The sequence below is a fragment of the Rana temporaria genome, chromosome 8 (genome assembly GCF_905171775.1).
Source record: "Rana temporaria chromosome 8, aRanTem1.1, whole genome shotgun sequence".
Classification (NCBI taxonomy): domain Eukaryota; kingdom Metazoa; phylum Chordata; class Amphibia; order Anura; family Ranidae; genus Rana; species Rana temporaria.
Window position 1 is genome coordinate 31306390 of NC_053496.1, and position 144179 is coordinate 31450568.

Consider the following 144179-nt stretch of genomic DNA (forward strand, 5'->3'; position numbering starts at 1 on the left):
AAGGACACAGATTCCCCAGTCTCTTTCTCAGCTGCACTGAAAATGAATGGACAGGAGACAGAGGCTCCTCTCCATTCATAAACTGAAGCATCGTAAACACAGGTTACGATGTTTCAGTTATATGAATGGACAGAGTCAGTGATCATTCTGAAAAGGTTGGAGCCAGGTTTAGCGGCTTCTACCTCTGCTCTCCATCCTGACAGAGGGGGCGGAGGAGGATATGGAGGGTGACACGGAGCGCAGTGGGGGACATGGAGGGTGACACCGAGTGAGGAGGGGGACAGCAGCAGCACGGAGGGGGGACACGGAGCTCGGAGGGGGAGAGCAGCACGGATGGGGTAACTGGAGAAGGATACAGGGACAGTCAGCAGTAATCCGTGCGGCTTTGGGGGGAGTTAATAGCACCGATCACCGCTGTATAGATTTCACTAAAACAGCTGGAAAGGGGGGGGGGGTCTGGGAAGAAGCTGTCAGGCTGTATTGAAATCTATACAGGGAGATCGGTAATTGTAACTCCCCCGCTACACCGATCATCCCTGACTGCCCAGGTATCGGGTGAAGCATCGGAGCATTTTCCCCGAGTACAAGTACTTGAGGAAATGCTTGATATCGGTACCGATACTAGTATCGGTATCGGGACAACCCTAATCCATAATGTTATCAGAAACTAGCCAAATTACCATAAAAAACTTTACATACCCCAGTTCCTAATACCGTGCATTGCCCCCTTTAACATCAATGACAGGTTGAAGTCTTTTGTGGTATTTGTGGATGAGGCTTTTTATCTGCTTAGATGGTAAGGCTGCCCATTCCTCTTGGCAAAACGCCTCCATTTCCTGTAAATTCTTGGGCCGTCTTGCATGAACTGCACGTGTGAGATTTCCCCAGAGTGGCTCAATGATGTTGAGGTCAGGAGACTGAGATGGCCACTCCAGAACCTTTACTTTATTCTGCTGTAGCCAATGACAGCTAAACTTGGCCTTGTGTTTTGGATCATTGTCATGTTGGAATGTCCAAGTACATCCCATGCGCAGCTTCTTGGCTGATGAATGCAAATGTCCCTCCAGTATTTTTTGATAACATACTGCATTCATCTTGCCATCAATTTTGAACAAATTTCATGTGCCTTTTGTAGCTCACACATCCCCAAAACATCAGCGAACCACCTTCGTGTTTCACAGTAGGAATGGTGTACCTTTCATCATAGGCCTTGTTGACTCCTCTCCAAATGTAGCGTTTATGGTTGTGGCCAAAAAGCTGAATTTTGGTCTCATCACTCCAAATGACTATGTGCCAGAAGGTTTAAGGCTTGTCTCTGTGCTGTTTGGCATATTGTAAGCTGGATAATTTGTGGCATTTGCATAGTAATGGCTTTCTTCTGGCGACTCGACCATGCAGCCCATCTTTCTTCAAGTGCCTCCTTATTGTGCATCTTGAAACAGTCCCATCACATGTTTCCAGAGAGTCCTGTATTTCACTTGAAGTTATTTGTGGGGTTTTCTTTGCATCCCAAACAAATTTCCTGGCAGTTGTGGCTGAAATTTTAGTTTGTCTACCTGACCGTGGTTTGGTTTCAACAGAACCCCTCATTTTCCACTTCTTGATTAGTCTGAACACTGCTGATTGGCATTCTCAATTACTGGAGTCTCAATTACTAGAGCGGCCCAGATCCTCCTCTTCTCAGGTCCCACGCCAGCGCTTCTGTCTCTTCCCTCCTGTCAGGTTCCCCCACAGAATGCTGCTTTCTATGGGGCACCCATTCTGCTGCTCGTTGTTTCCGTTCACACATGGAGCTGTGACTTGGCCCCGCCCCTTCATCTGCTAAACGACTCACTGGCTGTGATCGACAGCTGTGATTAGGGGGGGGGGGGCAATTTAATTTCAGAAAAGTGGGCCAGCCTTCTGCATAATTTTTTTGCTTTGATTTTCGTGGTGTCTTTAATTTCAGCCCTCTGTGGGTTGATCGTTTTAATTTCCATCAAACAATGTGGCCCAGTCCATATCGGTATGTATATCCAGCATGATATTTTTCCCCATTAAGATCTGATGTGTTTTCAAAGTGTTCCTTCAATTTGTTTGGAGCAGTTTACTTTGTGCATATCCAAAGTTAAAACAACAAGATTTAATAGATGGAAAGTTGAAAAAATTACTCAAGTTCCACTTTAGGGTAGCAGGTGCTTTATGATTTTATCATGCAAGAAGCGTTTGATCTGCATTTTCAAAGAGGTAGCCTCATGTTTTTTTAAAAAAAAATTATAATGTGCACTACATTTGATTCCAAAAAGGCAGTGTTTAAAAAAAAAGGAAATTAAGAAAAAATGCTTGACAAAAATCAAATATGTAAAGTCACCTTTTAAGTTCACCTTCCATGTTTTTGTATATAAAACTGTTAGTTTGTGCAGCAAAGGTCTCCTCTACAAGATATTTGAGCTGCAGGAAAGAAAACATCCTCTTGATTTAGTTACAAGTGGACACATGGCTGGACAGATATTGATTGGTCAATCATGGCTAACAGTAGACGACTGATGGCTGAAGACCATTGCAGCTTGCACAAGACGCCCCAGGCCTCAGGAAGGACTGTACTGCTGTATTATTTCCACTTTAGTCTCCACTAAGCAGGCTGAGGAATTTTGCCTCTACCATTGAGTACACTAATCCTATTTTTTCCCCAATAGATGAACCAGCTGATTTTTTTAGAATGGTGTTACCTGGAAATAGGATGAATTGACTGAACTTAGGAGGGCCTTTAAACATTCTTCTCCTCAAATCCACCAATCAGAATGGCTTCCATGATGCAGGTTGCTATTTGAAGTATGGGTACAATTTTAGTTCAAAACAAATGCATGGCTCAAATACATACAGCGTTTCCCGGAAAATAAAACCTAGTGTTATTTTCCAGGAGGGCTGCAATATAAGACCTACCCCGAAAATAAGCCCTAGTTTAAAATGCTTGTAAAATCCTATCATTCACTCTATTACAGTAGTATATAATGTACAATGTGTGTGTTTTTGTAATATAATTGTGGGGAAGAGAGTTCCGGCGGGTCACAGAAGTGCAGAACGGCACTATAACGAAGGTATTTGCCACAATTTGTATTACAGAAACATACACATTGTACATTATATAATACTGTAATAGAGTGGATTATAGGATTTTACAAGCATTTTAACTCGGTTCACACTGGGGATTCCTGCCAGGCAGGGAGAGAAGACAGCACATTACATGTTAAGACCTACCCCGAAAATAAGCCCTACTGTGTCTTTTCTTGTCAAAATTAATATTAGACCCAGGCTTATTTTCGGGGAAACGGGTAGACCTAAGTTCAAGTTCCATCCATTTTAACTCTCTTGATCCAGAAGGTAAAGAAAAGCCCAGCAGCGAAGGTTAAACCTGATCTTGACAGTGCGGCAAGAATATTCCTTCCTGACCCCCAAGAATGGCAGATTTGGGGCTAGTATCTCCAAGCTTTTGTTCATGCCAGAACTGTTCCTCTCCCCGTACAAGTCAAAATAATGTATAAGCTGCTTGAAGCAGGTCAGAAGCAAGTCAACTGCACCTACAATAAATTCCTAATAAACTCAGAAACGCACAACATTTGTCAATCAACACAAGCCCAATGCCCATTGATACAGGCACTTAAGGTGGCCAAAAGTGAAATGAACATTCCTAGATACAGAAAATTAAACTTGATAGTTCACACATTGACATTTTGTGATATGCAAATGATCATAATAGCAGTGCTTTATTGGCTTCTCACGACACCTAATGATTTTTATGATGGTGTTTTGGGAGCCGTCTCCATCTCCCTGTGTGATGAACATTAAAGCTATTTTTAAAAACAGTTGCTACATGTCTATGGCCACAGGCTTGTGCCTCCATTTTTTTCCCATCCAGCTAGTCTTGCCATTTATTGGATCTGGGTACTGTGGTTGGCTAATGAGCACACGCTTTTAACAATATATCCCACAATTTTTTTTGTCAGTTAAAGGCTTGGTTCACCGGAAATAATTGGGTTCAGCTTGGCTGAACTCGGGAACATAATTTTTTACCAAGTGATTACGAGTATTTCCGAATGGCTCTGAACCATTCTGAGTGTCACCGGCGCCCCCGCACCTCTGGCCAAATGCGGTACCCAATTGGATTGAATCAAGCTCATTTTGCGAGACAACACTCACAAACCAAGTCCAGGATTTTTATTTATTTTTTAAAGTTGCTTGTCTTTCAGATCGCTCATTAATCGCGTTACTCGTTAACCTAGATTCCACTGTAAACATGAGAATTCCTTTAGAAAAGGTGGAAGGAACTGAAACACTGTTTGAAATATCCTGTTTTAAATAAAGCAGGAAGGGTTTGATCATCCCCCATCCCCACTCCAATTCCTGTTCTGGGCGAATCGGAAATGTTCTTGTTGTCACTGAAACAGACAAAATCTTTCTTTTATATTCATTTCATTATATCCCTAATAATAATTAGTACTGTGTTGCTGTGTTGAAGTCCATGCAATTCATGTTCAACTGCTTGCTATAAATTCATTCATAGCAGCTTTTGTCTCACCATGAAAATATAATAAATAACAGAGATGGATTAAGGCAAAATGATGGAGCCCCCACCCGATCCCTACTACTGGCATGGAGAAGAATTGCAATAAGTTCAGAGAAGCCACCCCCTTCATATTGTCTGTACTGGCCCCCCTAGACACCAGCTGCCAACAAGTTCATCCTCCCTTGTGAATCGGGGGTCACAATTATGACCCGGCCCCCTGTGCACCTGGATAGGAGGGGGCGGTGGAGGAATCAATCCCCTCCTTCCTAAATCCGCTAAATATGCCTGCTTCTCCTCTTCTCCCAGCAGATGCAGGAGGGAGGGTATCGGCTCATCCATATGCTGCCACCCCTCTAATCCAACTACCTAATGCTCCCCCAGGCCCCTGACCTCTCTCATGGCCGCCCTGTGCTGTCATCTTCCCCCTCCTCGCTCCCCACAGCTCTGCTGGGTTCCCCCTCCCCTCTCCCGCAGGCTACCGCGGGGGATGCTGTGAGGATGGAGAGCAGGGAAGGAAGTCCGTAAAAGTGTCATTTACAGGCCACTTCCTTGTCTGAATGGACAGTGTCAGTGAAGCATACCAAAAACTGACTCTTCATTCATACCTGACACATAGTAAACTGTGTTTACTATACCTCAGTTTGTGGATGAACGGGAAGCTCTGTACAGAGCTATTCCTGTCTATTCATTCTGTGCAGCTGAGGCTGCAGAGATGGAGATTGAGGGCTGTGTCTCTGTCTCAAAGGTGAAACATCAGAGGTCTGTTAATATTCCTGACATCTCACCAAAGCTCCCCCAACGGGCTCCTAAAATATTGTAAAAAAATTTAATAAAATGGTTAAAAAAATAATATAAATGTAAAAAAACTACTGACACCAGTGGCGAAAAAAACAGGATCACAAAGGTTGCACTAGCGACCGGACCTTGGCATTCCGCCACCGGTCTTGGAGGGAAGGGCCCTATCCAGGGGGGCCCTTCATGGTTTCTTGCATCGGGTCCCCCAAGCAGGGCCAGCCCTACCATGGGACCCGATGGTACCATTGTACCAGGCAACACTTTCAGGGGGGCAGCAAATTTCCTGCCTGCACGCCATCCCATTACGCCAGCTCCACTCTCCACTCCACTGTGGGGCTAATTTGCCGCCCGACCGCTCCTCCCGTTCCGCTCTCCGCTCCACTGTGGGGTTAATTGCATGAATAGAGCCATAACAGGTCCTTTTTTATACTCCTATATACATGTATAGAGCCATGATAGGTCCACTTTAGTTATCATGATATAAAATAATGGATGTGGGGACATTTTGGTGAACGTAATTTTTTTTGGGGGGGGGGGGGCAGCATTTCATTCTTTGTACCAGGCAGCACAATGTCTTGGGCCGGCATTGCCCCCAAGGGTCTAGCAACGCCTCTGGGGCAGGTGCACAACTTTCCCCAGATGTAGTATCTGCTGTCTTTACTGCAGGAGCATGAAGGATGTAGCTGGGCCCTGTGGACTTCCATCGGGTTCTAGGTTACCTTGCGGATAACCCGGATCTGCATAACTTGGTGATCCTAAAACTACACACCAGCCAACCAGCAGCTTATCTCCCAGCCAACCAGCAGCTTATCTCCCATCACCCCATGGCAAACTTTACCTCTCTCATTCATCACATTCAGACTGAAACATAAAAATGATCAGGCGTTTAGCATTTTATACACATTTACATTACAATTACAGTAGTTAAAAATATATTGCATAATATGTAATAAAATTAAATACATAAAATAACATCTTTCAACAATATTTATAGCAATGAGTCTATAAAAGTCTGTTTCTCTTTAAACTTGGTAAGGCGGTTGGTAATAATGTGTAGTTCTTATGTGTCACATTGGGAGCGTAGATGAGAAGTGATTGTATTCGTGGATGAAGCGGAGCGCACGCGGAGAGCGACGGTGGCAGATTTTTTTCTTGAACATTAAGGGGAGGTTCTGGTGTTTCACAGAGGCCATTGGTCACCAGTGACCTCCCTAGGGGTACCTCTATACACTATCCAGCCTAACGTGGCCACACCTGAAGACCAAACAATGGATCATTTCAGAAGGGACTTACAAACTCTGGCCATGTATACAGTATAGGAATCTTAAACATAACACCGAATTAAATTTGTATTTCCCCCAGTAAATCTAAAATTGTAGCCAGATCTGTTCACCTTCACAGGCCGCTGTGGATTGCGGCACAATATTTGTCCCCATACATGCTGTGTAATGACTCCTCAGTCTTACCCCAGGTGTGTGCGCAGCTCTCCGTTCAATATAGACGCTGCTCCGCCGGGATAGAACACGGAACCTTTGGCTTGTTACTAAGTCACTGATAGACCAATGATACGACAATGAAATGTAGAAACAACTAGCTGCGTAATGTGGAGTTGGCACTCATTCGTCACTCTCGGATTCCTCAGCAGCGGCGTAATAGGACTGCGTGCTGTTCTGGGTGTACATCCGCTTCTTCACCGGACAATTCTGCTCCATGAGGATTGCCTACACGGATAAAAGGATTTCATTACCCTACAATGATATCGGGACTGCGTTTTCTATGATGTAAACTGGCCCTTAAAGTCAAGCAATTGAACCTGTAGACCCGGAAGGAGGTTCACCTTGATGTTTTTTATACGTGAAGTTGATTTGGATTAGCTGTCACTACCTTTAGATCTGCTGATGGTGTTGGCATGCAGTTCTCGGATTGCCTTGGCTCTTGTATGTTTACATCTAATTTAATGTATATTTAGTCACTAATATGTACCACGTTTTTGTAATTTAGTTTATTATTACACAATCAGTTGTAATATTTTGTTCTATTACATGCCCAGTCTCATTTTATTTTTTGTATTAGATCTAACATTTATTGAGATTCATCATCTGGGTTAGTAATTCGGCTTTTCTCCATTTGGGGACACTGTGAACTACTATGGGAATATACTGTGTTAGGCCTCGTACACACGATAGGTTAAACAGAGGACAACGGTCTGATGGTCAAAACCGATCGTGTGTGGGCCCCATAGGTTATTTAACCATCGGTTAAAAAAAAGCCAACTTGCTTTAAATTTAACCGATGGATTCCTAACCGATAGGTCAAAACCGATCGTTAGTAGGCACAACCATCGGTTAAAAATCCACGCATGCTCAGAATCAAGTCGACGCATGCTTGAAAGCATTGAACTTCTATTTTTTTCAGCACGTCGTTGTGTTTTACGTCACCGCGTTCTGACACGATTGTTTTTTTAACCGATGGTGTGTAAGCGCGACGGACCATCAGTCAGCTTCATTGGTTAACCGATGAAAATGGTCCATCAGACCGTTCTAATCGGATGGACTGATCATGTGTACGCGGCTTCATAGTTCCGGGTCACAGTATTCACTTCCCCTGTGATAGGGAGACACGGCTAACTATGTCACTTCCGCCGGCCTCGTATCAATCAATGTGTTGCATGATCCATACTGAGGCTTGGTTTTGCCATGTGCCAAACGGGAAATGAAAGCGAGGCTTGGCTGGCGATGCATTTGTATTTATAGCAGTGACAGATGTCAGTCTCAATGCCCCTGAAGAAGTCCTTCTAGTGACGAAACCAGTCGGGCAATGAGACGCTATCTACGCCACCACAAAACTGCAGTTTTTGTGCTTTATATGCACTGTGTATCTTTATGAATCTAAATTTACACTATTTGAAGCCCCCCTTCTCATTTCTTTTGGGTATCTGTTCAGTGGAAATGAATTTCTACTCCAGTCATCTGGAGAAGCCACACAACCCAGCTATGACTAAGCATCTATCCATGATGTGAAACATGTTAGCTTTTTTGTTGCATGATTTTTTTGGATGTTATACAGCTTTGGATTTTATCCTTTGTTTATTTTGTTTCAATAAATCGCCAATCAGAGTGCGGCAGTCCAGGAACATTTTTTTTCCATCTGGAGAAGCCGTTGGAGATGGGTATATTCCTTATACCACAGTTTTCCCTTGGTGCCAGGAGCTGACAGTTTCCTATGCTTGTCTGACCTTCCATAACAGAGGGTCCACCGTGTGGGGTAAGAGTACAGCCTTACTTTTATGTTGGTGATACACCTGGTGAAGGATACCTTTTTGGAGTTCACAGCACCCAACACTTTATTCAGCATATGTTTCAAGGAATTGGACATACTGTATATACTCGAGTATAAGCCGAGTTTTTCAGCACTTTTTTTTGTGCTGAAAATGCCCCCCTCGACTTATACTCAATTCATCTTTTTGCGCCTAATCTCCCGGACTTTGGGGACCTGGTATTGGCCAAACTTGGCACTCTTCCTCTACAAGTGTCCAAAGTTTGTTGTCCGGGGGACCTACGGCCAGGGAGCACCGATTTTTCAAAGTCGGGCACCCCTTCCATACACTCCCATGTTAAACGGTTATTTATCCTGTAACTTTGGGGACCCGGTACCGGCCGTAGGTTCCTTGAACCCGAAACTTGGCACACATGAAGCTAAAGTTCTCCTCTACAAGTGTGCAAAGTTTGCTGTCTAGAAGACCTATGGCCGGGAAGCACCGATTTTTCAAAGCCATATACCCCTTCTATATACTCCCATGTTAAACGTTTGTCTAGGCTTGGGCACAGTGAGGCATGCACATGGACACCCTAGGCTTATACTCGAGTCAATACGTTTTCCCATTTTTTTTGTGGTAAAATTAGGTGCCTCCGCTTATATTCGGGTCAGCTTATGAATGAATGAATGAAAAACGTATAAAGCGCGGCGCATGCGAACTGAATCGCTTCTGGGCGCTAGTTGTTCGTGTCTCATGACATCAAAAGAGCAGAGTTTTGATCTGTCTTCTGAAAGTCAGGTGGTTTTCCTCCAACCGAATGCTGGTTGGTAAAGCGTTCCATAGTCTAGGACCCTGAAAAGCAAACCTTCTTTCTCTTTTGGACTTGTATTTGGTTTTTGGTACCCTGACCAGATTTTGGTCGGTGGATCGCAGAACGCGATTCGAATTGTGAGGTTCTACTCGAGTATATACGTTATTAATTTATTTTGCTGAAATTTTTTTGGACTTTACCATCCATCCACATTTATATTATGTTCATTAGCGCAACTTACTTTGTATCCTAGGTTTATCATATGCTTTGTAAAATTTCCATGTTTGTAACAGGTTCACTTTCCCTCCTATAAGGCCTAACTATAAGAAGCGGTTCTTAAAATTGTCTCGCTGATTATATTTACAGGACAAGGTATGGCCACCTGGGGCTGAATCCACACTATGGTGCTATTAAAGTGTTTGGAATCTTTAATAGGCAATAGTGAGAAATAATAAAGTAATGATTTGTTGTCCATCTGAGAAGGAACCAAAAAGCAACGTAGAATCAAAGAAAGGATGGCTCGTCACTCACCATCTTCTCTTCCCTGGCCGGAGGACTTCTGAGGAACAGACACAGAGGAGCGAATGCTATGTCCACGATTCCGATGATCGTCATCAGCCAAGGGAATCCGATAGATTTAGCTATAGCGCCCCCAGCAGATGGGCCTGTAAGGTCAGACAAAGGAAGATCGGTATATGGGAAAGTGGTGCCTGAATATCTCCAACTGTGGGAACATGAACATGTGTGTACAAATGATGCTCCAGCCTTCAGCTCGCAGCCTGTTTGCTGTACAAATATCTATCATCGATAAGAAGCGTTTGACGGGTTTTAGTCACCTGTACCGTGTGCTAGAGACGTCTCTGATGATACAAGGCTTACCTAATGCAAACCCCATACAAAAGGCTACATCTGCGATGGCGTAGACACTGCCGTAGACAGAGACGTGGCGTAGATCCACCAGATAACCCATGATTGGCATCATCGATGAGTCCACCATGCCTGCAGGACAGACAAACAAACACAGCTGTTGGAGCTGAAGGTTTCTTCCATGTACAGTGAACATGCACATGTGACCTCATCCAGCATGCTGGAAAATTACTTTCAGCATTAACCATTTCATGGCTTAAATATCACAATTGCATTTTTCATTATGAAAAACCACTTTCTAGATAAAGATATTTTTGCTTTTGAAGGCTATTATGACTTTTTTTGTAGGATTGGATGAGCCTATTTTTTTATTCTAAATTCTGCCAAATCTTTAAATTTTTTGGGGTGAAGTGGGGAATCTGTCACGTTTTTATTTATTTATGTCTGTGTCCCTGTTGCAGATTTTCTTTTACTTCCCGACTGGTGAAAAGGACAGGGACAGGGAGTGAGTAGAAAGCTCTCTAACAAAGCTATGGATAATGGTAAAAGCTAGAAATAATGTTTTTGGCTTGACATATACTTGTAAGGCCCCTTTCAGACGTACGGACGAACGGTCCGTTTATTACAAGTCCGTTTACAGACTTGTAATGGTTCCCTATGGGATTGCAGACGTTAGCGGATGATGCATCCGCTAACGTCCGCAACCATCCGCGTCCGCAAAGATCCGCTTTTGCGGACGGAAGAAAACCCTATTTTTTTTCAGTCCGGCGGAACAGATGAATACGGACACACGGTCCGTATTCATCCGATTCCCCATAGGGGAGAGCGGAGGAGAGACAGGGCGGTCTCTGCACTGTGTGCGGGGACCGCCCTGTCCGCCGACAGCTCAGCGGGGATCCCCGCTGAGCCGACGGACACACACGGATCGGATCAATTACGGATCCGCTCCGTGTGAAAGAGGCCTTACTTTCACCTTTTCGTAAATAAATGAAAAGGTGAAATAACTCACAATACCCTCCCAAATGCCCCGTATCACGCTACACTTGGAAGCTGTAAATGCCACCCACCGTTGCTCATGCCAACCTTTTTAATGGGCCAGACACTTGAAGACTTTACTACATAGCCCTGGAGGCTGTGTAGCATCACAATGTTCGCAGTCAATGACAATCTCTTGAATTGGGAAGAAATAAGGCTCAGAAGAGATTCTCATGCTGACTTTTAATCACTTATTTGTGTGACTATTATTTACCCATGTGTGCCCTGCCTAAAATGTGACTGAGTAATGTTGTGCAGGTATTCAGCTTTGTCACATAAAGTCAAAGGTCCCCCCCCCCCCCCTCTGTCATGGCAAAGCATCTATAGACTAACTATGACAGGAAGGTATAATCATAATTTAGTAATTTGTATGGAGAGAAATGAGGCAGTATATCATTTTCTTTGGTCAGTAAACTGAAAAGGGGGTATCCATCTTCATGGCAGAGGGGGTGTCGGGTCAGTGGGAATCGGATCCTCAGATACTTATGCCGCGTACACACGACCGTTTTTCGGGTTGTAAAAAATGACGTTTTTAAGGGTCTAGAAAAAAATACTTTTTTTTTTCAACTCCATCATTAAAACGGCCTTGCCTACACACGATCGTGAAAAAAAATGCTCTAGCAAAGCGCGGTGATGTACAACACATACGACGGCACTATAAAGGGGATGTTCCATGTGGATGGTGCCACCCTTTGGGCTGCTTTTGCTGATTTGGTGTTAGTAAAAGACGATTCGCGCTTTTCAGTCTGTTACAGCGTGATGAATGTGCTTACTCCATTACGAACGCTAGTTTTACCGGAATGAGCGCTCCCGTCTCATAACCTGCTTCTGAGCCCACACACGACCATTTTTTACAACGTAAAAAACGACAACGTTAAAAACGACGTGAAAAATTAGAGCATGTTCGAAAATTTTAATGCCCATTTTTTACATCGTGAAAGATGCTCTGGGGCCCACACACAATCGTTTTTAATGACATTAAAAAAAAGTCATTTTTTACAACCCGAAAAACGGTCGTGTGTACGCGGCATTAGACATTATTTAGAGAAGGGGTCTCCAAACTGGCCCTTTGCTTGTCTTTATCCAGCCCTTGGACGCTATTCCTTCCCTTGATACGAGGCACCTTCCTTCCACTGACATTAAAGACTGGGCACTATTCCTCCCACTGATGCCAATGTTGGGGCAACCAAACTGATAAGAGGCATGGAGGAGCTCAGCTATGAGGAAAGATTAGAGGAACTGAATTTATTCACTCTGGAGAAGAGGACATTAAGGGGGGATATAAACATATGTGTATATATATATGTAAGTGATCCATATAGTGAACTTGGTGTTGAGTTATTCAGTTTAAGGTCATCACAAAAGACAAGGGGGCACTCTTTACATCTAGAGGAAAAAAGATTTAATCTCCAAATACGGAAAGGTTTCTTCACAGTAATAGCTGTGAAAATGTGGAATAGACTCCCTCCAGAGGGAGGATTTGGATATGGGATTATATGTATGTATGTACTTTTTTTTTTTTTAATGGTTGAACTAGATGGACTTGCGTCTTTTTTCAACCTGAATAACTATGTAACCAATGATGGGGCTCTCACTATTCCCTCTACCGACACCAAAAATGGGGTACTATTCCTTCCAGTGATTCCAGCGATGGAGAACTAATTCTCCCACTGTCATCAAATATGGGGCACCTTTCCTCCAACTGACATTGATAGGGCATCATTCCTCCAACTGAAACCCATGATGGGGCACTATTCCTGGCCCTTTGTTTTGAGAGTTTGGAGACCCCGGCTTTAGACACTTTGCCTAAAAAGGGGGGAAGTTATACTGAATTCATTATTGTACAGTTCTATTATGTATATGGTAGGACATTTATAATAACTTTAAGGTGCTTATATGGTAAGTAACATCTGAGATGTACTAATTAAATGTTACATATCCCAATGGCCCCTTGTGTTTTTAGGTCTTACCAATAGCGAATCCAACGCCAAAATTTGGTGCTATTAATCCGTAGATGTCCTTGGCAAATGGCACCTAAATGTGAACATACAATTCAGAGTTAGTAGCTGAGCCAGGCTGTGGATCGATCTGCTTGGCATGTATACCAGACACCACCCTGGAGTTGGGCAATGGTCCAGTCTGGCAGACCTGTATACTAGACATTACCCTGCATTTGGCTGGTGGATTGGTCTGGCAGACCTGTACGCATCACCCTGGAGCTAGGTTGTGGATAGTTGTGGTTCTCATGTAAACCTGACATCACCCTGGAGTAAGGCTGTGGTTTAGTCCAGCAGACGTGTTCCAGATATCGCCCTGGAGCTGGCTGATGGATTGGTCTGGTAGACCTAGAGCTTGGCTGGGGGTCAGTCTGGTGGTCATGTATATCCGAAATCACTATGATGTGGGGCTGTGGATTGGTCCAGCAAATGTATTTCAGACATGACCCTACAGTTGGACTGTGGCCTGTTCTGGGGCCATGTATATCAGAAATCACCCTTGGAGCTGGGCTGTAGGTTGGTATGGTGCCCATGCTATACCAGACATCACTCTTAGAGCTGGTCTGTAGGTTGGTATGGTGCCCACGTATACCAAACATCACCCTCGGAGCTGGGCTGTATATCTTTACGATGCTCTTGTATACCAGACATCACTCTTGGAGCTGGGCTGTGGATCACTATGGTTCTCATGTATTCCAGACATCCCCTGGTATTGGGCTGTGGATCACTATGGTGTGCATGTATAACCGACATCACCCTGGAACTGGGCTGTGGATCAGTATGGTGCTCATGTATTCCAGACATTCCCTGGTATTGGGCTGTGGATCACTATGTTGTGCATGTATACCAGACATCACCCTGGAACTGGGCTGTGGATCAGTATGGTGCTCATGTATACCAGGCAGCACCTGGTGTTGGGCTGTGGTTTGGCCCATAAATGTATTGCTGACATCCTAGTATCTTTCTGGAGTTGGGCTGAGGACCAGTCAATGTGTATTAGACATGTGCACTGCCAAATTTTTTTTTAGTTTTCGTTACATTCGTTTTTTTGCATTTTTCAAAAATTCGGGAATTTGAAAATACAAAATTAAAGAATTTGTCAAAATTCATTAAACAAATTTGGAACTAATCGAATTGCACTTGTCTAATGTATATTGATCTGTGATATGTCCAGTGTCTAGCTGGTAATCTCTACAGCACCCACTACCGATGAGCCTGTAATCCAGGAACGTGTGCGATGGGAATACAGACAAGACTGACAACCGTCATTCTGCCCATTTCCTGTGAGCCTTGCCTGTTTCTAGTGCCATCCCCAAACAAGAGGCACTCGCATTATATGGGGGGGCTCGGGATGGGGCTTTAGAGCTTGGATGGGTGCCAAGTTAAATACTGGAGTTCCACTTTTTTTCACCTTCCTGTTCGACTCCAATGCATTTTTCCAAACCAGCAATGTTTTTGTGAAATCCCAGTTTTGGTCATCCCTATTTATAGCTGACACTAGGCTAGTGGTGGGGGGGGGGGGGGGCATTTTGAATCTAAAACCAGCTCTAGAACTACAACTATTAAACACTAATAGATATATAAGAGATTCTTTCCCTAGGGAAAAACTGCGCTAACACGTGAATAAATATATATTAACCTAATTAAAGAAGCCGCCAGTACCTATTACTAAAGATACCCAAAGTAAAAAAGACATAAAATACAAAAAAGGTACAGCGCTAAAAATATTGAGTGATAATAACCAAATAAGTGAAAAATAGTGACAAATTAAAAAAAATGTGAATAAGATGATATAAGATTGAAAGTGGCGTTTTGATCCGATCCAGTCCTGTCAGCTGGTCTCCATGTGTGTGTGTGTATCTCCTGGTGAGCGTGATGACGTTCCACGCACGTTTCGTCGTAAATGACATCGTCGGGGATAGGCCAAATTGGCCTATCCCCGACGATGTCATTTACGACAAAACGTGCGTAGGAACGGACGGATTTTGCGTGGAACGTCATCACGCTCACAAGGAGATACACACACACACACACACACACACACGGAGACCAGCTGACAGGACTGGATCGGATCAAAACGCCACTTTCTGTCTATCCCATGCCGTTTTAATTCATCTTAACTGTAAGTGCAACCCAACCTTTATTAAATCCACGATCTTTGCAGTACTTCACTATGGAGTGTTTTTGTTCATTTTTCCAATATATATGAGCCATATTATTCCATGTGTTGGGGACTGTTGCTGAGGATCTGCCCTTTCCATTCATCTGCCGGAGAAAGTCTGATTGGGAAGACTATAATCATTCCTGTGCCTTACTGACCGCTGATATAGCGGTCAGTGGATTCGGTAAGGAGACTACATCTCACTACCTGGGTGTCCCTTTTTGGTGGAAGAAGATTTTTTCAGTGCACCTCCCTTCTTTTTTCAAATTATTAACCACTTCACTACTTGGGACTTTTACATTGATATAATATTGGTTTCAAACGTTTATTTTATATCATCTTATTCACATTTTTTTTAATTTGTCACTATTTTTCACTTATTTGGTTATTATCACTCAATATTTTTAGCGCTGTACCTTTTTTGTATTTTTTGTATTTTATTAAACACTAATGACTTGTGCACCTCTCTGTAATGTGTTGCAATGCAGCCTCACTTTTAAAATTTAAGCACCAGAAAATCTCTGATTCTAGTCTTAATGCTAGAAGAGGTTTAATGGGGTTTCCTGACAATCTGGAAGGAGTTCATTGATCGATCGTACAATGAAGGGTGAAGGGCAGTGAGGGTCCTGGACTGGGAAATTGTGAACAGAAATATTCAGAATTTTGCTTACACAGAGGATGCTCACTCCCACCAGTATCATCCCGATAAAGGCGCACAGCCACCTGCAGAGACACAAGACGGACAGGCACATATTACACATCCATGCACACAGGCAGCTGAAGCTTCGATGTGATAGGGCGAAGGATTGTGTATGTGGCTATGTAGGTTAGTCCCTGTACATGGAGAATCTACAGTCCACATAGGGCACTGAGCATAAACCCCATGATCTGTTTTATTTTGTAGTGCTAGATATTGTGCTATTTTTCGCCGAGTAAATTGACACCCAACACTTCAAAATTGCGCCCGCTCGTGGAATGGCATCAAACTTTTACCCTTAAAAATCTCCATAGGCAAAGTTTAAAAAATTCTACAGGTTGCATGTTTTGAGTTACAGAGAAGGTCTAGGGCTAGAATTATTGCTCTCGCTCTGACGATCGAGACGATACCTCGCATGTGTGGACTGAACACCGTTTTCATATGTGGGCGGGACTGACATATGCGTTCGCTTCTGCGTGTTGAGCACACGGGGACAGGGGCACTTTAAACAATTTTATTTTTTTTGGTAATTCTACATTCTACTTTTTAGTTTGACACTTTTTGATCAGGGATTGTGAATTTATGGGCCAGGATTGAGTTGGCTGTAGACCATTGTCTAAAGTAGGAGGGAACGTCCATGCTGGATAAAAAGCAGGGTTTCATAAATAGGATAGAAGAGGGTTAAGGGGTGATTGGAAAGAAACGCAAAATTTCAGTAACAAGATACACTAAAGTTAATTTTAGGTTACACAAACGCAGTAAATTACCCATTTTTTTTTGGTAAAATATAAAAGATGAGATTGCACCGAGTAAATAAATACCCAACATGTCAAACCTTACATTTTTGTGCGCCCACGCAATGGCGACAAACTTAAAGTGGTTGTAAACCCTTGCAACACACTTTTTGCTACAGGTAAGCCTATAATAAGTTTTACCTGTAGCTACCGCTTAGGTATAACTTTTACAATTACATTTTTTTTTTTCACATAGAAGACAAAAAGTCCGTGTGATGATTTTTTGGTGACAAGAAAACGAATGCAGCCAATCTAATCTAAATCTAATGATTGGTAAGCTGCAATAGATTACATTTTTGGAAGACCCCAGATCTCACCGTAAAGAAGACCTGCTCGCCCACCGAGCCGATGCGAGTGCCCAGCGGGAGCAATGACCACCGGGTACCCACGATCGCTCGTTACAGAGCAAGAACCAGGAGCTGTGTGTGTGTAAACACACAGCTCCCGGTTCTTTCAGGGGAGAAATGACTGATTGTGTGTTCATACAAAGTATGAACAGCGATCTGTCATTTCCCCTAGTAAGTCCCATCCCCCCTTCAGTTAGAACACAGAGAGGGAACACAATTAACCCCTTGATCGCCCCCTAGTGTTAACCCCTTCACTGCTAGTGAAATTTTTACAGTAAACAGTGCATTTTTATAGCTCTGATCGCTGCAAAATTGTCAATGGTCCCAAAAATGTGTCAAAAGTGTCCGATCTGTCCACCATAATGTCGCAGTCCCAATAAAGATCGTTGTCATTACTAGTTAAAAATAAATACTCATAAAAATGCCATCGTTTTATCCCCTATTTTGTGGACGCTATAACTTTTGCGCAAACCAATCAATATACGCTTATTGCGATTTTTTTTACCAAAAATATGTAGAAGAATACATATCGGCCTAAACTGAGAAAGAAAAATGATATTTATTATAGCAAAAAGTCAAAGATATTGTGTTTTTTTTCAAAATTGTCACTGTTCTTTTGTTTATAGCGCAAAAAATAAAAACCGCAGAGGTGATTAAATACCACCAAAAGAAAGCTCTGGTCAGAAAGGGGGTAAAATCTTCAGCTGCTGAAGCAGTAAAAAATGTTTTTAAAGCGACACCATCCCCTTGTGCTCACATGCAGAAGCAAATAGGTTGCGCCCGAATATGTAAATGGCGTTCAAACCACACACATGAGTTATCGCTGAGAACGTAAGAGCGAGAGCAATAATTCTAATAATATTAGCAATAATAATCTATTAGTTTAAAGGAGTTGTAAAGGCAGAAGTTTTTTTTATCTTAATGCATTGTATGCATTAAATATATAACTTTTTGTGTGTACCAGTCGCCCCAACAGCCCCCTAATACTTACCTGAGCCCCATTTCTCTCTATCGATGTCCACCAGTGTCTCAGCCAGGGGTCTCAAACTGGCGACCCTCCAGCTGTTGCAAAACTAAAAGTCCCATCATCCCTCTGCCTGTGGGAGTCATGCTTGTAACTCTCAGCCTTGCAATGCCTCATGGGACTTGTAGTTTTGCAACAGCTGGAGGGCCGCCAATTTGAGACCCCTGGTCTAAGACGTCTGGGTCTCCTCCTGATTGGCTGAGACACAGCAGCGATGCCATTGGCTCCCACAGCTGTCAATCAAAGTAATTTGCCCAATCAGGAAAAAAAGGGGGTGAGGCCGGGTCGGGGCTCCGTGTCTGAATGGACGAATGGTGACTCGGCTTGGGAGCCCCAATAGCAAGCTGCTTGCTGTGGGGGCACTGGACAGGAGGGAGGGGCCAGGAGCAGCGAGGGGGGAACCTAGAAGAGGAGGATCTGGGCTGCCCTGTGCAAAACCACTGCACAGAGGAGGTAAGTATAACATTATTATTGTTATTTAATTTTTTTCAAACAAGACTTTACAATTACTTTGTACCATAGTTTGGCGCCATCCCACGAGTGTGTGCCATTTTAAAGCGTTTACTTGACGTAACATCATCTTTTATTTTTTACCAAAAATTGGATTATCTGTTGTGCATTGTTGCATTAAAATTCATTACAAAAAAATTGCTGCGCAAATATTGTGTGACATAAAAAATTGCAACAACTGCCATTGTATTCCTTAGGGTATCTGCTAAATAAATATAAATAAATATATATATTAGTGCTGTCAGTTAAACGCGTTATTAACGGCGTTAACACAAACCCATTTTAACGCCGTCAATTTTTTTTATCGCGCGATTAACGTTCGGGGGTTATACCGGGAGGGGACATCCCCCCCCCTCCCGCCGCCTTTCGCCGCTCTGACCGGGCCTCCCGTCCCACCGGGAGACCCGATCCTCCATCCGCCGCGTTCTGTGTTCAGGCGGAGACTGACACTAAGCCGTAAACGGCTTTGATTCAGTCTCCGCATTGAAACCACGGAAGCGGCGTCATGACGTCACTTCCGGGTTTCTCGGCTGCCAATGGCGCCGGATTTAAAAAAGTACACAGTATTCAGAATCGCCGTTTTCGGCGATCTGAATACTTTGAAGTGCAAAGGAGGGCTCGGAGGTCTTTTAGTACCTGTCACCACCTATTGCTGTCACAAGGGATGTTTACATTCCTTGTGACAGCAATAAAAGTGATCAAAATGTAAAAAAATAAAAAAACACAATTTAATATTATAAAAAAAAATAAAACAAATAAGAAAACAAAAAAAAAAATGTTTTAAAGGGTGAACCTCCTTAATCGCGCGATTAATCGTGAGTTAACTATGACATTTAATGCGATTAATCGCGATTAGAAATTTTAAATCGCTTGAAATTTAATCGCTTGACAGCACTAATATATATATATATATATATATATATATATATATATATATAAAATGTTTGGGGGTTCTGAGTAAATTTTCTAGGAAAAAATAATAGTTTTTACATGTAGGAGAGAAGTGTCAGAATTGGCTTGGGCTGGAAGTGGTTAAAACGCTAAAGTGCGCTAAAACCATCCCCACTGTCCCTCACTACAGCCCAGAACTGAATGGAGCATTTTGTGTGCAGCCATTGTGAAGGGGACTTTACAAATAAAGCCTACTAAAGTTAGAAAAAAAAAGTAAAGTGCAGGTAAAAAGCACCGCAGTCTACCAATGCATGTGCATTTACATGCACTCAGTGCCCTGCCATACAATCTTGCCCGTTGGCAGCGCATAGTAAACATGTTCCCGCAGACAGCGCCCATTACGGGTGTCATTTGTGATTTACCGATCGGCTCCGGCTGTGAAACGTTCCGAATTACAAGCACTTTACTCGTCAAACGACCGATTTGTTTATTTTGTGTCTCCAATCAATAAAACTGTGATTGTACGAGCGGCCTCGTGCTGAGCGGACATCGACCGCGGCTTCCGTCTCGGCATTAACCCTTCCTGCCCCAGAGCATTCCTCAATAAAGAGAAAGAAGTGACGGGACTGACGGCCGGAGAGAAATCGCTCTCCCGCTGCACCATGAATGTTGCCAGTCCTTCCGCTGATTAGATCTGCAGCAGACAGCAATATGCAGCTAATGAAAAGACTCACCTGCCCATCCTATGAGCCAGAGGCCCGAAGATATTGGTTCCGATGAGATAAGACACGCTGGCCGGGAGGAAGGCCACACCTGAGGGGGGGAGAAAATTCCTCTTATCAGCATTGATGAAACATTCATGAAAAGGTTTCATATCCGCCGCGTCTTATCGGCAGCACCATCACCCTGCAGCAGCAGAGCCTGAGCTTTATTACGGCACACCGACCATCCATCTCACTGATGTTTATTGAGTGACTGGCGGAGCCGGCGCAGTACATAACCGTCAACCCCGGGACCAATTACAGCTCGGGATGTGGAACCTCGCATGGTGCCGATACTCAGATTTCACTAAAGAGGGGGGAATAGGTCAGGAGATCTACACTATATTGTCAAAAGTATTGGGACGCTTGCCTTTACACGCACATGAACTTTATTGCCATCCCAGCCTTAGCCCGTAGGGTTCAATATTGAGTTGGCCCACCCTTTGCAGCTATTCCAGCTTCACCTCTTCTGGGAAGGCTGTCCACAAGGTTTAGGAGTGTGTCTATGGGAATGTTTGACCATTCTTCCAGAAGCGCATTTGTGAGGTCAGGCACTGATGTTGGAAAAGAAGGTCTGGCTCACAGTCTCCGCTTGAATTCATCCCTAAGGCCCCGTACACACGGCCGAGAAACTCGACGAGCAAAACACATCGTTTTGCTCGTCGAGTTTCTTGTGAAGCCGCCGAGGATCTCGGCGAGCCAACTTTTCCCATTGAGGAACGAGGAAATAGAGAACATCGTCGGTTTCCTCGGCCGAAAGTGTACACACGGCCGGGTTTCTCGGCAGAATACGGCTCCGATCGAGTTTCTGGCTGAATTCTGCCGAGAAACTCGGTCATGTGTACGGGGCCTCAGGTGTTCTGTTGGGTTGAGGTCATGACTCTGTGCAGGCCACCCAAGTTCCTCCACCCCAAACTCGCTCATCCAGATCTTTATCGACCATCCCCAAACTTTATGAACCACCCCCAAACTGTTTCCACAAAGTTGGGAGCATGAAATCATCCAAAATGTCTTGGTATGCTGATGTCTTAAGAGTTCCCTTGACTGGAACTAAGGGGCCAAGCCCAACCCCTGAAAAACAACCCCACATCATAATCTCCCCTCCACCAAATGATTTGGACCAGTGCACAAAGCAAGGTCCATAAAGATGAACGAGTTTTGGGGTGGAGGAACTTGACTGGCCTTCACAGTGCGTGGTCAACCAATCCCATAGACATTCTTCCAGAAGCGCATTTGTGAGGTCAGGCACTGATGTTGGACAAGAAGGCCTGGCTCGCAAACTCTGCTCTAATTCATCCCAAAGGTGCTCTGTCGGGTTGAGGTCAGGACTCTGTGCAGGCCATTCAAGTTCCTCCACCCCAGACTCGCTCATCCATGTCTTTATGGACCTTGTTTTGTGCACTGGTCCAAATCATTCCAAAGAAGGGAACTCTTAAGGCATCAGCATACCCAGATATGTTGGACATTTTCATGCTCCCAACTTTGTGGGAACAGTTTTCATCTGTCACTAATCCCCCTCCCTGTGTGGGCCCCCCTGTGTGCTTGGGTCCCGTACAAGAGGGCTGGTGGTCCCCCCTATCAGCGGCCCATTGTCCCTGCCCTCAAGGAGCTTACAATCTAAGGTCCCTAACTCAAGTTCATACATGCACATACTAGGGCCAATTTACACAGGACCCTTTTTGCTTCTTGGCAAAAGTGCACACCACTGTGTAGTTCTATAGAATGCCTGAGAAGTCCTTGATGTATGGCAGCCCACCCCTTACAGATGGGGCAAAAGGGAATTTGGAGGCCCTATGTTCACAGAGGTAGGTTACCAGCCCTTTTTTCATGGATAGGGAGGTTTGAGGCCCTACACTTGTGGATTGTAGGGGGGCTAGAGGGATTATGTAGACCATACTTGAGTTAAAGTTAACTAGAAAGCGCTGCCCTCATGGATGGGGAGAGATCAGATGGGAATAGAGGGAAGTTAGAGGCTCTGTCCTTGTAGATAAGGGGTAGATGGAGGTTGGAAGCCACACATTCACAGATGGGGATAGATGGAGGTTGGAAGCCACACATTCACAGATGGGGATAGATGGAGGTTGGAAGCCACACATTCACAGATGGGGATAGAGGGAGGTTGAAGGTTCTGCTATCACGGAGGTTGTAGATGGAGGTTGGAGACATCCCTCTCTCAAATAGGGATAGAGGGAGGTCAAAGACCCTGGCCCTGTGAATGGGAGGGGGTAGATGGACCACACTTGCTCAATCTGGGATAGAGGGAGGTCAAAGGCCCTGTCCTTGGGGATTAGGGGTAGATGGAGTTCGGAGGCCCTGTTCTCACTGATTGGGGAAATAGGAAGGTTGGATGCACTTCGGTTGATTCCTTCCACACACTTTCTCCGTCTCGCATCCTCCTCGGAACAGCAAACGGTGTGCGCTCAGCTCTGACGATATTCCTCTGTCAGCTTCCATCTGCACAGTGCGCTCTCCATGCGTGATCTAACAAACTCTATATGTGATATAGATGGAGCTGTCAGTATGCTCTGTTCATCTGTATGTCATATAGAATTTCTAGGAAATGTTTTTCCTCTAAAGGCCTAAAATGCTGCAAGAAACCTTTACATAAAATATATCTGAATAATGAACACTATCCCTATAGCTGGAGCAAAACCGTGGCCTCTGCCTGAACTCTGTGGCCAATGGTGATTAAGCTTGACAGTGGTTAATTTGGCTAGAAATGTAGCCACACCATGAAGAGCTCTCTTCGCAGCACATAATTGGATGCGGACAACATATGTGGGCACATAAAATCTGACTGGACCCAGTGCCCACCCAATCTGCCAATCACCAACGAGTTGATAGATTGCCCATTATATAAGAGAGTTTTTAATTAGGAGAACTCTTAATCACTGTCGGAATTGGAGGACCGCTAGAGGAATCCTCTCCAATTACTGATAAATCTTATTACAGGTATAAAGAGATGTAACAGGACAGGGAAAAGATCTCACCTAACTGCCATTTCCGGGAGCACATTGTCTCCATCATCCAGATGGGCAGTGCCGGTTCCAGCATAGCGATTGCCATATTAGCAAAACAGATGGAGCCTGAAAAATAAATGAATGGAAATTAGAAATCACCCAAAAAAATGGCCAATCCCACCTGTTGTGCCAGAGCGGTCTTTGGGGCAGATCCACAAAGATCTGCCCCGGCGCATCGTATCCGAGATACGCTACGCCGCCGTACCTTACCTGGCTTTAAATCGAATCCATAAAGAATTTGCGCCGTAAGTTACGACGGCGTAGTGTATCTCAAGCGGCGCAACGGCGCGGAATTCAAATCGGCGATTAGGGGGCGTGTTTCATTTAAATGAAGCGCGTCTCCGCGCCGAATGAACTGCGCATGAGCCGTCTCTAAATTTCCCGCCGTGCATTGCGCTAAATGACGTCGCAAGGACGTCATTTTTTTTTTACATAGACGTGAATTACGTCCATCCTGATTCACGGACGACTTACGCCAAAAAAAAAAAAATTCTAAATAAACGCGGGAACGACGGCCATAGTCGTCATGGCAAGTCTAACTATTCGCCAGAAAACACCAGCTTTAACTATACGCCGGAAAAAGCCAACTAGAGACGACGTAAGAGAATGCGACGGCCGCGCGTACGTTCGTGGATCGTCGAAAATAGCTAATTTGCATACTCAACGCGGAAAACGACGAGAACTCCACCCAGAGGACGCCGAAGTATTGCATCTAAGATCCGAAGGCGTACGAAGCCATACGCCTGTCGGATCTAACCCAGATGCCGTCGTATCTTGGTTTGAGGATTCAAACCAAAGATATGACGCAGGAAATTTGAAAGTACGCCGGCGTATCAGTAGATGCGCCGGCGTACTCGCTCTGTGGATCTGCCCCTTTGAGTCCTTTGTGAGCCTTGTGCACCTTTTGGAGCCCTGATATAGCTTTTGTCACCTATGACCACCATCCGTTGCCCTCTCAGTACCAAATCTGACCCCGATCAGTCCAGCCAATTAGGTGACAGTCACAATGGATACCTCTAGATGAAAGGATAAATCTCAACAAAGTGATGGGGAAGGGGAGAAATTTCTTGGCTAATACTCTCTTGTTCTCCACTGACTACATGGACATTTAGCCCTGGTTCACACCAGTTCAAAGTTGCATGTCAAGTTGCACCTCATATGCAGCAATGGGACTGTTCAAATCGCAGCAACTCTATTTCTGTGCGATTTCATGTGAAACTTGCATTGACATCTGCGTAAATAAAGTCACACAGATGTCAGCAAGCCAATGAAGTGCAATTTCAAAGCCGCACTGGCGTGAACAAGAGCTTAAGGGGGGTATTTTTCTAAAACTGGAGCACACAAAAATTTGGTCCGCCATGCATAGTAACCAATTGGCTTCTAACTTCAGCTTGTTCAATCAAGCTTTGCCAATAAAACCTAGAAGCTGATTGGTTACTATGTAGAGCTGCAGCAGTTTTAATAAAACTCCCTCTTAGGCCCCGTACACACGTCCGAGGAACTCTACGTGCCAAACACATTGAGTTCCTCGTCGAGTTCAGTGTTGAAGCCGCCGAGGATCTCGGCGGGCCGACTTTCCTCATTGAACAACGAGGAAATAGAGAACATGTTCTCTATTTGGCCCGTCGGCTTCCTCGCTGAAAAGTATACACACGACCGAGTTTCTCGGTAGAATCCAGCTCCGATCGAGTTTCTGGCTGAATTCTGCCGAGAAACTCGGTCGTGTGTACGCGGCCTTAGTCTTGTACAATATGATTGTGACTATCTGTGTTCTCATCTACTAAAGATGATTTCTTGGAGACTTTTCTAAGTACTTCTCAGTGACTCTGTGCCCACGAGTACCACCAATGTGGTAAAGAGTTTTAAGAACATTCACTGTAAATTCTCCAATATTTGGCCTCCCATATTGACAGCGCTCCCCATTGACTGACAGTGAAATGACATCATTTTGTGTTCTAATCTTAATGAAAAATGTCTTCACAATTTCCTTTATGTCATATCTAAGCAATCTCTACCATAATGTTGTCATGCCAACGCAGAAATATAAAACAGCTCTTATTCATATATCACGGATATTAAAAGTCACCTCCACACCTTTTGTCCCGTGGCCTTATCTGATATTATTATACTCTATAATTGACTGTAGCCACCATAAATTTCTAAGCAGGAAAACTGTCAATATCTCACATGATACTTAAATGATTAGCGCACCAAAACTATTTAGTTGTGGCTGGTTGGTGGCTTTTTCTATCCCTCCACCTTCCGGGCAGGGCCGCCATCAGGGGGGTACAGGCAGTACACCTGTAAGGGGCCCGGATGGCAGCCCCCTTTAAAAAAAATATGTTTTGTTTTTTCGGGGTCCGGAGGTTCCCAGGGGCCTCGGAGGCCCACAGGGCCCCAGATGGCAACCCCCCATTTTTTCATTTATTTTTTTATTAAAAAAAATATATATTTTTTAATATATTTCTATTTTATTTTTTATTAAAAGGGACAATTTTATTTTTTAGAGGTCCGGAGGCCCCCAGTGCCCTGGATGGCAACCCCCCCTTTTTTTTTTTTTTATAAAAATATGACAACCCCCTTTTTTTATAAAAACAATCTTTTTTTTATATATATATATATTTTTTTTAATATATATATATATATATATATATATATATATATATATATATATATATATATTTTTTTATTAAAGGGCCCAGAGGTTTATTTTTTTAAAATTAAAGGGCCCCAGATTGCAACCCCCCTTTTAAACAAAATATATATATATGTATTTTTTATATATTTTTTTTAATTTATTTTTATTAAAGACCCCCCCGCTTCTCAAATCGCGGCAGCCCCCCCCCCCCCGCTTCTCAATTTCAGGCGGCAGAACCCCCCCCCCCCTCTCTGCTCCAGGAGGGCCCATGCCTGAAGCTGTGAAGGGGCCCCATAATTCCTGATGGCGGCCCTGCTTCCGGATGTATTACTAGAGAACCCACAGTGCCTGTTGTATATTTTATGAATAAAACATCATTGAGATTGCAGAATGACACTGAATTTTCCGCCATTAGAAGTAAGAATCCTTGGCTGGGTGGGCGAAGCAGGGTTACTAGTAAAGAGACCAGCCATCATCGGTCTCTAACTGGAGTGTCTATATTAGAGGAGTGTCACAGAAGGTCTAGGAGTCACTGTAAATGGAGGTGAGGGAGGTGCCAGTCATGAAATGTTCTTCTTTATCGAACACTAAAGACTGCTATTGAGTAAATGAACTGTGACACTGGGAATCTCCCAAAAGCCCCCCCCCCCCCTCCTACTGGTAGGATTCTCTATTAAAATCAATTAGCATAGATCTGAAGGCTACACAGACTGACGTGGGGAAAAAGTGGTCCACACCTGATCTGGGAGGGGTGGAAGTGACGCCATATACAGTTCACAAACATGACATCCAGTGCGACCCCCCCACCACAACAAAGACCTACCTGCTGCAATCAGGATGTAGGGGTCCCTTAGAAGCTCGAACAGTGAGGTCCCAGGCTGGCCCTGAAAGAAGAAAAAAAGTCAAAAATAAATTCTTATGGTTACACATGGTCCCACTGTGGTGATTACGTTGGCAAACTCACCTCTGGCTGAACTCTGGAGGGTTGCAGGATGAAGAGCTGGAGAGCTGCAGGGAGGAAATATTTGGCTCATTACATAGAATGATATGGATTGCCTTCTAAAACGTCTTTTCTCAACCATTGTACAATGGAAACCTAGGGTTCCTTCAGAGGCTGCTTGTGGTTCCTTGAGCTGTGGCTAATTGACGTCTCTTCTAAAGGTGCCTGCATAGTTCTGGGTCCAATGGCACTTGGAAGAGCCAATGGCATGACACCTATGATCTTCCTAGCTATAAGGGTGGCATGCTGATGACCACTGCAGGGGAGGGGGGGGGATTGTTCCCACTAACCAACAAAATAAGTGGGCATTCTTCCCATTGACCACCACTGCAAGGAGTATTCGCAATGACCACCACTTTAAGGGGGGGGTGCATTCTTACCACTACCAATTAAGGGGGGATTTCTTCCCACTGATCATTAATATAAGGGGGTCATTCTTCCCACTGATCACCAATTTAAGGAGCATTATTCCCACTGATCCCCAGGGATTTTATTTTAACAGTGAACTGAGAATGATTTCAAGGGTTCCTTCAGGGTAAAAAAGTTAAGATAATTTGTTCTAGCATACAACTAGAATTGGACTTACCACCATCAAAGAGAACCAGAACTGCCAGCACCAGGAACGGAGCCGTCTTTCCCACAAACTCATACAAGATGCTTCCAAATGGCGGTCCCACTGCCAAGTAAAACTGTCATCAGTGCCAAGTAGGAGGACTGGATCTACCTACGTCATTAAATAACGAGTTTGGTTCGCACCAGAACCTTCGAACGGACCGACCGTTCGCGTGAACATTTTATTGATGCTTAAATAAAAAAAAGGAAAAATTCCTTAAAATATCGTACCTGCTGGGTGTCTATAATATGCCTGTGAAATAATTTTAAAACTGCTTGCTGCTTAAATGTAATGTCTGGTCCCTGTATTTTGATTCTAATAAACAGTCCATGTTCAGCAATCAAACAAGTATTGTCTTGTTTGTAGTTGTCAGTGGTTGGAGTATCTGATATCTATATTCAGACTGGGAGGAAGTGGTATATGACGAAAGCACTCAAGCGGAGTGTGGGACTTTTCTTTACACTGACCAATGATGTATCCTTAACTTGCAGAAGGGGCTTCTAGACATGGATGCTGTAATCTTAAAGAATAATGGGATAAAGGAAGGGGGAAACACTCACATTGCCACATCTGTATAATTAGGAGGAAAAGGGGATTACTCAAGACAGGAATAACCAAAGGTCGGACTTTGGAGGCAAGACAACGACAGAAAAATACATGTATTTTGTATACTTTTTGTAATAAATATATTTCTTGTATTTTTCTGTAGTTGTCTTGTCTCCAAAGTCCGACCATTGGTTATTCCTGCCTTGAGTAATCCCCTTTTTCGCTGTAATCTTAAAAGAATGTATGTCTGTGGACCAAGAGACTGCTCAACTACCAGATGAAAAATCCCAACTTGTCCTTTTACACTCGTATAGGTACTGTATGCTGCTATGGCAGAAGTCTTATTGACTGCTGAATTCTGTTAGATTTGTGGATATTGTCCTTTGAATGTGATGATCCCTACCTGTGTCATGTCACCCATAATAGAAGTAATCCTTCCCCAGTGTCCATTTTTTTTTTTTGTGGTATTATCATCTGGCATCTCTATTTATGTTCTGCAATAATTGGCTGAGGCCCTGTACACACGTCCGAGGAACTCGACGGGCAAAACTCATCGTTTTGCTCGTCGAGTTCTGTGTGAAGCCGCCGAGGATCTCGGCGAGCCAACTTTCCTCATTGAACAACGAGGAAATAGAGAACATGTTCTCTATTTGGCTCGACGAGGAACTCGTCGGCTTCCTCGGCCGAAAGTGTACACACGGCCGGGTTTCTCGGCAGAATTCAGCTTCGATCGAGTTTCTGGCTGAATTCTGTCGAGAAACTCGGTCGTGTGTACGGAGCCTCATTGTTCAGTTTCTCCTGCAATCTAGTCATCTGTAACAATCATCCATGTACATTCTCCAATTCTTGATTTATGAAGAGTTCCCGCAGACAATGCAGTTTCTCATCTGGAAACATGTATTTGTTATGTAACCTTTCCGCTATCATTTCAGTTACTCAACGCTCCATGTTAGTCCCAATGTATAGAAATCAAAACAAGAATCTGAGCCCTATATGACAGAAGGGTTTGTATTAAAGAAAACACCCCATTTACAACTAAAAAAATAAAGTGCAACCCCCCCCCCCCTTTTTTTTCAGCTTAAGAGAAGACAATATCTGTTTACTTTTGCCATTGAGTAACTCCATGTTGTCTTTCATCATATAGTTTAACACAAGCTATTTTAGTTTCCCTGGATATTGCAGCTCCCCCTATCCTTCCACCCACTGCTGACATTAGCGCTCCAGGTGTGATAGACTCCAGAGTTGGTGTCATGTCCCCGTCCCTGTCTACATTTGACAATTCACAGAACTCATTTAATAATGCTAATGCGGTGTGGTTTGTGAATAGCCAAATGTGAACGGGAGAGGTGACATGGCACCAGCTCTGGTGTCTATCATACCTGCTGAGTTAATGACAAAAGGGGGGGGGGGGGGAGTACAGCAATCTTGTTAAGCTATATAGAAAAGCCAGCTTGGAATTGCTAAAAGGCAACTGATAATATCCTATATAAAATGAACAAAGTGATGGTGCCCGGAGTTGGGCTTTAAACTCTGAGATACCTAAAGGGAGCACAACCTACTGTGGGTAATGTCTCCCACCCCTGCATTTTGCTGTAGTTTACCACCCCAATGCCTTATAGCCATGATTTGGGGACCTCAGCTTGTGCGAAGAACACCCAGACATTCTCCCTTTCATGCTCCGTGTCATCTCTTATATAGGAATAAGCAGGTGCAGTCTGCTTTCTCCACTGCAGGTGGCGCTCAACTGCAGCGGCTTTGCAAAGGGAGAGGAAGTCAAGAGGAACTTCGTTCCTCTATGGTTCCCTGGTCACAAGGGCAGCTATCCAATTGGATCCTGGATCCCCATGTGACTCTGGCGACCATCTTGGGTCAGTCGGAGTCTGTTTAACCACTTCAATACAGGGCATTTTCACTCCCTTCCTGCCCAGGCCAATTTTCAGTTTTCAGCGCTGTCGCACTTTGAATGACAATTGCGCAGTCATGCAACACTGTACCCATATTTTTATCATTTTTCATTTTTTCCCCCACAAAAAGAGCTTTCTTTTGGTGGTATTTGATCACCTCTGCGTTTTTTATTATTTGCGCTACAAAAAAAAGGAGAGTGACAAGTTTGAAAATAACACAATATTTTTTACTTTTTGCTATAATAAATATCCCAATTTAAAAAAAGAATAACATTTATTTTTCCTCAGTTTAGGCCGATATGTATGCTTCTACATATTTTTGGTAAAAAAAAAATCGCAATAAGCTTATTTTGCTAAATTTGGAGCGGCGATACCTGGAAGACACACCGGAGCAATATGACATCTCGCTCGGCGTGTATCAGGTAAGTTCTCTACAGCAGGTGTCCCCATCAGAGTCCCCCCCACAGCAAGTGGTGTCCCCATCAGAGTCCCCCCCCACAGCAAGTGGTGTCCCCTTCAGAGTCCCCCCCACAGCAAGTGGTGTCCCCTTCAGTGTCCCCTCCACAGCAGGTGTCCCCATCAGAGTCCCCCCGCAGCAGGTGTCCCCAGCAGAGTTGGGGATGAGTGGCTGTGCTGGTGGGGGGTAGGGATGAGTGGCAGTGGTAGGGGTTAGGAATGAGTGTCAGTGGTGGGGGGTAGGAATGATTGGCTGTGCTGGTGGGGGGTAGGGATGAGTGGCTGTGCTGGTGGGATGAGTGGCTGTGCTGGTGGGGGGGACTGACTGGATGGAATCAGCGGCGGTGGTGGTGGGGACACTTACTTTCTGTCAGTGTCCTCTTGGTTTCCCCTGCATGGCTCCATGTCTCTCTGGGCTCCCTCTGCTCCACGTGTCTCTGCAGCTCCTCCCCCACGACCTTCTCTCACTTGGTGTCAGCAGTGTCTGCCCCGCCTCCCTACATTCTCTCTGTTCCTGGATAGGCAAGGGCGGGGCAGTCCACAGTCTCAGGCTGCCTCTGCCTTCTCTCTCTCTCCCCTCAGCAACCGAAAGCCCCCATCCCCGCGGCAGAACAAACGGGCTCCTGCTTGGGGGCCCCAAGCCAGCTCGGGGCCCCAAGCAGTTGCTTGTTTTGCCTGTCTTGTTCTGACGGGCCTGGATGTGGGCAGGTGATCACAGACATATGTGTGCAGATCATTGGGACATGTGATTTTACTGTTACATATGTGGGGAACAGGTGTGGGGACATGTGTTTTGGGGACTTTGTGTGTTTACATTGTGTGGGGACACTAGGCTGGTGGTCAGTGTGTAAAAAGCTGTAAAAAACAGCTCATACTCACTGATCACTGGCTGGCTGCAGAGATCTGCTCTCCTCTCCTCACTGACAACTTCCGTGTGAGGAGAGGAGAGCCGATCGCCTAGCAACCGGCTCTCTATTTACATCACATGAGGGCTGTGATTGGACACAGCCGTCATGTGATCAGGAGGGCCAATTTCAGAGCCCTCCTGCCAATCGGAAATGCGCAGTGTCCGGGTGACACAAGTGCATCGGGATCGCGCGGCTGTGCGCGATCCCCTCCCTTCTGAGGGAAGTTTCTGAACGTCCACTCAGAAGGAGGAAGCGCCCACCTGGTCGTATATGTGCAGTGGCCGGGTGGGAAGTGGTTTTTAAAAAAAGGATTTGACCAGTGGTGTGCAGGGGAATTTGAGTATCCGGCACACAACCCGACTGAACACCTTCGGGATGAATAAGAACTCGTATTGTGTGCCAGATCTTCTCATCCAACATCAGTACCTGACCTCATAAATGAGCACAAATTCCCAAAGACACACTTTGGGGCTATTATAGCCACAAAGAGGGACCAACCCCATATTGATGGCATGTCCAACAACCTTGTCTAAGTGTGATGGTCAGGGGTCCATAGACCTTATTTGCCTAATGTAGACATTCATAATTCGGTCACTAAAAATCATTTTACCAAAAGATCAGGATTGGCTGAACATGTGTGCCTATGGAGAAGGGAAGTGGAGCGCTTAGCGGATAATGTATTCATCAGTGATGGCCTCCTAAAGTGAAAATAGGAGAAACGTGCACTCACATAGCCACATCCGTAATTAATAGGGAAACAAAAAAAAGGGGGGGCGGGTGTACCAAAGAAGAATTGGTAACCCAAATGGTTGGACTTTAAAGGCGTAGTACACACTAACATTTATACAAAAACATATTTTATTAGACAAAATGTATATCGTACATATAACATTAGAAAGAATTAAAAAAGCATAAATACTCAATAAAAAAGCAAGGCCCTGTGCGTCAACGCATTTCGCCGTCAAGCTTCGTCAGGACACATTCAGGGTTTGTTGATAACAAAGGAGAGAACGGGTCTCACTTGCAGGAGAGTAAAGGTCTTCTAAATACATTTTCAAAACTTCCCAAAGAGGATAATATCCAGTGTTGTATCATCTGGTAAATTGGGGCCCACTGCTGGGTGATTTATTTCATATGCACAGGAGTCCGACGAAGTTACTTGCCAAAGGACAGGGATCAGGGACACAGAAAAGGCGACCAGGATGGGAGTAGATTATACTTCTTAAAGCGGAAGTAAAACCCATCTATTTGATAGTTTACAAAAACAGTTAACATTCCGGAAATGCTAGATGTCACATTTGCTTGTGCTCTCAACCAAACTGTCAAACCATCAAATGGCTGCTTCCATAACTGATCACATGTGCAGCATCGTGGCAGTTGCAGATTAAACGGAGGCCAAGATGGCAGCTTCCTTGGCTGAAAACAATAGGAGGGTTTACTTCCACTTTAAATCATAATCATGCTATTAAACATATATAGCCTTTCAAGATAGAGACAGGTCAGCTATATATAAACAGAATCAGTCTGAGCATATAAGTCCCTTTCAAGCTTATTAGCAATGACAGATGTGAGAGTGTCACCCTGGAGAAGCGAACCCTGAATGTGTCCTGACGAAGCTTAACGGCGAAATACGTTGACGCACAGGGCCTCACTTTTTTATTGTGTATTTTTGTTTTTTTAATTATTTCTAATGTTAAACTATATCAAATATTTTTTTGTATACATTTTAGTGTGTACTACGCCTTTTAAAGTCTGACTTTTGACATTTGGGTTACCAATTCTTCTTTGGTATACCCCCCTTTTTTTTGGCCTCCTAAGGGGGAAAATACCCATCAATCCAAAAAATTCCAATCTAATTGATTGCCCCTCTTGGAATCTCAATCCTGACCACAGTTGGGTAGGACCTGCCGAAACAAAAGAATAATTCCTGATCTGACTATAAATGGCTGGATTGGGTGAAAACTCCCCGGGACTCCTTTAGTAAATCTGTAAGTGGTTAGTCAGGAGAATAAACATCCAGGAGGAGCCTCTTCAGGAGGATTCGTCTTCTCAGCTAAATAAACTCTGATATTGGAGCCAATACAGCAACAGACAATATTCCAAGATCTGATCTGAATTCCATCTTCATGCTGCAATACGTTTCCAATAATGAAGTTGAGTCTCAGGTGCTGAGAGGAAATCACAAGAGTCCTAGACAGACATAAACAATAATGTCTATATAAAATGCTTATATGTGTAAACATAAGGTGTATAAGTCCATGTATTGGTGGAAATAATCTTGAACTGAAAAAGGTCAATCAGTATATATGAAAACACCTTAGACGTATATTCCAATTCCTTAAAAAACAAGTCCACAAAAATGAACGTGAAAAGTAAAAGTGAGATGATCAGTCAAATAATAGTGACACAACACCCACGGTGATCCAAAATAAACTGTGATGAGAGTGATATCGCCCGCCACCGATAACAATGGAGGCTTACCGGATGCGGTGGACCCAAATGAGCTTATGCCCAAAGGATCAATAAAGCTTATAACTCAATTGAGTATAGAAGTGGACCGAACCACACCAAACGATCAATCAGCAGACAACGGTGAAATCCTCACTTAATGACAGGTGGGCAGGATGACTCCAGTTGAAAGATGACTCATAGAAGTGGAAATACTTGCACGGAGTATGGGGAGGAAAATAAAAGGCACATAGCGTAACTCCGCAACAAAGGGAAAGTTTAATAATGGTAAAAAACACTTACAATTATGTAGGCATTAAAAGACATCAATGTAGGATAGTGCATGGCAGCAGTAGAGTCCCGACGCGTTTCGCTACAACTAGCATCGTCTGGGGGAATGCGATGCTAGTTGTAGCGAAACGCGTCGGGACTCTACTGCTGCCATGCACTATCCTACATTGATGTCTTTTAATGCCTACATAATTGTAAGTGTTTTTTACCATTATTAAACTTTCCCTTTGTTGCGGAGTTACGCTATGTGCCTTTTATTTTCCTCCCCATACTCCGTGCAAGTATTTCCACTTCTATGAGTCATCTTTCAACTGGAGTCATCCTGCCCACCTGTCATTAAGTGAGGATTTCACCGTTGTCTGCTGATTGATCGTTTGGTGTGGTTCGGTCCACTTCTATACTCAATTGAGTTATAAGCTTTATTGATCCTTTGGGCATAAGCTCATTTGGGTCCACCGCATCCGGTAAGCCTCCATTGTTATCGGTGGCGGGCGATATCACTCTCATCACAGTTTATTTTGGATCACCGTGGGTGTTGTGTCACTATTATTTGACTGATCATCTCACTTTTACTTTTCACGTTCATTTTTGTGGACTTGTTTTTTAAGGAATTGGAATATACGTCTAAGGTGTTTTCATATATACTGATTGACCTTTTTCAGTTCAAGATTATTTCCACCAATACATGGACTTATACACCTTATGTTTACACATATAAGCATTTTATATAGACATTATTGTTTATCCTTTTCTCATTCCCCCAGCGCTGCATTGTTTGTTTTCTGTTTGTATTGCTTTCCTTTTTTTCACTGGACTGTATGCAGCTGCTCCACCACTTCGATAGCACAGATTTATTTTTTATTTTTTAATTCTAGACAGACATAAGAATTCATATCCAATCTGCAGCAAGCGGGACTAAGGAGAATCCGCTATGTGAGAGTCACACATTCGACTATGGCCTCATTCACACATGTGGTGGTTCCTAACACACCTCTGAAAAGTGATCCATGGTGGATTACTTTTTAGAGGGGGCTTTAGAGCTACTTTACAGGTGTTCAGGAGGCAATACTTTTGTTTTTGGATCACAAGGGGGATTTTACATTGAAATACTATGCTGCAAGCCAAATGTTTGGCATACGGTTTGGCATACGGTTTGCGGATTGGTCCCATTTACGTTTAATGGAAGTGCTTTGCAAGCATTAAACAGAAAACAAATGCAGCCACCACATCTAATGACTGGAAAGCTGCAATATATGGCATTTTAGTTTTTGGGGTTTAGATATGCTTAACTTCTTGCCACCCACGTAACACATACACTATATTGTCAAAAGTATTGGGACACCTGCCTTTACACACACATGAACTTATTTGGCATCCCAGTCTTATAGCCAGATTCTCAGAGACTTACGTCGGCGTATCAGTAGATACGCCGCCGTAAGTCCGAATCTGCGCCGTCGTAAATTTAAGCGTATTCTGGAAACCAGATACGCTTAAATTAGGCTAAGATACGAGCGGCGTAAGTCTCCTACGCCGTCGTATCTTAGGGTGCATATTTACGCTGGCCGCTAGGTGGCGCTTCCATTGAGTTCGGCGTAGAATATGCAAATGACTAGATACGCCGATTCACAAACGTACGTGCGCCCATCGCAATTAGTTTACGTTAGAGATACGCCGGCGTAAAGGTAAAGCTGGTCTCTAGGTGGCGCATCCCATGCAAAGTATGGACGTCGGAACAAGCGTATCTTTTTACGTCGTTTGCGTAAGTCATACGCGAATAGGGCTGTGCGTAAATTACGTTCACGTCACAGGCATTGAGCCGACGTATTTTTGGGTGTAAATACGACGTGATACTGAGCATGTGCGCGCATGCGCCGTTCGTTCGGCATGCATCTACATGGGGTCAAGCCTCATTTAAATACAACACGCCCCTACAGCCTACTTTGAATTACGCGCGCTTATGCCGGCCCATTTACGCTATGCCACCGTAACTTAGGAGGCAAGTGCTTTGTGAATACAGAACTTGCCTCTCTAAGTTGCGGCGGCGTAGCGTAAATACGGTACGCTACGCCCGTGCAACGTAGATCGGCCGTACCTGACTCTAGGCCTTAGTCCGTAGGGTTTAATATTAAGTTGGCCCACCCTTTGCAGCTATAACAGCTTCAACTCTTCAAGGAAGGCTGTCCACAAGGTTTAGGAGTGTGTCTATGGGAATGTTTGACCATCCTTCCAGATGCCAGGCCTTCTCATCCAACATCGGTGCCTGACCTCACAAATGCACTTCTGGAAGAATGGCAGGTGTCCCAATACTTTTGACAATATAGTGTATTCGTGCCGGCAAAGTATGCATCAATAGGTCATCCCAGCACAGTGATCGAGCTTTCAAAAAAACGCTCTAAACTGTGGGGGAAAAAAAAGTTTATATTTTTGGGGATATTTATTATAGCAAAAAAAAAAAAAAATATTGAATTTTTTTCAAAACTGTCACTTATTTTTTGTTTATAGCGCAAAAAATAAAAACCGCAGAGGTGATCCAACACCACCAAAAGAAAGCTCTATTTGTGGGGAAAAAAGAATGCCAATTTTGTTTGGGTGCAACATCGCACGATTGCCAGTTAAAGCGACGCAGTTCCGGATCGCAAAAAGGGGCAAGGTCCTTAAAGAGGAGTTCCAGGCATTTTTAATGTTTATTAACCAGTTCCCGACCCCCGCATGTACATATACGTCCACAATATGGCACGTACAGGCACATGGGCGTACACGTACGTCCTCGCCTATTAGCGGGTGGGGGGTCCGATCGGGACCCCCCCGCTACATGCGGAGGTCGGGTCCGCTCGGGGAGCGATCCGGGACCACGGCGCGGCTATTTGTTTATAGCCGCTCCGTCGCGATCGCTCCCGGGAGCTGAAGAACGAGGAGAGCCGTGTGTAAACACGGCTTCCCCGTCCTTCACTATGGCGGCGCATCGATCGCATCATTCCCTTTATAGGGAAGACACGATCGATGACGTCATTCCTACAGTCACACCCCCAAACAGTTGTAAACACATACTAGGTGCACCCCAACTCCTACAGCGCCACCTGTGGTTAACTCCCAAACTGCAACTGTCATTTTCACAATAAAGAATGCAATTTAAATGCATTTTTTGCTGTGAAAATGACAATGGTCCCAAAAATGTGTCAAAATTGTCCGAAGTGTCCGCCATAATGTCGCAGTCACGAAAAAAATTGCTGATCGCCGCCATTAGTAATAAAAAAAATAAAAAAAATAAAAATGCAATAAAACTATCCCCTATTTTGTAAACACTATAAATTTTGCGCAAACCAATCGATAAACGCTTATTGCGATTTTTTTTACTAAAAATAGGTAGAAGAATACGTATCGGCCTAAACTGAGGAAAAAAAATGTTTTTATATATGTTTTTGGGGGATATTTATTACAGCAAAAAGTAAAAAATATTGCTTTTTTTTCAAAATTGTCGCTCTATTTTTGTTTATAGCGCAAAAACTAAAAACCGCAGATGTGATCAAATACCACCAAAAGAAAGCTCTATTTGTGGGGAAAAAAGGACGCCAATTTTGTTTGGGAGCCACGTCGCACGACCGCGCAATTGTCTGTTAAAGCGACGCAGTCCCGAACTGTAAAAACACCTTGGGTCTTTAGGCTGCATATTGGTCCGGGGCTTAAGTGGTTAAAAGTCAGCAGCTACAAAAAGTGTAGCTGCTGGCTTTTAATAAACATGCACTCACCTGCTCCACATTCCAGTGATGCGCTGGCCGGAGCTCTGCTCCTCTCCCCCCCTCTCTGGCCGGCGTCCTCATTGTTACTGTGGGCACCCGGCCGTGACAGCTTTCGACTTCACGGCCGGGCACTCACTGGACAGGCGATCGCCTGGGACCTGTCACGTGTGTCCCAGGCGATCGCCTACAGGGAGGGGCCGCCAAAAGGCGATATGATGTACCGCCTTAGCGGCCCCTCGGCGGAAGGAGGAAGTGGGACAGGATGTCCCACTCCTCCTGAAGATCCCACTCCCCCCCCCCAAAAAATTACATCAAATGTGACATGTAAGGGGGCGAGGAGTGGATTAAGCGAAAGTTCCACTTTTGTATGTATTAATGTACCCACTATAACAATTACAAATCTAAAATGTCACTCCAGTGTAATGGAAGCCCTGTGACAAAATCTAAAAACCACCCCATTATCGCCCTGATTTGTTACACACAATTATGGAAATTAGAAACCTTTTCACCCTGTAAAGGAAATTTGTAAGTTCTGTATATAATTGTATTCTATTTTGTATGTATTGCCCTCACTGTGCACACGGCACTAATAATGTTTTCATTACATGTTTGCATTCTTTCAAGTCCTGATTAGAATTAGCCTGCCTATGTTACGCCCCTTGTTACCATAAACATAGAATTGTAATATTAATGTGATACCTACGTAATCATGTGTATACAAATCTTCAATTGCATCATAATAAAGAAGAACAGTTACCGTATTTATCGGGGTATAGCGCGCTCCCGCGTATAGCGCGCACCCCTAAAGTTGCCCCGAATTCGTGTCGAAAATAGTATTTTTGTACTTACAGTTTTGGTGTCTTGCGCGACGTCCATCGGTGGCCTCGTCGGGTCCGGCGTCCGTCTGTGGCTTCGTGTGTCCTCTTCGTCGGGTCCGGCGTCCTTCTGCGGCGTCCTCTCGTCCTCCCCGCTCGCTTCCCACGCCGAGTTTGAATACTGCGCCGACATATACAGAGCGCAGTACACTTGTGTATTGTCGGCAATGCTCGGCTACTCTCGCGCTGACATCCTGTACGTCCAGGACGTCAGCGCGGGAGGAGCCGAGACTGCCCGACAATACACGAGTGTACTGCGCTCGGTATATGTCGGCGCAGTATTCAAACTCGGCGCGGGAAAGCGGGTATCGGCTTATACCGCGCACCCACGATTTTGCCCTGATTTTCAGGGCAAAAAAGTGCGCGGTATACGCCGATAAATACGGTATTTGAAAAGATGCTGCAGTACAGTGGAACCTTGTATTATGAGTATAATCCGTTCCAGGAGAATGCTCGTAATCCAAAGCACTCGCATATCAAAGCGAGTTTCCCCATAGAAGTCAATGGAAACGAAAATAGTTAGTTCCGCATTGACTTCTATGGGATGCAATACCGCATGTGGCCAGAGGTGGGGGGGCACCGGAGAGCCTCGTAAATACTCGGAGACCGTTCGGCTGAACTCGAAAAGGCTCGGAACAGAGTATTTTGAGTGTTTCTGAGTATTTCTGAACGTCTCCGAATGGCTCCAGCGCCCCCGCACCTCTGGCCTAATGCGGTACTGCACACCGCAGAGGGTTGAATCCTGCTCGTTTGGTGAGACAACACTCGCAAACCGAGTCAGGATTTAAAAAAAAATGCTCCTATTGCAAAACGCTTGTTGACCGCGTTACTTGCAATCCAAAGTTTCACTGTAGTTATTATTAATTTGGAACCACTAATCAATATGAGGATAGGAGTTGCCTATCTATAAAATGTCCATGTCAACCCCATGTAAAGATTCTAAAATCCATTGCAGCCGGAATGCAATAGTCTTCTCTTAGGCTCCATTCACAACTAGGCGACAAAACGCCCGACGCCCGACACGCTGGAGGGGCGAATTTCCATTGCTGTCTATGAGATGGTTCACATCTCACGACGAACGCCGAAACGCTGTATGCCTGCCGTCTGAAAACAAGTCCCGGACCCTTTTTTTCAGACGGCATTGGCGTTCGGCCGTAGACAGCAATGGAAATGATTTGTGAAAAAAAAAAAAAAGTTACACAAATCGTGGCAAAATACGCCGCATACGCGGCGTTACAGTGTGAATGCAGCCTTAGTGCGTCTAAGAAGGTATTTTTTTCTTATGTCACATGATTCTGTACAGTGCAACCTCCCTCTCCTGCTTCAGTGTTGGTAAGTGCGGCTAAATTAGGAAGGAAGACAGAACTGGAACCAGCAAACATACAGGCTATACCGACACAGTCTTAGATTCAGGGGCTTGAGGACAGGGGCCACCAGGATGAGGAGAAGATCTGCTGAGCTGTTGGTCAGTAAAATGTACAGTTTTCATGCCTGGAAAGGACCGTTACATTGATATAATTGAACTCACATAATACGCCCATCGCTAGTCCTCCCAACGCGATGCCCATGGCATTCCCTCTCTCCTCGTCATCGGTGTAGATGCTGGCCAACATGCCCATCCCTAGAAAGAGAAGGAAGTTCCTGGGTGCACAGTAGGATCCTGCTAACGCTGATTTTCAGATTTGGATATAAAGCTGGCTATAGATGAGTGGTTTTCTCCATTCATACAAAATCCGCCCCCCCCCCCCCCCCCCGCTGGGACATTGTATTCTGACAGCAGGACCCTGCACTGTAAGAGAACAATGATCAGCGGCTGCAGCTGCTGATCGACAAAAGTTTTCCAGAGTGTCCATTTGACAGAAGTTGACTGATAAGGAGGGCCACACACAGGTTACAATTCGGCTGGTCCCTGTTGTCCTGGCTAAAATGCAATTCATCTATACCCAGCTTTAGAGTGCAAAATCAAGAAATATATATATATTGCAGTCTGTCAATACAATTGAAGTGTACAGTAAGTTCACCTTTTCAGAAAGAATAAACACTGTACACAGGGCCGCCATCAGGGGGGTACAGGCAGTACACCTGTAAGGGGCCCGAAGGCCCACAGGGCCCCAGATGGCAGCCCTCCTTTTTTTTATAAAAAAAGTTAAAAAATGTAAATATATTTTCATTTTTTTTTTTAGAGGTCCGGAGGTCCCCAGGGCCCCATGTGGCAACCCCCCCCTTTTTTTTTATATAAAAGTTTATTTTTTTATTTTTGTTTATATATTTGTATTTATTTATTTATTTTATTAAAGGGCCCAGAGGTCCCCAGGGCCCTGGATGGCAACCCCCCCCCCTTTTTTTTATTTTTATAAATGTTGATAACCAGTGACCAGAGACAGACCTGTCATCCGCCTGCTCAGCGGAGAAATCCCTGCTGAGCAAGCGGAGACCGTCAAACGCTTCCGCCTCATAAGAAAGGGGCCTTATTGTTGGTTGGTAGGGGATCAAATACTTGTTTTACTCACTGAACTGCAACTCAATTTATAACATTTGTATCGTGTGCTTTTTTCTAGATTTCTGGTTGATATTCTGTCTCTAACATTTAAAATACACCTATGATAACAAATATAGACTGTTCATTTCTTTGTAAGTGGGCAAACATACAAAATCTGCAGGGGATCAAATAATTATTTTCCACATTGTATGTGTGTGTGTATATACTGTATATAAACACACAGACACAGTATCTCACAAAAGTGAGTACACCCCTCACATTTTTATAAATATTTTATTCTATCTTTTCATGTGACAACACTGAAGAAATGACACTTTGCTACAATGTAAAGTAGTGAGTTTACAGCTTGTATAACAGTGTCAATTTGCTGTCCCCTCAAAATACCTCAACACACAGTCATTAATGTCTAAACCGCTGGCAACAAAAGTGAGTACACCCCTAAGTGAAAATGTCCAAATTGGGCCCAAAGTGTCAATATTTTATGGGGCCGCCAACATTTTCCAGCACTGCCTTAACCCTCTTGGGCATGGAGTTCACCAGAGCTTCACAGGTTGCTACTGGAGTCCTCTTCCACTCCTCCATGACATCACAGAGCTGGTGGATATTAGAGACCTTGCGCTCCTCCACCTTTCGTTTGAGTACGCCCTACAGACGCTCAATATGGTTTTGGTCTGGAGACATGCTTGGCCAGTCCACCACCTTTATCCTCAGCTTCTTTAGTAAGGCAGTGGTCATCTTGGAGGTGTGTTTGGGGTTGTTATCATGTTGGAATACTGCCCTGCGGCCCAGTCTCTGAAGGGAGGGGATCATGCTCGGCTTCAGTATTTTTCAGTACATATTGGCATTCATGGTTCCCTCAATGAATCGTAGCTCCCCAGTCCCGGCAGCACTCATGCAGCCCCAGACCATGACACTTCCACCACCATGCTTGACTGTAGGCAAGACACACTTGTCTTTGTACTCCTCACCTGTTTACCACCACACACGCTTGACACCATCTGAACCAAATAAGTTTATCTTGGTCTCATCAGACCACAGGATGTGGTTCCAGTAATCCATGTCCTTAGTCTGCTTGTCTTCAATAAACAGTTTGTGGGCTTTCTTGTGCATCATCTTTAGAAGAGGCTTCCTTCTAGGATGACAGCCATGCGGACCGATTTCATGCAGTGTGCGGCGTATAGTCTGAGCACTGACAGGCTGACCCCCCACCCCTTCAACCTCTGCAGCAATGCTGGCAGAACTCATACGTCTATTTCCCAAAGACAACCTCTGGATATGACGCTAAGAACGTGCACTTAACCTATTTGGTCAACCACGACGAGGCCTGTTCCGAGTGGAACCTGTCCCGTTAAACCGCTGTATGGTCTTGGCCACCATGCTGCAGCTCAGTTTCAGGATCTATGCAATCCTCATAGCCTATGCCAGTGATGGCGAACCTTGGCACCCCAGATGTTTTGGAACTACATTTCCCATGATGCTCAACTACACTGCAGAGTGCATGAGCATTATGGGAAATGTAGTTCCAAAACATCTGGGGTGCCAAGGTTCGCCATCACTGGCCTAGGTCATCTTTATGTAGAGCAACAATTCTTTGCCACGAGGTACCATGTTGAACTTCCACTGACCAGTATGAGAGAGTGAGAGCGATAACACCAAATTTAACACACCTGCTCCCCATTCACACCTGAGACCTTGTAACACTAACAAGTCATATGACACCGGAGATGGAAAATGGGGAGGGAAAATGGCTAATTGGGCCCAATTTGGACATTTCCCTTAGGGGTGTACTCACTTTTGTTGCCAGCGGTTTAGACATTAATGGCTGTGTGTTGAGTTATTTTGAGGGGATGGTAAATTTACACTGTTATACAAGCTGTACACTCACTACTTTACAATGTAGCAAAGTGTAATTTCTTCAGTGTTGTCACATTAAAAGATATAATAATTTTTTTACAAAAATGTGAGGGGTGTACTTACTTTGTGTGTGTGTGTATATTTATCAATCTTAGCCATATAGTAGTACACAATGTAGCTGACTCATGGAAACTGGATCATAGACATTAAGCATACAATTGGACATATTGGGCCAGATCCACAAAAACGGGCGTATATTTAGGCGGGCCTAGCGCATCTCATATGCGCTACGCCGCCGTAAATCAGAGTGGCTCCTAGGGTATCCTCAAAGAACTTGCTCCCATATGCGGGCCGGCATAACGTAAATCTGCCGGCGTAAGCCCGCGTAATTCAAAGTAGGCTTGGAGTGGGCGTGTTGTATGGTAATCTGGTATGACCCCGCGTAATTGACGCTTTTTACGAACGGCGCATGCGCCATCCGTGGATGTATCCCAGTGCGCATGCGCGAAATCACGTCGCAAATAGTCAATGCTTTCGACGTGAACGTAACTTACGCAAAGCCCTATTCGCAAACGATTTACGCAAACAACGTAAACGACGGAAAATTCGACGCTGTCCCGACGTCCACACCTAACATTGCGTACACCTCATAGAGGCAGGGGTAATGTTACGCCGAAAAAAGCCTTACGTAAACGACGTAAAAAAATGCGGACGTACGTTTGAGAATCGGCGTATCTAGCTAATTTGCATACTCTAGGCGGAAATCAACGGAAGCACCACCTATCGGCCAGCGTAAATATGCACCTAAGATCCGACGGCGTACTAAGACGTACGTCAGTCGGATCGAGCCCACATTCAGTCGTATCTTGTTTTGTGGATACAAAACAAAGATACGACGGCGCATCGTAGAACTTATGTGGCGTATCAATAGATACGCCGCCGTAAGTTCTTTGTGGATCTGGCCTATAATGACTAGTCACAATTCATGCATAATTTTTGAATAACAAAAAGCAAAACCTGACGCTAGTCATGATTTTGAACCAGCTTTTCTGAATTGGCAGCAGTGATCACTATCCTGTAGCAGAGGAAGGTCTGTTCTCTGTGGGGGCAGGGAACATTCTTCGTGAACAGGAGGCTCTGTTCCTGCACAGAATTGTGTGTCTCTAATAGTGGATATTTTACATTAGCATTACGGGACTGACAGCCAACCTGCGACAGAGGAGCATGATGACCCGATTCCTTGCATGGATCTCGCTATGAAAAGTAAAACGTAACTCCCGGAAAATGCGAACACTGTAGAAAGAGAAAATATTTGTATAAAAAATAATGTAATGTTAAAAATGGCTCCACATTTAGTCCTTTTGCTTATTGGTGGATCTGTCAACATTGGAATTCCTGTGATAATTATTCATGTGTTATCTGATGTATATTTATTTATACTATATCTTTCTTTTTTCATATTTGTCTGGTTGCTCCTTTTGTCTATGGTTGACGCATACATCCCCTGATGAAGCCTAGAGGCGAAACATGTCGGGACAACGTATGATCACTCAACCCTCAGCAAACCTTTAATGCAACCACTATTTGGAAGTACTTCACATCAAATGACTTTTACACTACCTTCTTTTTATACAAATTTTGCACAATTAAAAATAAACTTTCTGGCCCAGATTCAGGTAGATCCGTGCAATATTTGCGTGGGCAAAGGGCAACGATTTTTGCTCTGCGCCCACGCAAATATTTTGATTTGCCCGCGATTCACGGAGCAGTAGCTCCGTAAATTGCGCGGGCGATATGCTAAATAGCCGGGCGTAAGGCTGCCTAATGTAAATGATCCCGCCGGGGGCGGGAATCATTTAAATTAGGCGCGCTCCCGCGCCGAGCGAACAGCGCATGCTCCTTCGGGAAACTTTCCCGACGTGCATTGCGGCAAATGACGTCGCAAGGACGTCATTTGCTTCTAAGTTAACGTGAATGGCGTCCAGCGCCATTCACGAATCACTTACGTAAACGAAGTGAAATTTAAATTTCACGAGCGGGAAGGGCGGCTATACTTTAGCATTGGTTGCCCCTGCTATAGCAGGAGCAACCTTGCGCTAAAGTCGCCGTACGGAAACTCCGTACCTTGCGTGCGCAGGGCCCGCGCAACTTTTGTGAATCGGTGGTAGTATGCAATTTGCATACTATACGCCGATCACAATGGCCGCGCCCCCTAGCGGCCAACGCAAGAATGCAGCCTGAGATATGAAGGCATAAGGAGGCTTATGTCTGTCATATCCTAGGCTGCAGTCCGCGTAGCGATGTTCCTGAATCAGGGGCATTCGCTACGCGGGAGCAAAACAGCTATTGCGCCGCGCAACCTATGGTTGCGCGGGCGCAATAGCTTCCTGAATCTGGGCCTCTGTATTTTATTCACTGTATTTGAGTTTTCCATTGTTATGTTATTATATGATTGAGCGCCGTGATAGTCCCATCCTTCTCCTTTCTTTCCAACTTCTACATTTTTGGGATGAGGTGCGTTTAATTTAGTGTCTACCCTTAGTCAGACAAAAAAACATAAGGGCTCCATATTTAGGTTGTATCTTTAACCTCTAGTTGTACTACTGGATAAATGTTATGTACTTGGGCTGTATCTGGGCTCTAAGCCAGAGGCTCTGGATGGACAGTTGGAGAAATGGCTCTATATTTGGGATGTATCTGGTCTATAAACAAGAGGTTCTAGAGTCTAGATCAGTGGTCTCCAAACTGTGGCCCTATGTTTTCCTTTATACAGCCCTTGAGGCAATTTTCCTTCCACTAACACCAATTCATTCTACTGACAACAGAAATGGAGCACTATTCCTCCCAAAGACACCAACTATTTCTCCCAATAATACCAAAGATCTTGTATTTTTTACTCCCACTGGGCACAATCCCCCCTAAAGTCTGAAGGACAGTAAACTGGCCCTTTCTTTAGAAAGTTTGGAGACCCCTGGTCTAGATGGGCAGTTGGATAAAAGGCTCTTTATTTAGGTTGTATCTGGGCTATAAACCAGTGGCTCTGGTTGTACAGTTGGATAAAAGGCTCTTTATTTAGGCGGTATCTGGGCTATAAACAAGTGGCTCTAGGTGTGATAAGTGGCTCTCTGTTTAGACCTTTTCTGGGCAATCAACCAGAGCTGGAGTACTTGGCCTGTTGGCATCAGAAGGGATCTATTTTATTTGATTTGGGAGTCATACAGAAGGCACAATAGATGTTGCAATGTATTTGCTGCTGATATCCAGTAACAATGTGATATGACCTATTTGAAGGCAATGTCGGCTGCAATATACCTGCAGCATTGCCCTGGTGGGGGTATCAGATTTGATGTTCTGGGAGGAGATGGCAAGCAGAGCAATACTTACTGATCGTTGAGAGGAACATGATGCAGAAACCGGCAAACATGGGTATCTGGTAACCAATCCTGCCAATACAACACACAGTATGGTGAGTGCAATTTCCTAACTTGATAAAGATGCTCTGGAGCTGTCAGCCCAATCCTTCACTAAGTGAAGGATGACATGTGCAATTCGTTTAGTTCCGAATTTGTTTTTGTTTTTGTTTTTTAACGAATTCCGACAAATTCGTACATTCCAAAATGTCAGAATTTTTTAATTTTCGAATTTCCGAAATTTTGAATTCAGAATTTTCGAATTTCCAAAATGTAGACATTTTCGAATTTCAGAATTTTCGAAATTTCGAATTTCCGATAAATGCAAAAAAAAGAATCTAACAAAAACGAAAACTAACAGATTTTTTGGCAGTGCACATGTCTAATTATTATGTGATGTTGAGTTTATCTCTATATTTTTATTCCAAAATTCAGAAAATCGAAAATTCGCAAATTTGAAAATCAAAATCGGAAATTCAAAAATTCGGAATAAAAAATGTCGGAAATTGAATAATTTTAAAATTTAGGAAATTCTGACATTTCGTAATTAACGAATTTGTCAAAATTTGTTAAAAAACTAATTCGAAACTAAACAATTTGCACAAGTTTTATGGTAATTAGGAAATTTGAAAATCGAAAAGCGGAGATTAGAAAATCAGAAATTCGGAAATTCAGAAATTCGAAAATGAAAAAATCTGGAAATTTGAAAATCGAAAAGTGGAGATTAAAAAATCAGAAATTCGAAAATTACAAATTCGGAAATTCGAAAATTCGAAAATTCTGAATTCTAAAAATTGGAAAAAAATTGTGAATTTCGCATTTCTGAATTTTCTAATTTTTGAATTCCGAATTTTAAATTTTTTTAAATTTTCGAGTTTACCAAATTTCCAAATGTTTTACTTTCCGATAAATGCAAAAAAACGAATGAAACGAAAATAAACTAATTTTTCGCCAGTGCACAAGTCTAATTACTATGTGATGTTGAATTTATCTCTATATTTTTATTCCAACCTATTAATATAGGAGTAGAGAAGTCAGGGATTAGACCCAAGAGCCTGCCATGGCCATTCCTCATCTCCACTCTGACAGCAGCTTTCCCTTCTAATGTTTTTGCAAAGAAAACCCATTTTGCTATATGTAAATAAATGCACATCTTCCTGTATTTCCTATGATCGGGTTTCTGCTCTGTATGGCCCCTTGACTAACCGCACAGAAAACTGATGGGCTCAGAACAGTTTAATTCTTCCATATCTGTAAACTACGGTTGACCACACTATGGCAGATACACTATATGGTCAAATATTTGTGTACCCCTGACCATCACACCAAATTCATTAATATGGAATTGCCCCCACCTTTGTGGATATAACAGCCTCCACTTTTCTAGGGAGGCTTTCCACAAACTTTTGGAGGATGTCTATGGGAACTTGTGCCCATTTGTGAGGTCAGATACTAATGTTGGATGAGAATACGTGGCTCACAATCAGCGCTCCGATTCAACCCAAACCTATCAATAAGGGTGATGTCAGGGCTCCAAACATCAAACTGGTTAGGCCATGTCTTTATGAAGATGGCTTTGTACACAGGGACACAGTCATGCTGGAACAGAAAAGGACCTTTGCCAATACTTTGGCCATATAGTGTATTCCATATAGTATATCTCCCAGGATTTTTGTGCTTAGAGATGTTTATCTACAGAACTCAAACTCTGTACTTGGCCCAATGTAATCCTCATTGGACTCCAAGGGTGGTGAACAACAGAGCCACCAATCAATACGAAGACTGTGATAGTTGGAGCTTGAGAGGTAGATTGGTCAAAGGCATGACAGACTGTCTTTCCATTATGATAAATGAGGGCCCCTCGGTCCTGTTTGTTGAACGTGATGCTGTGCAGGGTTATGCTCCTGTCATACCTGTTGGTCAGAGGCCCAATGAAGGGATTGGTCAGTAGCTGAACGGTGGCTTTCGAGGCAAATAATAAACCCACTTTGACATTTTCATTGAGTAAATTTGAGTCAGCCTTGGGGCAGTCAGATGTTGGCACAGCACTGGGGAGTTCAGGTGGTTGTGTGGCTTCCTTGACTTGGAGCAGTGACTCGGTCGTGGCATTTGCGATGAACAGGGTGCTGTTGTCGTAGTAAGAGAAGATGGTCTGGAAGTTGCTGGGTGTAGAGAGTCTACTTGGCCCTTCTTCATGGGCACTGCTGTTAGATTCATGCATCATGGTGTACAAGTAGCTGGGAATGATGGGAACTGTAAACAGAAATATCAGAGAGGCATTAATTAGAGATACATATCTCACTAAGAGCCGGTTCACACTGGGGCAGCACGACTTCAGGGGCGACTCGGCAAGGCATCCTGAAGACGACTTCAGAGGCAACTTGCAAAATGACTTCTGTATAGAAGTCAATGCAAGTCGCCCCGAGTCGCCCCCAAAGTCGTACAAGAACCTTTTTCTAAGTCGGAGCGACTTGTGTCGCTCCTATTAGAACGGTTCTGTTGAATAGAATAGGACGCAACTTGTCAGGCGACTGAGTCGCCTGACGAGGCACCCCAGTGTGAACCGGCTCTAAGGCAAGGCCATACACGGGTCGAATTTCAAAAGAATTTTCTTTCGAAAAACTTATCTAAGAATTTTTGTTCATATTTCACACCATTAGTGGGCTGGAGCAACTATTTAAAATTTTAAAGATTTTCGTGCGGCCATCGAATTTGAGTAATCGGACATGTTGGAATTTTTTTTAAAAAACAAACGATTTTCTAATCGATGATGGGAGAATTGTGCGAGAAATGTAATCGAAATGTGCAAGAAAAGAAAATTCCCGGAAAGAAAAGAAGATTCCTGGCCACGAAAATTCTTTCTGTAGCAACATGAGGTGAAATTGAAAGCTTCGTTAGTCGAATTTCGAAATCAATGGTGGCCACCATCGGATCACCAAACGCACACATTTTCTGATTTTCAAAAGAGAATTCTTTCCAAATTCGACCATGTATGGCCAGCCTAAGGCATGTTTGAGAATTCAGGGCCTGCAGAGTTTAACCAGGCAATATGATAATGTTATGTGACCATCCCAGAGCCAATGTGGAGAGAGCTGTTAGTGTCATGTGACCTTTCAGAGTCTCTAGAGTGAGTACTGGCAGCATGATACTTCCATGTGGTAAAAGCAGGGCTTTTTTTCTCAAACAATAGGTGCTGGAACTTAACCACGACCTCCCAACCCCCCCCCCCACACACACACCCTCCAAATCACATCAAATAGTGGGTGTGGTCAGATTTCACAAACAGTAGGAGGGTCTTAAAGGGGCATTAAATACCAGGATTGCATTACATACAGTGCAGAGTTCAGAGTGCAGAGTTCAGAGCGCAGAGTTCAGAGTTCTGAGCGCTGAGTGCAGAGTGCAGAGTTCAGAGTTCAGAGCGCAGAGTTCAGAGTTCTGAGCGCTGAGTGCAGAGTGCAGAGTTCAGAGTTCAGAGTTCTGAGCGCTGAGTGCAGAGTGCAGAGTTCAGAGTTCAGAGTGCAGAGTTCAGGGGGGGTTACACACAGAGTGCAGAGCTGTGACTTGTAAACACAGAAACCAGACTTCTGTGTTTACAAGTGATTGTGGTGAGCAGGCACCCAAGGGTCTGAGCCAGAGGTGGTGGAACTGAGTTCCACCAAGTTCCCCCTAAAAAAAAGCCCTGGGTAAAAGCTGGCAGTGTCATGTGACTTATTGTACCTAATGCCTAGTTCACACCATAAGAAAATTGGACGAAATTTACCGCTTTCGTCCGATAATCTATTAGTTAGTAGACATGTGCACACTGAAATATTTCGGTTTCGTCTGAAAAATAAATATATTTAGTAACTCCCGAAATTAGTTTTTATTTATTTTGTTTAGTTAAAAAATGCATTTGTCCGAAAATCTGAATTATGGTAGAATCTGTCAATTGAAGGCTTATGGTGTCTGTCGAATGTTTACAATGCTCAGTTATGAATGAACAGTCAGTGATCACTGACTCTGTCCATTCAGAAAAGGAAGGAGCCAGTAAATAACATATTTACCTGCTCCCTCCTCCGCTCCCAATTCTGAAAGATCTGGGGGGTTAGGGTTGGGGACCGGAGGATCACACAGAGGAGGACTGAAGGAGAACAGTAGGGGGGGGGGGTATGGAAGGAGCACACAGAGGGGGGCCGGAGGAAAACTGGGGGGACTGGAGGAGTACAGAGAAAGACACAGAGGGGAGCTGGAGGAGCACAGAGGACGACAAAGCCAGAGGAGTGTCCCACTCAGGAACGATCGGTTGGGCGTTGGGCGAAGTTATAATCTCCGATCTCCCCGTGTGGCTTTCAATAAAGCAGCTGAAGGCCGCCGAGGAGAGAGGAGGAGAAGTGGCTGTCGGCTGCTTTATTGAAAGTCACACAGGGAGATCAGAGATTATAACGTCCCCCACCGGCACACCGATCATACCTCACTCAGGTATGATCGATGTGGCGGTGGGGAAAGTTATAATCCAGGTATCAGACTAGGCAGTACAAGTACTTCTGCAAATGCTAGGTATCGGCCCCAACACTATATATATATATATATATATATATATATATATATATATATATATTACTGTGTGTGTGTGTGTGTATATATATATACAGGGAGTGCAGAATTATTAGGCAAATGAGTATTTTGACCACATCATCCTCTTTATGCATGTTGTCTTACTCCAAGCTGTATAGGCTCGAAAGCCTACTACCAATAAAGCATATTAGGTGATGTGCATCTCTGTAATGAGAAGGGGTGTGGTCTAATGACATCAACACCCTATATCAGGTGTGCATAATTATTAGTCAACTTCCTTTCCTTTGGCAAAATGGGTCAAAAGAAGGACTTGACAGGCTCAGAAAAGTCAAAAATAGTGAGATATCTTGCAGAGGGATGCAGCACTCTTAAAATTGCAAAGCTTCTGAAGCGTGATCATCGAACAATCAAGCGTTTCATTCAAAATAGTCAACAGGGTCGCAAGAAGCGTGTGGAAAAACCAAGGCGCAAAATAACTGCCCATGAACTGAGAAAAGTCAAGCGTGCAGCTGCCAAGATGCCACTTGCCACCAGTTTGGCCATATTTCAGAGCTGCAACATCACTGGAGTGCCCAAAAGCACAAGGTGTGCAATACTCAGAGACATGGCCAAGGTAAGAAAGGCTGAAAGACGACCACCACTGAACAAGACACACAAGCTGAAACGTCAAGACTGGGCCAAGAAATATCTCAAGACTGATTTTTCTAAGGTTTTATGGACTGATGAAATGAGAGTGAGTCTTTATGGGCCAGATGGATGGGCCCGTGGCTGGATTGGTAAAGGGCAGAGAGCTCCAGTCCGACTCAGACGCCAGCAAGGTGGAGGTGGAGTACTGCTTTGGGCTGGTATCATCAAAGATGAGCTTGTGGGGCCTTTTCGGGTTGAGGATGGAGTCAAGCTCAACTCCCAGTCCTACTGCCAGTTTCTGGAAGACACCTTCTTCAAGCAGTGGTACAGGAAGAAGTCTGCATCCTTCAAGAAAAACATGATTTTCATGCAGGACAATGCTCCATCACACGCGTCCAAGTACTCCACAGCGTGGCTGGCAAGAAAGGGTATAAAAGAAGAAAAACTAATGACATGGCCTCCTTGTTCACCTGATCTGAACCCCATTGAGAACCTGTGGTCCATCATCAAATGTGAGATTTACAAGGAGGGAAAACAGTACACCTCTCTGAACAGTGTCTGGGAGGCTGCGGTTGCTGCTGCACGCAATGTTGATGGTGAACAGATCAAAACACTGACAGAATCCATGGATGTCAGGCTTTTGAGTGTCCTTGCAAAGAAAGGTGGCTATATTGGTCACTGATTTGTTTTTGTTTTGTTTTTGAATGTCAGAAATGTATATTTGTGAATGTTGAGATGTTATATTGGTTTCACTGGTAAAAATAAACAATTGAAATGGGTATATATTTGTTTTTTGTTAAGTTGCCTAATAATTATGCACAGTAATAGTCACCTGCACACACAGATTTCCCCCTAAAATAGCTAAAACTAAAAACAAACTAAAAACTACTTCCAAAAATATTCAGCTTTGATATTAATGAGTTTTTTGGGTTCATTGAGAACATGGTTGTTGTTCAATAATAAAATTAATCCTCAAAAATACAACTTGCCTAATAATTCTGCACTCCCTGTATATATATATATATATACACAGTATATAACCTGGAGTGAGGTTCCCTATTTCTTTCCTACAACCTTTAATTCAAGGTTTATAACTCTATATTTGCATATATATAATTACTGACTACTTTATTATTCATTATACTATAATAAATGCTTCAATTTACAAAGCCTGCGTAAATCTTTTCAAACAGTATTTAAAAATGAAGTAAAAAAAAATATACAACAGAAAAATAATATTCTGCAAGCTCTACTTGATGAAATCTGCCATAGGGTGTCCATATGCATTTCGATAAATAACCAATTTATATTATTATTGATCTCGTCCCATAGGAATAATCGATCTATAGCTGAAAACCCATTCGATGAATCTGCCACACACAGGGAGAAGGGGATTTTGATGAATAGTTATTATATTCGTTACAATCGTAATTTAGTTATCATCAATTGCATTTCTGTTTCCACCAAATAATCTCATAATACAATCATTTTTATAAACAAATGATCTCTGCGGATTGAGCCTTAATTTTCCACCTTGGCCAATAAACTCAGTTTGACCGAACCAAATCTAAAGCAATTGGAAGGGAATTTATGGCTATTTAGTTGTTTGCAGATTCGATCGATCGTTGGCAACATTGAAAGTGCTCATTTGTCTCTAGAAATGCAGAAAATTGGGATGTTGTATGCGTTACCCAGAGAAAGCGACAAGAAAGTTACAATGTAATTACAATAAAACATATCCGCTTATTTTTTTTTTCTTCTTCTGATCATTTGGGAATAAAATAAAAATCCTGGAGTGAAATTGTTGTTGGGGACGCGATGTCTGTAGCGGTCTGTGCATTATTGAATTACGATTAGGTCTGGGGAGGGGGTCGGGCCGCTCGTGCTCTATGTACACAGCGGACACACAATAGGGCTGACTGAGGCTTGTTGGCACAGCCAGGAAATTGTGACGAATTTAATATGAAGATGATGAGAGAAGCTCAGATAAAAGGGAGACATCCAAGGTGCCGCCGGGGAACAAACGCAGAGCCGGGGGGAGGGAGGGGGGGGGGCAGAATTAACCGACTCACTGCTGAATGCAGAATTAACAAAGCTCTGCGCAGACAATTCACTAAAGCTGGCCATAATTAGCATCCTCATACTGCTGACCTGTCCTCCCCCAGTAAGGCCGCGTACACATGATCGGTTAATCCGATGAGAGCGGTCTGATGGACCGTTTTGATCGGTCCAAACCGATCGTGTGTGGGCGCCCTCGGTTATTTATCCATCGGTTAAAAAAAAGCAATCTTGTTTTAAATTTAACCGATGGATTCCTAACCGATAGAAAGAAAAACGATCGTCTGTGGGCACGTCCATCGTTTAAAAATCCATGCATGCTCAGAATCAAGTCGACACATGCTTGGAAGCATTGAACTTCGTTTTTTTCAGCACGCCGTTGTGTTTTACGTCACCGCGTTCTGACATGATCGTTTTTTTAACCGATGGTGTGTAGGCGCGACGGACCATCAGTCAGCTTCATCGGTTAACTGATGAAAACGGTCCATCAGATCGTTCTCATCGGATGGACCGATCGTGTGTACAGGGCTTTAGCTTCAGAAACACCCCAGTGCCCAAAGACCATTCCCTTCCAACTCCCAGTGCCTGAAACATGTTATTAACACACCTGTGAGGGAGCAGATAAATACCTTGCTGTGTATCACCTCCCACCATCAGCCTGAAGAATGTAGAAAATATCCAGCTTGGGTTTTTAATGGTAAAGTCAATATAAGGCCAGTGTGTATTGTGGGAAAAATCCAGATGTTTCTGCTCTTTCTGATTAGATTAACACTCTGATACAAATGTAGCTGAGACCTCTGTTTTTATACTAGAAACAGATTAGACCGGTCCTCTTGGCTGAGGGTTGTGTGTTCCCCTAATGGCACTGTTGTTCCTTCTGTTTGATGATGGGAAGGTAATATAAAGATTTCAGGTAGTTGTATTAAAGGGGTTGTAAAGGTTCGATTATTATTTTTCTAAAATAACAAACATGTTATAGAATGCATTAAGGTGAAAAAACATGAACAACCCCTTTAAGGACATGGTACTGTATAAGGCTGAGTTTACACTATTGAGAATTGGATGCAGAGTTCTCCACATCCAATTCGCATAGCAGGAGACTATGACCGACTCTCTATGGAGCTGGTTCACACATCTCCGGAGCTGCTCTGATGCGAATTACACAGGAGCAGGGCTGGACTGGGACAGAAATTTGGCCCTGGAATTCATCCAGACTGGCCCACCTTGACAGGTCTCTCCCATCGCGGCCAGACAACGCCCGCAACCCCCCCCCCCCCCCCCGGGCCACCCAAGCCCCCTCTTCCCCTTCACTAGCCACTAGCCGTTCTACTTTATTAGAGTAGAACGGCTGGTACTGGTACTCTTATAGGCAGTACCAGTGGGGAAGCTAGACATTATTTCACCCGGGGCAAAGAATCAGTTCGGTGCCCCCCCTTATGGGACAAGATTAGGCAGAAGTGAGATACTCCCAGGCCATAGCTGTTGAGTCAGCTGTCTGTCCCCTCCCCCATGCTCTTCTGTCGCCCCCCCCTGCTCCTCTGGTCCTTTGTTCCCCCCAGGTGAGCGCTGCGGGGAGGGAGAGGAGGTGAGCGCTGCGGGAAGGGAGAGACAGAGGAGCGGAGGGGGGCGGCGGTCCGCTGTCACTGAAGCCAGCGCACTGAGCCATCGGCCCACCGGGAAACTCCCTGTAGTCCCAATGGCCAGTCCATCCCTGCACAGGAGTCCTGTGCATCTTCTGGTCCGTTTCAAGTCCAAATTCAGCCACAAATTCTGACTGAAATCGGACCTGAAATGGTGAACAGGGACACACCAGACCTTTGTTGTGAGCCGCTCCGTGCGGCAGTGTGAACCCTGCCTAATACTAAACGCAAATTCAGATTTTTATGGGCTGTGCTGTCCACGGAGAACAATGTTTCTGACTGTTATACATCAAATTATTTGACATTGCCTGTGACTGATCTGTGCCTTCTGCTTTGATGTTTAGAAGGATAAGTATTGCTGGAACTTGCAGTCCATCCATCCGAGTCACTCACAGGTCTGCTTATATTACACTGCTGGCTGTGTGTCTTTGCTCTTCTGGAGTTGCTGGGATTTGTAGTCCATCTTCACACACACCAGTCACTGACCTCAAATCATGTTGATGAATATTTGGCGGAAGAAAACTTGTAACTCTTGAACTAATTTGAAGGGATCTATATTTTCTGACATTTATTTATGACCTATGGTGGCATTTCCTGATGAAGACATTTCCTGGTGGTGTAATTTTCTGATGGTGGCATGTCCTGATGATGGCATCATTTCCTTGTGATGATATTTTCTGATGAAGACATTTCCTGAGGGTGTCATTTCCTGATGGTGACATTTCCTGATGGTGGAATTTGCTGATTGAAGACCTATCCTGCTGATATTTTATCATGATGGCATTTCCTGGTGATAACATTTCCTGATGATGATTTTTATTGCTGTTGTAATTTCCCGAGGGTGGAATTTCTTGCTGGTTGTATTTCAAGATGGAGGCAATTCCTGATGATGACATTTCTTGCTGGTTGTATTTCCTGATGGAGACATTTCTAGAGAGTTATTTTTCCTGATGTTGTCATTTGCTGATGAAGACCTTTCCTGCTGATGACATTTTATCATGATAGCATTTCCAGATGATGATATTTATTGCTGGAGGCATTTCCTGAGGGAGGCATTTCCTGATGATGACATTTCCTGATGATGACATTTCTTGTTGTGATTGCATTTCCTAGTGGAGGCATTTCCTGGTGGTGACATTTCCTCAAGATAGCATTTCCTGATGAAGACAATTCTTGATGATGACATTTCCTGATAAAGGCATTTCCTGATGATGATTTTCCCCAATGATGGCATTTCCTGATGATAGCATTCCCTGTTGAGGACATTTCCCTATGATGGCATTTCCTGATGAAGACAATTCTTGATGATGACATTTCCTGATAAAAAGCACTTCCTGATGATGATTTTTCCCAATGATGGCATTTCCTGATGATGATATTTATTGCTGGAGGCATTTCCTGAAGGAGGCATTTCCTGAGGGTGACATTTCTTGTTGTGGTTGCATTTCCTAGTGGAGGCATTTCCTGGTGGTGACATTTCCTCAAAATAGCATTTCCTGATAATGACATTTCCTGGTGGTGACATTTCCTCAAGATAGCATTTCATGATGATGACATTTCCTCAAGATAGCTTTTTCTCAAAATGACATTTACTGATGAAGACAATTCTTGATGGTGACATTTCCTAATGGTGAAATTTCCTGATAAAAGCATTTCCTGATGATGATTTTTCCCAATGATGACATTTCCTGATGAAGACAATTCTTGATGATGACATTTCCTAATGGTGAAAATTCCTGATAAAGGCATTTCCTGATGATGATTTTTCCCAATGATGGCATTTCCTGATGATAGCATTCCCTGTTGAGGACATTTCCCTATGATGGCATTTTCTGATGATGACAGATTCTGAATGTAGTATCTATTGATGGTGGCATTTTCTAAAGCTGGCATTTTGTGATGGTGACATTTATTGCTTAAAGTATGTTTGGATATATTTATGGCAAGTTTTGATGAAATTGTGGCAGCTTCTTTTGGAGTTTGGCATAGTATTGACATTGGTTACTGATTCAATGATTGATCTGTACAATCAGGACAGATAAGCCTGATCTGGCTGTGGCTAACTACAGGGAATAAATAATGTCTTCAGTATTCTCCAATGGGGTGACACTAGAGGAAAGGCTGATATTCTGTTCTGCAAATGCCCTTTCTCTTTTCAGAACCCCGAAATTAAAGGGGTTGTAAAGGTTAGTTTTTTATTTTCTAAATAGGTTCCTTTAAGCTAGTGCATTGTTGGTTCACTTACCTTTTCCTTCGATTTCCCTTTTAATTCTTTTTTTTCTTTGTCTGAATTTTTTTCTTCCTGTTTCTCTTCAGTAAGCTTGCCCCCATCATCTGGCTGGGGGTTAGTCAGTCAGAACAGCTAACTGAGGAGTAGGGATGAGCTCCGGCGTGTTCGCACAGTCCACGTGCAGAGCCCGCCAGAAAGTCTGCACGGCGCTAATCACAGGCAGGGAGACATTGTCCTGATGCTCGGCTGCAGAGATCGGGAAATGTCTCCCTGCCTGTGATTAGCGGCGTGCAGACTTTCTGGCGGGCTCTGCACGTGGACTGTGCGAACACGCCGGAGCTCATCCCTAGTGAGGGGTAACAGGAAGTGAGAACTTCAGACAAAGAAAACAAAGAAAAAAACATTTAGAAGGGAAATCAAAGGAAAAAGTAAGTGAACCAACAATGCACTAGCTTAAAGGAACCTATTTAGAAAATAAAAAACAAACCCTTACAACCCCTGTAAATTGGTTTGGTTACCTAATCCCCATTGGTGCTCTCCATGTTGGACAACACTGTCAGTGTCTTACCTCTCTGCAGCATTAAGTATGAGGCTCAGATGACTGCGATGCCTGAGGGTGGTCGGATTGTAGATCAGATGTCTATGGGGGCTCCGTATGTAACAGATTTGGATTAGGATGAGCTTTATGGAAAGCGGCAAATGTCAGTTATAAGCATCTTCATCATGATCGGAAATGTCTGTAGTTTAATTCTGAAATATTGTGTATAAAGGGCGGACTACATAAGCTGGAAGTTTAGCCTGTGAGTATTGCAGGACATGGACAGAGCAGACATCAATGTGACAAGACTCGATGGGCCAGATCCACATACATGTAGATCGGCGCAGCGTATCAGAGATACACTACGCCGCCGTACCTTACCTGGCGTATATTTGAATCCTCAGCGAGTTCGCGCCGTAAGTTACGGCTGCGTAGTGTATTTCTGGCGGCAGATTTCAAATTGGGCGGGTTGGGGGCGGGTTTCATTTAAATGAAGCGCGTCCCGGCGCCGAATGAACTGCGCATGCGTCGTCCCAAAATTTTCCGACGTGCATTGCGCTAAATGACGTCGCTAGGACTTCATTTTTTTAACTTAGATGTGAGTTACGTCCATCCCTATTCACGGACGACTTACGCAAAAAATTCAAATTTCGACACGGGAACGACGGCCATACTTAACATGGCAAGTCTAGCTATACGCCGCAAAATACCAGCTTTAACTATACGCCGGAAAAAGCCGACTACAGACGACGTTAGAAAATGCGATGGCCGCGCGTACGTTCGTGGATCGTCGTAAATCGCTAATTTGCATACCCGACACGGAAAACGCCACCCAGCGGACGCCAGAGTATTGCATCTTAGTTTCGAAGGCGTACGAAGACGTACACCTGTCGGATCTAACCCAGAAGCCGTCGTATCTTGTTTTGAGGATTCAAAACAACGATACGACGTGGGAAATTTGAAAGTACACCGGCGTATCAGTAGATACGCCGGCGTACTTCGTCTGTGGATCTGGCCCGATCTGTCTATATGGTTATTAACACATTTCAGGTGGTTATTTACATTTTATGCTGTGTGTTCTATAAATGGCATGGTCTGGAGTTTGTGGAGTTAGCACAAGCATGCGCATGTACAAACACACACTTGCACCAAGTGCAGAAACCTACACACAAGAAAACGCACACACATACACAAACACACACACAGCAAGTAGTGCCTACCGACTACGGTGAGCAGCATGTTATCCAGCAGCAGGGCGATAAACACGATCAGGAGGATTAATTTCCGTGACTGTCTCCGTTCCCGCAGCCATCTCATGAGGCTAAACTCCGTGGCCGACATGGCGAAGAACCGGACCACACCTATAAATGGAGAGAGAGATTAGAGAGTCGCCAATGACAGGAGGTCCCAAAATAGTCTGGGATTTCCATAACCCTCATTATATTCTAACAAGTCATCCAATCCCTCCCACCCAGCACCCCTCTAACACCACGGACCACACAGAAAATACATGATTGACTCTTGTAACGCAGATTTCTTCTTGGATAGAGCAACAATCTGCCATACTGTTAGGGCTAGCAGGGCCGCCGCCGCATACCGCAAAGCCGCTGCCGCCGCGTTAATCAGCGCGCGGGGAACATTACAGCTTTCGTTTGAATAGCTTTGTTGCCCGTCCGCCGCGCCGCGTATAGACACTCCCCCTTGCTCTGGATTGGACGGATGATCTGTCCAATCCCGAGCAAGGGGTAGTGTCTATACGCGGCGCGGTGGGGAACACAGCTATTCAAACGAAAGCTGTAATGTTCCCCGCACGCTGATTAACGCGGCAGCGGCGGCATCATCTGGGTATGGGGGGACATGGCTGCATATATGTGGGGGACATGGCTAGATATATGTGGGGCGACATGGCTGCAATATGTGGGGCGACATGGCTGCAATATGTGGGGGGACATGGCTGCAATATGTGGGGGGACATGGCTGCAATATGTGGGGGACATGGCTGCAATATGTGGGGGGACATGGCTGCAATATGTGGGGGGACATGGCTGCAATATGTGGGGGACATGGCTGCAATATGTGGGGGACATGGCTGCAATATGTGGGGGACATGGCTGCAATATGTGGGGGACATGGCTGCAATATGTGGGGGGACATGGCTGCAATATGTGGGGGACATGGCTGCAATATGTGGGGGGACATGGCTGCAATATGTGGGGGGACATGGCTGCAATATGTGGGGGACATGGCTGCAATATGTGGGGGGACATGGCTGCAATATGTGGGGGGACATGGCTGCAATATGTGGGGGGACATGGCTGCAATATGTGGGGGGACATGGCTGCAATATGTGGGGGACATGGCTGCAATATGTGGGGGGACATGGCTGCAATATGTGGGGGGACATGGCTGCAATATGTGGGGGGACATGGCTGCAATATGTGGGGGACATGGCTGCAATATGTGGGGGACATGGCTGCAATATGTGGGGGGACATGGCTGCAATATGTGGGGGGACATGGCTGCAATATGTGGGGGGACATGGCTGCAATATGTGGGGGGACATGGCTGCAATATGTGGGGGACATGGCTGCAATATATGGGGGACATGGCTGCAATATGTGGGGGACATGGCTGCAATATGTGGGGGACATGGCTGCATTTGGGGACACATTTAAAAAAAAGTATCGGTATTCGGTATCGGCGAGTACATGAAAAAAAGTATCGGTACTTGTACTCAGTCCTAAAAAAATGGTATCGGGACAACCCTAGTGAGAACCTGTCAGGTTTTTATTGCTGTGTTCTGCTGGAAAAATGTCCAGTGTCTTGGTGACACTGTGAGGTTGATTTACTAAACGCAAATAGACTGTACACTCAGCAAGTGCAGTTGCTCCAGAGCTTAGTAAATTAGGAGCCTGGCAGACAAGAGATACTGTTGTATGAGGAGGATTTGGATTTTGGGGGATTTTCAGAGACCTGTTTCAACAGCTCTCATGATTGGCTGTCAACCATTCAAGGGTATACCCTTTATCGCAAGCATAGAGAGGGTAAAAAAGGGGGAATGGCATAGGCGTGTGCACAGGGTGTGCCTGGGCACACCCTAATGCCCAGGCACACCTCAGGGCTTTTTTGCTGCCAAAATGTGTGAGAACTCTTTTTCTCTAATTGACACTGGTAACTGCAAGTGGGACTATTTGTCATGGAGGATGTGTACAACTTAGGGTTGCCACCTCATCCCTTTAAAACAGAACACATATGAATTACACAGGTTCTGAGGCTAATTTAATTTAGATAAGGCTCCACTTGAGTTCAATTACCACCTTAATCAGCCACAGAACCTGTGTAATTCATATGTGTTCTGTTTTAAAGGGATGAGGTGACAACCCTAGTACAACTCCTGTGGGAACTGCAGCCCCTGGCTGCGGAGTAATCAGTCAGTCAGCCGCATTTTCCGATGCTGACTCTGTAGTTCCGGCTACAGTCAGCATCCCTGTCAGCTCAGCTGAATATCACTCCGCTGCCCACTGTCAGAGATGTAGCATGCAAACTTCAGAGAGCATTGAATACTGCTTATTTCACAGCTGTGGCTGCAGTCCTCACAGTAGTTACCCACCATCCTATGCCCTGTGTACCAGAAGACAGCTGCTTGCCATCTCCTCTCTGATGCAGAATTTGGGGGGAAACTGTGTCTCTCTTCTTGGTTCCTGTCTGGCTGAGTCAGTCAGAGCTTTTACAGCTGAAGTACAGGTGGGAGGAGCAGGAAGAGGAAGAGATCATCACACACACAGAGTGCACCCTGGATCACTTTCCTCCTGTCCAGCAGCCAGCACAGCTCTCCCAGGCTGGGGGTGACTGAAGATCTCAGCCTTGTACTTGTGAGTACTGACTCTGCCACTATACAATTCTGTGCTGTAAACCTGCCCTGTGCAAGTTTACAGAAAGAGAAAGTAAAATTCTTCAACAGGTTAGGAATTCTTGGGACTTCTGAGGTGTTACATAAATGGATTCTATATACACATTACATCCTGTTAAAATAATTATTTTTTAATAACATACAGTGTGTGTGTGTGTGTGTGTGTGTGTGTGTGTGTATATTAGGGCTGTTACTGATCAAAAATGTTCTGTTCGATTAATCGTTTTTTTTTTTCAAATCGATTAATCGATTAATTTCGAATAATTATAACGCATATACAGATTCAACTACTTTTAGCTGATCTCCTTGCAGGCTGATTCCCAGTGCAGCTACCAACCACTGGAAAAATGGATAGCAGGATACAAAAAACACACAAAGACAGCGCTCGATGGGAATAGCATTAAAACTTTAGTAGGTAACAAAATAAATATTGCACTGGAGATAAAATCGATGTAAATTTAAAAATGGAGGGGCAGATTCACAGAAGAAGTACGCCGGCGTATCTACTGATACGCCGGTGTACTTTCAAATTTCCCGCGTCGTATGTTGTATTCTCAAACCAAGATACGACGGCTTTTGGCTTCGATCCGACAGGTGTACGGCTTCGTACGCCTTCGGATCTTAGATGCAATACTTCTGCGCCTGCTGGGTGGAGTTCGCGTTGTTTTCAGCGTCGGGTATGCAAATTAGCTATTTCCGTCGATCCACGAACGTACGCGCAGTCGTCGCATTCTCTTACGTCGTCTGTAGTCAGCTTTTTCTGGCATAAAGTTACACCTGCTATTTAGGTGGTGTAAAAATAGACATGCCATGTTAAAGTATGGCCGTCGTTCCCGCGTCGAAATTTGAATTTTTTTTTTTTTGCGTAAGACGTCCGTGAATAGGAATGGACGTAAGCTGACGTGTTGCCTTGAAACACGTCAGCCGGCAGTGACACACCTCTTTCACCCCTATTCGGGATTGTGGCTCGGGATTCATCATCAACCGTTGTTGACAAGCCTTTTATACTATCTCGTTTGTGAGTAGTTTTATTTTACCTTATCTATTTATTAAATTGTCAAACGGTAATACACTAGGCTGGTGCGCCTTTCTTTTTCTTTTCTTCGTTTTCTGCTAGGATGTTCCCCCGTCCGTGAAGGGCAGCAAGGCCTTTGTTACCAGTTTTGATATTTGTGGAAAATCCCATGCGGAATATAGACTAACTGTCGGACAATCCACCCGTGCGCAGGAGCTTGTGTGTCTTTTTGTGTATCATTCTAAAAATTACGTCTTGCGACGTAATTTCGCGCAAAGCACGGCGGGAAATTTCCAGACGGAGCATGCGCAGTACAATCGGCGCGGGAACGCGCCTAATTTAAATGATCCACGCCCCCTACCCGGATCATTTGAATTAGGAGATTTTGATTGATCAAAAAAATTAAAGATTAATCGATTAATTAAAAGTTAATTTGTACAGCCCTAGTGTATATGGAGTACATCTATGGAGCACCTCAGAAATCCCAGGAATTCCTAACCTATCAAAAAGCTTATCATAATAATACAGCCCAACTCCAGGACAGTAAAAATGTCCAGCCTTGCAGTGTGTGGGGGGGTGACCTCTTTCACTTACCTGATTCTAATCTCTTTTCCTTCACCCCAAAGCCATGACATCATCACATACCATAGAGGGACATTAACCCAGTATGGTATGATGGGGAGGCTGGCGTGTGACCCCAGCTAGTAACTTAACACCCTTTTCACAATGGGTATTTTTCAGGCGTTTAAACGCCTGAAAAATGCCTCCTCAGTGAAGGCCTGAGTGCTTTTACACTGGGGACAGTGAGCTTGCAGGATGTTAGAAAAGGTCCTGCAAGCAGCATCTTTGGGGTGGTTTGGTAGCGCTGTATACACCGCTTCAAAAACCGCCACATGCTCATTGGAATGAATGGGCTGCACTGGCGAAGCGCCTGCAACAGTTTTAACCCTTTCTTCAGCCGCTAGGAATTAAAAGTGCCCAGCTTTTCACCGCTCCTACAGCGCCTCAAAGATGCAGCTCGCAGGACTTTTTTAAACGTCCTGCCAGCGCACCGCTCCAGTGTGAAAGCCCTCTGGCTTTCACACTGGAGTATAAGGAGAGACTCTTTCAGGGCGCTTTGCAGGTGCTATAGCGCCTGCAAAGCACCTCAATGTGAAAGTAGTCTAAGTCATAGGAAACTGAGAATGTATAAACTACAAGTTCAATCCAACACTGCAGCTGGCACACTGATCAGCACACCTGTAATTCATTCACACTGCCTACAGCTCTGCAATGACAGCCATACAGAGGTATGGGCAACAGTGTCTGCAGGAGCCTGAAACTTCACCCGCACTCTGCTGATTGCGGGTGCAATACTTTGCATTCTCCAGTTTTATTCTTTTTTTAATGCCCTAGCAAAAATCTATCCATTTATTATTCTTTAATAAAAAGGTGAACAAAGGCACTTGGGTCAGGCAGGAACATAAATGGGTGGTTTTATGTACATATATGAGTGTTTGTGTGTGTGTATATACAGTGTGTGTGTGTATATATATATATATATATATATATATATATATATATATATGCTCACGCATGTGTGTTTGAGTTTTGGGATGCACATCCTAATGCCATAGGCTGCGCACACCTATGGGGAAGGGATATGCATATATATCAAGAATAATGTACAAGTGAATGTGAGAGATGACATCGCTAAGGGAGCTAGGGAGGAGGTGGAATCCTTTTTTTTTTTCTCAAACAAAGGTTTTTTATTGAGCATATATAAAAATAAAACAGTTTACAATCTCCAGAGCATATTCACATTGAAAATCACATGGGAGAGTACACATAAAACAAAACTTTGCACTACAGTCAAATCTCCGCATCGTGGTAAAATTCCCTGCCACTATTCCCGTCCCCTCCCCCTGCGGGGCTTGTGAGGTTGCTCCCAACCCGACTAGAAGAGGTTCTAAAATAACCTGTCATATACCAAATCTATTGGGGCAAGCCCAGGAACATCCAACCACTGGGCCCACAACTTCTCATATTTACCGCTTGTCCCTCGTTTCTGATACACCACCTTCTCCAACCTCAGAGTGACTCCCATTTGTTTAACCCATTCCTGCACTGTTGGTGGTTCAGTGTCCTTCCAGTGTCTCAGTATTGTCAAGCGAGCCTGGAACAGGGCTCTGCCTATAGCCTGTCTAGGGATATCCTCTACCAGGAGACCCTCCGTGATCCCCAGGAGACACACCTTGGGCTCCAAAGGAACCTGAGCCTGAAAGGCCCTGTTAATCGTGTCCACCACCCCTGACCAGTATAGATGGAGCTTCGGGCATCGCCACAGGAGGTGAATGAGATCTCCATGGTCTCTACAGCATCTAGTACAGCAGGGGTCTACCCCCAGTCCCATCCTCGCCAGCCTGGCCGGTGTATAGTGAACCCGCAGGAGTATGTAGGAGGTGGAATCCTTAAAGCGGAGGTTCACCGGTAATATGCTCTTTTTACCCTTAGATGGATGCTCGTTTAGTCTAGGGGAATCGGCTAGTTGTTTTAAAATCCGAGCATTACTTACCGTTGTAGAGGGCGATCTTCTCCGCCACTTCCGGGTATGGGCTGCGGGACTGGGCATTCCTTCTTGATTGACAGTCTTCCGAAAGGCTTCCGACGGTCGCATCCATCGCGTCGCGATTTTCCGAAAGAAGCCGAACGTCGGTGCGCAGGCGCAGTAAAGAGCCGCACCGATGTTCGGCTTCCTTCGGCTACTCGTGACGCGATGGATGCGACCGTCGGAAGCCTGTCGGAAGACTGTCAATCAAGAAGGAACGCCCACTCCCGAAGACCCATACCCGGAAGTGGCGGAGAAGATCGCCCTCTACAATGGTAAGTAATGCTCGGATTTTAAAACAACTAGCCGATTCCCCTAGACAAAATGAGCATGCATCTAAGGGTATTAAAGGTTAAAAAAACATTTATGGGAGAACCCCCGCTTTAAGAGTAGAGCTCCAAAGGGATGAAACTAAGGGGAAAATAATACTGGAAGTATGCTATAGGCCCCCTAATCTGAGGGAGGAGGGGGAGACAGATCTACTATCACAATTTGGATTAGCAGCAAGAATGGGAAGTGTTATCATAACGAGGGATTTTAATTATCCAGACATGGACTGGGCGGAGGGAAACACGCATTCATCTAAGGCTCGCCAGTTCCTAAATGTCTTGCAGGACAATTTTATGGGTCAGATTCTATGGGTCAGATGGCAAACGCACTAACTAGAAATAAAGCGTTACTGGATCTACTGATTACCAACAATACAGAGCTGATCACGGATGTGGAAATACGGGGGAATTTAGGTAACATCGATCACAGGTCAATTGGCTTTAGTAAAAATCACACAAATAGGAAACATAAGGGGAATACAAAGACACTGAATTTCAAAAGAGCCAACTTCCCTGAACTACGAACCTTGCTAGAAGGCATGAATTGGGATAAAATTCTAGGAACAAAAAACACGGAGAGATTGGTTTGCTTTAAGAACATATTAAATAAGGGCATTAGCCATTAATACATTCCATTGGGTAATAAATTTAAAAGAGCGAACAAAAGTCCTGGATAACTTAACTCCAATGTAAAAATGCCTATAAAAACAAAGGAGAAGACCCTAAAAAATACAGGGTTGAGGGATCATCATCAGCATTCCGACTTTATAAAGAATGCAACAAGATATGTAAGGGTGCAATTATGGCGGCTAAGATAGAATATGAAAGACACATAGCGGAGGAGAGCAAAAACAATCCAAAGAAATTCTTTAAGTATGTAAACAGTAAAAAAGGGAGGACATAATATATTGGCCCCATAAAGAATGAGGAAGGACATCTGGTTACAAAGGATGGGGAGATGGTGAAGGTATTGAATTTATTCTTTTCCTTCTTCACAAGGGAATCGGGGGCTTCAGTAACCAAAACTGCAGTGTTTATCCTTATGACACATCACAGGAAACACCTCCATGGTTAACAGAGGACAGAATTAGAATTAGACTTGGGAAACTTAACATTAATAAATCACTGGGACCAGATGGCTTGCACCCGAGGGTACTTAGGGAACTCAGTCAAGTAATTGTCAGACCATTTTTCCTAATTTTTACTGACAGTCTACTGACTGGAATGGTACCAGTTGATTGGAGAAAAGCCAATGTAGCACTAATATTTTAAAAGGGCCCAAAATACATCCCTATGAATTACAGACCAGTTAGCCTAACATCAATAGTATGTAAGCTCATGGGGGGAATGATAAGGGACTATATACAAGATTTTAGTAATGAGAACTGTATCATTAGCAGTAATCAGCATGGATTCATGAAGAATCGTTCTTGCCAAACCAATCTATTAACCTTCTATTAGGAGGTGAGTTGCCATCTAAATAAAGGAAGGCCCGTAGACGTGGTGTATCTGGATTTTGCAAAAGCATTTGACACAGTTCCCCATAAACGTTTACTGTACAAAATAAGGTCCGTTGGCATGGACCATAGAGTGAGTACATGGATTGAAAACTGGCTACAAGGGCAAGTTCAGAGGGTTGTGATAAATGGGGAATTCTCGGAATGGTCAGGGGGGGGGTAGTGGGGTGGGTAGTGGGGTACCACAGGGTTCTGTGCTGGGACCATATCCTGTTTAATTTGTTCATAAATGACCTGGAGGATGGGTAAACAGTGCAATCTCTGTATTTGCGGACAATACTAAGCGAAGCAGGGCAATAACTTCTCCGCAGGATGTGGAAACCTTGCAAAAAGATCTGAACAAATTAATGGGGTGGGCAACTACATGGCAAATGAGGTTCAATGTAGTAAAATAATGCATTTGGGTGGCAAAAATAAAAAATGAAATCTAAACATGGGGGGGGGGGGACCTCTGAGGAAGTCTAGGATGGAAAAGGACCTGGGGGTCCCAGTAGATGATAGGCTCAGCAATGGCATGCAATGCCAAGCTGCTGCTAACAAAGCAAACAGAATATTGGCATGCATTAAAAAGGGGATTAACTCCAGAGATAAAACGATAATTCTCCCGCTCTCTAAAAGACTCTGGTCTGGCCGCACCTGGAGTATGCTGTCCAGTTCTGAGCAGGAAGAATATATTGGAAATGGAGAGAGTACAAAGAAGGACAACAAAGCTAATAAAGGGTCTGGAGGATATTAGTTATGAGGAAAGGTTGCGATCACTGAACTTATTCTCTCTAGAGAAGAGACGCGTTTGAGAAAGGATATGATTTCAATTTACAAATACCGTACTGGTGACCCCACAATAGGGATAAAATTTTCCCGGAAGGGAGTTTAACAAGACACGTGGCCACTCATTAAAATAAAATTAGAATAAAAGAGGTTTAACCTTAAATTATGTAGAGAGGTCTTTACAATAAGAACAGCAAGGATGTGGAATTCCCTTCCACAGGCGGTGGTCTCAGCGAGGGGCATTGATGGTTTCAAGAAACGATTAGATAAGCACCTTAACGACCACAACATACAGGGATATACAATGTAATACTGACATATAATCACACACATAGGTTGGACTTGATGGACTTTTTTCAACCTCACCTACTAGGTAACTATGCAATTTAGCTTGCACCTGATTGGATGATGGAAGTTAGCGGAGCTTCCCCTCATTTTACTAAGCTCTGGAGCAACTGCACTTGTAGAATGCACAGTCTATTTGCCTTTAGTAAATCCACCCTTAGATGTCTAACTGGGACTAAAATCAAAAGAAATCTCATCAATGAGGACAAAGCTATAAAAACCTAACAAAGCTGGCCTATCCTACTCCCTCCCCAAAAAAATGTATATTGACATGAATTTGGCTGTAAATAAAAAAAAACTGACCCCCCAGAACATGGGTCCTCAAACTATGGCCCTCCAGGTGTTCAGGAACTACAATTCCCATCATGCCTAGTCATGTCTGTGAATGTCAGTGCATTACAATGCCTCATGGGAAGTGTAGTTCTACAACAGCTGGAGGGCCGTAGTTTGAGGATCCCTGCCCCCAGAAGATGCAGCAAAGGAATATAAACTGCCTGGCAATGCCCAAACTCTGGTGTAGGTGAAAATAGACAGGTTACCTGTATTAAGGTTATCCCGGGATGTTTATTGAAATGTGAAGAGCTCTAACCCATAGCAACCCAGCATCAGTCATAACCCAAACTAACCCATCATCCATAGCAAACCATCATCAGCATCAATTATAACCCAAACCAGCCCATCATCATTTCTAATGGCAACCCATCATCCATAGCAAACCATCTTCAGCAACGTGCATTATCAATCGCATCCCATTATTAGCATTGTTTATAACTCATAGCAGCCCTTTATCAGCAACATTCTAACCAATAGAAATCCAACATAAATTGTAACCCATCACCAGCATTAATTATAAATCAATAGCAATCTATCATCAGCATCAGTCATAACCCATAGCAACCCACCATCAACCTTAATTGTAATAGCAACCCATCATCAGCATCATTCTTGAGCAATAGCAATCCTTAATCTGCATCAATTAGAACCCATAGTAACCCATCACCACCATTAATCTTAACCCATAGCAAGCCATCACCTGCATCAGTCATAGCCCATAGTAACCCAACATCAATTGTAAGCAATAGCAAGCTATCATCAGCATCGTTATTAACCAATAGCAATCCATCATTAGCATCAAACCAAACCCATAGCAACCCACAGAAAGCATCATTCTCAACCAATAGCAATCTTTAATCTGCAACAATTGTAACTCTTAGCAACCCATCATCAGACTCAATCGTAACCCTTGGAGACCTTTCAAAAGCATAAATTGTGACCAATACCTACCATCATCATCAATCATAACTCATAGCAACCCATTATCGGTGTCATTCTCACCATTAGCAATCCATCAATTCATCATCAATCCTAACTCATAGTAAGCTATTATCAGAATCATTCTCACTATTTTCACACCAATCGAAAGAATCATCCCGCAAAAACATGGACGCCCCTGCCCATTCTGAGTCAAACCATCACCCCTAGCACCAAAGTTAAAAGTCTCATCTTCGACACCTACATGACAATGGATACACAAATAGGGTCAGTAGTCAGCGGATCCCACCATCTGCTGCGCCTACTACGCAGACTCACTCCCTTTATTCCAAAAGAAGACATAGCAGTCGTGGTGGGAACAATTATCAACTCCAGACTTGACTATGCAAATGCCCTCTATCTCGGACTCCCAAAGTACCAAATCACTCGCCTGCAGGTCGTTCAAAATACGGCCGCTCGACTAGTGACTGGAAAAAAAACCATGGGAATCCATCTCACCTTCACTGAGATCCCTGCATTGGTTGCCAGTAAAAGACAGAATCACTTTCAAGGCACTCTAACTCATAAGTGTATTCTGGGAAATGCCCCCAATATCAATGCGAAAAACTAAAAGCTCACAACACCAATTGCGTTCTGCGATCCACCAACCAAAATCTACTCCGGATACCCAAAACCAGATACAAGTCCAAAGGAGAACGAAGATTTGCCGTCCAAGGACCCAGACTATGGAACACTCTTCCAACCAGCATCCGGTTGGAAGAAAACCACTTGGCCTTCAGGAGAAAGATCAAAACCCATGTCTTCTGAGGGCCCAGGGAATGGATACCAAGCACCCAGAGGCGATTCAGTTCGCATGTGTTGCGCTATATAAGTTTCTCACTCACTCACTCACTATTAGCAATCCACCATCATTATCAATTGTTACCCATAGCAATCCATCCCCAGCATAAATCACAACCTATAGCATATAGTATATATATTCATCACCAGCATCAGTCATAACCAATAGCAACCCATCATTAGCATCAATCCAAACTCAGAGCAACCTTCCATTATCGTAGAAACCCATATCATCATTCTCAACCAATAGCAATCCTTAACCTCCGTCAATTTTAACTCAAAGCAACCCATCAATTGTAAACCCTGGAGAACTTTCATAATCATAAATTGAGATCAATACCTACCCATTGTCGTCATCAACAATCATAACTCATAGCCTCCCATTATCAGCATCAGTCTCATCATTAGCAATGCATCATTAGTATTAATGGTAACCCATCACCAGCATAAATCATCACCATCACCAGCAGCAGTCATCAGCATCATCCCTAACCAATAGCAACCCATCATAAGCATCAAATAAAACCCATAGCAACCCAACCTCAGCCTCATTCTCAACCAATAGCAATCCTTAATCTGCATCAATTGTAAACCACAGCAACACATCATCAGCATCAATTGTAACCTTTTCTAAGCATAAATTGTGATCAATATGTACACATCATCAGCATCAATCATATCCCACTGTAATTCATCATCAGCATCAACCGTAACCCATAGCAACCCACCACCACTGTCATTCCTAACCCATAGCAATCTACAATCAATATCATTCATAATCCATAGCAACCATAGTTACATACCTCCCAACTTTCTGAGATTGGAATGAGGGACACCTATCAGCAAAAGTATGCAGGCATAGGACACACCCCTTGCCACGCCCCCTTAAAGGAGAATTGTACAAAAAAATAAGATTGGTTAAACCCACAAGTGCTTTTTTTTACCACTACTATTCCTTTATATTGGATTTTGGAATTTACAAATGCAGCAATTTAAAAAAACAGATGAAAGTTTAGCACTGGGAAACACTTTTTGATAGATAAAAAGTGCATTTTATACACATCTATATAGATCAGACCAAAATGAGGGACAAATGAGGAGAATGAGGGACAGAGGGACATTTCTCCGAATCAGGGACAGTCCCTCGAAATCAGAGACAGTTGGGAGGTATGTAGTCACCATTCGCAAGGCTGATCCATTGTCTGGCCAATGGCAGTAGTTGTGATAATATATAAACAGAATGATCTGTAAAATCTAATACACACACTCTTTGTATAAATCTAGTCTTGTGAATCCCTGGAGGGCACTGATCCCCATCAGAGGTGTGCCAATTCTTCCAGTGACCCCAGGCTCAGTGCTGCACATGTGGGTGAAATGTAATTTATCATTATTGCAGAAATGGGGCACCCTATTGTACTTTGTGTCACCCTGCAATCTCTGGCAGGGATAGAAGACTTCACAGATTAGAAGTTAGTGGATAAAAGTTTTCCAGGAAGAATATTGATGAGATTTGGGACTCCGCAAGGTGCGGGCAATCTGTATATCAGTCAACATTGGGATCTATTACGGGGGAGAGATAAGCAAATCAGACAATTCAATTAGAAAGCCTTCAGCAGCCCAGATTCATCCCTTTCTCCAGACGAAAGAGCGGAGGGAAGATGTCTGCAGAATATGATCAGTTGAATGAAGAGCCATGAAATGAGGTTAGATGGAATATAGGGCAATGCAGGTTGGAGATTTCCTGAGGATGCTGCAGGCTCTATTCTGAGATTTCCACATCAAACTCTGAAGGAGGCTGGAGCAGCTGGGACAGGGGGACCAGGAATTCGGGAAGACTGCCAGGGGATCGGCATAACCAGCAGAAGGGTTAGGGTCTGGGGGATCTCTGCTGAAGTGTTTAGATAGGACAGAAGGATAAGGGTCTGGGGAGATCTGTGCTGTGGGTCAGGATATGGAGCAGAGGGATAAGGGTCTAGGGAGATCTCTGCTGTGGGTCAGAATATAAAGCAGAGGGCTAAGGGTCTGGGGAGATCTCTGCTGTGGGTCAGAATATAAAGCAGAGGGATAAGGGTCTGAGGGATCTCTGCTGTGTGTCAGGATATGGAACAGAGGGACAATGGTCTGGGGAGATCTGTGCTGTGGGTCAGGATATAGAGCAGAGGGATAAGGGTCTGTGGGATCTCTCCTGTGGTTCAGGATATGGAGCAGAGGGATAAGGGTCTTAGGGATCTCTGCTGTGGTTCAGGATATGGAGCAGAGGGATAAGGGTCTGAGGGATCTGTGCCGTGGGTCAGGATATGGAGCAGAGGGATAAGGGTCTGAGGGATCTGTGCCGTGGGTCAGGATATGGAGCAGAGGGATAAGAGTCTGAGGAGATCTCTGCTGTGGGTCAGGATATGGAGCAGAGGGATAAGGGTCTGAGGAGATGTCTGCTGTGGGTCAGGATATGGAGCAGAGGGATAAGGGTCTGAGGGATCTGTGCCGTTGGTCAGGATATGGAGCAGAGGGATAAGGGTCTGGGACACCTGTGATGTGGGTCAGGATATGGAGCAGAGGGAAAAGGGTCTGGGAGACCTGTGATGTGGGTCATGATATGGAGCAGAGGGATAAGGGTCTGAGGGATCTGTGCCGTTGGTCAGAATATGGAGCAGAGGGATAAGGGTCTGGGAGACCTGTGATGTGGGTCATGATACGGAGCAGAGGGCTAAGGGTCTGGGGAATCTCTGTTGTGGGTCAGGATACTGAGCAGAGGGCAAAGGGTCTGGGGGATCTCTGCTGTGGGTCAGGATATGGAACAGAGGGATAAAGGTCTGAGGGATCTGTTCCGTGGGTCAGGATATGGAGCAGAGGGATAAGGGTCTGGGAGACCTGTGATATGAGTCAGGATATGGAGCAGAGGGATAAGGGTCTGGGGGTTCTCTGATGTAGCTCAGGATATGAAATAGAGGGATAAGGGTCTGAGGGATCTGTGCCGTTGGTCAGGATATGGAGCAGAGGGATAAGGGTCTGGGAGACCTGTGATGTGGGTCAGGATATGGAGGATAGGGATAAGGGTCTGGGGGATCTGTGATGTAGGTCAGGATATGGAATAGAGGGATAAGGGTGTGGGGGATCTGTGATGTAGATCAGGATATGGAATAGAGGGATAAGGGTCTGGGGGATCTGTGATGTAGGTCAGGATATGGAATAGAGGGATAAGGGTCTGGGGGATCTGTGCCGTTGGTCAGCATATGGAGCAGAGGGATAAGGGTCTGAGGGATCTGTGCCGTTGGTCAGGATATGGAGCAGAGGGATAAGGGTCTGGGGAATCTCTGCTGTGGGTCAGGATGTGGAACAGAGGGATAAGGGTCTGAGGGATCTCTGCTGTGGTTCAGGATATGGAGCAGAGGGATAAGGGTCTGAGGGATCTCTGCTGTGGTTCAGGATATGGAGCAGAGGGATAAGGGTCTGAGGGATCTCTGCTGTGGTTCAGGATATGGAGCAGAGGGATAAGGGTCTGGGAGACCTGTGATGTGGGTCAGGATATGGAGCAGAGGGATAAGGGTCTGAGGGATCTGTGCCGTTGGTCAGGATATGGAGCAGAGGGATAAGGGTCTGGGAGACCTGTGATGTGAGTCAGGATATGGAACAGAGGGATAAGGGTCTGGGAGACCTGTGATGTGGGTCAGGATATGGAGCAGAGGGATAACGGTCTGGGGGATCTGTGCCGTTGGTCAGGATATGGAGCAGAGGGATAAGGGTCTGGGACACCTGTGATGTGGGTCAGGATATGGAGGAGAGGGATAAGGGTCTGGGGGATCTGTGATGTAGATCAGGATATGGAATAGAGGGATAAGGGTCTGGGGGATCTGTGATGTAGATCAGGATATGGAATAGAGGGATAAGGGTCTGGGGGATCTGTGATGTAGGTCAGGATATGGAACAGAGGGATAAGGGTCTGGGAGACCTGTGATGTAGATCAGGATATGGAGCAGAGGGATAAGGGTCTGGGAGACCTGTGATGTGGGTCAGGATATGGAGCAGAGGGATAAGGGTCTGGGGGTTCTGTGATGTGGGTCAGGATATGGAGCAGAGGGATAAGGGTCTGGGGGTTCTGTGATGTAGGTCAGGATATGAAATAGAGGGATAAGGGTCTGGGGGATCTGTGATGTAGATCAGGATATGGAATAAAGGGATAAGGGTCTGGGGGATCTGTGATGAGGATCAAGAGATGGAGCAGGTGGGTGAGGGTGGGCTGGGCAGATCTCAGCTGAAGTTTGGAGATAAGAAAAATGGGAAAAGGTGGTCTAGGGGAATCTGTGCTAAGATCTGGAGATAGCACAGATGGGTAAGGGTGTTCTGGAGGAGAGGAGGGGGGCTTGCAGAGGTTTGGAGATTGGACAGAGGTTTAAGGGTCGGAGGCGATCTCTGTTGGTGTTAGGAGATGGAGCAGAGGGACATGGACACAGGGAAATCTTTGATGCTGGTCAGGAGATGGAGCAGAGGAGTAAGGGACAGGGAATCTTTTCTGGTGTCAACAGATAAAGCAGAGGGATAGGGGTCTAGGGGACCTGTTCTGGGGGGCAGGTGATGAAGTAGAGGGGTAAGCATTTGAGGCATCCCTTCTGGGGATCAGTGAATGGAACAGATGAGGGAGTGGTGGAGATCTGTGCTGTGGTCTTTCGCATGTTAGCAAGGGGGAAAGGAGTTGGTGATCTCTGCTGCGGGCTTGGAAGTGGAGCAAGAGTATTAAGGTCTGGATCTTTGCTGCGAGTCATGAGAAGGTACAGAAGGTTTAGGTCTGGGGTATGGGTTTGGGGGATCTCTGATGAAGGACCAAGAGATGGGAAAGATGGGTAAGGGACTGTGCGATTTCTAAAGGTGTATTGGAAGGGGATATAAAAGCAATGAAGCCGGAGAAGAATAGATAATGGGGAATTGGGAAAAAAAGGGATAAGGGCAGGTGTTGGCTAGGAGGGGGGTAGGAGTCTGGTGGGCACCTCTGTTGGAACATTAGGTGGGGATCAAGGGGGACTGGACCAGGAGTAGTGTGGATGGTGTGGGATCAGCAGGTGGGTTAGGGTGTGAGAGAATCTTTTTTGGGGGATCAGGATTTTTTTTTGTGAGGACTTGAGCTAGAGTAGAGTTGTTGGTAGAGAATAAGATGGGGAAGAGGGGTAAAAAATGTTATTGCTACAGGAGAAGATTTCTAAAAGAACTCTGCTGGGAAATCAGAAATTAATCTGAAAGGACTGAAACAGGTGGATAATACATTTATTATTATTATGGAGGAAAAGAGGATACGGCAGAGGTAAAGGTTTGGTCCTACAAAAGAAGGAAGTGGGGGATCAGGGGTTGGGCAGACTAGGAAGGAAAGGTTCTGATAGTGTTGGGGACTTTTCCAGGGGATTCTCTGCTTAGGAACCTAAGGATTAGGGTGAGGCAAGGTTGCATCTATAGCAAAGAGTAATTAGTCCACTAAGGAAAGATGTCTGGGGGTTTTCCTTGAAGGGAGAAAGACAGACAGGTTTTGGGGGATCTGAGGACAGAATCCTGTCCAGAATAGAAAGCCCTACATGGTCATGGTGGTCTTTCCTGGCGGGGGGAGGGGGATGGGGTTAGAATCTATAATTGGGGCAGGGGATGAAGTAGTTACATATGGGTCTTGTCATGTACAAGAATGAATTTAAATAATCAAGAGCAGAGGCAAAAGGGTCATGGAAGACTTCGGGAGGTCAGAGTTTGCACAGACACTAAGTTGCCCAGTAACAGAGGAAGTTGGAAAGAGTCTTTGCTGGTGTATCTGGAGTTAGGCAGAAGGATCAGGTTGGAGGAATGTGGGGCATGTGAATGGGGCTCTATGGTAAACGAGTAGAATGTGATCCAGATATGGAAGTAGTCATGGTGGTCCTGTAATGGGGAAAAGGACTGGTTGGGGAAATCTGTATCTGGGATAGACAGATAGGGACCAAGATAGGTAGAAAGATTTGGAACATATGGATAAGAATGAAGTAAAGTAGGATGATCTGGGACAGAAGGATAAGGATAGGTAGGAAATGTTCTGGGACAGAAGGATAAGGATAGGTAGGATGATCTGGGAAATATGGATAAGGATAGGTAGGATGATCTGGGACAGAAGGATAAGAAAAAGTAGGATGATCTGGGACAGAAGGATAAGGATAAGTAGAATGATCTGGGACAGAAGGATAAGGATAGGTAGGATGATCTGGGACAGATGGATAAGGATAGGTAGGATGATCTGGGACAGAAGGATAAGGATAGGTAGGATGATCTGAGACAGAAGGATAAGGATAGGTAGGATGATCTGGGACAGACGGATAAGGATAGGTAGGATGATCTGAGACAGATGGATAAGGATAAGTAGGATGATCTGGGACAGAAGGATAAGGATAGGTAGGATAATCTGGGACAGATGGATAAGGATAGGTAGGATGATCTGGGACAGAAGGATAAGGATAGGTAGGATGATCTGAGACAGAAGGATAGGTAGGATGATCTGGGACAGAAGGATAAGGATAAGTAGGATGATCTGGGACAGAAGGATAAGGATAGGTAGGATGATCTGGGACAGATGGATAAGGATAGGTAGGATGATCTGGGACAGAAGGATAAGGATAGGTAGGATGATCTGAGACAGATGGATAAGGATAAGTAGGATGATCTGGGACAGAAGGATAAGGATAGGTAGGATAATCTGGGACAGATGGATAAGGATAGGTAGGATGATCTGGGACAGATGGATAAGGATAGGTAGGATGATCTGGGAGAGAAGGATAAGGGTTTGGAGCAGACGGATGATCTGGGACAGAAGGATAAGTAGGATGATCTGGGACAGAAGGATAAGGATCGGTAGGATGATCTGGGACAGAAGGATAAGGATCGGTAGGATGATCTGGGACAGAAGGATAAGGATCGGTAGGATGATCTGGGACAGATGGATAAGGATAGGTAGGATGATCTGGGACAGATGGATAAGGATAGGTAGGATGATCTGGGAGAGAAGGATAAGGATAGGTAGGATAATCTGGGACAGAAGGATAAGGATAGGTAGGATAATCTGGGACAGAAGGATAAGGATAGGTAGGATAATCTGGGACAGAAGGATAAGGATCGGTAGGATGATCTGGGACAGAAGGATAAGGATAGGTAGGATGATCTGGGACAGATGGATAAGTAGGATGATGTGGGACAGAAGGATAGGTAGGATGATCTGGGACAGAAGGATAGGTAGGATGAACTGGGACAGACGAATAAGGATCGGTAGGATGATCTGGGACAGAAGGATAAGGATCGGTAGGATGATCTGGGACAGAAGGATAAGGATCGGTAGGATGATCTGGGACAGAAGGATAAGGATCGGTAGGATGATCTGGGACAGAAGGATAAGGATAGGTAGGATGATCTGGGACAGAAGGATAAGTAGGATGATGTGGGACAGAAGGATAGGTAGGATGATCTGGGACAGAAGGATAGGTAGGATGAACTGGGACAGACGAATAAGGATCGGTAGGATGATCTGGGACAGAAGGATAAGGATAAATAGGATGATCTGGGACAGAAGGATAAGGATAGGTAGGATGATCTGGGACAGAAGGATAAGGATCGGTAGGATGATCTGGGACAGAAGGATAAGGATAGGTAGGATGATCTGGGACAGATCGATAAGGATAAGTAGGATGATCTGGGACAGAAGGATAAGGATCGGTAGGATGATTTCGGACAGAAGGATAAGGATAAGTAGGATGATCTGGGACAGATCGATAAGGATAAGTAGGATGATCTGGGACAGAAGGATAAGGATCGGTAGGATGATCTGGGACAGAAGGATAAGGATAGGTAGGATGATCTGGGACAGAAGGATAAGGATAAGTAGGATGATCTGGGACAGAAGGATAAGGATCGGTAGGATGATTTCGGACAGAAGGATAAGGATAAGTAGGATGATTTCGGACAGAAGGATAAGGATAGGTAGGATGATCTGGGACAGAAGGATAAGGATCGGTAGGATGATCTGGGACAGAAGGATAAGGATAGGTAGGATGATCTGGGACAGAAGGATAAGAAAAAGTAGGATGATCTGGGACAGATGGATAAGGATAAGTAGGATGATCTGGGACAGAAGGATAAGGATAGGTAGGATGATCTGGGACAGAAGGATAAGGATCGGTAGGATGATCTGGGACAGAAGGATAAGGATCGGTAGGATGATCTGGGACAGAAGGATAAGGATCGGTAGGATGATCTGGGACAGATGGATAAGGATCGGTAGGATGATCTGGGACAAAAGGATAAGGATCGGTAGGATGATCTGGGACAGAAGGATAAGGATAAGTAGGATGATCTGGGACAGACGGATAGGAATAGTTAGGATGATCTGGGACAGACGGATAGGGATAGGTAGGATGATCTGGGACAGACGGATAAGTAGGATGATCTGGGACAGAAGGATAAGGATCGGTAGGATGATCTGGGACAGACGGATAAGTAGGATGATCTGGGACAGAAGGATAAGGATCGGTAGGATGATCTGGGACAGACGGATAGGGATAGGTAGGATGATCTGGGACAGAAGGATAAGGATAAGTAGGATGATCTGGGACAGAAGGATAAGGATAAATAGGATGATCTGGGACAGACGGATAAGGATAAGTAGGATGATCTGGGACAGACGGATAAGGATAGGTAGGATGATCTGGGACCATGGAACGTACAGTCTGGGGGTCTGCGTAGGAAGGACTCTTACCTGAGCTTGTTGGAAGTTGCTCTCCAGCTGTTGGCTGCAGATGGGAGGTGAGTGTAGCACCGAGGGATCGGAGAGAGACTGGAGAGGGAGGGAGGGCAGCACTTGGAGCCCCCCCACCCAGCTCCTTCCTGACGTCACTCTGCACTTCAATCACTTAACCCCTCAGAGACTGGCACAGCACAAACTGTGTGTTCACTGCCAGCAGCCACATGGAGCACCTGGCAGACTCTCATCATTTACACTGTATCAGTTATTAGTAATGGTCACAGGATGACTCTAGATATAGAAACTGTCAGTCAGGAAATTTTCAGCCAGTTCCTGCAGTCAAAGGCTGCTTTCTGGATACATCCATCATATATTGTAAAAAAAAGGGAACTGTCATACAAATACATCCATACTTAGAAAATGGAGGCACATCGTTAGCATTACTAGGATTATAAAAGACCTGGACCACTCAGGGGCAAATGGAGTCTGAGCCCACTGATGTATACACTGACATTGCACACCTATTCCCAAATCTTTGCATGTGCAAAATGTGCCGCATTTCTGTGCCGCAAGTGAAAGTCTAAAATACGCACATGAAGCTCAGAATCATTTATAAAAAATAAACTCTTCCATTACATATGCTTTTCTGCACACATAGGGGCAGATTCACGTACAATTGCATGGGCGCAGCGTATGTGAGATACGCTACGCCGCTGTAACTTACTTTTCAAAGCTTTGAATCCAGAAAGAATTTGCGCCGTAAGTTACGGCTTCGTCGTGTATCTCTCGCCGCGTAACGACGCGTAATTCAAATCGGCAAATAGGGGGCGTGTGTCATTTAAATGAAGCGCGTCCCCGCGCCAAACAAACTGCCCATGCGCCGTCCCTAAATTTCCCGCCGAGCATTGCGCTAAATGACGTCGCAAGGACGTCATTGGTTTGACGTTGAAGTAAATTACGTCCAGCCCCATTCACGGACGACTTACGCAAACGAAATAAAAAAATGTAAAATTCGACGCGGGAACGACGGCCATACTTAACATTGCTTACGCCACCAGATAGCAGCTTTAAATATACGCCGAAAAAAGCCGAACGGAAACGACGTAAAAGAATGCGGAAACGCTCGTACGTTCGTGGATCGTCAGAAATAGCTAATTTGCACACTCGACGCGGAATACGACGGGAACGCCACCCAGCGGACGCCGAAGAATTGCATCGAAGATCCGAAGGCGTACGAAGACGTACGCCTGTCGGATCTAACCCAGATGCCGTCGTATCTTGTTTTGAGGATTCAAAACAAAGATACGACGCGGGAAATTTGAAAGTACACCGGCGTATCACTAGATACGCCGGCGTACTTTCTTTGTGGATCTGGTCCATAATATACACAGAGAGCGTACGCTTCCGATATTCATTCAAATAACTAGGAGCTACTATGCAACCAGCGGCTGTTAAGACAAGAAAACACCTAGGTAAGGAGCAAGTAGTATCTACGGTAGAGCAGTTAGGCCCTTTTCACACTACAAAATAAATACGTTTTAATAATCCGTATTAAAATCCGTCAGATAATGTTAAAAAACTGAAGTTATACGTCCTTTATAAAATATCATCAAAGTCTATGGGATTTTTTTATGTTCCGTAAAGATCCGTAATAGTCCGTTATAACGTACGGACGTTAGTTATTTCGGAATATGTGACGGGTCTTGCACTAATTTTTTGTCCGTTGCAAGTAACGGATATATTAACGTCCGTTATATTTTAACATTGAAGTCTATGGCGCACGGACGTTAGTAAATGTCTCCGTAAATGTCCGTTATGTTAACGGACGTTAATTTTACTGAGCATGCTCAGTAAAGACTTCTGGAGCCTGGTCACATGGTTTTGCTCACTTCCCCCTCCCTCTCTCTACACTTCCTTGAATGATATAACAGATGTATACGGATATATACGGATAAACATTATCCGTTTTCAAAAAAGGAAGAATGGTAAAATATTTATCCGTATGTATCCGTTATTAAATCCGTTAATAAACGTCCGTTAATAGGTGTAATAACAGTAGTAACGGATATTATAAAACAGACATACAGTCCATAGTGTGAAAGAAGCCTTAGAACTACAGTATAATTATAAAGGAATTACAAAAAAAAAAAAGAACTACAGCATATGTTGCAAAATCTAGTATATTGAGAGCAGCAGTCAAGCCATGGCATAGCACTTAAAGTGCAATGTTCAAGACTTATGCTGGCCATACACTCCACGAAAAATCGTCCGAACGAACTCTCGAAAAACGAACGTTCAGTCGTGAGCGCAAACGATAGTGCCATCATGTAATGACCGATAAATCGTTCAGTGGACATAAATAAAAAAAATTTGGTTCATTTTTTTTTACATATACCTAGTGCAGAAAGTTCGGACGGGAAACACAATAACCTTCCGATTTATCGTTCGTTCGACAGAAAATTTCCAAACTTGTCCTTCGTTTTTTCGGCTCAAAAGCGTCCCAACAATTATCGATTTTGTGCCCATTAACTGGCCCGAAAAACGAAAGAAATGTCTGAACGACCGATTTTCGCCGGTATTTCCGACGTGATTCTGAGCATGCGCACTGGGATGCGTCCACGGGACGGCGCATGGGCCGTACGTTATTCGTATCTTTATGACGCTCAGTCCATCATTTACTTGGGGTCACGCCTCATTAGCATGGCTCACGCCCACTTCCACCTCTGCTGGCTTACGCCGAGGAAAGCCAGCGTATCTTTAACAGCGAGTGGGAGCAAGTGCTTTGTGAATCCAGTGCTTGCATCTGTGCGCTGCGCCGGCGTAGCGTAAAAGAGATACGCTATGGCGGCATAAATATGCGCCGATGTATGTGAATCCGGGCTATATAACATACAACATAACATGTGAATGATCAGAACTATGTCATTTACAATATAGTGCATTGACATGGACGACCCCTGACACAACCTCAGGGCTTAACCCCATTCTGCCTCTGATTCAAATCATGAAAGCATTCAGAGAGTGAGGAGCAAACTGCCTGCTTTCTTTCGGTGTTCCAGCATAGAGAGGGGGCTGGACTTTTTATTGGTCTTTTATAAACAACATGACATCATTCACATGAACACATTTGATAGGTCAGTTCATATAAGGGTGGTTTCTTATTACACGCCCCTGTGACGTCTGTTCTTGGCATACTGCGCACGTTTCAAAGTCTTTAATTAGGAAACAAACAGTCCACGTGTCATTACAGGCATGAAAGTTCCTTATGGAATGTCCAGACACAGGGTTCCATTCTCAATCTTACAGGGGCTTCATTCTTCAGTCGATGGGATGGGCCGGAAGGAGGGAGTTTAGGAGTGCAGTTGAAGGGGCCAGCTGTCTTCACTTAATCATTTCCTGAGCTGAGATTTTAACCCTATAATGTCTTCTAAGGAAAGTAACAGCACTGTAGTATATTTTCACACATACATATGTAACATTTGAGTAGCTCAGGAGGAAAGTAATCATAACACAAAAATATTCATTTTAGTAACTTCCATCACAGCATAAGTACAAGTCATGCCTCAATAGTTAAGAAAAGTGCAGTGCCAGGACTACAGTATATAATGCAACATATTAGGGGTAGGCAACCTGGGGCCCTCCAGCTGTTATGGAACTACATTTCCCATGAGGCATTGCAAGACTGGCAGTTATAATTAATCCTAGAGGCATGATGGGACTTGTAGTTCTGCAACAGCTGGAGGGCCCCAGGTTTGCCTACCCCTGATGTAGATTATACCCTGCAGCAGTCAGAATTATACAGCATAGAACATATACAGTAAAACCTTGGATTGCAAGCTCAATTCGTTCCAGAAACATGCTTGTAATCCAAAGCACTTGTTAATCAAAGCAAATTTCCCCATAAGAAATGTATTTATTGGTCCTTGAGTTTATATTCCATATAAAAAGATTATAGCAATGTGACCGGGTTGTGTAACCATAAAATGTCCATCCACAAATGGAAGGCTCCACAAGGGGATTAGATGCAAAATCCAGCAGGAGCTCCAGAGTATAAAAGAGGAGAGAGGCACCTCTAAGTGTAGCAATATGTTGCTAAATGTTGTACCTTCATTAAATGTAACCATATTGCTACACTTAGAGGCGCTTCTCTTCCCTTTTATACTCAGTTGTGACATGGCGCTACTTGTATATCAAGACATCGCTTGTATATTAAGTCAAAGTTTATTAAAAAATGTTGCTTGCCTTGCAGAACGCTCTCAAACCAAGTTACTCTCAAACCAAGGTTTTACTGAAGCGCAGCAGAGAGAGTGGAAGGATCAAAACAATGTAATTGCACTGTACAGTGTGCGCCGTGTAGTAGCCAGGAGTAAGTGTCCCCGTTATGTTGGTGGTCAGTGTTCTCCTTTACGCGACATAGTGGCGTGAGAGGTGGAAAAACGGGAATGCCTATAGAAAGTAGGATGCCTGTGTCTTCATGTATCGAGCAAGGCAAGTTCTGCCAACAACCTACCAATTCTCATTAAAGTAGATGGGCAAGGGGCAGGAACATCAGGGCCGATTTGTCAAGGAAAGGGTCTATCACCAAAGTTGAAGTCCCCTAACAAAATAGCAGGAATTGTCGGATGATGGGCCATAAGTCAAGCCATCATGCAGGACAAAAAAACTTGGAATGGGGGGGACATAATATGGCAGTAAAAGCAATTAACCGCTTAACGACAGCCACATGTATATGTACGTCCACAGAATGGCACATACAGGCATGTACGTCCCGCCTTTCCGCGGGTCGGGGGTCCGATCGGGACCCCCCCCCCGCTGCATGCGGCGGTCGGAAACCCGCAGGGAGTGATCCGGGACGAGGGCGCGGCTATTCGTTTCTAGCCGCCCCCCTCGCGATCGCTCCCCGGAGCTGAAGAACGAGGAGAGCCGTATGTAAACACGGCTTCCCCGTGCTTCACTGTGGCGGCTGCATCGATCGAGTGATCCCTTTTATAGGGAGACTCGATTGATGATGTCAGACCTACAGTTGTAAACACACACTAGGTGAACCCTAACTCCTACAGCGCCACCTGTGGTTAACTCCCAAACTGCAACTGTCATTTTCACAATAAGCAGTGCAATTTAAATGCATTTTTTGCTGTGAAAATGACAATGGTCCCAAAAATGTGTCAAAATTGTACTAACTGTCCGCCATAATGCGGTAGAAGAATACGTATCGGCCTAAACTGAGGAAAAAAAATAATTTTTATATATGTTTTTGGGAGATATTTATTACAGCAAAAAGTAAAAAAATATAGCATTTTTTTTCAAAATTGTCGCTCTATTTTGGTTTATAGCGCAAAAAATAAAAACCGCAGAGGTGATAAAATACCACCAAAAGAAAGCTCTATTTGTGGGAAAAAAAGGACGTCAATTTTGTTTGGGAGCCACGTCGCACGACCACGCAATTGTCTGTTAAAGCGACGCAGTGCCGAATTGTAAAAACGCCTTTGGGCATTTAACAGCATATCGGTCCGGGGCTTAAGTGGTTAAATCCCACCCGTCATAACATGCAAAAAAAATAAACCTGCCCTAGGGGTCCGATCGCATTGTCAGGAGTTGGAAATGTATATTTTTGGGAACAAGAACCGCTACTCTTTGGGAATTAGAGGTAAAGGGGGCCTGGTCCACCCAGCCCACCCAAGTATTTTTAAGCACAAGCTGTAGCTAGCCAGTAATATGAGTTTCCACTAAGACTATTGCCGCGTATACACGACCGTTTTTCGCGATGTAAAAAATGTTTTTTTTTTTAAATGGCATTAAAAACGATCGCATGTGGGCTCCAGAGCATTTTTCGCTACGTTAAAAATGGCCATTCAATCTTTACTGTAAAAAAAAAATGGCCATTCAAAATTTAGAACATGCTACAAATTTTCGCGTCGTTTTTAACATTGACGTTTTTAACGTCGAAAAAAATGGTCGTGTGTTGGCTTTAACGACGTGAAAAAAACGCGCATGCTCAGAAGCAAGTTATGAGACGGGAGCGCTCGTTCTGGTAAAACTAGCGTTCGTAATGGAGATAGCACATTCGTTATGCTGTAAATTATTGCATCGTGTAATGCAGCGCATTCTTTTCTTCTTTTTAATGCTACACTAATCCAAAATTTTGCTGCTGATATTCTCACATAGTTATGACAAGCTTGTTACTTTATTATTTATTGTTATCTCATAAATATTTTTTGGAAGCCAGATCTCCCTCTAAAAAAAAATCAGCATATTTTAAATCTTTTAATGGAGATCTTCTTGTTTGGCTATTAATTGGATAATATTTTAGACTGCTTTCCATTTATTAAATTTTTTGGAGTGTGTCAAGTTACCACAACAACATTATTATTTAGTATTATTTACCCGCAAAAAGGTCAGTGTCCCTTGTTAATTAGAAAATGTTTTTTTTTAAATGTCCCTGCCTACTCACTAGCAAACTATTTATTTTTAATAAAAACACATGGTCAAGTTTTGTCAGAAAACAAAAAATCTATTTATTCTTGTGCTAAATAAAATAAAGGCTAAGGGCAAACAAAAAACTCAGTTAATAAAAACAAAGAAGCCAGATACGCAGCAATGGAGACCCTGCTTGAATTTGTGCAGACACAGATCCCCACAGAAAAAAAACAAGGATGTCAAAAAAAAAATTTGGACCATGAGAGAATCACATATCTACTAATTTTCTGGTTTTGGTTTTAGCCTTCCCTGCAGTGTTCCCTGCAGTTTTCCCTGCAGCCTTCGATAACCGTGTGTTCGGAGGGTGTGTCCCTGGAGGAAAGATTGTGGCAGGAGCAGGAACAAGAGCAGGATCAGGAATAGGAGCAGAAGCAGGAACAGGAGGAGCGATCCGCACAATGTCTGTGTAGTCATCCAGCTTCCCCAACATGGCCATGTTCATAGCCTTAAAAAAGAGCGTTTCACAATGAAGACGCTGGCCCATCTCCATATTTTGCAGCTTGCTAGCAATTAGGGCCACAAATCCCTCTTCTGCGGTGGAGGGCTCTCTCAGGACCAGAGTAGCCTCCAGTTCCCAGGATGCTGCTGTGGACACTGCCTGTAAAAGGGGGCTCCTTCAGTCTCCCCCTGGAAGCCTCCAGTGATCAGCGTTGGGAAGCAGAGGGTGAGTGGATGACCCAGCCCTTGCAGCGGTGCAGGATCTGGTGTTGCTCTGTCCGCAGGGGTCTTCACTCTCACTCTTTGGCTGGGATCTCCACTGGCAGGTGAATACTCAGATAAAGATGCCCTGTTCTCCCTCTCTCCTTGGTACCAACGGGAAGAACTTTTCCGGGCAGGTTAACAAAATCTTTTTGCTACTCCTCCTACTGAACAGTGTCCATTGGGATTTGTAGTCCAAAGAGTCTATGGGTCCCATTATGTGGCTACTGTATCAAACTGCAACTCCCAGGATTCTCAGCGCTCTGCATAGATGTCTATGGGCCTGCTTGGCTTTAGGTCTCCCTCTGCAGACCAGAGTAGAATGTTGCAGGATAACATCAGTATCTCAGAAGAGGGAGAGTTAAATAAAAGGCAATGTCTCCTTTTCCATATTGCAGTAGCCCAGCACCTGGCTACACTGAGAAGGAAATGCGAAGAGTGGGTATGAGTGACTGATAGAAGAAGGACCAGTAGAAGGATTGAGAGATAAGGGGGGTAGAAAAGGCAAGTGACACTGATAGAACATGAATCTGCTGTAGAAATGAGAGAGAAAGGGAAGAGCGCTAGGGAATGACATTGACAGAACAAGGATTGATCGTAGGGATGAGGGAGAGAAGGGGAAAAGCAGTGGTGAGTAACACTGATAGAATAAGGATCTTCTGTAGATTGGGAGAGAAGAGGAAGAGTTGGTGTAATCAGGGCCGCTGATAGAAATCATGGGGCCCCGTACAGCCTACCTGACGGGGCCCCCTTCAGCTCCACCCCTGGTCCCGCCTTTAGCTCCACCCCTGGCCCCGCCTTGAAACTGTCTCTGCAGCACGTTACGGTATTGGCGGGCATTGGTAGGCACCTGGAGCAGAGAACCGGGGGGGGGGCTGCCGTCTGAAATTGAAATTGAGAAGCGGGAGGGGGGGGCTGCTGCGAATTGAGAAGCGGAGGGGGGCCCTTTACAAATTATTAATAAAAATGAAAAATGAAAAAACAAAAATATATAAAATAAATAAATAAACATTTATAAAAAAAAAGGGGGGGTTGCCATTCAGGGCCCTGGGGACCTCTGGGCCCTTTAATTAAAAAAAACATTTATAAAAAAAAGGGAGACCTCATGAGCCCTTTAATATGTGTATATATATATATATATATATATATATACATAAGGAATAAAAAGAAAAAAAAATGAAATAAAATTATATGAAAAAAAAAGAATTTATAAAAAAAGGGGGATTGCCATCCGGGGCCCTGGGGACCTTTAATAATATATATATATATATATATGAAATAAAAAAATATATAAAAATGTATTTATTTTTTTATAAAAAAAAGGGTGTTTTCATCCCGGGCCCTGGGGATCTCCGGGCCCCTGGGGACCCCCTTACCCCTAAGAAAAAAAAATTGTCCCTTTAATAAAAAATAAAAAAAAATATATATTAGAAAAAATATATTTTTTTTTATAAAAAATAAATAAAAAAAAAGGGGGGTTGCCATCCGGGGCCCTGGGGGCCTTCGGACCCCTGGGGACCCCCGGCAAAAAATGGCCCTTTAATAAAAATAAAAATATATTAAAAAATATATATATATTTTTTATAAAAAATAAATAAAAAAAGGGGGAGTTGTCATCTGGGACCCGGTGGGCCTCCGGGCCCCTGGGGGTTGCCATCCGGGCCCCTGCTGGCCCGGGGCCCCCTACAACAGGGCCAGTTGTACTGGCTTATCAGCGGCCCTGGGTGTAATGCCGCGTACACACGATTGGAAATTCCAACATGAAAAGTGTGCTTTTGGATGGAAATTCCGACCGTGTGTAGACTCCATCGGACTTTTGACTTTCGGGAATTTCCGCCAACAAAAGACTGAGAGCTGGAAAAAAAAATCCGATCGTCTGTAGCAATTCCGACGCGCAAAACTCCGACGCAAGCTCGGAAAAAATTTGATGCATGCTCGGAAGCATTGAACTTAATTTTCTCAGCTTGTTGTAGTGTTGTACGTAACCGCGTTCTTGACGGATGACACTTATTCAGAGGTTTCCGGTGGCTTTATTTCCCTTTTGTGGTAATTTTAGTATTTGGTGACTTTTCTTTTTGAATTGGACTCATATTAGCCAGGACGTGTGTGTTGTGGGTGTGCGGCACTGATCCCCCACCTTGTGCGCCCCACGCTGCCTTCTATGTAAATTGAACCCAGCAGAGCCGATGTGGGAATAGTACAGAATATTATTAGCTGCTCTATGAATAATCAGCCTTAATGAGATGATTTAATAATGTATGGCGTTCCCCTCCATCTAATCTCAGCAATTTTCCTCCTTCGGTGAAGAACATTCATCGTATTTGTGCTGGAGATGTCCAAAGTGCGGGTCACTGAGCAATGAGAATGGGGAATCATCTGAGTCAGGAAACGCCTCTCCATTGGGTCAGCCAATCAGAATGGACATTGTACAATAGGGTTGAACCTACATGGGCTGGGGCCCTACGAAAAAGCCACTCTGGGGCCCTCAGCCTGTCTAATCTCCATCTCAAAGTTAATGGGCCAGATTCACAAAGAGTTACGTCGGCGTATCAGTAGATACGCCGACGTAACTCCGAATCTAAGCCCGTCGTATGTTTAAGTGTATGCTCAAACTGAGATACACTTAAACATGCATAAAATACGACGGCCTGCGCCGTCGTATCTTAGGCTGCAATATTTACGCTGGCCGCTAGGTGGCGCTTCCATTGAAGTCGGCGTAGAATATGCAAATGAGTCGTTAAGCCGATTCACGAACGTACGCTTGCCCGTCGCAGTAAAGATACGCCGTTTCCATAAGAGATACGCGGCGTAAAGATAAACATGCCCCCTAGATGGCGTACTCAATGTTAAGTATGGCTGTCGTTCCTGCGTCGCAATTTGAAAATTTTACGTTGTTTGCGTAACTCGTCCGTGAATGGGGCTGGACGCCATTTACGTTCACGTCGAAACCAATGACGTCCTTGCGACGTCATTTAGCGCAATGCACCCTGGGAAATTCCTCGGACGGCGCATGCGCATTAGGTTCGGCGCGGGAACGTGCCTAATTTAAATGCTATACGCCCCCTACCCGCCTAATTTGAATTAGGTGGGCTTACGCCGGGGGATTTACGCTACGCCGCCGCAACTTTACAGGCAAGTGCTTTGTGAATCAAGCACTTGCCCGTAAAACTTGCGGCGGCGTACCGTAAATGAGATACGTTACGCTGCCGCAGAGATGCGGCGATCTACGAGAATCTGCCCCAATATCTCCAGTGATATGAACTGTTTTTATAGATTCCTGAACTTTATATACAACTATTCAATCTGTGTCTTCTTTTTCGAAGTTAGTGTTGATCAGACAGCCCCATAGCAATTGCATGGTGTGGTATGGCTTTATTTTATATACTGGGCTTGCAGCAATTTTTAACCGTTTTCTTTTCAATTTGACAAATACTCTATTGAAGTCGGTCTTTCCTGTGTGTACTTTATCAACTGCTAAACTGCAGCAGCCAGACAAATTAGTGAATAGAAGAAGTGACAGAGATGGAATCACCCCCTGACATACCCACATTTCCATATAGATTATCACTGCTGTGTAGATCTGGGGGACGGACTGTAGTAAGGTGCCCATCCATTGCAGATACTCCAGTGCCTATTTTATTGGGTCTCGGGCTGTTTGCAGAAATGAGCCTGACCTCTCGGAATCTGAGGACAAGGTTGGATGTACTCATTCTTATAGATCTGACACACACTATATTACCAAAAGTATTGGTATCAAATCACATGCCAAATCGGCAGCTATTGCAGTTATTGCCCGCAATGGAACCGCCGACTTAGCGGCGCCGCATTGATTCCCAAAAGTAGTTTCTGTACTATTTGTGTCAATTTCAGGTGCAATTTCAATAGACATCTGTGCAGGAAACTGCACAGATGTCTCTGAAATCGTCTGACATGAGGAAATGAAATCTTGCGAGTTCAGCTGAACTTGTACAATTTCAATCCTGTAGCAGTTTAAACTTGGGCTAAAATTTATTGTAGCGCCTGGTTACTTAACCACTAGCCGACCGCGCACCGTCATTATACGGCGGCAGGTCGGCTCTCCTGGGCGAGAGCCCGTAGCTATACGTCCTATCGTATAGCCGCCACTAGGGGGCGCGTGCGCGCCGCCGGAGGCGCGCGCGCGCGCTCCCCGCTCGCCCCCGACTCCCGTCCGTGTGCCCGGCGGGCGCGATCGCCGCCGGGCACACGCGATCGCTCGGTACAGAGCGGGGAACGGGAGCTGTGTGTGTAAACACACAGCTCCCGGTCCTGTCAGCAGGGGAAATGCTGATTTTCTGTTCATACAATGTATGAACAGAGGATCAGTGTTTCCCCTAGTGAGGCCACCCCCCCCACAGTAAGAACACACCCAGGCATACTTAACCCCTTCCCCGCCCCCTAGTGTTAACCCCTTCACTGCCAGTGGCATTTTTATAGTAATCTAATGCATTTTTATAGCACTGATCGCTATAAAAATGCCAATGGTCCCAAAAATGTGTCAAAAATGTCCGAAGTGTCCGCCATAATGTCGCAATACCGAAAAAAAAATCGCTGATCGCCGCCATTACTAGTAAAAAAAATATTAATAAAAATGCCATAAAAATACCCCCTATTTTGTAAACGCTATAACTTTTGCGCAAACCAATCAATAAACGCTTATTGCGATTTTTTTTACGAAAAATATGTAGAAGAATACGTATCGGCCTAAACTGAGGAAAAAAAATGTTTTTTTATATATTTTTGGGGGATATTTATTACAGCAAAAAGTAAAAAATATTCATTTTTTTCAAAATTGTCGCTCTATTTTTGTTTATAGCGCAAAAAATAAAAAACGCAGAGGTGATCAAATACCACCAAAAGAAAGCTCTATTTGTGGGAAAAAAAGGACGCCAATTTTGTTTGGGAGCCACGTCGCACGACCGCGCAATTGTCTGTTAAAGCGACGCAGTCCCGAATCGCAAAAAGTACTCTGGTCTTTGGGCAGCAATATGGTCCGGGGGGTAAGTGGTTAAAAAGTAACTGACTCTGATCCAATTAATATGTTCAAAACTAGGTCTCTGTCTCAGCTTGGCTGTGCTGTGGGCTCATTCTATTGTTACTGGGGTGTAGTTCCTACCCCAGGGCGATGGGTGGCAGCAGTGGTGTCGAGGTTTGGGTGCTCTTCCCCAGCAGCCTATCAGGAGGGTTCGGGCTCGCTGTGCATGCTGGGGGAGGGTATTTATGGGACAGACGCCATTAGTCTGGGTTCTTCTTCGAAGTGCGGCACCTACCTTCAGGGTGACTGCATTACGGCACCCGGCGTAATGGCCTTCCAGGCCGGGGCATGCGTGTCGCGCTGTGTTCCTGGTTCCGGGACCATGTTGGTCCGGAACATTTAAGCTTTGGCAGGGAGCCCAGTGGTCCACTGGGTTCCCAATCCTGAAGATCCCAAGCGAGGAAGCTGTTCGGTGGGGAGTCCATCTGAGGAGAGCCGATGAGAGGCTGGCGATCCAATAGGGTCTCGACAAACCACCGGAGATCAAGGTAGCCGGACACTGAGAGGCTAGTCACCTGTCAGTCGGTACCTGAAAACTATCTGAAGGAGATCCAGGCGCAATTCTATCAAGGAGAATCATTTCCGTAATCACAATCACAGAGAGGGTCTGTGGCAGAGACTTTTCCTTCCAGTTCGAGCGATACCCTGGCTGTGGGAGAGGCCTGTCCAGGTACGCTATGCCCACTCTGGCTAGAGTGGCGAAGAATACAAAGTATTGTTGGGAGCAGGACTGTTTCCCTGTTGTTACGCCTGAGTCTGCTACTTCTCCTTCTACTTCACCTCTACTCTTCATCACAAGTTTTAATGTTTTTACCCGGCTGGGTAATAAAGAGCACAGCAAAAAGACACCTGTCGTGGACATTCCGTTACTGCTGCATTCACCATACACCCTAGGCTGGCGGAAGAGCCACGAGGTAACATGCCACCCAAAACAAACCAGCAGCTCCTTCGGGAGTAGTGCTACATTAGCTTTGATCCTTAGGGCCTGATTCAGGTACCTGCGCTGCGGCATAACGTATCTCACTGATTCACAAAGCACTTGCCTGTAAACTTGCGGCGGTGTAACATAAATGCGTTCGGCGCAAGCCCGCCTAATTCAAATGGGGCGTGTACCATTTAAATTAGGCGCGTTCCCGCGCCGAACGTTCTGCGCATGCTCTGTTTTTTGAACGGCGACGTGCGGTACGTCCTTTCGTATTCCCGGACGTCTTACGCAAAAAAAATAATAATTTGAAATTCGACGCGGGAACAACGGCCATACTTTAACATGGCTGGTCTAAATCTAAGCCATGAAATAGCAGGCGTAAGTTTGCGACTGGAAAAGCCGACTAGCGACGACGTAAGAGAATGCGACGAACGTGCGTACCTTTGTGGATTGCCATAAATAGCTAATTTGCATACCCGACGCAGGAAAACGATGCAAACTCCACCCAGCGGGCGCCGGAGTATTACACCTACGATCCGAAGGCGTACGAAGCCGTACGCCTGTCGGATCGAAGCCTAAAGCAGTCGTAACATGTTTTGAGGATTTAAAACAACGCTATGACGCGGCAAATTTGAAAGTACGCCGGAGTATCAGTAGATACGCCGGCGTATTACTACTGTGAATCTGGCCCTAAGACTTTTACTGGGATGTATGCATTTTTTGCAGCATGGCCTTAAAATTATTTATTAGGAAAAATACTTTTTTGTGTGCAAATTAACAAATCTTGGTTGCAATCAATGGCCCTCTCCCATTTGTGGGAGTATTTTGTAGTATAGTGTCCCATAGAAAATGTTGATTCTGAAAAGAAAAGTAAAGTCTTTCTCACAAATCTGTTGGGGGTGTACTCATTTATGCTGCTCTGATATATTCTGCTGTACAGAGAACACTTAGCCAATCATATTAATCACTGCAGCAGGGGAGCTTACATTCTAATGTCTCACCACATCCAAAAACTATCATTATTAATTTAGATTTATATCGCAGAAAACACTGAGCCAGTTACTTCAGTCTTTGCACCAGAGGAGCTTACACTCTAGACTGCCAGCTTAGGCTGGGTTCACACTACGGTTTTCCCGTCCGTCAGCCGCATACGATTTCAGTATTGAAAACGTACGGGCCCGGACGGGAAAACGTATAGATAGAGAATGCATTGCAAATCGTATGCACTCAGATGCATCCGGGTGCGTACGATTTGCTGGCAAAACGTTTTTTAAACGTACGCAAAACCGCGTTCAACCACGGTTTTGCGGTCGTTTTTAAAACAGTATGGCAACCGCATACGTTTTCCTTTAACATTAATGTCAATGGAAAACGTACATATGTGCGGTTCCATACGTTCCCGTCCGTTTCAAAGCATACGGTTTTTCATATAAATCGTATGCGGCTGACGGACAGGAAAACCGTAGTGTGAACCCAGCCTAACTGAGATGCCGTTGATTCCATCCCTGTATTGCAGACTGCTGGCTGCATCGTGTGATTCCTGTTTTAGCGGACTGTAATAAAATGTCTTTATAATTTGCATTGTTGTGTATTATCTGGGGACTCGCTCTGCTCCGATCTTCTCATTGTCTTCCTAATCGTATTACCCGGACTGGAGAACACAGTGGGCTGGATTCAGGTAGATTTTTGCATTGTTACGGCGGCGTAGCGTATCGTATTTAGGCTACGCCGCCGTAAGTCAGAGAGGCAAGTGCTGTATTCACAAAGCACTTGCCTCCTAAGTTACGGCGGCGTAGCCTAAATGGGGCCGGCGTAAGCGCGCCTAATTCAAATGAGGATGAGGGGGAGTGTTTTATGTTAATTATTGGTGACCCGACGTGATTGACGTTTTGTACGAACGGCGCATGCGCCGTCCGTGGAATTTCCCAGTGTGCATTGCTCCAAAGTACGCCGCAAGGACGTCATTGGTTTCGATGTGAACGTAAATTACGTCCAGCCCCATTCACGAACGAGTTACGCAAACGACGTAGAATTTTTACATTTCGACGCGGGAACGACGGCCATACTTAACATTGGCTACGCCACCTAGGGGGCAGCTTTATCTTTACGCGGCGTATCTCTTACGGAAATGGCGTATCTTTTCTGCGACAGGCAAGCGTACGTTCGTGAATCGGCGTATCTAGTCATTTACATATTCTACGCCGACAACAACAGAAGCGCCACCTAGCGGCCAGCAGAAAAATTGCACCCTATGATACGACGGCGCAGGCCGTCGTATCTTAGCTAGGTTTAAGTGTATCTCAGTTTGAGCATACACTTAAACTTACGACGGGCTTAGATTCCGAGTTACGTCGGCGTATCTACTGATACGCCGGCGTAACTCTTTGTGAATCCGGCCCAGTATATTTATCACTTTCTTTAGGCGGCACTGGTCTATTCAGCTACCTCGGAGTGATGGAAATCATTCAGTGCAGGGACGGGGCACACATCCTGCAGGAAATAATGATTTGTCTTATTTTAATGAGCTGTTATGAATAGCGAGGTGTGAGATGGAATTTGATTGGCTGTTCTGAGCAGCCCAGGCAGTCTCCAGCCTTCCTCCTCCCGTCTGCTGGTTTAGTGGGATATTTTGAGGTGGCAGTTAGCAGGTTCAGTCCGGCGGTAATCTGGTTACAGCAGACCTATTATCACTGCTGACTGCGCCAATCTCCTCCATCTTCACAAATCATTAACTTTTGCAGAGGATCATCAGATGCAGCTGCTGCAATTAACCCCACTAATAGATGTCTGCGACACACACTCAGCGTGGTCGCCTGACCCACCAGAGCCAGGAACATGGCCGAGTGTTCATATACTGTACTACCGAAAACTGAGGATGGAGAGATGCCAGTACACTATATATATATATATATATATATATATATATATATATATATATATATATATATATAAATCCCTGGAAACCTCTACTAATCCTGACTTTTTTCTTCTTATCTTTTTTTATCAAAAAGGTTTTTATTGCTCACAAAACATACAATGTATGAAAACATGAGATACAGTACACTACATGAGATACAGTACACTATAGTCAGGTGTAATGACCATGCAACAACAATCCTTGATTATAACAGTCAGTAAGTAAATCCAACATTACGCTCTTAACCCCTTCTTGCATACAGGAATCTGTCTATATCCTATTGGCCCTACCCTACTCCATCCCCCACAAGCCTCCCAATTTTTCAAGCATTTAGACCAGGGGTGTCCAAACTTTTTTCAAAGAGGGCCAGATTTGATGAAGTGAACATGCATGAGGGCCGACCATTTTGCCTGACGTTCTTTGAACCCAGTGGCGGCTGGTGCTCAAAATTTTTGGGGGGGGCGCAAACGAAAAAAAAAAATTGCAGCCTCACTGTGCCCATCAAATGCAGCCACTGTGCCATCAATTGTCACCACTGTGCCATGCCATCAAACGCAGCCACTGTGCCATCAATTGTCACCACTGTGCCATGCCATCAAACGCAGCCACTGTGCCATCAATTGTCACCACTGTTCCATGCCATCAAACGCAGCCACTGTGCCATCAATTCGCACCACTGTGCCATGCCATCAAATGCAGTCACTGTGCCATGCCATCAAACGCAGCCACTGTGCCATCAATTGTCACCACTGTGCCATGCCATCAAACGCAGCCACTGTGCCATGCCATCAAACAGCCACTGTGCCATCATTTGTCACCACTGTGCCATCAATTGTCACCACTGTGCCATGCCATCAAACAGCCACTGTGCCATCATTTGTCACCACTGTGCCATCAATTGTCACCACTGTGCCCTTTAATTGTCACCACTGTGCCCTTTAATTATCGCTGCTGTGCCAATTGTCCCCACTGTGCCTATTGTAGCCACTGTTGATGTCACTGTGCCCTTTAATTGTCGCCACTGTGCCCATTCATGCCGCTGTGCCAATTTTCCCCATTATCCCTATTGTCGCCACTGTGCCTAGTGTCGCCACTGTCGATGTCACTGTGCCCTTTATTGTCGCCACTGTGCCCATTCATGCCGCTGTGCCAATTGTCCCCACTGTGCCTATTGTCGCCACTGTGCCCATTGATGTCACTGGCTGTGCCCTGTAAAGTGCCCCTTTGCCCCCCCGCCCGGCACTTACCTGGCTCTGATAGGCACTTCCGTACAGCCAACCAGCTGCCGTTATTCAGATGGCCGGACATGAGCGCCGACCATCAGAATAAAACAGCGGCAGCGGCGATAATAACATAGATTCATGCAATGCGGTGAGAGCCAGAGGGGGCGGCGCTCCAGCGCCCTCTATGGACGAACCGCCACTGTTTGAACCATTAAAATTGTATTAGTTCGATCACTAATACACTGCCCAACAAGAATTCTCTTGCCTTTGTCGCGCTTTCTCCCGACACACAGATGAATGCTCTGCTCTTTAGGGGTACCGTTAATTCTTAATGGTACCCCCACACTTTGGAAAACGTGCGGTGCTTTTGGTGCAGTGACTTCTTTCCCTGCATTTTTGTGGGTAGGGAAGCCCATTGAAATGAATGGGCTGCCCTACACGCAGCACACAGCCACACAGATGTGAACCAAGGGCTTGTTCCCATGTCAGGTTGAAGGGGCAGTAAAACCACATAGATGAGCGTTTTTTACCACCCCCAACTTCTCCCCCATTAGCTGCAGAGACAGCAGCTGGGGGTGTACACATGCTGTGGCTGCAGCTGGAGGTATACCCAGGCTGAATGGTGCTGCACTGCAACTACCCTGCAACTGTGTGCACTGCACTGTTGCGGTATAGGCTTTACTGCCTGTCAAATGCCTCTGAAAAGCGATCTGTGCATGGATTGCTTTTCAGAGGAGCAGCAGTCCTGGCTGCTATCACAAACAAGCCCTAAAAAAAGCAGTTCTGATGGTACAGTAATGGGGGGGGGGGGGTCCAGATTAAAAGTAACATGTACACTCACACAGACACACACATACAGACACATGCACGCAAACACATAGAGACAGACACTCACATGTATAAAGCCCTTTTAAAACAAATCTAGCTTCTAGCACAGTACCTTTCCAGTTTCCTCATTCAGCCGGGTACTGCACTCTAGGGGGAAGCAGAGAGCACAGCACACTCCTCTGCATTTACTTTCACTTTTGAGGCTGACTGAGCTTCTGAGGCCTCGTACACACGACAGAGTTTCTCGGCAGAATTCACCGAGAAACTCGGTCAAAACCCGGATTCTGCCGAGAAACTCTGTCGTCTGTACAGTTTTGGCTCGATGGAGCCGCCGAGGAGCTCGACGAGAAAATAGAGAACATGTTCTCTATTTTCTCGTTGTTCTATGGGAGAAGGCGGCCCGCCGAGCTCCTCGGCGGCTTCATCCCAAAACTCGACGAGGAACTCGACGTGCCAAGCACGTCGAGTTCCTCTGTCGTGTGTACGGGGCCTTATAGTGTCGATGTATTGTTCGGCAAGGGATCGGGAGATCGGGCTCATGTGACAGCCCATATCTTCCCTGATACCGCGGCACACCTGAGAACCAAGCGGGCCGTTCAAAACCGTCTCGCGGGCCGCGATTGGCCCGTGGGCCGGACTTTGGACATGCCTGATTTAGACAAATGGCCAACTGAACCTCCCCCACCGCAATGTCCATGTCTATACACCCCTCAACAGCCTCATCCATACAAGTTCCAAGGGGCTTAAGCCAGGTGTGGCAAGCCATGAATCCCAAAGCCTATCAAATTTACTGGCATTTCCCCTGTGCTGATAAATATATTTCCCCATTATGAGCGTTCTACCCATATGTTGTATCCATGTTTTGACTGTGGGTGGTACATCGGATTTCCAGTTCAAAAGGATGGTTTTCCTTGTCTGAAACAGAGCCCTGGCAAATGCCATTCGAGTCAGCTCCTCCAGAATCACCCCCTCCAGAACTCCAAGCAGGCAGCATAACGGGTCAAGAGGAACGTTGGTCTGGAACACTGAATTGAGTGTGGCCAGAACTTCCGTCCAAAATCTGTGGATTTTGGGGCAACACCAGAGCAGATGAATCAAATCCCCAGGAACCGCCCTGTACCTACCACACTGTGGATCGGGCACCCTGCCCATTTTGAAGAGTTTCACCGGGGTATAATGTACTCTCAGTCGAATGTATAATTGAGACACCTTTTGTGAAGCATTAACCACTTAAGGACCGGACCAATACGCTGCTAAATGACCCAAGGGGTTTTTACAATTCGGCACTGCGTCGCTTTAACAGACAATTGCGCGGTCGTGCGACGTGGCTCCCAAACAAAATTGGCGTCCTTTTTTCCCCACAAATAGAGCTTTCTTTTGGTGGTATTTGATCACCTCTGCGGTTTTTATTTTTTGCGCTATAAACAAAAATAGAGTGACAATTTTGAAAAAAATTCAATATTTTTTACTTTTTGCTATAATAAATATCCCCCAAAAACATATATAAAAAATATTTTTTTCCTCAGTTTAGGCCGATACGTATTCTTCTACCTATTTTTGGTAAAAAAAAATCGCAATAAGCGTTTATCGATTGGTTTGCGCAAAATTTATAGCGTTTACAAAATAGGGGATAGTTTTATTATTTTTTTTTTTACTACTAATGGCGGCGATCAGCGATTTTTTTCGTGACTGCGACATTATGGCGGACACTTCGGACAATTTTGACACATTTTTGGGACCATTGTAATTTTCACAGCAAAAAATGCATTTAAATTGCATTGTTTATTGTGAAGATGACAGTTGCAGTTTGGGAGTTAACCACAAGGGGGCGCTGTAGAAGTTAGGGTTCACCTAGTGTGTGTTTACAACTGTAGGGGGGTGTGGCTGTAGGTCTGACGTCATTGATCGAGTCTCCCTATAGACACTCCCCCTTGCTCGGGATTGGACGGATCTGTCCAATCCCGAGCAAGGGGGAGTGTCTATACGCGGCGCAGCGGGGAACACTACAGCTATTCAAATGAAAGCTGTGATACTCCCCGCACGCTGTTTAACCATGCGGCGGCGGGGGCATCTAGGTATGGGGGGACATGGCTGGATTTATGTGGGACATGGCTGGATATAGGGGGGACATGGCTGGATTTATGGGGGACATGGCTGGATATAGGGGGGACATGGCTGCATATGTGGGGGGACATGGCTGGATATATGGGGGACATTTCTGCATATGTGGGGGGACATGGCTGGATATATGGGGGACATTGCTGCATATGTGGGGGGACATGGCTGCATATATGGGGGACATTTCTGCATATGTGGGGGGACATGGCTGGATATATGGGGGACATTGCTGCATATGTGGGGGGGACATGGCTGCATATATGGGGGACATGGCTGCATATATGGGGGACATGGCTGCATATATGGGGGACATGGCTGCATATATGGGGGACATGGCTGCATATATAGGGGACATGGCTGCATATATGGGGGAAGAAGGACGCCAATTTTGTTTGGGAGCCACTTCGTACGACCTAGTGGTTAACTCCCAAACTGCAATTGTAATTTTCACAGTAAACAATACATTTTTATAGAATTTTTTGCTGTGAAAATGACAATTGTCCCAAAAATTTGTCAAAATTGTCCGAAGTGTCCGCCATAATGTCGCAGGCACGAAAAAATCGCTGATAGCCGCCATTAGTAGTAAAAAAAAAAATATTAATAAAAATGCAATAAAACTATCCCCTATTTTGTAAACACTATAAATTTTGCGCAAACCAACCGATAAACGCTTATTGTGATTTTTTTTTACCAAAAATAGGTAGAAGAATACCTATCGGCCTAAACTGAGGGAAAAAAATCTTTTTTTTTATATATTTTTGGGGGGATATTTATTATAGCAAAAAGGGAAAAAAATTGCATTTTTTTTTAAAGTGTCGCTATATTTTTGTTTATAGCGCAAAAAATAAAAACCGCAGAGGTGATCAAATACCACCAAAAGAAAGCTCTATTTGTGGGGAAAAAAGGACGCCAATTTTGTTTGGGAGCCACGTCGCACGACCGCACAATTGTCAGTTAAAACGATGCAGTGCCGAATCGCAAAAAGGGGCCAGGTCCTTAACCTGTATAATGGTCCGGGTCTTAAGTGGTTAAAAAAATATATATTTTTTACTTTTTGCAATAATAAATATCCCCAAAATTTAGGCCAATATATATTTATGTATTCTTCTACATATTTTTGGTTAAAGAAATTGCAATAAGCGTATACAGTATATTGATTGGTTTGCTCAAAAGTTATAGCGTCTACAATCTATAGGAAAGATTTATGGCTTTTTTATGGCATTTGTATTATTTATTTTTTACTAGTAATGGTGGCGATCTGTGATTTTTAACGGTACTGCGACATTGCGCCGGACAGATCGGACAATTTTGACACATTTTTGGGACCATTGACATTTATACAACGATCAATGCTATAAATATTCACTGATTATTGTGTAAATGTCACTGGTAGGGGATCGGTTAACACTAGGAGGGGTTAAATTTGTTCCCTCAGTGTGTTCTAACTGTATGGGTATAGGACTGACTGGGGGAGGAAACATAGCGTTGTTCCTTCTTAGTAGGAACAAACAATATGTCTCCTCTCCCCTGACAGAACAGGGATTTGTGTGTCCCTGTGCTGGCTCTCATGCACGTGATCATGTGTGGCCGGCAGCGATTTTCAGTCTTTGTAATAAGTTAATGATAGTGGAGGTAGAGATGGGATGTGGGATCTCCTTTTCTGCAATGTGACATCACTGTCACCAGAATTACTATATTTTTTACAAGTTTGTGTAGACGGGATGTTCTTGTTGAATATAGGTGATTGGAACGCAACACTGCTTAAACTCATAGGCCCAGATTCTCAAAGGACTTACGAAGGCGCAGCGCCATGTACGCCGTTGTAAGTCCTAATCCGACCCGTCGTATCTATGCGCCTGATTCTTAGAATCAGTTACGCATAGATATCCATTAGATCCGACAGGCGTAAGTCTCTTAGGCCGTCGGACCTAAACTGCAATTTTTGTTTTGCCCGCTAGGTGGCGCTTCCGTCGATTTCCGCGTCGAGTATGCAAATTAGCTAGATACGCAAATTCCCGAACGCACGCGCGGCCGACGCAGTAAAGTTACGACGTTTACGTTAGGCTTCTCCCGGCGTAAAGTTGCCCCTGGGTCTATGAGGCGCAGCCAATGTTAAGTATGGCCGTCGTTCCCGCGCCGAGTTTTGAAATTTTACGTTGTTTGCGTAAGTCGTTTGCGAATACGGCTGGACGTAATTTTACGTTCACGTCGAAAGCATGACGATTTGCCGACGTCATTTGGAGCATTTGCACTGGGATTCAGTCGCGGCCGGCGCATGCGCAGTTCGTTCAGCGCGGGGACGCGCATCATTTAAATGATACACACCCCCTACCCGCCAAATTTGAATTCCGCCGGGTGATTTACGCTACGCCGCCGCAACTTTACAGGCAAGTGCTTTGTGAATAAAGCACTTGCCTGAAAAACTTGTGGCGGCGTAACGTAAATGAGATACGTTACGCCCACACAGTTTTGCACCGAGATACGCGAATCTGGGCCATATTTCCTTATGCAATTGACCTGCTCTGCCTCCTATCTGAACACACCCCAATAGGACATTCTAATAATATGTAAGGCGTAGCATATGACATGCAGCCTCTGACCCGTCATCATCACTATCCTATGGTAGTCAATGGGAATTGTCTGGGTTGCGTTTGATGTGTGTTTCAGATGCAGGAAAACAACACCTGCTGACACAAAATCTTCTCCTATTGGTTATGTCACATAAGGTCAGCAGGCAGATTTCGAGTTGCAGCTTCTCTGCTGTGCATGCTGGGATTTATAGTCCCACCACAGATGGCCGTCCTCTCCCCGGTCCAGATGCGTCATGCGCTCTTAGTTCAGCCCGTGGGGTGTATTTTTAGCTTCCTGTTGTTGCTGTGCTCTGAACGCACCTCCTGGACAGTGGCGGAGACAATGAGCTCCATTCAGCGGCTGGAACATCTCTGCGTTTTGTTATGGTAATAATTGGAGCGTCTGCCTGCAAAGAGATGAAATTATCTGTAATAAAGCACGTAGGCTGACACATAGGGAGCGACTGTCACCAGTGCAGAGGATGGGGCATGGTGTGTGCACATTTATTACCATCAACCCAAAAGTGTGTACATGTATTACCTTCATCCAGAAGTGTGTACATTTATTACCATCAACCCAAAAGTGTGTACATTTATTACCTTCATCCCAAAAGTGTGTACATTTATTACCTTTATCCAAAAGTGTGTACATTTATTACTATCAACACAAAAGTGTGTACATTTATTACCTTCATCCCAAAAGTGTGTACATTTATTACCTTTATCCAAAAGTGTGTACATTTATTACCATCAACCCAAAAATGTGTACATTTATTACCATCAACCCAAAAGTGTGCACATTTATTACCATCATCCCAAAAGTGTGTACATTTATTACCATCATCCCAAAAGTGTGTACATTTATTACCATCATCCCAAAAGTGTGTACATTTATTACCATCATCCCAAAAGTGTGCACATTTATTACCATCAACCCAAAAGTGTGTACATTTATTACCATCATCCCAAAAGTGTGCACATTTATTACCATCATCCCAAAAGTGTGCACATTTATTACCATCAACCCAAAAGTGTGTACATTTATTACCATCATCCCAAAAGTGTGTACATTTATTACCATCATCCCAAAAGTGTGTACATTTATTACCATCAACCCAAAAGTGTGTACATTTATTACCATCATCCCAAAAGTGTGCACATTTATTACCATCATCCCAAAGTGTGTACATTTATCCCAAAAGTGTGCACATTTATTACCTTTGTCCCAAAAGTGTGTACATTTATTACCTTTATCCAAAAGTGTGTACATTTATTACCTTTATCCAAAAGTGTGTACATTTATTAGCTTCATCCCAAAAGTGTGTACATTTATTACCTGTGTCCCAAAAGTGTGCACATTTATTACCTGTGTCCCAAAAGTGTGTACATTTATTACCATCAGCTCAAAAGTGTGTACATTTATTACCATCAACCTAAAGTGTGTACATTTATTACCATCAACCTAAAGTGTGTACATTTATTGTTATCAACCCAAAAGTATGTACATTTATTACCATCAACCCAAAAGTATGTACATTTATTACCTTTGTCCCAAAAGTGTGTACATTTATTACCTTCATCCAAAAGTGTGTACATTTATTACCTTCATCCCAAAAGTGTGTACAGTTATTACGATCAACCCAAAAGTGTGTACATTTATTACCTTCATCCAAAAGTGTGTACATGTATTACCTTCATCCCAAAAGTGTGTACATTGATTACCTTTATCCAAAAGTGTGCACATGTATTACCTTCATCCCAAAAGTGTGTACATATATTACCTTCATCCAAAAGTGTGTACATTTATTACCTTTATCCAAAAGTGTGTACATTTATTAGCTTCATCCCAAAAGTGTGTACATGTATTACCTTTGTCCCAAAAGTGTGTACATGTATTACCTTCATCCAAAAGTGTGTAAATTTATTACCTCATCCCAAAAGTGTGTACATTTATTACTATCAACCCAAAAGTGTGTACATTTATTACCTTTATCCAAAAGTGTGTACATTTATTACTATCAACCCAAAAGTGTGTACATTTATTACCTTTATCCAAAAGTGTGTACGTGTATTACCTTCATCCCAAAAGTGTGTACATTTATTACCATCAACCCAAAAGTATGTACATTTATTACCTTTATCCCAAAAAAATATACTTAATACTATCACCCCTAAAAATGTGTACTTTTATTATCATCACCCCCAAAGTGTGTACATTTATTTGCGTCACCCCTAAACTGATCACATTTATTATTACCCCCTAAAGTCTATACATTTATTATCACCACCTGAAGTGTGTACATCTACTACTGTCACCCTTAAAGTGTTTACATTCATTACCTTCAACCTTAAAGTGCATATATTTACTATCGTCACCCCTAAAGTGTGTACATTTATTAACATCAACCCCTAAAGTGCTTATGTTCATTACCAGTCACCCCCATGTGTGTACTTTTTTTTTTACTATACTAAAACCTCTAAAATGTATACATTTACTTACATCACTCCTAAAATATGTACATGTATTACTATCATCCCCAAAGTGTGTACATTTATTTCCATCACCCATAATGTGTACATTTTTACGTTCTCCCCAAAAATATGTATATTTATTATCATAGCCCCTAAAATGTGTACATGTGTTACTGTCACCCATGAATGTGTGTGCATGTATTATCCTCACCCCTAAAGTGTGTGCATTTACTACCACAACCCATAAAGTATATACATATATAACTGTCACCCCTAAAGTGGGTATATTTATTACTATTGCCTCTAACTTGCGTACATTTATTACTATCACCCCGAAAGTGTGTATATTTATTACCATCACCCCTAAAGTGTGTACGATTACTACCACGGCCCCTAAAGTGTGTATATTTATTATCATTACCCCATAAATTATGTCAATTTTTTACGATCACCCCATAAACTGTGTATATTTATTACCATCATCGCTAAAGTGTGTAAATGTATTACTATCTCCCCGAATTTTTCTTTAATTATTACCATTACCCCATAAAGTGAGTACATTTATTGCTATCACCTCTAACATGTGGCCAGATATAAAGAATCATTTATGAGCAATAAACATGTGGAATATTGAAGTGGTAGGTTACATACTGTGGGCTAGATTCAGATAGCCCTGCGTAATGTTGTGCGGGCGTAACGTATCTCCGATACGCTACGCCGCTGTAAATTAGAGCGCAAGTTCCGTATTCAGAAAGAACTTGCGCCCTAAGTTACGGCGGCATAACGTATGTGGGCTGGCGTAAGCCCGCCTAATTCAAATGGGGATGATGTGGGCGTGTTTTATTTAAATGAATGGTGACCCCGCGTATTTTACATTTTTTTACGAATGGCGCATGCTCAAAATTCCGCCGCAAATCGTCATTGCTTTCAACGTGAACGTAAATTATGTCCAGCCCTATTCGCGTATCTGGAGATACGTATCTCGTACATGAATCTAGCCCAGTACATTTTACTGCTTTCATTACAATGGGGACCAGTTACTCTGCTAATCCTGTACCCGTCACCCTCACATACGCTGTGTCTCTGTTACTTCATACTGATTGGCAGCAGAATTGCACGCTCCAGATTGGGACCAGGTACTAAGCTTCATCATTTTGAACACGTAGCTGTCAGTTAGAAGAGAACTGTCTGTAGAGCGTGGCGTAGAAGGATTGTTTGTTCTGGGACATTCTACATACAAATCACACTTAGCGGAGTGCGTCTTTAGGATAATGATCCCTAGGAGGGTAAATTGCGGTGTTCCTCTGGACTCACGGGGGACTTTGATGTCAGCATTGGAAGTTGAATCTTTCATCTTCGGAATGATTGTTGGCTTATTGGAGATCATGAAAGGAGACATTGTGAGATGCGAGGGATGGAAATGACATGAGATACACAGGATGATGGCAAGGGAGCAATTCACATCAACCTCCATATAATTGTATTCCATAGTAGACAGATTTATGGAAGAATTCAGCTAATTCAAAAATGACAATAACACTTGTGGGGCTCCTGGTGGCTGGTGACCATAAAGCCAGCCATACATGTGGCAATTTTCGGTCAAGTTCAATTCCTTTCAAGACACTGGAAACCACACAATTGAAAGTTATTGGCAAAAAAAAAAAAAAAACAGCACCATGAGTTTGATAGACCACCAGATTTGGCCAATTGTGCAGTCACGACTTAAATAGGTGTAGCGCCTGCTTATTTTTATGGCAGGTGCTATTGTAAATTTAGAGGGGGTCAGAGAGTTAATTAACTCTGACCATGTTATTTTGGTTACATTTAAAGTGGAGGTTCACCCAAAAAATAAATTTTTAACATTAGATTGAGGCTAATTACGGGAAGCAGAATCGGGTGTTTTTTTTTTAAATCAATGCAGTACTTACCGTTTTAGAGATAGATGTTCTCCACCGCTTCCGGGTATGGGCAGCGGGACTGGGCGTTCCTATTTGATTGACAGCCTTCCGACCGTCGCATACAGCGCGTCACGAATTTCCGAAAGTAGCCGAACGTCGGTGCGCAGGCGCCGTATAGAGCAGCACCGACGTTCTGCAACTCGTGACGCGCTGTATGCGACCGTCGGAAGGCTGTCAATCAAATAGGAACGCCCAGTCCCGAAGACCATACCCGGAAGCGGCGGAGAACATCTATCTCTAAAACGGTAAGTACTACATTGATTTAAAAAAAAACACCCGATTCTGCTTCCCGTAATCAGCCTCAATCTAATGTTAAAATTTTTTTTTCGGGTGAACCCCCGCTTTAAGGCCTCGTACACACGACCGAGTTTCTCGGCAAAAACCAGCAAGAAACTTGCTGGGAGATATTTTTTTGCCAAGGAAACCGGTCGTGTGTACATTTTCGTCGAGGAAACTGTCGAGAAACTCGACGAGCCAAAAAGAGAGCAAGTTCTCTATTTCCTCGAAGGGAGTCTGATTTGGCTCGTCGAGTTTCTGGTCGGGCTGGTTTTCGACGAGAAACTCGAATGTCTGTATGCTAAGAAACCCGCGCTTGCTCAGATTAAAGTATGAGACGGGAGTAAAAGTAGCATTTGTAATGGAGATAACACATTTTTAAAGCTGTAACAGACTGTAAAGTGCAAATCGTCTTTTACCAAACTTTTATTTAACACGCAAACACATGAGATTAGCAAAAGCAGCCCCAAGAGTTTAGCCAGTGGAATCGAACTTTCCCTGCCGTTGTACGTGTTGTATGTCACCGCGTGTGAGAACGAGGAGATTTTGTCTTGACTGTGTGTACGCAAAGCAAGCTTGTCGAGTTCCTCGACAAGCCTAACAAGGAACTCGACGAGGAAAACGATGTGTTTCGCCCGTCGAGTTTCTCGGTCGTGTGTACGAGGCCTTAGGCTTCTGTTCCAGCTCTGGCTGTGCTGTGTGCCTATCCTCCTCCTCTAGGTGGCAGCAGTGCATTCAGGGTCGTGTGGATACTTCTCTTCGGCAGCCAGTCAGGAGGGTTGAACATCTTTGCATGCTGGGGAGGGATATTTAGAGGGGCAGACGCCATTGGTGTGGGTCGTCATCGCCTCACACCTTCCACCTGGGCAGTCGTACCACCACCCCTGTGTATGGCCCTCCTGACCGGGGTGTGTGCAGGTGTTGCTGTGTTCCTGGCTCCGGGACCCCGTTGGTCCGAGGCGCCAATCTACCTCGTAGGCTCAGTATGCAGACTGAGTCTACAGATGTACAAGTGGTCCTGTGCTGTCCATCTAAAGTGGAGGAGGATGGTCAATGGAGAACCTGTCTAAAGGACACCGAGCACGAGTCTGGTGTCGCAGGGGAGGCCTATCTGCACATCGAAGGACACTTTGTACCTGAGAGGCTGGACGATGGTCGCCTGTCAGGTATTGATGCAACTGAAGCTGTTTTGAAGGAGATCCGGGTGCTGAATCCAGTTAAGAAGGATTTTGGACCGAGATTGTCTCCACTTTTAGGAGGGTCTGTGGCAGAGACTTTAACCTAAAGTTCCGAGTGACACTCTGGCTGCAAGGCTGGTGAGAGAGGCCTGTCCAGGTGCATTATACCCACTCTGACTAGAGTGGTGAAGAAGTTTTCTCATTGGAAGCAAGACTGTTTCCACACCAGTTAACCCTGAATCCGCCATTTCCTTTTCTTCTGTCCCTTCACCTTTTTCTACTTTCATCGTTTTTACCCGGCTGGGAAATAAAAGCAGAGAAAAGACATTGGGCCGGATTCAGATACATTGGCGTATCTGTCCGGCCCGCGTAACGTATCTCCGATATTTATTCACAAAGAACTTGTGCCCTTAGTTAGAGCGGCGTAGCGTATGTGTTGCGGCGTAAGGCCGCGTAATTCAAATGGGGATGTAGGGGGCATGTTTTATTTAAAACGGTGTCATTAGTTCAGGTGATCTTTGGTGACAACCAGGAACTCCCTAACTTTGGAGAGATTTCTTCTCACTTCCTGTTTTGGCTATGGGACAGGAAGTGAAGCGAAATCTCACCAATGAGACACAGATGGCAAAAAGAAAAACAACAAAATTAACAGGGGTTAAAATCATCTGTTATGCTATCCGAAAACAAAAAAAAAAGATTTGCCTTTAGTTCTACCTTAAAATGATTGTAAACCCTTACAAATACCCAGTAAAGAGACTATCCTCAGGGTATACACAGAGATGAAACAATTCCTCTTACATAAGTTGTACCTGTCCAAATGCAGTCTTCTCTCTACATCCAATAAAAGTGCTACATTTCCAAAGCACGTCTGAGGCCTCGTACACACGACCAGTTTCCTCGGCAGAATTCAGCTTCCGACCGAGTTTCTGGCTGAATTCTGCCGAGAAACCCGGCCGTGTGTACACTTTCGGCTGAGGAAGCCGACGAGGAGCTCGGCGAGGAAATGGAGAACATGTTCTCTATTTCCTCGTTGTTCTATGGGAGCTCTTGCCCCGCCGAGCTCCTCGGCGGCTTCAGTGCTGAACTGGCCGAGGAACTCGATGTGTTTGGCACGTCAAGTTCGTCGGCCGTGTGTACGGGGCCTGAGAGTTTAGAAAAAAGGGGGAGGAGAGCTGAAGTTACACTCTGCAGAGTTTAGTCAAGAGAGGTCTGAGAGCTGATTGGAGAGAAGAGACACACAGCACACAGGAACAGAGCTGAGGCTGCCAATCAGCTGGACCTCCCTCCCCTGTCAGTTTATTAGCTCTTGGTGTCAGGAAAACTTGTCAGAAGTGGGAGGAATGAAGCAGCAGACAGAAATAACGCTTAGTGCTCTGGATTGAGAGAAGTACACACTATAAATGGATATGCATTGTCCATATTTCATGTCTGAGGTTTACAACCACTTTAAAGTGTTAGTTCACCTTTAAAGTGAGATAGTGGACCACACATGTGGGGGATTTGAGAGCTCCCGCCTACAATGGTGGGGGTGAGCAGTAATGGTTGGGAGTGCCTTAGCAACACCCTAGCAACAAGGCAGGGTGGGATGATGCCATCTTTGGAAGTTTTTCAGCCAGGCTTTGGGAGGTATATAAATGGTCTACACCTTTAACAAGGGCATTATCCAACTTTGGTCAAAGGCACAGTTTGTTTTTATTAACAGGTGCCCTGTACCTGCACAGGTAGATATTTTTGGTAAAGGAGACTAACCCTTTAAGTTCTATTCACATAGTGGTTTTGGGATGCAGGGGTTTCTGCCACAGCCCACTGCGGTGAAAAAAAGAACTGCATGCAGTACTTTATGTCAAGGCACACCACTGTAACGCATTGGTGTGAATGGACGCCATGGGTAACTAGGCATATTGCTTTGGGGGCAGTAATTTTGTTTACAGGGTTGAGGGATCATCATCAGCATTCAGTCTTTATAAAGAATGCAACAAGATATGTAAGGGTGCAATTATGGCGGCTAAGATAGAACATGAAAGACACATAGCGGAGGAGCTCAAAAAAATCCCCAGAAAATCTTTAAGTATGTAAACAGTAAAAAAGTGAGGACAGACCATATTGGCCCCATAAAGAATGAGGAAGGACATCGGGTTACAAAGGATGGGGGAGATGGTGAAGGTATTGAATTTATTCTTCTTCTCAGTCTTTACAAGGGAATCGGGGGGCTTCAGTAATCAAAACTCCATGGTTAACAGAGGACAGAATTAAAATTAGACTTGGGAAACTTAACATTAATAAATCACCAGGACCCGAGGGTACTTAGGGAACTCAGTCAAGTAATTGCCAGACCATTGTTCCTATTTTTTACTGACAGTCTACTGACTGGAATGGTACCAGCTGATTGAAGAAAAGCCAATGTAGCACCAATATTTAAAAGGGCCCAAAATACATCCCTGGTAATTATAGACCAGTTAGCCTAACATCAATAGTATGTAAGCTCTTGAAGGGGATGATAAGGGACTATATACAAGATTTTAGTAATGAGAACGGTATCATTAGCAGTAATCAGCATGGATTCATAAAGAATCGTTCTTGCCAAACCAATCTATTAACCTTCTATTAGGAGTTGTCATCTAGATAAAGGAAGGCCCGTAGACATGGTGTATCTGGATTTTGCAAAAGCATTTCACACAGTTCCCCATAAACGTTTACTGTACAAAATAGGGTCTGTTGGCATGGACCATAGAGTGAGTACATGGATTGAAAGAGGGTGGTGATAAATGGGGAGTACTCGGAATGGTCCGGGATGGGTAGTGGGGTCCCCCAGGGTTCTGTGCTGGGACCAATCCTGTTTAATTTGTTCATAAACGACCTGGAGGATGGGGTAAACAGTGCAATCTCTGTATTTGCGGACGATACTAAGCTAAGCAGGGCAATAACTTCTCTGCAGGATGTGGAAACCTTGCAAAAAGATCTGCATAAATGATTGGAGTGGGCAACTACATGGCAAATGAGGTTCAATGTAGAAAAATTTTAAATAATGTATTTGGGTGGCAAAAATATGAATGCAATCTATACACTGGGGGGAGAACCTCTGAGGGAATCTAGGATGGAAAAGGACCTGGGGGTCCTAGGATAGGCTCAGCAATGGCATGCAATGCCAAGCTGCTGCTAACAAAGCAAACAGAATATTGGCATGCATTAACCACTTGGTAACCGCCCTATAGCCGAAATACGGCTACAAGGCGGTTCCCTAACTCTAGGAGGGCGTCAATATACGTCCTCCCAGAGAGGCAGAATTGCGCGCCCGAGCGGGCGCGCACACGCGATCACCGGCGCTCGCCGGGTCCACGGGACCCGCAGCAACACGGATCGCGGTAAGGAGCCAATGAAAGCGGCTCCTTACCACGTGATCGCGCCGTCCAATGACGGCGCGATCACTTGTAAACAAACCGGCGTCATGTAATGACGCCGGTTCCTCCCTCTCCTCTCTGTACCGTTCGGTACAGTGTGAGAGGAGAGGGAGGGGGGGGGGAGCGGGCGGCAGCAGCAGCCGCCGCACTGTGGGCTGGATCTGTGACAATTGCAGTCACAGATCCAGCCATCCCTGCGCAATACTCTGCAATATAAAAATAATGATAAGCGCTAAAGTATGAGTGCAATACTCTGCAATACCCCCCCATACTCTGCAATACCCCCCCCATACTCTGCAATACCCCCCATACTCTGCAATACCCCCCCATACTCTGCAATACCCCCCCCATACTCTGCAATACCCCCCATACTCTGCAATACCCCCCCATACTCTGCAATACCCCCCCCCATACTCTGCAATACCCCCCATACTCTGCAATACCTCCCCCCCCATACTCTGCAATACCCCCCCCATACTCTGCAATACCACCAATACTCTGCAATACCCCCCCATATTCTGCAATACCCCCCATACTCTGCAATACCCCCCCCATACTCTGCAATACCCCCCCATACTCTGCAATACCCCCCCATACTCTGCAATACCCCCCCATACTCTGCAATACCCCCCAATACTCCGCAATACCCTCAATACTCCAATACCTTGCAATACGTCGCCTATGGGGATTTTTAAGTAGCAACGTTTGGCGCAATTTCACGAGCGTGTGCAATTTTGAAGGGTGACATGTTGGGTATCTATTTACTCAGCGTAACTTCATCTTTCATATTATGCAAAAACATTGGGCTAACTTTACTGTTTTGTTTTTTTTAAGCACAAAACAGTTTTTTTTTTAAAAACACGCGTTCAAAAAATTGCTGCGAAAATACCGTGCAAGATAAAAAGTTGCAACAACCGTCATTGTATTCTCTAGGGTCTTTGAAAAAAAAGCATATATAATGTTTTGGGTTTCTATGTAATTTTTTAGCAAATAAATGATGATTTTTACATGTAGGAGAGAAATGTCAAAATTGGCCTGGGTGCTCCAGAACGCCTGATGGTGCTCCCTGCACGTTGGGCCTCCGTATGTGGCCACGCTGTGTAAAAGTCTCACATATGTGGTATCGCCATACTCGGGAGGAATAGCAGAATGTGTTTTGGGGTGTAATTTGTAGTATGCATATGATGTGTGTGAGAAATAACCTGCTAATATGACAGAAACTAGAATTTTTTTTTATTTTTACAGAATTTTCAGTCTTTTTTCTTTTATAGCGCAAAAAATAAAAACCGCAGAGGTGATCAAATACCACCAAAAGAAAGCTCTATTTGTGTGAAAAAAAAGGACAAAAATTTCAGATGGGTACAATGTTGTATGACTGAGTAATTGTCATTCAAATTGTGAGAGCACCGAAAGCTGAAAATTGGTCTGGTGATTAAGGGGGTTTTCGTGCCCAGTGGTCAAGTGGTTAAAAAGGGGATCAACTCCAGAGATAAAGCAATAATTCTCCCATTCTACAAGACTCTGGTCCAGCCACACCTGGAGTATGCTGTCCAGTTCTGGGCACCAATCCTCAGGAAGGATGTACTGAAAATGGAACGAGTACAAAGAAGGGCAATAAAGCTAATAAAGGGTCTGGAGGAAAGGTTGCGAGCACTGAACTTATTCTCTCTGGAGAAGAGACACTTGAGAGGGGATATGATTTCAATTTACAAATTCCATACTGGTGACCCCACAATAGGGATAAACATTTTTTGCGGAAGGGAGTTTAACAAAACACGTGGCCACTCATTAAAATTAGAAGAAAAGAGGTTTAACCTTAAACTACATAGAGGGTTCTTTACTGTAAGAGCGGCAAGGATGTGGCATTCCCTTCCACAGCCGGTGGTCTCAGCGGGGAGCATCGATAGTTTCAAGAAACTATTAGATAAACACCTGAACGACCACAACATACAGGGATATACAATGTAATACTGACATATAATCACACACACAGGTTGGACTTGATGGACTTGTGTCTTTTTTTCAACCTCACCTACTTATTCTAAAGGCAATTGGTTCCACTAGATTTTAGTTAGGGGGTATCGGAGTAAAGGGGGCTGAATACAAATGCACGCCACACTTTTCACATATTTATTTATAAAAAAGTTTGAAAACCATTTATTATTTTCTTTCCACTTCACAATTATGTGCCACTTTGTGTAAGTCTATCTTATAAAATCCCAACATGACGAAATATGGATAATTTTAATTGGTATGAATACTTTTTCCAGGCACTGTATCTATCTATCTACAGTGACACAGGTATAAATGTTGTGTCTGTGAATCAGCAGCTGGAATTATTGTAGCCTGCTGTTGCCACCTAGTGGATATGGGTTGGTATTGCTGTGAGAGGAGCGACTCCCAGCAATTGCTTCCTCCTGACAATGCTAGTTCTCAGGCTGTGTCTGTCTTTGGTCCTCGGAGTCCCTGACCCGGAGTAAGCATGCAGATTATAAATTCTGCCTTCACTGGTTGCATGCTGGAACATTATATTATGTAATCATTATTAGCAATTATGAAATAAGGGGGGAACTAATGCGCAAACCAACCTAACCAAGAATAAATATAGAATAAATAAATAAATAATGTGCAGCAGCCACCACTAATAGTGCTCACACACTGACAGTAAATGATAAAATGGGGGATGTGGTGGCGCTTGCAACAAAAATCACTGAAATAATGTATATAATAAATATAATAGATACAACAAAATAAACTCCGCCTCCTGGTAATGATTAAAAGTGTATTATTAGCAATGCTGCACATTTTTTTTTTAACCACTTAACCCCCGGACCATATTGCTGCCCAAAGACCAGAGCACTTTTTGCGATTCGGCACTGCGTCGCTTTAACTGACGATTGCGCGGTCGTGCGACGTGGCTCCCAAACAAAATTGGTGTCCTTTTTTCCCTACAAATAGAGCTTTCTTTTGTTGGTATTTGATCACCTCTGCGGTTTTTAGTTTTTGCGCTATAAACAAAAATAGAGCGACAATTTTGAAAAAAATGAATATATTTTACTTTTTGCTATAATAAATATCCCCCAAAAATATATAAAAAATATTATTTTTTTCTCAGTTTAGGTCGATACGTATTCTTCTACATATTTTTCGTTAAAAAAAAATCGCAATAGGCGTTTATTGATTGGTTTGCGCAAAAGTTATAGCATTTACAAAATAGGGGGTATTTTTATGGCATTTTTATAAAAAAAAATTTTTACTAGTAATGGCGGCGATCAACGATTTTTTTTTGGTACTGCGACATTATGGCGGACACTTTTGACACATTTTTGGGACCATTGGAATTTTTATAGCGATCAGTGCTATAAAAATGCATTGGATTACTATAAAAAGGGGTTAAAACTAGGGGGCGGGGAAGGGGTTAAGTATGTTCCCTGGGTGTGTTCTAACTGTGGGGGGGTGGACTGACATGGGGAAATGACTGATCTTCTGTTCATACATTGTATGAACAGAAGATCAGCATTTCTCTCCCTGACAGGACCAGGAGCTGTGTGGTCCTCACTCTGTAACGAGTGATCGTGTGTGCCCGGCTTCGGCGTATAGCTACGGGCTCTCGCGCAGGGGAGCCGACCTGCCGCCGTATAACTGCGGCGGCAGGTCGGCAAGCAGTTAATAACAATCATGTTATACTTGCCTCCCCTGTGCAGTCGATTTTGCACAGAGCGGCCCCGATCCTCCTATTCTGGGGTCCCCCAGCGGCCCTCCTGGCTCCCGCTGCTATCAATCTATCCAATGAGGACCCCGAGACAGCTCGTCCCTGTCGCTGGAACTATCGGGTTCAGGTAAGTAAAAGGGGGGCTCTGGGGGGCTGCTGCTCTACAGAAGGTGTTTCACCTTAACCGGTTCCCGACTGGCGCAAGACGATGTACAGCGACAGAATGGCACGGCTGCGCTAATGGGCACACAGGTACGTCCCCTTTAATTTGCGAGCCATGTGGTCGCGTGCGTGCCACCGCCAACGTGCTTGTGACCCTGCCGTGAGCTCTGTGACCACGCCCGTGGGACCCGCGGACCCGATTGCCGCCGGTGTCCCACGATCGGGTCAGAGAGCTGAAGAACGGGGAGATGCTAGTGTAAACACAACATCTCCCCGTTCTGCCTAGGTGACACTGTCACTGATCGTGTTCCCTGTCATTGGGAACAACGATCAGTGATGTGTCACGACGAGCCATGCCCCCTAACATTTAGAAGCACTCCCTAGGGCACACTTAACCCCTTCAGCGCCCCCTACGGGTTAACCCCTTCACTGCCAGTGTCATTTTTACAGTAAGCAGTGCATTTTTATAGCACTGATTGCTGTAAAAATGTCAATGGTCCCAAAATGGTGTCAAAAGTGTCCGATGTGTCCGCCAAAATGTAGCAGTCATGATAAGAAACGCTGATCGCCGCCATTACTAGTAAAACATTTTTTTTATAAAAATGCCATAAAACTATCCCCTATTTTGTAGACGCTATAACTGTTGCAAAAAACAATCAATAAACTCTTATTGTGATTTTCTTTTTACCAAAAATATGTAGAAGAATACGTATCGGCCTAAACTGGAAAAAAAAAGTTTTTTTTTTTTATATATTTTTTGTCGATATTTATTAAAGCAAAAAGTAAAAAATATTGCATTTTCTTCAAAATTGTCTCTCTATTTTTGTTTATAGAGCAAAAAGTTAAAACCGCAGAGGCGTCACTAGGGGGGTGTGGGGGGTGCGGCCCGGGTGACACCCGTTGGAGGGGTGACACCATCCAAAGTGTAGTCCAGGCCCCCTTTTTAAGCTTTTTTTATTTATTTGCCGGAACACTTCCAGCGCCGCGTCCGCACCTGGCCTGTTATTTCCATAAAATTTAATCTCCACCCACCTGAGATTGTGCGGTAGTGAGCGGGGGTGTCGGATTGCAATGGGGGTGTCCACTGCTGCCCGAGGTGCTGAGCTGAGGCTGGTGAGTTACAGCTGGGGGGGGGGGGGGTGAGGTGCTGCTGCTGCTGGACACAGAGATATATATACTGTATGTAGTAACTGAGCTGCCCACCCAGAGGGGGGGTGTAGGTGAACTGCTGGACACAGATATATATATATGTATGTAGCTGAGGGCTGCCCACCCCAAGGGGGGGGGGGGTGTAGGTGTATAGGTGTACTGCTGGATACAGATATATATTTATATATGTAGTTGCTGAGCTGCCCACCCCGAGGGGGGGGTGTAGATGTACTGCTGGACACAGCTACATATATATATGTGTGTAGTAGCTGAGGGCTGCCCACCTCGAGGGGGGGGGGGTGTTGGTGTACTGCTGGACACAAATGTGTGTTGTCGGATTATCCGAGCGTCCGTCGGACAAAACTCCAAAGTACAAACACGCATGCTCAGAAGCAATGCTCACCATAACACAACATTAGCAGAAGGTGCCCAAAGGGTGGCGCTGAAGAGCTGAAAAACCACGTTGTTTTGTGTTTGTTGGCCAACAACTCTTTGCCATTTGTATGCAATAAAAGTTCCTGGCTAACGCCCTTCGGACAAAACTCCTACGCTTTGTCCGATGAAAATCCGATCGTGTGTACGAGGCTTAACATTGTAATGCTAATTCCATTCTGGGAGTTGCAATTTTTAACTATTAAGCCTGGTACAGGGCAGCACAGTGGTGTAGTGGATAGCACCTTCACCTAGCAGCAAAAGGGTTGCTGGTTCGAATCCCAACCACGACACCATCTGCCTGGAGTTTGTATCTTCTCCCTGTGTCTGTCTGGGTTTCCTCTGGGTGCTCCGCTTTCCTCTCACACTCCAAAGATATGCTGGTAGGTTAATCGGATCCTGTCCAAAATTGGCCCAATATATATGTGTGTCCCAAGCGTGTCGAGATCCTGTGGGGTAAACAACCGTGCCAGCCAGGAAGACACTGGCTGCAAAAAGCGCCTAGAGGCGATTCAGTTTGCATGTGTAGCGCTATACAAGTCACACACGATCAGACTTTTCTGTGGATTTTGGTCCGAAGGGCGTTGGCCGTGAAGTTGTTCTGCATACACACGGCCCAACATTTTCAGCCAACATTCACCAAACCACGTGTTTTTTTTAGCTCTTTACCACCACCCTTTGGGCAACTTCTGCTATTGTTGTCTGATGTTTAGCATTGGTTCCGAGCATGCGTGTTTGTACTTTTGGATTTTAGTTGGACAGACTTGTGTACACAGGATCGGATAAACCGACGTAACAGATTTATTGCCAGATAGTTGGTGAGCATGAACAGCCAACGTTTGTTGGCGTTAATTCAGCCAACAATTGTCTGATGGAGCATACACACGGTGGGATTATCCGACACAACACGTCTATCAGACAATTATGGCCATAAAATTGGATTGTGTGTACGGGCCTTTAGAGATTGCTAGTGATTATTTTTTAGGAGGTAAAACATGATATCTGCCCTATTCAGCCATCACGTACTTCCTCTGCTCACTGGGACACACCCCCGAGGAATCCCTGCTGCTCAATTCGTTCTATTCACCAGCAGGTGAAGCTGAAACTCGGTACATTATTACACAACTGACTACATTAACACTAAAAAGTTGAAGAACAATTAAGCTGGACATAACACATCTGCTTTATTCAGTCCAAGATTTCACATATCTGAAGAAATAACACTTTGGGTTGGAAATTGTTTAATTCATAAAGGTTGTGTATACAAATGTTCCATGCAAATGCAGTTCTCTTGTGTCTTGTAAAACACTGTGCAAAACTTGGCAAGCAAAACTGAGTAATGAGCGGTTAGAACCTCTGCCAGGTATTTATTGATGCATGTGTCCCTGTGGGGAAAATGTACTCTTTTTCCTGGAGAATATTGTTACCAGAATAGGAAGTGATGGGAAAGCCAAAAATGTTGGTTGTGAACTGAGAACAGTCTAAAGCTGGCCATAGATGGATCTAGGTTTGACCAGTTCAGCAGGGACTGGCTGAATTTTAGGGCCAGATCCACAGCCAGCCGCCGTAACTTAAATAAGTGCCCGATCCACAAAGCACTTACCTAGAAATTTTCGGCTGTGTAACTCAAATCCGCCCGGCGCAAGGCGTTCCTATTCAAATGGGGCGAGTCCCATTTAAATTAGGCGCCCTTCCGCGCCGGCCGTACTGCGCATGCTCACGACGTCATTTTCCCGACGTGCTTAGCGCGGTTTTACGTTGCGCCGGGTTTTGAGAATCGCGACGGACGTAAAAAAAAAAATAGGAGTTGCGGCGGGAAAAAAAAAAAATTGAAAAAAAAAAAACGGCGACGCGGGATAGAAGGGTCTACTTTTACAAGGTGTAAACAGTTTAGGCCTTGTAAAAGCAGCCCTAATTTTACGATTGCAAACTAATACTTACGGAGAAAAAACGAAGCGTAAAAGCTTCGTGGATCTCCGTAAGTGCTAATTTGCATACCCGAAGCGGCATTTCGACTCGAAATGCCCCCAGCGGCGGATGCGGTACTGCATCCTAAGATCCGACAGTGTAAGTCCCTTACACATGCCGGATCTTCTCCCTATCTTTTGGAAACTGATTCTGTGGATCAGTTCCAAAGATAGAAACAGGGATACGACGGCGTATCAGTAGATACGCCGTCGTATCCCTTTTGTGGATCTGGCCCAGAGTGTGGCCCTACCTGTTTGACAAAATTTGATCATTTGGCTTCTGTTGAAGGAGAATGTTGGTTTCTTGTTCCTGCAGCCACCGATCAGTGTATTCTGAGAGTACCGGGTCCTGCTGTCAGAATACAATATTCTGCTGGAGCGATTCCCCCAACCACCTAGTGAATAAAAAGAAACTAAAGCTGGCCATAGAGCGACATTCGCTACATTCCCCTATTAAAGGGGTTGTAAAGGTAAATATTTATCCCTCCTGTGGAGCCATTGGGCTAGATTCACATTCTATGTGATTTACGATCCGCCGGCGCAATTTTGCGAGGCTAGTGCAGTATTCACAAAGCACTTACCTCCACACTTGCGCCGGCGGATCGTAACTCCCCCGGCGGAATTCAAATTCCGTGGCTAGGGGGAGTGTACAATTTAAATCAGGCGCGTCCCCGCGCCGATTTAACTGCGCATGCGCCGCCGGCGAAATTTCCTAGTGCGCATGCGGAGGACGTCATTATTTTCGGCGTGAACGTAAATTGCGTAGATCCGTATTTGCAAACGATGTAAAAATTCAAAACTCGGCGCGGGAACGACGGCCATACTTAACATTGGATACGCCGCATATAGCAGGGGTAAGTATACGCCGGAAAAAGCCGAACGCAAACGACGTAAAAAAAAAACGACGGGCGGGCGTTCGTTTCTGAATCGGCGGAAATGGGAATTTGCATATTCGTTGCGTAAAAAACCGAAGCGCCACCTAGCGGCCGGCGGGAGAATGCAGCCTAAGATCCGACGGTGTAAGTCACTTACACCAGTCGGATCTTAGGGAGATCTATGCGTAACTGATTCTTATGAATCAGTCGCATAGATCCGACCGTCGGATCTCAGAGATACGACGGCGTATCAGGAGATACGACGTCGTATCTCTATCTGAATCTGGCCCACTGTGTTCTACCTGGTGGTGGAGGCGGGGTGAACCATCCCAACCAGGAGAACACAGTGATTGCTAGCAGCTATCACAGCTGCTAGCAATAACCGCATTTCAAAATCGACAGGCTGGTTGTACCCAGGTTGATCGAATGATCAACTTGGGTACATTCGGCTGGCCCATACATGGATTGAATCTCGGCTGAAACAGTCGAGATTCGAACTGTCTATGGCCGGGTTATCTATCTCTTGCCAGCTATGAATTGGAATTTTGTAGAGGTTTCTAAAGGACTGGAAGCCAGGGAATATCTCCCAATGAAATACAGAAAGCAAAAAATGGAAACAAATCCAAACCTGCCATGGTCTTTTACCAGCCCCTAATCCAGTGATGGGGAACCTTGGCACCCCAGATGTTTTGGAACTCCATTTCCCATGATGCTCCAGTACACTACAGAGTGCATGAGCATCATGGGAAATAGAGTTCCAAAACATCAGGAGTGCCAAGGTTCGCCATCACTGCGCCTAATCCATGCGGAATAAAAAAAAATGTTTTGGCTTCAGATGCACTGCATGTGAGCTATTGAAGATCCCCTTTACAACTGTGCATGCTGGGTAATCTTCCTGTAAACTGTAAGGCCTTGTACACACGGACGGACTGTCCGCTGAAAAAGGTCCGCCGGACCATTTTCAGCGGACATGTCCGCCCGGAGATTTCTGTCTGATGGTTGTACACACCATCAGACAGAAATCCGCGCGTACACGATACGCGGTGACGTGGCCGCGCCGTCGCCACGACGATTACGCGGCGACGTGCACGGCCCTGGAAGCTCAATGCTTCCACGCATGCGTCGAATCACTTCGACGCATGCGAGGGATGGCGGCCGAGCGGACATGTACGGTGAGTCTTTACAGACGACCGAACATGTCCGACGGACAGGCTTCCAGCGGACATGTTTCTTAGCATGCTAAGAAATTTTTGTCCGCTGGAAAACGGTCGGCTGGACAAATGTCCGCTGGAAACCAGTCCGGTCGGCCGTACACACGACCGAACATGTCTGCTGAAACTGGTCCGCTAGGCTATGGGGGCCGCTACGCTACCGAGTCCGCCAGCTCAGCTTGAGATCTGTCCGATGATCTCCGCTGAGCCGGCGGATGACAAGTCCCTCTCTGCTCACTGAGCGGGGAGGGGCTTGTGCAGCGCCACTGATTCCTATGGAGCGATCTGATGAAAACGGACAGCATGTCCGTTTTCATCAGATCTTACCCGATCCGATCCGCCATGGACGGATGGGGACGTATCGCCATACGTCTGATTTTGGCGGATTGGATCGGGTCGAATGTCAGCGGACATGTCTCCGCTGACATTCGACGCTCCATAGGACTGCATGAAGCGGCCGGTCAGGTCGGCTGTCAAAACTGACAGGCAGACCCGAACGGTCCGATCGTGTGAAAGGGGCCTAAATCGTAAACTATAAAATGTAAAACCCGTTTTGAAGAAGACAACAATGGAAAACTATCAGAAAATTGCAAATTTCCAGCTGGATGATTTTTGTTATGTTTATAATGTGACAACAAAGAGGAGCTTTGACAGCTGCCGGTGTTCTCAGACAAGAAATGTGGAATCAGAGAGAATTCATTGACTTTTTCTTGGCAGTCGTTTTGAAAGAACGATTTTTAATAATTTATTTGAATTGGTTGGGCATGTTTGATACTCGCATATGTTTTGTCTCGGCCTCTATTAAACATGGCCGCCTGCGTTGTCGGACTTCCTTCTGTTATGTTCATACCATAGGTGTGCGCACAGGTTGTGCCAGGTGTGCCCAGGCACACCCTAATCCCCCTGTGCAGAAAAGATTCCCCCTACTGACCCGGCTCCCCCTCCTTCCCCCCACTCCCGGCTTCCCCCCTCTCCCACCGGTTGTTGCCGTGGATGTTTTAGAATGAGTGGTGGAAGGGGCCAGTAAATATGCCATTTACCGGCCCCTTCCCTTTCTGAATGAACATCGTGAGTGATTGGTAGAGTGTGTTTGAGCTTTGGGGTGCACACTCTAATGCCAAAGGCTGCGCACACCTATGGTTCATACTCTGCAGATCACGGATCCACTTCTGTTTTAAGATAGGTCTTTTCTGAGCTCTGTATGTTTCCTAAACTGATACAGATAATGCACTGCTTATATAGGCCGACCATGCGGTCCTGCATCAGTTTAAATGCCATACAAATAATGGCCATGCCAACCACTGTGTACACAGAGAGCAACAGGAAAAAATTTGGGTGATCGGGAAAGAGGTCACCGAAACCGATTGTGGTTAGCGTGACGAAGCAGAAATAAAAGGCTTCTAGTGTGCCCCATTCCTCCCATAGCGGGAGGATGAATGCGCCAAGCATGATGTAAGCGAACACAATAAAGATGATGAGCAGAACTGGAACGTGCATATGGTCAACCTTATCCCCTATATGGTCAAAGTTATAGTCGACAGAGTTGGACATGGGCTTAGTGCCCAGGCTGGGGCAAGAGTGACATCTCTTCAATTGGTTTCTCAAAGGCAGCATGCTCCGATTCTCCTGGATGATCATAAATTCAAAGATGTCCATATTGCTCATTTGCATGTAACGCCTCTTCACATTGGCCTGGCTCTTCAGCACGTCCGTCAGGTTTAGGGGCTCCTTGATGGACACATGACTGTCCAGGGTGGACTCTGTGCTGAAATTGTTAGAATGGTTCGAGAAGGTAGGGAAGTTGTTGGGTCCTTTGGATTGGCACCGGGAACGTCTGTGGCAGACTTTCAGGAAATATTGATAAGACTTCGACAGAAAGATGGCCAGAATGCCTCCTAAGTCAGCCAGCACCATTAACATGAGCGGTATGCCGATTGCAGCGTACACCATACATACGACCCTTCCAGGTACGGTGATGGGAGTCAGATTCCCGTAACCTAGACAAGAGAGAGAAAATCGAACATTAACAGGAGAAAAATTATGGTTAGGGTTAGGGGATAGGGTTAGGGTTTCCCATTGAAGAATATGGCTAGGACTCAGGAATTGGAACAGGGACCTCCCCCAGAGGTCAAAGCTCAGAAGGCGGGTTCCCAGAGGTCAAAGGTCACGGGGCGTGGCTGACCCACCCCCACCAAAGTGTACCACCTACCCCAACTAAGTCGGGGAATGAACAAGTCGGAGTAAGCGTCTTGCGCGCGCGAAGCCCTAGCCCTAACCCAAGAACCAAGACATACCGATGTAAAACTAGAGACACAGGAACGTCATGTTCCCAAATAAAGCAGTCTCTTATTATTATTATACAGTATCTCACAAAAGTGAGTACACCCCTCACATTTTTGTAAATATTTTATTCTATCTTTTCATGTGACAACACTGAATAAATGACACTTTGCTGCAATGTAAAGTAGTGAGTGTACAGCTTGTATAACAGTGAATATTTGCTGTCCCCTCAAAATAACTCAACACACAGCCATTAATGTCTAAACCGCTGGCAACAAAAGTGAGTACACCCATAAGTGAAAATGTCCAAATTGGGTCCAATTAGCCATTTTCCCTCTCCAGTGTCATGTGACACGGTCTCAGGTGTGAATGGGGAGCAGGTAAGTTAAATTTGGTGTTATTGCTCTCACTCTCTCATACTAGTCACTGAAAGTTTAACATGGCACCTCATGGGAAAGAACTTCCTGAGGATCTGAAAAAAATAATTGTACATAAAGATGGCCTAGGCCAGTGTGGTCTAGGCCAGTGATGGCGAACCTTGGCATCCCAGATGGTTTGGGACTACATTTCCCATGATGCCCAGCACTCTGTAGTGTAGTTGAGTATCATTGGAAATGTAGTTCCAAAACATCTGGGGTGCCAAGGTTCCCCATCACTGGCCTTGGCTATAAGAAATTTGGCAAGACCCTGAAACTGAGCTGCAGCACGCTGGCCAAGACCATACAGCAGTTTAACAGGAAAGGTTCCACTCAGAACAGGCCTCGCCATGGTCGGCCAAAGAAGTTGAGTGCACGTGCTCAGCGTCATATCCAGAGGTTGTCTTTGGGAAATAGACGTATGAGTGATGCCAGCATTCCAGCAGAGGTTGAAGGGGTGGGGGGTCAGCCTGTCAGTGCTCAGACCATATGCCGCACACTGCATCAAATTGGTCTGCATGGCTGTCATCCCAGAAGGAAGCCTCTTCTAAAGATGATGCACAAAAAACCCACAGTTTGCTGAAAACAGACTAAGGACATGGATTACTAGAACCATGTCCTGTGGTTTGATGAGACCAAGATAAACATATTTGTTGTCAAGTGTGTCGCGACAACCAGGTGAGGAGGACAAAGACAAGTGTGTCTGCCTACAGTCAAGCATGGTAGTGGGAGTGTCATGCCCACACAAGCCTCACAAGAGCTCCAAGAACAACTCATCTCCAGTTCCAGACCAGTTGTCGAATCATCCACCACCCCAGCATTGGTGAAAGAAGGGGCTTTCCTCTTGAAACGCGCTGGCTCCTTGTGTACCCTGAAAACTGCAAACTTTAATAAACACGTTGTATAAAAGCCTGAAGCGTGACGTCCCTGTATATCGAGCGCGCCTCGTTTACAATGATACTGTCGAGCAATTTCATGTCGCAGGGCAGCAGCCAAGTTCCCATAAGGTATTCCTTTCCCTTCACTTTTATCTACCCACAGGATTCCTATGGAGGGCGCCATATCACAGATCACCTCCAGGGATACCAGACTCCAAATAAGTCCAGCGTTGTCTTATACTTACGTTTTTACTCTGCGCCACTGGAACTGGAGCACAGGGATTTACGAAAGGCAAATCCACTTTGCACTACAAGTGCAAACTACAAGTGCAAAGTACACTTGGAAGTGCATTAGCTGTAAATCCGAGGGGGACATGCAAGGAAAATAAAAAACAGCATTTTAGCTTGCACATGATTGGATGATAAAATCAGCTGAGCTTCCCCTCAGATTTACAGCGACTGCCCTTCCAAGTGCACTTGTAGTGCAAAGTGGATTTGCCTTTTGTAAATAAGCCCATGGGCGTCCGCTCCATAGGGCAAGGGGGGTCATTTGCCCCCCCTGGAATCGACAGGGAGAGCCAGGATTAAGGCCGAACTGACCCTGGGGCCACTTTATGTGGCGACTGCAGCGCTACCCTCCTTCTGTCCTCCGGCGCTTGTATCGCATGTCATGGAGCTGGGTCTGTGTGCAAGGTCCCGCCCCCCTAGTTCGGCTCGTCTGATAGTCTTCTAGTGTTCCGCCTATCACACGAGCCAAACTAGGGGGGCGGGACCTTGCACACAGACCCAGCTCCGTGAAATACGATACAGCTTTAATTTCCTCATGTTCCTTTCAGCAGGTCATTTGTCATCTGCTTCTTTGTGCCAATCTGTGTATTCTGATCTCTCTACCCTTCCCCATAACAAACCCTAAGAGAGGTGATTGGATTATCACTACAGCTTCTCTTCCAATTTCATATATTTACTTGCCATTGACATCACGATGATTGGGGCGCATGCAGTGTGTGATGTAACACTTACCGACGGTGGTGATGACGGTGCAGCAGAAGAACAGGGAGCCCAGGAAGGTCCATTTGCCTTTTTTCATCATATATGGAGCAATGAGAGGTCTGGAAAGGTTCTTAAAACTTTCTTCATCTGGAGAGAGAACAGAAGAGAGGAACTGTGATCATACTGGACCTTATGGGGACAATGCTGGGGGTGAGAGAACCAAAGAGAGTTTTAGTAAATCTCCCCCAATATTTTTGCTTTAGGTACATTTTAACCACTTCATTACCGGGCACTTTCCACCCTTCCTGCCCAGGACAATTCTCAGCTTTCAGTGTTGTCACAATTTGAATGACAATTGCGCGGTCATGTAATGCTGTACCCAAACAACATTTTTATCATTTTCTCCCCACAAATAAAGCTTTCTTTTGGTGGCATTTGATCACCTCTGGGGTTTTTATTTTTTGCTAAACAAACGAAGACCAACATTTTTGATAACAAAAAAATGTGTTCTTAGTTTCTGTCATAAAATGTTGTTTTCCCCTTTACTGACGGGCACTGATGAGGCGGCACTGATGGGCACTGATAAGGTGGCACTGATGAGGAGGCACTGATATGTAGAATTAATGGGTATTGATAGGTGGCACTTATATGCAGCACTGATGGGCACCAATAGGCGGCACTGATATGCAGCACTGATGGGCACTGATAGGTGGCACTGATGGTCACTGACAGGTGGATGTGATGGGCACTGACAGGTAGCACTGATAGGTGTTACTTATTGGCACTGACAGGTGGCACTGATGGGCAGCACTAATGATGAGGTACTGATTAGTTACTGACAGGTGTTACTGCTGGTCACTGATTGGTATTGTAATGGGCACTGATTGGCACTGTGGTTGGCTCTAATTGTCACTGTGGTGGGCACTGATTGGCACTTTATTGAGGGGTTATGATGGGGGCATTGACTGGGCACCGATTGGCAGCTTATTAGTACATTTGATGGGGGCTGTGCTGATAATCAATGTGCTGACCACTTCCCAGCTGTCATTCTGCATACGGCGGGCAGGAAGTGGTTAAAGAACATTAACACCTATGTGATATCATGTATTCATTACACTAAACAAGGAACACATTTTCAAGACATTTAAAAAAAAAAAAAAAAAAAATTGTACATTTGAAAAAATTTGTCAATTCAGAAAAATTAGGAAATTCAAAAAATTACTAACTAATAATAACTTAACTATTACTAACTATTAAATTATAGGTCTTGGATTTTCCTTTCAAATTTGGCTGTTAGTGAACGTAACGAATACGAATTATCCGAAATAATAAATGCCACATCTAAAAAGATGGAACGGAGCTCATTAATTATAATAAATAACAATAATAATAATAAAAACTTTTTTTTTAATTAGTTCCGTTCCATTTGTTCAGATGCGGCATTCGTTATTTTGGATAATTCGTAACTTCGGATAAATTCGTATTTGTTACGTTCACTAACAGCCAAATTTGAAAGAAAATTCCAATACCGATAATTTAATAATAGTAATATTCACGTTATTATTAGTTATTATTTCCGATTTTTGGGGTTTTCTAAATTCCATTTTTTTTTTAATTTTATGAATTTCAGAATTCTTTCGAATTTACAAATTTTTCTTTACAAGTTTTAGGCTTCATTTCCACTGGCGTTTTTACAGCCACTTTTCTGAGCGTTTTTTACAGCTTAAAAACACCTGTCCATGTTATTCTATGGCATCATGCCCACATAGGCGTTTTTGAGCTGCAAATGGCATAGGCGTTTTTGAGCTGTAAAAAAAACGCAGGACCAGGGCGTTCTGAAGCTCCAGAGTAGAGCTGTAAAAACGCCAGACGTTAAAAAAAGCTCAAAAACGCGCGAAAACGCTCAAAAACGCGACCATGTTTTTTTTTTTACAAAATAAACATGGACAGGCGTTTTTAAGCTGTAAAAACGCCAGTGGAAATGAAGCCTTAGAGTTTATGAATTTTTTAGAATTTACATATTTACGAATTGCGATCATAACAAATGACCCAAAAAAACTAAAAACGAATGAAACGAAAACAAACAATTTTTTCAGCAGCGCACATGTCTAGTGAGAAGGTGCAGAGAGCAGGAAGGCATAATTTCTAGTGGTCATTACATACTGTGGGGCAGATCCACAAAGAGAGTACGCCGGCGTATCTAGTGACACGCCGGCGTACTTTCAAATTTCCCGCGTCGTATCTTTGTTTTGAATCCTCAAAACAAGATACGACAGCATCTGGGTTAGATCCAACAGGCGTACGCCTTTGGATCTTAGATGCAATTCTTCGGCGTCCGTTCCCGTCGTTTTCCGCGTCGAGTATGCAAATTAGCTATTTCCGACGATCCACGAACGTAAGAGCGGCCGTCGCATTTTTTTACGTTGTCTCTAGTCGGCTTTTTTCGGCGTATAGTTAAAGCTGCTATTTGGTGGCGTACGCAATGTTAAGTATGGCCGTCGTTCCCGCGTATAATTTTAAAAATTTTATTTCGTTTGCGTAGTCGTCTGTGAATCGGGCTGGACGTAATTTACGCCCACATAAAAAAAAATCGTCATTTAGCGCAATGCACGGCGGGAAATTTAGGAACGGAGCATGCGCAGTTCGTTCGGCGCGGGGACGCGCTTCATTTAAATGAAACACGCCCCCTACTCGCAGATTTGAATTACGCGCCGTTACGCCGCGAGAGATACACTACGCCGCCGTAACTTAGGGCGCAAATTCCTTCTGGATTCAAAGCTACAAAAAGTAAGTTACAGCGACGTAGCGTATCTCACATACGCTGCGCCCATGCAATTCTACGAGGATCTGCCCCTGTGACTGTAGGCACTGCTGGGGGACTACAAATCCCAGTATGCAGTGCAGGCTGATCCTGCAAGGACAGGATGATACCCAAGTGAGGATCAGCTGCGATTACAAGCCGCAGATCAGTGTGTAATCCTATACAGTGGGGCAAGTTTGGGGTTTGTAAACACATGTAAAGGTGAGTACACACGATCGGATTTTCCGATGGGAAAAGTGTGATGACAGGCTCCATCGGACAATTGTCTGATTTTCCGCGGACAAATGTTAGATGGCACGCTTTAAAAATTTCCAACAACAATTGTGTATTGTCGGATTATCCGATCGTGTGTACACAAGTCTGTTGGACAAAACCCCAAAGTACAAACACGCATGCTCAGAAGCAATGCTCACCATAACACAACATTAGCAGAAGTTGCCCAAAGGGTGGCGCCAAAGATCAGAAAATCCATGTTGTTTTGTGTTTGTTGGCTGACAATTCTTTGCCGTTTGTATGCAATACAAGTTCACGGCCAACGCCCTTTGGACAAAAATCTTACGCTTTGTCCGCGGAAAATCCGATGGTGTGTACCAGGCTTTAGACTTTTCGATTTTTAGCAACGATCAGGAGATTTCTGGCAAAATGTTGGCGTGTTGGTGCAATGCGTTGGATTCTATGAGGAAGGTGAAATGTATGGGGTCTGCTTAGGTTTTTCGCCCACGATTCATACAGCCTATACCCCAGGCTCATACATTTTTCCAATTGAATCCAAATACAGAAATATGGGAATCCTGGGTGAACGTTGTGTGAATCAGGGGTGAGCGTTGTGTGAATCCCAGGTGAGCGTTGTGTGAATCCTGGGTGAACGTTGTGTGAATCAGGGGTGAGCGTTGTGTGAATCCCAGGTGAGCGTTGTGTGAATCCCAGGTGAGCGTTGTGTGAATCCCGGATGAACGATGTGTGAATCCCGGGTGAGCGTTGTGTGAATCCCCGGTGAACGTTGTGTGAATCACCGGTGAACGTTGTGTGAATCCCGGGTGAGCGTTGTGTAAATCCCGGGTGAACGATGTGTGAATCCCCGGTGAACGTTGTGTGAATCCTGGGTGAAAACATATTTTAATATAAAAATAGACCCTTTACAAAAAAAAAAGAAATAAAAGAATATATATGTATAAAAAAAAGGGGGGTAGCCATCCGGGGCCCTGGGGACCTCTGGGCCCTTTAATAAAAAAAAAAAAATAAATAAATAAAGAAATATATATATGGGGACCTCTGGGCCCTTTAATAATAATAAAAAAATATATATATAAAAAAATAAAAATGTATAAAATTTTTTTTAAAAAAAAGGGGGTTTCCATCCGGGCCCCTGGGGACCTCTGGGCCCTTTAATAAAAAAATTAATAAATAATATAATTATTATTATTATTATTATTTTTTTTTAAACAAAAAGGGGGTTGCCATCCGGGCCCTGGGGACCTCTGGGCCCTTTAATAAAAAAAAAAAAAAAAAAATATATAAAAAAAAAATACATTTTATAAAAAAAAAAGGGGGGGTTGCCATCCAGGGCCCTGGGCACCTCCGGGCCCCTGAGGATCTCTGGGCCCTTTAATAAAAAAAAGATATATATATATAATTTTTTTTTAAACATATTTGTATTTCTTTTTTATATATATAAATATATATATATATATATAAAAAGAAAATAAAAGAAATACAATTATATATAAAAAAAAATTATAAAAAATAATTAAAAAAAGGAGGGTTGCAATCCAGGCCCCTGGGGACCTCCGGACTCCTTACAACAACAAAAAAGGGGGGGGGGGGTTGCCATTCGGGCCCCTGGGGACCTCCGGGCCCCTTACAGGTGTACTGCCTGAACCGGCCCTGATGGTGGTCAATGGTGCAATGGACTTTCTATGCCTCCTGAGAGCTAAGAACACTTGATCCACTTATCCTGGGCCTGTTCTTGTGCCAAAAAATGGCCTCTTATTGGATTTACTAAGGCTGCTTTCACACAACTGGCTGGGGGGAGGGGGTTTGCAAAAGCAGACGGTTGATCAGCATTTTTTCCACCCCCTATCTATCGCACACCTACAAGCAGACGTGGTGCTGCTCAGATGCGTAACAGCAGCTGCAATTTTAACGCTAAAGCATTCACTGCCTGTCAGATTCTCCAATGTAAGTGAATAAGGCTGTGGAAGCCAAATGCATTCTTCTGAAAAGCGATCCACTGCAGAGTTCTTTTTTTTGCCAGGTGTAAATAATGCTGCTAGGGTGAAAGGAGTCTTAGGGATTGTTTATACGTGCCGCATAGACAGCGCTTTTCAACAGTAATCTGAATTTGGCTTGCTTTTCAGAGACGTTAGACAGGAGGTGATATGTTGACTCCTCAGTGCCTTTTTCAACCCCTTAAATATCACACACAGTTTGCGGCAGTTGCAGCACGGCCCCATTAACTCGCATGGGTCGCATTGGGTGGGGTACAGTTTCCTCCTAACTTGACGGGTTTATTTCCTGCTGCGACATATGTACACCTCTGGCCGCTACTTTTTCAACTTAAAGGCATAGGTCACCTTTACCAAGATACTGCCTATGCAGGTAAGGGGTGCCTGTAGATAAAAAAACAAACAAAAAAAAACTGTGCCGCCCTGACCAAAGTTGAATAATGCCCTTGCTATAAGTGTAGGCCATTTATGTTCCTCCTGAAGCCTGACTGAAAATCTACCACAGATTGCTTCTCCCTGTCCTGTCTTGTTGCTAGGGCGTTGCTAAGGGCCTCTCCCGCTCTTAATGTTCACCTCAGTCCACCATCACAGGAGTGAGCCCATGACGCAGTAGCTCTGAGCTCTCTGTGTGGGCGCTCATTCCTGACATGGCGTGGGTACAAAGTAATTGTTGTCAGTGAACCTTAGCAATGTCCTAGCAACAAGGACGGACAGCGGGATGCTGACTCTGAGAATTTTTCAGTCAGGCTTCAGAAGGTCCCGAAATGGCCTACACCTGCATAGGCATTTTTTTGGTAAAGGTGAGGTAAAGAGGGGGGGGGGGTGGTAAAAGTAAAAACACAGCCGCCTCCTAAGCACAAGTGTAAATGAGCCCTTATTTATGTGTTTTTTTTTCACAGAAGGAAAAAAAGAGGGAAAAATAAATGTTATATCCAAGATTTATGTAACTTTGAGCCACGATTCATACTTTTTCAAATCGGATCTTATGCGGGGTAAAGCGTGAAGATGAAAAATGTCTGCTTCATCAATCAATAATTTTATGAGGAAATCATTATTGTCCAAATCACTCCACTCGATCCTACGGCTGGTGGCTCCCTGTTTGTCTAAATTACAATTCGCCTCCACAAAACTGAAATCGGGTTGCTACGGGTTACTGTGCACTGTGCAGTCATATGCAGAGAGCGGTATCCCATAACAACCAATCAGGAACCATCCTCTGAATCTGGTATTGAGTAATCTGGTTGCTATGGGTTACGGTGCACTGTGCAGTGCTCTGGTAGGCAAACAATAATATGTAGAAAGCGGTATCCCATAACAACCAATTATGTACCATCTTCCCCTCCTCTGACTCTGGCATTGGTTGCTATGGGTTACAGTGCACTGTGCAGTTCTTTGGCAGGCAAACAATAATATGCAGAGAGCATTATTCCATAACAACCAATCAGAAAGCATCTTCCCCTCCTCTGACTCTGTTATTGAGTAATCTGGTTGCTATGGGTGACCCCACATCACCATGGTATCAGAACAGGAAGTGATGTTGTCACTGAAAAGTACCAGGCAACTATCATCTCCATAAAAGTGAGGCCGCGACACATGTTGCTATGGATACCATTGACACCCTGTGTCAGTTTGTAGAAGTGAATTGCGGTGACACCTGATAAGGGCCCCCACAGCTGTCTGCCCCCCAGAGAGGGTAAAGAGGACCTGTCCTGTGATCATGGCTGCCACCTAGCTACTGTACTGGTCTGGCCGGTATATTTGGCACATGTTGGCCATGTTACTAATAGGATAGAGGTCTCATGGGTGGAATTTTTTCCACAAACGGACACACGGGGGGAACCATTGGTAAAAAATACCAGTTCCCTGGCTGTTTCTGGCTTCAATACTTTCCCAGAACAAGCATGCAGCAAGTGAAGTCAGAACATACAACTCCGTATGTGTACAAAATATACAAATATAAATATATAAGGGGGGCTCACTGGCGCCGGCGTTCCTGGTCACGGCCCGCGAGACGTTCCAGAGCTTCTCTAGCAGGACGTCGGATTCGGATTGGTTGTCTCCAGAAGAGCCCTCCAGCCATTGGAATACGCGGGCCCCGGCGAAGCTGTACAGCACCAGGCAGATGATCAGGATGAGGTGAGGGAAGGATGCCCAGAAGAGGTGATTACATCTCCGCCAGCAGAGGCTCTTCTGGGACATGATGCAGCGGAGAGGATCCGGAGAGGAATGACAGTTAGGATAAGAGGAGAGCATCAGCCTGACCCCCCCCCCCCCCTCCCCTCCTCCGCTGCTCATCCACTCTGCACAGTGCAGCTCCCCGTGGGGACGCACACAGCGTTAACAGCTCCATTACTGTCTATTGATCCGAAGAGTGGAAAGAGCACCGGCGGGAGCGTGCGCGGGGGGGGGGGGGTTTGCAACTTTACTGTTCTAAAGTTCACTTTTCTCCTATGTTGTGGCATTAAATCAAATGGTTGCTATGGGTTACTGCTCTTTGCAAATCAAACATTTCATTCAATCTCTCAGGCTCCATTTACACTTCGGATTTTGGAATTGCGGGCAGAATCGCAGTGATTCCAAATCGCACAACGAGCATTTGAGTGCCATTATCCCTTAAGGCTCTGTTTCCACTACTGCGAGTTGTTGTGCGACTTGACACATGTGAAGTCGCATGACAAGTTAGACCCCATTGTATTTCATTGGTCCCCGTTCTAATTGATGCGACTCAAGTCGCAGTGACTCCAAAAAAGGTTTTTGTATTACTTTTTTCCCCAACTTCGGGGCGACTTGTTCTTACATGATTCTCACCGGTCGCATGACAGCGCATTAAAAACCGCATTGCAAAGTCGCACTGTAAATTGCGCAACTTTTGGGGTCGAAATAGTGGAAACCTAGCCTAATAGCACCCTAATAGCCAGATTCAGGTAGGGGCGCGCATCTTTAAGGTGGCGTAGCGTACCGTATTTACGCTACGCCGCCTTAAGTCAGAGAGGCAAGTACTGTATTCACAAAGTACTTGCCTCCTAACTTACGGCGGCGTAGCGTAAATGGGGCCGACGTAAGCGCGCCTAATTCAAATGAGGAGGGGGCGTGTTTTATGTTAATGGGGGGTGACCCGACGTGATTGAAGTTTTTTAGGAACGGCGCATGCGCCGTCCGTGTACATATCCCAGTGTGCATTGCTCCAAAGTACGCCGCAAGGACGTATTGGTTTTGACGTGAACGTAAATTACGTCCAGCCCCATTCATGGACGACTTACGCAAACAACGTAAAAAATTTCAAATTTCGACACGGGAACGATGGCCATACTTAACATTGACTAGGCCAGCTATTTGATGGAATAACTTTACGCCAGAAAACGCCTTACGTAAACGGCATATCTTTACTGCGACGGGCGCACGTACGTTCGTGAATCGGCGTATCTAGGCATTTACATATTCTACGCCAAACTCAACGGAAGCGCCACCTAGCGGCCAGCCTAAATATTGCACCCTAAGATACGACGGCGCAGGCTGTCGTATCTTAGCTAGGTTTAAGTGTATCTCAGTTTGAGAATACACTTAAACTTACGACGGCGCAGATTCCGAGTTACGTCGGCGTATCTACTGATACGCCGGCGTAACTATTTGTGAATCTGGCTATAAGCCTAGGTTCACATTGAGTGCGGGAATAAAATCGTGCGAGTTCAGCTGAACACGCACAATTTCATTCCCGCATGTCAGTCCCGATTTCGGGGACGAGTTCAGAGACATCTGTGCGGGTTTCTGCACATCTGTCATTGGAAATCGCACCCCCAAATTCGCCAAAAGTAATACAGAAACGACTTTTAGGAATCGGTGCGGCGTCGCACTGATTCGGACGATGCAATTGCCACCGATTTGGCATGCGATTTGATATGTCATATGACCAAGGGCTCAATGCAAAACAATTGTCGCTCACCAACCTGCGTCTTTCAAAATCACACAAAGCTTGTCACCCGATAAGGGGCAGGATCTTTTTTTCGGGTGACAAAAGCGAATAGGACAGCCCATTTACGCGAATGGACTCGCCCTATACGACGCGCGTGTAAAATGTTCCACAAAATTGCAAGCGGAAACACTTGTTCCCACTATGGATGGGGACTTATTGTTGGTGTTCACTGTGCAGTGCATTATTGTGCGTTTTGTTGTACGACACCCCCAGATCGGTTTGCGGATCGCAGTGCGAACTGTAACATGGTGCAGGAATCGGATCGCATAGGTGTGAACACCCATGTGATCCGATTCCAGTGCGGACCAAAAAAAGGGTCCTGCATCACTTTGCTGCGAAAGCGATGCGTCTTCAGCCATCGAGTTTGTAGGGCTGAAATCGCATCGCACAGACATTGCATGTGGTGTGCACAGCAATGTCTGGCATTGCACTAGTGTGAACCGGGCCTAAATGACTGTGGGCCGGATTCAGAAAGAAGATACGACGGCGTATCTCCTGATACGCCGTCGTATCTCTGAGTCCGGCCGTCGTATCTATGCGCCTGATTCATAGAATCAGGTTACGCATAGATATGCCTAAGATCCGACAGGTGTAAGTGACTTACACCGTCGGATCTTAGGCTGCAATTTCAGGCCGGCCTCTAGGTGGCGCTTCCATATCTTTTACGCGACGATTATGCAAATGAGCATTTACGACGATTCAGAAACGAACGACCGCCCGGCGCTTTTTTTTTACGTCGTTTGCGTTCGGCTTTTTCCGGCGGAAAGTTACCCCTGCTATAGCAGGGGTAAGTGCGGCGTATCCTATGTTAAGTATGGCCGTCGTTCCCGCGCAGAGTTTTGAATTTTTTACGTTGTTTGCGTAAGTCGTTCAAGAATTTGGCCGGACGTCATTTACGTTAACATCGAAAACAATGACGTCCTTGCGACGTCATTTGGAGCAATGCACGCTGGGAAAATTTGCGGACGGCGCATGCGCTGTTCGATCGGTGCGGGGACGCGCCTGATTTAAATAGTACACTCCCCCTAGCCGCGGAATTTGAATTCCGCCGGGGGATTTACGTAACGCCGCCGCAACTTTAGAGGCAAGTGCTTTCTGAATAAAGCACTTGCCTCAAAAAATAGCGACGGAGTAACGTAAATCAGATAGGTTACGTGGATCTAAAGATCCACTAACCTATCTGAATCTAGCCCTGTGTTTGTTATTTTGAAAACCCAATAAAAGGGAAAAGGAGTGCTGCAAAAAGTGCTTATAGGTCCAATTAATCTTATTTAGCGTATTTGTTCTTTATGATCTGCGTAACTTGGAATAGGAGTTTCCGTTTGCAATTTTGTTAAGCGATTTGCATGGGATTTTGCATGTCGCATAGCCAGCCCATTCACTTGAATGCGCCTTTGTCGTCCCTTTTTTGGCGACAAGCTTCGACCAGACCTGGTCACTGCAGTATAAATGAGCATACTCATGGCTGCTGTTAGAAATCATGGGGCCCCATACAGCCTACCTGAAAGGCCCCCCTCCCCCAGCCCGAAGTGACAGAGCACATACCTGTAGATTTTATCAGTCCCTTTCTTTGCAGCCTCAGTTGCAAAGATGAATAAATTGGAAGCGCTCTGAAGCTTCTTGCTCATCCACAAACTGAATCCTAGCAAACAGTTTACTATGCTTCAGTACTGAATAGACATTCAATCACTCACTGTGTTCATTCAGGAAAGGAAGGAGCCAATAAATTATATATTTACCAGCCCCTTTCCCCACCCTCTCTCCTGAAATGTCCCCCTGTGTGCCCGCAGCAGCTTCCGGCAGGAGAAGAGGAAAGCCAGCAATGCTGTGGGGAAAGGGCACACAAGGGGGCCCAGACAGCCAGGGCCGCCATCAGTAGGGTACAGGCAGTACACCTGTAAGGGGCTTGGAGTTCCCCAGGGGCCCGGATGGCAACCCCCTTTTTTTGGGGGGGGGGGGGGGTCCAGAGGTCCCCAGGGCCCCGGATGGCAACCCCCCCCCATTTTTTTTAATATATTTTTATTTTATTTTTTATTAAAGGGACAATTTTTTTTTTTTGCCCGGATGACAACCCCCCTTTTTTTTATAAAAACTATTTATTTTTTCATATATATTTTTTTATTTCTTTTATTTTTATATAAACATATATATATATAATATTATTATTATTATTAAAGGGCCCAGAGGTCCCCAGGGCCCCGGATGGCATCCCCCCTTTTTTTTATATAAAAAAAAAATGTAAATATATATTTTTTTATTTCTTTTATTTTTATATAAACATATATATATATATATATATATATATATATATATATATATATATATATATATATATATATATATATATATATATAATATTATTATATATATTTTTATTAAAGGGCTCAGAGGTCCCCAAGGCCCCATGTGGCAAACCCCCTTTTTTTTTTTTTTATAAATGTTTATTTTTTAAATTTTGTTTATATATATATTTTTTTAATTATGTTTTATTAAAGGGCCCAGAGGTCCCCAGGGCACTGGATGGCAACCCCCCCCCTTTTTTTTCTTTTTTATAAATGCTTATTTTTTCTTTTTTTATATATATATATTTTTTTATTTATTTTTTTATTAAAGGGCCCAGAGGTTTCTTTTTTTTATTTATTATTAAAGGGCCCAGAGGTCCCGGATGGCAACCCTCCTTTTTTTGTAATTTCTTTTTATAACAAAATAAAATAATTTGTATATATATATATATATATATTTTTTTTTTCTTCGCCCCCCCCGGTTCTCAATTCGCGGCAGCCCCCCCACTTCTCAATTTCAGGCGGCAGCACCCCCCCCCCCCGTTCTCTGCTCCAGGGGGCCCATGCCTTAAGCTGTGTAAGGGGCCCCATAATTCCTGATGGCGGCCCTGCAGACAGCAGATGGAAAGGGTGCATGTTCTAGAACCAATCCCATACCTCCCAACTTTCTGAGATGGGAATGAGGGACACCTATCAGCAAAATTATGCAGGCATAGGACACACCCCTTGACACGCCCCCTTAAAGGAGAATTGTACAAAAAACAAGATTGGTTAAACCCACAAGTGCTTTTTTTATCACTACTATTCCTTTATATTATGGAATTATATATATATATATATATGGAATTTACAAATGCAGAAATTTAGAAATCAGATGAAAGGTTTAGCGCTGGAAAAAAAAAATTGATAGATAAAAAGTGCATTTTATATACAACTATATAGATCAGATCAACATGAGGGACAAATGAGGAGGAAAGAGGGACAGGGGGATTTTGCTCCAAATCAGGGACAGTCCCTCCACATCAGGGACAGTTGGGAGCTATGCAATCCCCCTGTAGTGCAGCCGGAGGGAGAAGCTGTCAGCGTTGCACAGGAAGGCAGAAGAGGATTGGTGTCTGCAATAAGACAGTACAGTAGAAAAAAGGGGTGGAGATAAGGGCCGTCTAATGTGAGCCACCCTCACTGCGCGTAGCTGGAGAATAAATGTGAACACTAGTGATATTTATAAAATAAATGAATAAATTAATAAATATGCAAGAGCTGCTGCTTTAAAAATTATAGAATCCAAAATAGTTAATATGCAAATACAGTGATACCTATCCTACCTAGGTAACCCCATGAAGAAATCATTTCGATGAAACATGTCGGGGAGTGATTACTGAAGTCACAACCGCACACCTAACTTTCTAAGCTTGAACGTGGAATGGTCTAATCTGCCACCAGCTCAATTACCTAAGCAGCAGCTCCAGTACACCTGCACAAGGGCTGTGAGTAACACTTGGGCTATTCGTTGGTCCGCTGTGACCACTAGTTCACCTGGAGGATATCTTTATTTTTTGTTTTACACCGTGTCAGTTTTTGGATTTATACACTGCTTGTAATAAGAGTTACCTTTGTGAGTGCATTCTTTGGGAGATTTGTAGTGTGTTATTAAAAGTTGTGTTACAGTATCACACTATTGTGCTCTCTTTTTCTTATTTGCATATGGCTGTTATCTTGGAGTTTTCTTTTTGCTTCGGATCTCCATCTGTTTAACTGAATGCTCCACCCTATATGAAAAGAAGGAGTTCTATCAACTAAACTGAGGGGGTCAGTTAACAAGCCTGTGTGCCTAAACACGAAAGTGTCAGGCCATTTGTTGCGGTGAGTTTGCATTTCTGATGGGTGGTGGAAGCACGCAGTCACTGTGGTGTGGTGAAAGCACTTATTGAAGATCGGGAAGGATTTTTTCTTTTCCTTTGCTCTCCATTTATGAACTATTTATATATATTTTTTTGTTCACTTAGACAGTTCATGGACTTTATTTGCCAACCTGGTATTTTTTGATGCGATTTTTGCACGGATTTTTGGACACTTATATATTGACTCACTTAGAGGGTGGATTATTTATTTATTTTTCACTATGTCACTGTACCAATATTATATTTGTTGATATTTACATTTTCACATATTTTTTTGAGCGCTGTTTAATATCACATTTGGCACCTTATTTATAATAGGTATCACTGTATTTGCATATTAACTATTTTGAATAAGACAGTACAGCCGGCCCTCCTACTCAGCAGGAGACTGGACCCCCCCCCCACTTGAACAGATGGGGCCCGGGTCCAGTATGGGAGGGCTGGCTGTACTGCCTTATCAGCATCCCTGAGCATACTCACAGTGTCCCATTCTTCCACACACATGCATTTCTTCAGCTATTTCCTGGTTTCCAGGCTTAGGCCAAAATCATGTCATAATCCCAGAAGTCTTCAGGAGAGGAGGAGGGATTTTCTCAGCTAAGGACACCTGCATGCCTAAGCTAAGAGGAGATGGATTCCAGGGAGTAAATGCTATATCATCTGACTCATCTGCAGCTAGAAATGCATGGAGAGTGTTTTTTACTGTGATTTCTCTCACAGCCAGGTGCCCACACTAGTGATGCCAGCAGCAGGAAAGAGAAGCGAGGCTTCGGGCGGCCACATCACTGGACCGTGGGATAGGTGAGTGCGTGTTTAAGCTGACTTTTATTAAACAGAAAAACAAGTGGAACTCTGCTATAGGCAGACAGGCTGTTATAGAAGATATATGCAATGTCTCTTTTGCAGTAATACAGCATACCTCCCAACTGTCCCTGATTTGGAGCAATGTCTCTCCGTCCCTCATTCCTCCTCATTTGTCCCTCATTTTGGTCTGATCTATACAGATGTATATAAAATGCACTTTTTATCTTTAAAAAAGTGTTTCCCAGCACTAAACTTTCATCTGATTTCTAAATTGCTGCATTTGTAAATTCCAAAGCCAATATAAAGAAATAATGGTGATAAAAAAGCACTTGTGGGTTTAACCAATCTTATTTTTTGTACAATTCTCCTTTAAGGGGGAGTGGCAAGGGGTGTGTCCTATGCCTGCCTACTTTTGCTGATAGGTGTCCCTCATTCCCATCTCAGAAAGTTGGGAGGTATGATACAGTATGCACCTACCTTCCTGCTTTGCAGCAATCACCAGCATGTAAACTGAGCTGTGCATGTGCAGCTCAGTTTACAGTGCCAGGCTGATCCCTGTGTGCCAGCATGACTGCCTCCAGCACATGCGCAGGAGTGATGTCATCATGTATCAACCAATGAAGATAGCTAAAGACAGGCACACAGAAGAAGATGTCGGCACAGGCAAGGGATGGGGACCATTGGTGGAAAGGTAGGTAAGGATCCTTTTAGTCACACCTCCCAACTCTCTAAGATGGAAATGAGGGACACCTATTAGCAAAAGTATGTAAGCATAGGACACACCCTCTGCCACGCCCCTTAAAGGATAATTGTACCAAAAAAAAAATGATTGGTTACCAATGAGTGTTTTTTTTTTTACCACTACTATTACTTTATATTGTTTTTTGGAATTTACAAATGTCGCAATTTAGAAATTGGATGAATGCTTTAGCACTGGGATAAACTTTTTGATAGAGAAATTGTGTTTTTTTATATACAACTGTATAGATCAGACCGGAATGAGGGACAGATGAAGGGGGAAGAGGGACTTTGTTCCAAATAAGGTGCAGCCCCTTGAAATCAGGGACAGTTGGGAGCTATGTTTTAGCCTAGGTTCACACTGCTGCGAATTAAAAATCGCGGTAAAATGCGCGATTTTACCGCGATTTCGCGGCTGCGATTTTGCCACGATTTCGGCCGCAATTTAATGTAAATCGTGGCCCGAAATCGCAAAAAGTAGTACAGGAACTACTTTTTGAAATCACAGATGCAGCGTCGCACTGATTAGGACAGTGCCATTGCCGACAATTGCTGCCGATTTGAGATGCGATTTGACATGTCAAATCGCATCTCAAATCGTTCCAAATCGTACCCAGTGTGAACCAGGGCTAAGTTCCACTTTAAAGCAGTATTAAACTAAAAACCAAGAATGTAATATATTGCAGCTTACCAATCATTAGATGTGGCGGCTGCATTCGTTTTCTTTTTTAGGCTTTTTTTCCCCTTTGTTTTCACCTGTGATCTGGCCAGTAACACACCTCCTGTATTAGAGTGCTTCTAAGGAGGAGGGGCCGAACCTCTGGCTTACTTTGCAGGAAGTGGGAGCGGGTACCTGTCGAAACCAGATACCCGCTCCCCCCCAAAATGTGCCAAATGTGGCAGCAGAGGGGGGGGGGGAGGCAGACAAGCAGAGCTTTCCCTTTTGGGTGGAGCTCCACTTTAACCAGTGGTTGGAGAAAAGAAAATTGCTTAATGTATGGCCAGCCGTAGCATAATTTCCAAACGTATGGGATTCCTCCAGAAGCTGGAAATCTCTGCAGTAGACTTCACTACTACTGAGATCTCCACTAGCTTCCAGGCCTCATGCCCAGGAGGTTGAGTGCTTGTCACGGGCACCAATCAGAGGATACGTTGTATTTTACAATGAATACAAAGTGTTTTCTGATTGGATGGGGTGGAGAGGCGGTGATGTGACACTCTCCCCCTTGTCCAATCAGAGAACACTGCATTCAATGAGAGAATGTTCTCTGAATGGTGCCCACACTGAGTGTTCAGTAAGCAGCAGGGCAGCCTCTCAGCATGGCACCTAGAAGCTAACGCTGATAAGGGATGGATGAGCCGAACACTCCCCCGTTTGGTTCGCACCAGAACCTGCGAACAGACCAAAAGTTTGTGTGAACTTTAGAACCCTATTAAAGTCTATGGGACTCGAACATTGGAAATCTAATGTGCTAAATTTAAAGGCTAATATGCAAGTTATTGTCCTAAAAAGTGTTTGGGGACCCGGGTCCTGCCCCAGGGGCTATGTATCAATGCAAAAAAAGTTTTAAAAACTGCAGTTTTTTCGGAAGCAGTGAAACAATAAAAGTGAAATATTCCTTTAGATTTCGTACCTAGGGGGGTGTATAGTATGCCTGTGAAGTAGCGCTTGTTTCCCGTACTTAGAACTGCACCAAGTGTCATTTCTGAAGGAAAAAAAGTCATTTAAAATGACTCGCAGCTATAATGAATTGTCGGCTCCCGGCAATACAGAGAAAAGTCATTGATAAAAAAAAAACATATATTGGAGTTCCCCTTAATATCCATACCAGACCTGAAGGTCCTGGTAATTGAATTTGGGGGAACCCCCACGCATTTTTTATTCTCAATGACTTTCAATGACTTTTCTCTGTATTTCCGGGAGCCGACAATTCATTGTAGCCGTGAGTGGTTTTAAATTACTTTTTTTCCCCCAGAAATTACACTTTGTGCAGGGACAGTTCTAAGCATGGGAAACAAGCGCTACTTCACAGGCATACTATACACCCCCCTAGGTACGAAATTTAAAGGAATATTTCACTTTTATTGTTTCACTTTACGCATTATTAAAATCACTGCACCCGAAAAAACGGACCATTTAAAACTTTTTTGGGCATTGATACATGTCCCCTGGGGCTGGACCCGGGTCCCCAAACACTTTTTAGGACAATAACTTGCATATAAGCCTTTAAAATTGGCACTTTAGAATTCTCCCATAGACTTTTATAGGGTGTTCCATTGCTTTTCAAATTTCCCGCGAACACCCCAAATTGTTCGCTGTTCGGTGAACAGGCAATGTTCGAGTCGAACATGAGTTCGACTCGAACTCGAAGCTCATCCCTAACGCTGATCACTGCAGTACGGGAGCCAATTACAGTGATTTCCAGTTTACCTGGGGATCTCACAGGTATGACACATAGATACTTATATTGTATAAGCAGGAACAATGTAAATATGTAAAAATATCTATACCTGGTACAGAGAAAGTGCTGTCTGTACCTATAAACAGGGTGCGTCGTACTGCGTCAGTGCTGGGCCCCTTAGGCCCCGTACACACCATAGAATCCATCCGCTGAAAAATCTCAGCGGATCGGTTTCAGCGGATAGATTCTATGGTGTGTAGAATTCCAGCAGATAAAAATTTGTAGACATGTCTACAAATCTATCCGCTTGAATCGATCCCAACGGATTGATCCGCTGGTCTGTACAGACTCACCGGATCAATCCGTCCGAAGGGATCCCCCGCATGCGTCGTAATGATTCGACGCATGTGTGGAATTCCTTATATGACAGCGTCGCGCTCGTCGCCGCATCATCATCGCGGCGACGGCGCGACACGTCATCGCGAGGGGATTTTGGCGCGGATTTCGATCCTATGGTGAGTACACTCCATCGGATCCAAATCCACTGAAATCCTCGAGAGGATTTATCCGCGGAAACGGTCCGCTGGACCGTATCCGCGGATAAATCCTCTCGTGTGTACTAGGCCTAAGTGCGGTGGGGGGACATTGTAGAGCACAGTCTGGAGAGGAGCCATATCTTATCTTATCTTCAATAATACATTATCTGTGAATGGGAGATCCAGGAAATGCTTTGTACACAAATATTATATTAACGGTACTGGCTAATACATCTCCAGCCATTATGAAAGGAGTACACATACAGAGGGTATATACAGTCAGGTCCATAAATATTGGGACATCGACACAATTCTAATCTTTTTGGCTCTATACACCACCACAATGGATTTGGAATGAAACAAACAAGATGTGCTTTAACTGCAGACTTTCAGCTTTAACTTGAGGGCATTTACCGTATTTTCCGGCGTATAAGACGACTTTTTGGATGCAAAAAAATGCATCCAAAGTCAGGGGTCGTCTTATACGCCGGGTACGGTCTCCGTGCAGCTGCGATCGACATAATTTCAAAGCTGCGCGCCGTCTTCTCAGCGCGTCCTCGCTGTCCTGTGATAGGCGCCTATCACGGATGCCTTCTCATCCTCGGACGAGATGAGAAGGCATCCGTGATTGGCGGAACATAGAACAGAGGCGCTACTGGGAAAATTTGTGTTCTGCCAATCACAGGACA

At 44.5% G+C, this 144179-nt stretch overlaps 2 protein-coding genes across 2 annotated transcripts; both read right to left on the reverse strand.

Moving 5' to 3' along the window:
• Positions 1-6218: 6218 nt before the first annotated feature.
• Positions 6219-79722, reverse strand: SLC18A2 (solute carrier family 18 member A2). The gene is made up of 16 exons (XM_040361491.1): positions 79663-79722; positions 59557-59697; positions 48603-48942; positions 46664-46722; positions 44489-44572; positions 40454-40546; positions 27734-27823; positions 27112-27155; positions 26971-27031; positions 23480-23575; positions 20463-20541; positions 16137-16188; positions 13278-13341; positions 10285-10404; positions 9937-10070; positions 6219-7059 (listed from the first exon to the last, which is right to left on the reverse strand). The coding sequence occupies exons 2-16, from the start codon at positions 59675-59677 to the stop codon at positions 6955-6957; spliced, it is 1542 nt and encodes a 513-aa protein (XP_040217425.1). The 5' UTR covers positions 59678-59697; positions 79663-79722; the 3' UTR covers positions 6219-6954.
• Positions 79723-122347: 42625 nt separating this feature from the next.
• On the reverse strand, positions 122348-133067 carry KCNK18 (potassium two pore domain channel subfamily K member 18). Its single transcript, XM_040322115.1, has 3 exons — positions 132837-133067; positions 125842-125958; positions 122348-123244 (listed from the first exon to the last, which is right to left on the reverse strand). The coding sequence occupies exons 1-3, from the start codon at positions 133054-133056 to the stop codon at positions 122403-122405; spliced, it is 1179 nt and encodes a 392-aa protein (XP_040178049.1). The 5' UTR covers positions 133057-133067; the 3' UTR covers positions 122348-122402.
• Positions 133068-144179: the final 11112 nt, after the last annotated feature.

Bases quoted from the DNA above. Each gene is read 5' to 3' on its own strand.
- SLC18A2 (XM_040361491.1), bottom strand. From the start codon at position 59,677: ATGTCGGCCACGGAGTTTAGCCTCATGAGATGGCTGCGGGAACGGAGA. The intron at 23,576-26,970 runs GTAGGTCTTTGT...TTTATTTTTCAG, and splicing joins CTACATCCTGATTGCAGCAG to GCTCCATCTGTTTTGCTAAT. The intron at 10,405-13,277 runs GTAAGACCTAAA...TCTGTCCTGCAG, and splicing joins TGGCGTTGGATTCGCTATTG to GCATGGTGGACTCATCGATG.
- KCNK18 (XM_040322115.1), bottom strand. From the start codon at position 133,056: ATGTCCCAGAAGAGCCTCTGCTGGCGGAGATGTAATCACCTCTTCTGG. The intron at 125,959-132,836 runs GTGAGCCCCCCT...TTCTCTCTCCAG, and splicing joins GACCAGGAACGCCGGCGCCA to ATGAAGAAAGTTTTAAGAAC. The intron at 123,245-125,841 runs GTAAGTGTTACA...TCTCTTGTCTAG, and splicing joins CACCGTCATCACCACCGTCG to GTTACGGGAATCTGACTCCC.